This window comes from Alosa alosa, chromosome 22 (genome assembly GCF_017589495.1).
Source record: "Alosa alosa isolate M-15738 ecotype Scorff River chromosome 22, AALO_Geno_1.1, whole genome shotgun sequence".
NCBI classification, from domain to species: Eukaryota; Metazoa; Chordata; class Actinopteri; order Clupeiformes; family Clupeidae; genus Alosa; species Alosa alosa.
The window spans coordinates 4,327,641-4,450,140 of record NC_063210.1 but is presented as its reverse complement, the minus strand read 5'-3'; the positions used below and the strand labels follow the sequence as shown (position 1 = coordinate 4,450,140).

Here is a 122,500-nt window from a genome sequence, read left to right as displayed (position 1 = left end):
CGCAGTGCTTTAGTGACTCCAGCAGGTGTTGCTCTGTGTCACTGCATGGAAACAAGCTGTCCTGCCAGGCCACGTGGTCTCAGCAAGGAGCCAAATGAGCAAAACACACACACGCACGCACACATGCACGCATATACACACGCACACACACACACACACCCAAACACGCACGCACACACGTACGCATACACACACACACACACACACACACACACACACACACACACACACACACACACACTCTCTATCTCTCTCTTACACAAACACACACTCTCTCTCTCTCTCCCTACACACACACACACACACACACACACTTTCTCGCTCTCTCTCTCACACATGCACACACACACTCTGTCTCTCACACACACACACACACACACACACACACACACACACACACACACACACACACACACACACACACACACACATCCACACACACACACACACTGACTCAATGTTTCTCTTACACACACTGACACACACACATGTATTACGTATTATGCATGCATTCACTCACCTACTGTACCTACCAATGTATAAACCCCCCACCCCACCCCTGCCCGCCGGTCCCCACACACACACACACACACACACACACACACACACACACTCGTACACTCGTACACATAGTGTCACATACAGTATGAGGAATTTGACCCTGAGTGGTTTCACCTCTTGTCCTTAGCAGTTTATTGACATGTGGATCTCATACTGTGAGGGAACAGCCTGATGCACATCAGAGGAATGGAGTTGTTGCACGTGCCTTCGTGTCTGAATTACTGTAATTACTGTGTGTGTGTGTGTGTGTGTGTGTGTGTGTGTGTGTGTATGCGTATGTGTGAGTATGCTTGTGTGTGTGTGTGTGTGTGTGTGTGTGTGTGTGAGAGAGAGAGAGAGAGAGAGTGCATGTTCTGGTCAGTGCTTCTAGCTACTTCTGGCTCCGTCCAGTTTGCTGTATTGTGTAAGTTTGGCAGTGCTGGCCAGTGCAGGGCTACTCAGAGTTAACATCATCCTCCTGTGTGTGTCTCCGTGTGTGTTTGGAGAGGATGCCTGTATGTTTGGCAGGTGTTAATGATCTACTGCCTGTGCACAATGGGAAAGAGAATGAGAGACTGCATACAGACTGCAGACTCTGATCCATGGCTTCTAACTCCACATTTCCACTAAGTAAACAACATTACACACAGAGTTTATTTTACTGTTCACAGGGAGAGAAAAGATGAGCTAATATTCTCTGCATGTGAATGGCGTGTGTGTGTGTGGGGGGGGGATTTGTGTGTGAACATCAACACACCTCTATTTTTACTCTGCAAATGTGCCTAATGTAGGCTGTGGTCTATGTATGTGTGTGAGTGGGAGAAAGAGAGAGATAGCTAGTGAGTGAGAGAAAGAATGACTGCAGTATCCAGTCCTGCAGATAATTATATTTTGCTCTGGTTCTCTTTCACAATCTATTGTTGTAGTCTAATAAGGTAAATAAAGCAGCAGTTCTCCAGAAATAAGCCAGGGAACGAAGGAGCGATATAAAAAGAGAGAGAAGGAATGAGTCAGCGGGATGTTGCCATGTGTCAGCGCCTCACCCACAGGTTGGCTGACCTGCCTCTGTGTGTGTCTGTGTGTGTGTCTCTGTGTCTCTGTGTCTCTGTGTGTGTGCGTGCGTGTGCGTGTGTGTGCATGCGTGCGTGTCTCTCTGTGTGTGTTTGTGTGTGTGTGTGTGCATGTGTGATATTTTGGCTGACCTGACAGACTACTAAAAAGATCTGTGGGGCGTGTGTGTGTATGGAGAACAGGAAATGGGTTTGAGATGCACCCAGACACACACACACACACACACACACACACACACACACACACACACACACACTCACACACAAGCACAACAAAAGCACATACTCACAATCAGACACTAACACACACGGCACAATGGTGTCATATCCTGAAAGCTCATATCCTGTTTTTTATGTGACGTTGTCAGATGTTATGTGTGTAAGCCAGTTCCTATTGTAGCTGTGCTCAGTGCTCACTCAGAACTGTACACACTTGCTCACACTGTTCCTATAGTGCTCAGTGCTCACTCAGAACTGTACACACTTGCTCACACTGTTCTCACTCTCACCTGCTCACTTTTGTTGTTGTGTGTTTATCAGTAATCAGGGCCAAGGTAGTTGGAGGAAAAGAGGTGCACTCTGGGAATGATATCTATGGCAACCCCATCAAGAGAATCCAGTATGACATCAAGCAGATTAAGGTGAGGATGTGGTGTCAGAATGTGAGAAGTAACAAGCAACAATCTCACAAGCATTCTGAATGAATTCTGAATATTCAAGATTCAAGCTATATGCATGAGATGCTGTGTCTCAATCAGTAGCATGTTCTGATGACATGATAGTGTTGCAACAGTGTCTTGTGGTCCAAATCCAGAGGCACTAATGTGTGATTGTCTCTGCAGATGTTCAAAGGTCCAGACCGTGACATTGAGTTCGTCTACACAGCACCTTCTTCAGCAGTGTGTGGGGTCACCCTGGACACCACTGGCAAGAAAGAATACCTGATTTCAGGTAAGACCCTTCTTTAAGGTGGCATAGCATTACAGCAGCATCCTCATGAAGCTGGAAATCTGCCGAAGGACAGACAGACACTCTGAGACATGTTGACCTAAATGTGCCTATTTCAGGATTCAGGATCTCTTTATTCGCCAAGAGTACACAAGAATTTGACTTGGTGACGCGGCACATAATTTAAAAGAGGTTAAAAAGAAGAACAGGTTGAAAGAGGTTAAAAGAAGGAAAACATGCCACACACAGTAGATAAGACGATAAATAGGACTAAGAACATAATAAATAAGACAAGCATAGGTGAGCAGCAACACTAATGAGCACATTAAAAAGATTGGAGCTTATGTGGCCGTGTTCAATAAAGCTATGTGCTATGGAGCTAGTATAAGTATAAGTATATGTACTCTTTTGATCCCGTGAGGGAAATTTGGTCTCTGCATTTATCCCAATCCGTGAATTAGTGAAACCCACAGCACACAGTGTACACACAGTGAGGTGAAGCACACACTAATCCCGGCGCAGTGAGCTGCCTGCATCAACAGCGGCGCTCCGGGAGCAGTGAGGGGTTAGGTGCCTTGCTCAAGGGCACTTCAGCCGTGCCTACTGGTCGGGGTTTTGAACCGGCAACCCTTCGGTTACAGGTCCGAAGTGCTAACCAATAGGCCACGGCTGCCCAAATGTATATTTCTATTGCTATGTGGCAGTGTTCAATAAAGCTATGTGCTATGGAGCTATGTGGCAGTGTTCAATAAAGCTATGTGCTATGGAGCTATGTGGCAGTGTTCAATAAAGTTATTGCCCTCAGAAAAGAACTATTGAGGTGCCTGGAGGCCCTAGCGGCAATTGAGCGAGACCTGTGGCCTGTTACATGTCAGTGCATGGTCTGGTCAATGGTCAGTGCATGGTCTGGCTACACATTGTTCTCTAGGACTGCATCGTGCTCCAAAGTTCCTTTCAGATATATATCACTGGTATGACAGATGGGTTTGTTTGCTTTATCTCTCCCACTGGTTGATTATTTGCTGTCACTCGCTGGCTATTGAAATGAAGTCATAGGATAGATATCAGTTAATGGACAGTGACTTGACATTTCAGACTCACCCAAGCAATAAAATGAAGCTCAGAAAGGATCAATCTCATGTGTGTGTGTGTGTGTGTGTGTGTGTGTGTGTGTGTGTAGTAGATGAGTGCAGCAATACAAAGAATTGCATGCTCTCTCACCCCTTCGCAGAAGCCTGTAACGCTGAGTAAGACTAGCATGAGTGATGGAGCGAAGCACTTTGTCATGGGGCGAGGTCGTCGCTGGCAGCCCGCGGAGCAGTCGATATTCCCCCCAGGTGCTGGTGGAGCGGAGTGTGATGACAGCTCGTAAACGGGGCATTAAGCACTGCGACAGGTCCCCGCCTCAGCTCCAGAGCTGGGGATATGGAGAGGGGGGAGACTTGCACACACGATGGCCCGAGTGGAGCTCTCTTTATTTGGAAAGAAGAGCCACCCAGACTGGGCCTGTGTTCGCATTTGATTGTAAATTATGGTCTGGATTTTAAGTACTCTTTCAGCTTTGTGCCCAGAAGTTGCTGAGCAAGCGGTCGTTACAAATGAAAACTGAAAAAAGGAAGTTGATGGCCAAAGTGATGAATACACAGACACAGACACACACACACACACACACACACTCACACACACACACACACACACACACACACACACACACGCATTACACGTACACATCCTCTGGTTTCTCCATCTTACACTAGGATGAGGACAGGGCAGCTGAAAGCCTAAATTATAGAGAGGTCTAAGAGAGAGTAGCAATCACCCCCAACCCCACACTCCACACACACAGTCATATTCCCTTACAGACAGACACACGGCGACAGACACACAAACAGTAAGTCATGTTGCATTCGGGTGTGTGAAGAGCAACATACCACACAGAACAATGAAAAAGCATGGAGACAAAGACTGTGTGTGTGTGTGTGTGTGTGTGTGTGTGTGTGTGTGTGTGTGTGTGTGTGTGAGTGCCAGCGTATGCGGGCTGCTGCTCTTTCAGCACCACACACACACACACACACACACACACACACACACAGTGCAGCTAAGGCAAAGAGCCGTGTTAATGGAGTGGCTGGTAATGCTATCTGTGAGGGGAGACATGGGCTAGTTTTTCCTACCGTTAAGGCCATGTTGAGTCTGTGTCTGCTGGGGATGGCCTGTGAGCTGTCCTCTGTGTCTGTGAAAAGTGTTATAACAATAACAATGCTTATTATGAGAGTGTTATGACTGCACAGCCTCCATCCAAGGTCTTCAGAAGAAGCTCTCGAGGACGGAAACACACTGTGTGCCACCTCTAAAGACTGTGGGTCACAATAAGGGAGGGTTATGAGAGGCCATGGAAGGCAAATGGAAATTGAGGCTGCTTTGAATACTCTGTTCAATTAGTGTTTCATTTAATGGGTTTTAAAATTAGGTTATCAAAATGTGTGTATAAATGTGTATGTGTGTGTGTGTGTGTCTATGTTGTGTGTGTGTCTGTGTGTGTGTGTGTGTGTCTGTGTGTGTCTTTCAGGGAAGGCTGAGGCCAATGGCAAGATGCATGTGACGCTGTGCGACCTCATCATGCCTTGGGAGGCCATGAGCGCGACGCAGAAGAAGAGCCTGAGCCAGCGCTACCAGATGGGCTGCGAGTGCAAGGTAAACAAACAACAACAACAACAACAACAACAACAGGCTATAAACAATAACAGCTGTGGCGTGCCAGCAGCTCTCTCTGTTAACTGTACTGAGTGCATGCAGTTCAGCACGGAAGGCCCAAGGGAGGGACTCTGCTGTTTCAGCAAACCCCTGGATATCTGTTGTTTTGCCTGAGTTTACAAAAGGCAGGCGGTCATCTACTTAATCCAGTGCAGATTAATAAAGTGATTTATATGCATTTCTTCATGTGTCTGTGTATGTTTGTAAGTGGATTGATACATTTATATATATGTATTGTGTGTGTGTGTGTGTGTGTGTGTGTGTGTGTGTGTGTGTTTGGTGCAGATCGTACGCTGCACTTCCTTCCCATGTGAAGTCAGTACTCCAGAGGAGTGCCTGTGGACGGATTGGCTGACGGAGAAGCTCATCAACGGCCGGCAGGCCAATCACTACGCCTGCATCAAGAGAGGGGACGGCTCTTGCGCTTGGTACCGTGGCTCCGCTCCCCCCAAGAAGGAGTTCTTGGACGCCGAGGACCCCTAGAACCCCCATACCCCCCCACCCCACCCCTGCCCATGGCATCTGCCTGAATATAATAGTAATAATGATAACAACAATAAGGTTTTTAAAATGCATTAGTGGAGAAAGAGTGAAGCTCACAACATGACAAGGTTTTAAACTCCATACAACTCAAGTGCTCAGAGGTTAGCATAGACCATAGAATTTTTCATTAGTACATAGAGTAGCTGACAGCCGTATACAGATTGGTCATGTGATGATGTAATTTGCCCATGAAGGCTGGTTTTAGGAAACACTCTCCCCATGTGAGGGACAATCGGTTTTTAGCAAAGCACTTTCCCCCTGCCCCCACGAAAAAAAAAACACAAACTGACCAAAACAAAGCACTTAATTGTGATAGTTTACCCCAAAGAATCAATGGCATCTTATTGTGGATGGCTAAGAAACGGAACAAAAAAAACACTTCCTAATGGCTCATTCTAAAATGTCCTCAAGTTTCAGTCAGCCTGGGAAAAAAAAGATATCTTGGACTGTGATTAGTGTTGTTTCCTTGAACCATGCCTTGATCATCATGGCGAGGTTGGACTCCGAGTGTTCACAGATGTATAAAGACACACACCATGCACAACTGCACAACAGATGGAGAAGAGCCGCTTCACACTCATTTGTCAAGATCAATCCCTTGCGTCTGTGCTTTTTTCAAGACCAAATGAAAATAATAATAATGATGATGATAATGCTAATAATCTGAATGTGTTGCTCTAAATTAAAGTAAGTTTGAGACGACGGGGATGTGTGAGATGGGGTTTAGCAGGGTTGAGGCTCTAAGGGCTTTTAATTTGACAAAGCCAGGGCAGGTCCTCTCTTCCTGCTCTGCATGGAAAGCCAGTCCACTAACTTAAACACTGCCAACAGGGAAGTCCCATTCAATGAAACCAACTAGAAGAAGGTCTGCGGTTGTGATCTTCACATAGTAACACTGCCATATCCTGTAATGTGGGAACAATTATTAGCATAGCATGTAGCTTCTGAAAAGAGAGTAGTTATACTTCCTGATCTTAAAACTCTTATTATATATTGTGTCTAAGTCACAGATATCCAGAGAACCATAGCTACATTTGCCTCTTAGTGTATTACCATAGTAGCACTGTCGTCCACCCACCCACACATTCCCAAAGAGCTCCAGTCCCTCTACGTGCCTACTGCTCACTCCTCTCCCTGTACAGAGCCCACAGTATCCATTATACCTGTGTCATTTGATATGTTTGTTCAATTATGATTCTGTGCTCAATATACCTGATTAGAGCTAGAGATGCACTTTTTGCTACCATCATAGAGCGTATAACTGTGAGGATTGACTCCTCATTGGAAGTTTAAATTCTTTTTTTATTTTATCTTCCTTCATTCCTCTCTTCCTAGGGTTTCTTTCTGTCTTTCTCTGGTGCCTCTGTTTTCAAGTCTTTTTTTTAAACGAATTCCTGTTGTATTTTGTCCAGATGTTTCCAAAGTGTTTCCAAGAAATGTGTGAGGGTATAAAGCTTGAGCCGGGGTCCCTGGACTCTGGACACTGGAAGGTCACTGAGGGCTGCACTGAAGGCCTCGTCCACATCGACAGGTTGGGCCTCTGATTGTAATGGCTGGCAGAGATCCCATAGCGGTGACCTCATTTGGAAAGATTGGATGTAATTAGCCAGCTAATGAGAATTGTTGTGTAATTCCACTCTTCCGAGGCTTGTTACACGTTTTATGAGGCTTCCCGCCTGGTCAGTAACTCTTAAACTTGATTGACAGCGGCTTAGAGGGATTGTTGCAGGTGCGCCCTGATTGGCTAGCTCCAAGTCACATGACCAGGAGCCAGCAAAGGACCAAGGGATGTAGTTGCTAGGCATTAAGTCTGGACCTGCTTTTTAACATTCATGGGTGTCACAAGATGCAGCACAGCACAGCGCGGTGGAAACGAGGATGGGTAGAGCGAGAGAAAGATGGGTAGAGCGAGAGGAAGATAGGTAGAGCGAGAGGAGGATGGGTAGAGCGAGAGGAGGGTGAAGCGAGGCGAGGGGGAGACTGGGTGAGGTGTAGCCGAGTGTGGAATGTGCAACGCTTCCCATATCAGCAGGCTGCGGGCTATTCACAGGCTATTCTCCTGGCCAGAGCATTCTTGACATGCTACCAGTAACACAAAATGAAGAGAGGTATTGTTAGTGTTGTGCCATCATCATCGTGTCTGCTCAGTGCATATGTGCACTGCTAGGGTGTGTGTCCTGTGTGTGTGTGTGTGTGTGTGTGTGTGTGTGTGTGTGCATACACATGTCCATGTTTCAGGAGTGTGTGTTGGACATTGGTGAATTGTGTGTGAGAGAGTGATTAGACTCAAGCCTTGTCATTAGGACCACATTTGTGCTTATTAAAGATCATGGTCCACTGAGTTGAAAACAGAATGAATCAGGTTGTAGAAGGTAATAATGTATTAAAGGATATGCATTTTAAACCCCAGAAATTCTGGCTTTTTCCACTCTCTATCTCTCTTTCTCTCTCTGTCTGACTACCTTTCCGACATTTACTGTAAACGAGCTCTTGAGACATATCTACAAACTAACCAAGAGCAACAGTTAAAAATCACTTCTCATAAACCTCATGCTATACAATCTATAGTGGAATATACATAAAGGGCATAATTTAAGTGTTTGCTGTTGCCAAGTTTTTTTTTAAACTTTTTGGTTTTGTAAACTGTGTCTTTATTACATGCTTTCAGTGTCATTTTTTTACCATTCTCTCTGTCTTGCTCTTTGAAAATGACTCTTTGGTGAGAGCCGTCTGATGTGTGGCCCATGTGAGGGGGCATTGGGGCGGTGAGAACCAGACTATGCATGTCTCTGATGCTTTTTTTTGTGTATTTCCCATGTGGATGTTCACTTGATGGACAAAACATACAGTATTAATGAAAATAAAAATGGAATAAAGGACAACACCCTTCCTCTGTCCATCTGTCTTTCTTCCTGACCAGGGCAATTACCTTATTCTGTCTCTCACACATTGTTTGATCCAGTTGGGACCAGCCTGCCCATCTGTTTCTGTATTTGCTCTTAGAGTTATGATGTTCATCTGCTGGGCATGTTTGAGTGTGTGTGTGTGTGTGTGTGTGTGTGTGTTTATGTGTGTGTGTGTGTGTGTGTGGAAAGTGACTCTTTCGGTGGGACGAGCTTTGAGGGTGGGGCAGGACAGAGGTGAGCTTGGAAGTATCTCCTGATGGCAGCGTGCCTGAGTAAACCAGCAGTCATCGCTCACACCAGGCTGAAACTATTAAAGGTAGTAAACATCCCTAGGCAGGACATAAGGTCTGCAGCTTCAGCTTTGGAGCAGCACATGTGTGTGTGTGTATGTGTGTGTGTGCGCGTAGGAGTATGGAGCTTAGGTTAAGGAATCTGACAGTTATTCAGTGTAACACTGCCCCACTGTGGCTATGGGAGCTATCGCACTGTTTCTGTTTGCTGACAGCTTCAAGTCTAGTACACTTGAGTAATGATCATCCATGAAAACCCCTGTCCTAGAAGGATCTCTCCTGTATTTTATGGAATTTCACATTTAATCAGCCTAGAGTATCCCACTGGATACTGATCACAGGATTTCAATGTTTGCTCTCCGTCATCATTGGGTAGGGTTTGCTGAGGGGGTACATACTTCACTGATGAGTCTTTGCTATCCCGTGACATTTACCAGTGAAAAGTGCATGTGACTTACGAGGCAGCAGAGGCGCTCAGTGTGTCAATTCTGCTTCCTTCCTGACAGAACCCTGATGACAGAGATGAAGAAAACATCCATGACTGTGGTGACACTTCTATAGGAAAGATCTTCAGTGGGAATACTAGTAGCAGCACAGATCTACAAAAGCAATGCTTAGCTTTAAACACACACACACATATGCTTATATTGTTTATCTTCACACTTTAAAATTCATGTTTATCTTGTAACTTCCAGAAAGTAGCCTTCATTTTTATGCACACAGCAAATAACTCTACTGTTTCATCTTGGCAGTTGCAGTTTATGTGACATTCTGACACTTAGTAATCTGTCAAGAGTCTACACCATCGGAACGGTTTGGTGGAATCATAAATTATTCAGGTCCAGGATGTGCAAACCAATTTAAAAAGCAAACATTAAGTCAACCAATAAGCACGGCATATATATTCAGAAAGGAACAAACGCAAAAGGTGAATTATTTATTTGTCAGGAAGAACGGTGCATTTCATATGCTGCTTATTTTCCTCCTCTCCACCCTCAAGAAACTTCATAACACACACACACTCAGCTTTCCGAAATCTCCTGTCCAAATAAAAAGTTCTGGATGAAGAGATTTTATTTTCTACTTCATCCAAAACGCTCTCCCTGAGGTGAAGTGTTTGATGGGGCAGCTCTGTACACACACACACACACACACACACACATCTTCTACTCTGCAGTTGCTCATTCTACCCTCCCCATGGGCTTGTTTAACGGTCACACCCTACTGAGTTCAGCTACCCAGACAGGAACTCCTAACAGATATCAGTACAGATATCACAGTAGGTTTTGCTCTCATAAAAACATCAAGCTCAAGCAAAATAAAATCTTCATCAAAAATGCCCTGTGTGCGAGTAAAGACAAAATGCATCACTCAAAAGACAAAGTACAACAAAATGTTTTGCTTTATTCCACAGTCCTCAAACATATTTGATGCTCACAATAATACTAAGTTCATGTACTACAGTACATGACCATATTCGTTTCTGTATATCCATCTGCATACATCATGCATTCTACCTATGAATGTTTGTACTTGCACCTTTATATTCACACTTAAAAAAAATTCTTTGGGATTGTGTCTGAATGATCTGCTATCCAACCATTTGGTCTAGCTGTAAACTGCAATAAGGACTTTAGATGCATTACAGCTTGAGAGAAAAATAAATTCACTTGCATGTCGGGTAACCAAATGAAATTCCCTGGCACGTTGTGAGAATGGCTTCCTGAATACTTATCAGCTTCTAATTTCCTCTAAACTCTCAAAAAAAGTGTCTCTGCCTAAGGGGGTGCATTTGCTTCCTAAGTCAGGGCCCAGGTGTGGCTTCCAACTCAGGTTGCCTTGGGATATTAGTCCTTTAAACTGTAACAAGGGCACGTCATATGGCCACAGTTGACACACAGTAACACATTAAACTTGAATCAGGCAAAACATGGTGACTAATTGTGACTTATTTTGGTCAGGTTTGCCCATAGCTCATGATGGATCATTCAGTAACAGTGTCCAGTAAGCCAACTGTAAAGCTATTCATTGGTACCGGAGAGGTTTTGAAGGCAATGTTTGGCTTTGTCTGTGTAGACTTGACCGTTTGCAATACCTGCAGGGCATGTTCCTCTCCACTAGAGGGGGTGCTAAATGCCCAAACATGGGATCCATTTTATGAGGTATGCCTGTGACTGCACATCGCCATTGACCTCTTTACACCTTAAGACACGGACACATAACAAAACGAACAATAACAAAACAAACGATACAAACGGACTGTAGAACAAACACAGAAATAAAGAGTTCATATTTGAGCTGACAATAACATTTCATGTGACAGAGACCGTGTTACCACCATACAACCTTTACCCCCAGAACCACTGTCTTATAAAACTTTTTTTTTTAAAAAACAAAGGTGTGTGTGTGTGTGTGTGTGTGTGTGTGTGTGTGTTCCATCCACCATCCAGATTTTCTCCAGCCTCCATTGACAGATGTCTTATCTGGAAGGCCTGCAACAGGCCCATGGCTACATCGCTTTCCCACAGTCCCAGAATCCCTCCATGGGTGTGGGCCCACCCTGACCCGGCCTTGGGCCTGCTGACGCTGGGAGCGGGTGGACGCTCAGAGGCCCTTGTTGAAGTACACGTACTGGACCTTGTCTCCGTACTTTGAGGTGATGGACTCTCTCAGCTCAGGCTCCAGCTTGGACACGGCCATAGAGCTGCACACAACAGACACGCAAGTGCAGTCTTAAACACTGAGCTTGCACTCAGCACACAATGATGCACACGAGCAGGATAAACCACACAGAAATATAGTAGCACAGTAGCAAGCAGCTACTAAAAAGGGCATCCATTAGGGGCCTTGTGTTCATATACTGTAGCACTTTTTCTCTGGCATGAAAATGCTGGGGAGCGCTTAGACATAGCATTTCATCAAAAACGTTCCTATCTTGCTATATTTGTTTCTATGACAGCAATTGCTTGACAGTAAAGTTACCAGGGTAGTCACCTCCCAGATCACCACAGGCATATTTCGTAGTTATAACAGAGTTTTTAGATTGTACAGTGTCTATTTCTCAATAACTTTTTGAAAAACCCATGGGGGGAAAAAGCCAAACAAAGATATTCCAGCTATTTATAAAATGTGGTCTGCCATCTGCCCATTGTAACGACACCAGCACCTTTCTGAAAAGCTGAGATATTTTCAACTAAAAACGCTCGGAACAGCTGCACAAAGACATCGGCACGCTCTACAATAAGACCAGAGCCGGACAGTAACGGAGTACATGTACTTTACTCGAGTATCATTTTTGGGGAGTACTCATGACTTTACTCAAGTACATTTGAGAGGCAAATATTGTACTCTTTACTCCACTACATTTCTATCCATAACTTTGAGTACCCGTTACTTCTTCTAAAAAAAAAAGGAAAATCTCGGAAACCCTCAATTTGTTGTTTCCCTCTCAAACGTGATTGGATTGTGCAGGCACCACTGATTGGGACAGCCTATCAGCAATCACCTTCAGCTTTCTGCCAAAGTCAACTCCATGGTCAGATTTAAATAAGACACGAAACCATGGACGAAACAATGGATGAAGACGCAGCAGGTCCATCCCGGGAATGTGCCAAGCCGTGGCCCCACCTCGCCAGACTATTTCAAAAAGTTAATGATAGTGTTCGCTTCAAGTGTCAATTACAAAATAGTATTTTGTATTTGAAATACGTATTTTAAATACATGTATTAGAAATACTGCCCATCCCTGGCAACATGGTAAAAAGATGAAAATGACTTGATTTTACTTTCAATTCCTTTTGCATTCTCCAAGGTATTAACATTAACATTTTTTATAACTCCATGTAGGACGTTTCTGTACATAAATGTAAGCACTGTGGCAGTAGTAGTCCAATATTTAGAAAATGTACTCTTGTACTCTCTGATAACTCAAGTACTTTTAAAAAAACAAGTACTTCAGTACTTTTACTTAAGTAGACATTTGACTGTTGTACTTTTACTTGTACTTCAGTAAAATTGAGCAAAGGGTATCTGTACTTTTACTCAAGTAATGAAGCTGTGTACTCTGTCTGCCTCTGAATAAGACGCTGGATGCAGCGGTTTTCTCCAGGCGGCCACATACACTGGTGCTTAAAGCAACAAAGCGCTACATAGACACGGAGCCAAAGGTGAGCCAGGGGGTACAAATCCCCTGTACATAATTCATATGATAGTTGCCTTGCCCCAGTCTGACATATACAGCTGTGTCACAGAGACAGTCAATAATGTTGAATAATGCAGATGTTGATGACTCTGGTGGTTGCTCTTACCATTGCTGGGGGAACAGGGAACAGGCTGCAGGGACCATGAAGACCAGGCTGTGGAGCAGAGGAAGTGATCAGGTTTACATTATGCTCCAAGTGCGCATGCCAAAATAAAACAAACAAAGGCATGCCTAAAGCAGGACTGTTTACTTTCATAAGGCTCAGATGCTGCTCACACAAGCTCTATCTATTCTCAGGGGATTGTCACTAATTTCTTTCTAATTTCTGTCTCTAATTTATTTTCTAGTGCTATTAAAAGGCCATCACACAGACATGGTCACTAATCACTTTTCCATCGATAAATCAAGATGACTGCACTTACAACATTCCGACCATCATGACTTGCAGTGGACAATGAAGGAAGGTGATTTTCTGTCGATACACACAAGACTGATGTTAACTTCCACAGACACATGCACCCAAACATCACCATGAATCATCAGATATTTATCATCAAACCAAATTAAACCAAACTTCCAAATTAAAAAAAAATCTCTTGTGTGTCATCAATCTTCACATGCATTCCAAGCAGGGAGAGGTCGCTAACTAGATCAATGCAACACAAAAGGTCTGGAAGAGTATAAACAGACGAGTGTGCTGCTGACTCAGTCTGAATTCCCAGCACAGCAGATCCAGACACTAAAAGTTGATTATGGGCCCTGAGGGGTCACTGCTGTGGCTGCTGTCACTGCCAGCGCCTGACGACCTTCAAATGAGAGGCCTCGCACTCTCAAACCCACCTGCATGAACCTGTACTTCTCCAGCCGCTGCATGATTATGGGCAGGATGACTGAAGAGAGAGAGAGAGAGGGAGAGAGAGAGAGAGAGAGAGAGAGAGAGAGAGAGAGAGAAAGAGAGGGAGAGGGGGGGAATATGATTGTTAAGAGACACAATTAGACTTCAGACTTCAGATTTCATGAATGCAGAAAATGCTGAAGTCGTGTCCATAAGGATCCCATGCATTATTCATTAGTTATTTCATTCTACTATTCTACAGACACCAATTTTATTGGCACCAAATACTATTGCCACGTTACGCATTTCAACAACATCTGACTTCAGCTGGAGAGCAAAATACAGGCACCATTAATCCTTGCAGTAGGGAGCATATACAGAATCAGTCATGGAAAGAGTTGGTTTGTTTCCCGGCAGCTGAAATGAAGGTTAGAGAAAGGGCTACAGCCGTCCGCCAGACGGACTGTGGGAACACTCACTCATGCCTGGTGCTGCCATGGTGACACGAGAGATGACCACTTGTGTGATTCCCTTCGCTGCTGCTTTCTGCGAGACAGAAAGAGAGAGATAGAGATAGAGGGAAAGAGAGAGAGAGAGAGAAAGAGAGAGAGAGAGAGAGAGAGAAAGAGAGAGAGAGAGAAATACACTGAATATTTTCCATAACACAGGTTTTGCCATGTCAGCAGAGCCAGGGCCCCAGTGAAATGTTTGAGATGCTTAATCAGATGCTGTGTCTTTGAATTCCATCAATGCTGGCCATACTGACCCTCGAATGCCCCAGCTTGTTCCCATTCTCATCAGTGACAGCAATGCCATTGAGGATCTCCCTGTGAGTGGACAGAAGAGGGGTGATGGCATGACTCCCAGGAGGAAAAAGACAGACAAAAAAGAGAGAGAGAGATGAAGAGAGCGAGAGGAAGGGATGAGTCTTACTGTTGTCTCATCATGGGGATGTTCACGCAGTTAGCCGATGCCACGGCGGCGAAGGGCACCCAACGCGCCACCAGGGGGGGTGCTTTCTACAAAACACATCCAGAGAGAGAGAGAGAGAGAGAGAGAGAGAGAGAGAGAGAGAGAGAGAGAGAGCCAGGGGAGACAGTCACTTAAAAAAACAAACAGCACACAACCCCTGCTGATCTGTATATTAATGCACATTATCGTCATGGAGCCTGGCAGATTCAGTTGTCTTAGTTTATCACTCACAAACTACTCTTGTCTACAGTCTTTCTGCAAAAGGAATTAGCCTTCAGGTTTTAGGGAAATGTTCTCTTGGGAGCTGAACAGATTTGATTCCATATCTGATGTGTGCTATGGAACAGTATGTACCTTTGTGTAAAGGTTGAGTCCCACAGCAGTGACCAGAGCAGTACTGGTGGCAGTGAAATAAGCCACTCCAATCTGTCTGTGAGGGAGGGAGAGACAAGATGTTGGAGACAGACAAAAGGGAGATGTGCACATACTAAAATAAAACAAAGTCATGAAGAGGTCATGAAAATAGCTCCTATGAAGTCATATACTTCAAGTGAACAAACAATAAATCAGAAAATAAACCGGACTTGAAGCAGACTTAGAGACGTGCTTTTGAGTTTTGACGGGAGCTTACTTTGGGGTGATGGGAGAGGCGGCGTTTCGGTTCGTGTAGTTCACCAGGGCGTTGAAGGACTGGTTCACCCACTGCCAGAACACCACTGCCGGCACTGTCCTGAGGGTAACGAGAGTTACTGTTGTGTCGGACTCAGATGAGTGAAGGTGCAGTGGGTTGAGGTGTGCTGAAGTTCACTTCTCTCACGATGCACCTGGACAGAGCCTGAGGTCTTACCGCCTCACTCATCAGGTTCAGCCTGCTGGATCCTGTCTATACTGACCTCATTCCTGACCAGATCAATTTGGTCAAAACCCGCCATGCCAAGCAATCCAACCTCTAACCTTGTAAAGTGCTTCAGTTGAAACTGGTTCACAACTGCTCTGTCCAGTCACTGCAACCTTTTCTCTCTACCTCTACAGTGAAGTGAGACAGCTGGCAACACTAAGATGATAGATTAAGGTGAAGGTGTGAAGCACAGGTGGAGAGGCAGGGGGAGAGGTGACAGACAAGGAGACTGCTAGTTAAGAGTTTAAAAAGTGACTGGGATTTTGCAGGCCCTTTTATCCAAAGCAATACAGACTCGTAGCAGGGGATCGAACCTGGGTGGGATGATTGACAGCTGGCCAGGCCACTGCTGCTCTACCAGTATAAGCCCAGCATGACAGGGGGAGGGGTGTAGAGAGCATGCGTGTTTGGTGAGTTGACTGTTTACCTGTAGAACTGCAACATGGCGCCTGTGATGGCCATGCCTCCAGGCACCTGGAAAGACATCCGACCAATCAGGTTCATCCTATCGCCCGTGTCTGGATGGAACGCAGAGTCGTAAAGCTTCTTGGCATAATGCAGCTGTTCTTCTGTAGTACCGGGGGGAATGGACCCAGCTCTGGTGCCAACACAGACACACACACACACAACACACACCAAGTCAATCCTTCCCAAATTCATCACTCATCCAATACTCTTACCCTCCCAGGTCTGAAAATACAATACTGACCTTAAGCTTATTGGCAGCTAGAGGGAGAAATGACTCATAAATGCATCACAAACATCAATAATGATTGATCACTCTTAAAATGCTTACCATATAATATAATACAAATAAAAAGGCCTTGTTGATGTTTAGGTCTATCTCCATCTAAAACAGTTCATTGTGTGTGTAACAATCTGTTTATGCTATATTTTCTCTGTAAGTCTGCATAGGAGTAGGTGCTATATTACATTTACACTGATTTATTTAGCAGGCGGTGTCATCCAAAGCAACTTACAGCAAGAGAATATCATTCAAACTACAGTGCAGGGGAGACCTTAGCTAGCAATTACTACTGCATCTGTCAATACTATTACTATGCAATACAATTAAACTCTAGTAATAATATTACTATTATTACTAGAGTCTTACTTTACTAGAGGATAAGAGTGGCAACATTATAAGTACTGTACTAGTGAAAGTGTGATAGGAGGAGAAGTGGTAGAAGAAAGAGGTGGAGGAGGAAAGAAAGGGAAGTGCAGTGTTAGGAAAGTAGGTATCCTCGGAAGAGCTGGGACTTCAGATTTTGTAACACATATGTATTATGCACTCATTTTAATATACAATAATCTTAGTAGTGATTTCATCTGGGTTTATAAGCAGTCTGTGCTCATTCGTATGTGTACTAGTGGCTTGTGTGCCATAGCTAAATCTGGCACATTTACAGTAGGTAACTGACTTAAGTGAGCATGTTAATTACTGTGCATTGTCCCTTAAAACAATTAAACAACAATTAAATAAAACAAACATAAACAAAGTTTACATAACGCAAGTGTTCATTTGGCACACGTGTGTCAGCTGTTGGACATCTAAGCATACCTGCAGCTCTCCACTAGTGCCTTGGCCTCATCTAGTCTGGAGTCAGGCAGCAGCGCTGTCCTCGAGTCAGTGATGTTGAAGAAATGCTTGACCCGCCCCATGAAGGTGGTCTGATCCCAGCGCGGGGCATCAATGTCAAAGCCGCTCAGGGCCATCTTGTCTTGTCCTTGTTTTCTCACACCTATACAGCACAACAACTTCAACAAGTCCTTTTGGTTAAACGTATGTATATTACAGTTTAATTAATGGTCTTTCATAAAAATGAGCTGAAAATGGCAAACAGGTGGTAGATTACCCCACATACCTCTCATAGTCAAATCAGCAGTACAGAGTAATAGATTTGGATGTTAAAAAAAGTACGCTGGATAATTATTTAGCATGCAAAGTAAACTGATATGGGCCAAGGGGGCATGGACTGTATACTTTAGCAACAGTATAGAATATGACAGGTGGAGCGTTTTGAGTTTATTTTCTTATCTGAGCTGACCAGTGTGGCTGAAACCAGATATCCACCAGCACAGGCACCGCTGGCGGCCCAACAAAATAAACATCAGCACTGTGCAAGGCTTCCCAGCTGATAGATCATGAGTGTCTTTCCCATAATTGCGGGATCAATGTAAGCAGTCGGAAAATGCAACTCGACTTTTTGCACAGCACCTGAGCCGCAGCAACAACTTTCTTGACTCAGGGATGCGTTTCTCGAAAGCATCGTTGTGCAAGTGCCATGGTGACTGAGAGTGACACATGTGAGAGAGTGTTCAGAGTGACAGCCTTTCTTCTACAACTGGCCTTTACATTACTACACCCTGTGGAAACACTCCCTGAAAGGGGTGCTGAAATATGAGTTTCCTGACCTAGTTTCGACCAGTCAAATTCAACCAAAGCCAAAACATTCAGTGCCCTCTAAAAACTGTTCAGTACTCACCACAACTCTATGACATGATCTACATGCATGTTGTAAGCATACACTATGATCTTCATTAAGACTGCATAGTCTGTCTGCCTCTTCACCCCCTCCATGTTTGGTACTGTCTGTCCACTAGCCACTTGTACCACTGTCTTTATGCCTCACTGTTTGCGTGCTATATTAGCACATTAGCACATATGCATAACCCCCTCCTCCATGCCACAGCCGAACTGTGGCCACACTTATACATTTTCTTAAATAGTTAAATATATAGATATATAGACTTTACTTTACTTTATTTCTGCATTGTTGCACTGTTGACTTACTCATTTGCACTATCACCATTGCACTACCACCATGACACTCATTCACACAGAGCACCTTAGAGCACCTTACCATACCTTCCTATGCACAGAGAATCACAGGCTCAGTCCCTGCCTCAGTCATTGCAAGCGCCTCTGATTTATTAATCACCACTATGTGGATACTGTTTTTAGAATTGATTTAGATTAAGTGTTAGTATAATTTGTATTTTTGTCATTTGTATTTTAGTATATTTTTATAATTGTATTAAGTGTTAGTATACTTTGTATTTTAGTATATTTAGCATATTCCTTATCTTCTACTGTCCTTACTGCTTAGTTGTGTTTTTATATTATATACTTTAATTACTCTTTCTGCTGTTAAAGAATGTGTTTGTGTTGTATGTATGCTGCTGAGACCTTGAATTTCCCCTGGGGATCAATAAAGTATCTATCTATCTATCTATTATTAGGAGTATTTCTATCTTCAGGTTTATCCAGTCATCATCTATCTGATAACAGTGTCCATATGCTACATAACGAGCCTCAACTCAGTATGATCATTAAATGTCAAGTCATTTGCCATTTTCTCCATCAAAGCCTTACATTATCAATGATTGAACCTAAATACAACATAAGATATCAGAAGAGAGGGACACAGACATAGAGTTAGCGATACAACTGGAGCAGAGAGCATACCAGTCTGAATTAGGCTGTCTATGGCATTGGAATGAGCACAAGAATGTTCTTCAATTTGACTTTGAGGTGTTCTGAAATGATAGCAATAGCGTTTATCTGAGACAGCTGCAAAATTACATTATAGCCTGTACAGTTGCCAAAGCTTAAATACAGAAATAGCCTTGGCTCATTGCATTGAGAATAGGCAAACTTTCCAGTTGATAACTACGGAGGTATCACGTCAACATTGCACATGCAGCCACGACATAACTGACCTAGTCTACCAACAAATCATGGTTGACATTAACTTTTATTGGGACGAAGTAAGCTGCTAGTGTATTGGTTCACAGCTTGCATCATTCCATGCAACATGCTGCTACGAATCTGTTTGAACTAGCCTCTAGCCCGATGCAAGGCAAAAAATGCAATACATATGTATACAATCTTTAAGAAAAGCCACTTACTGTGTCGGAAGTGAAACTGATGTTAGTGATATGCACTCTAAGTTCACTATAATGGCTAAAAACAAAATATGAGGGTCAAGTTGGGATTCAAGATGTGGTCAAAGTGCATTCGTTGCACGTGGCACATCTTTCCTCCAATCATTTGAAGGGGGCAGCTCCCTCTCCTAGATATTGATACATTTGTAGCTCTAACGTGTATCAGACACAATCTTGATAGATACTTTGTATTAAAAAGTTAAAACAATGTAATTTAACTCGGGTGAATGCGTCAGGCTAATTTTGATAGAGAAAGAATGTGCCCATGTAAAGCATTTCCGCATGCGAGGAAAGCCCTCCCTCTTCAGTGGCCAACCATAGGCTACTGTTGGCCTACCAGATAGCGCCTCCTCACTAAGAAAAATAGAATTGTATCATAAATCATGTTCATGTATATATTTTGTGTATAGATGGTAATAAAAATATCAAATATTCAATATGTTGCATGCAAATGTCAAATTAGTGTATAACTTAATTTTGTTGCGTTACACAGATAACGCCGATAACGCCCCCATGAGGTAGGGTTTGTGTTCTACGTCATCATCCTTAGTAACCCTCGGTAGCGTCTTGGAGAGCTAAGGAAACAAGATGGTAAGTAGTCAAACTGGTAGCGTATTTTTGTTCCACAATAAATAGTGCTTCTTTCCGTAACTTCGAAAACAATGTTTCTTACTCACTGTTAAAGCATACTATTTGGACCGAGAGTTTTAGACGATATTTACTCCTTACAAGAAAAGCCACCATTTGGCCAGATAGCGGTCCTCCTCTTGTTGGGTGCAGGGATGGAGCTCATTTGCTGGATGAGATTAGCTAGCTAGTGTTAGCGTCATCTGCTAATTTCGACCAATCGAAACAAATAGCCACTTAGCATGATAGGCCAACAGACATTGTTGGAGAAAAACAGTGCTGTTTCGGATGTGTTCTTGCGATTCAAAACTGAAAACATTTTAAAGACCAAACAATAACGCTTAGCATTTAAGCGTAGTCCTATCTTGTGTCTGCTGATGCTAGACACACTTTCCCATATGTGGCCATTAGCTTATGATTGATGAGAAACCATTACTGATCTGAATGTCTTTACCCTCACAAGCAAACGGGATTGTGAAGTTTCTTTTATTGATATGGCTCTCTTTAGGGATTGCTATCCATTTTGCGCAAACTGAAGAGCACACCTGACCAGGAGGTGCGAATACTCCTTCTGGGACTGGACAACGGCGGCAAGACTACGCTGTTGAAACAGTTGGCATCTGAAGATATCAGTCATATTACTCCAACCCAGGTATCTGTGTTCCCTCAACTTGTTCAATAAGGTCCTGATTTGCGACTTGATTGTGATTTGCAATTTCTGGGCGTATTTAGGCCTTCCATCAAATCTCCAATTTTCGTGTTTTAAAAAGCATTCCCCTTTATTTTATAGTTAAATGTGATGACTAACAGTGCTTGTCTATCCTAAAGGGATTCAACATAAAGAGTGTGCAGTCTCAAGGCTTCAAACTGAACGTATGGGACATTGGTGGTCAGAGGAAGATCAGACCTTATTGGAGAAACTACTTTGAAAATACTGATATACTGGTCAGTGATTGTTTTCTATACATAATGCACACACTTTTACACTCTCATCATACAATGTCAAGAACCTGATGTTAAATACATGTCTTTCAGATTTATGTTATTGACAGTGCAGACAGGAAACGTTTTGAAGAAACTGGACAGGTAATTGAATCTCCCTGACTTCTCCTGAATCTCCTCAGTATTGTATGGTGTACTTATTTGTGTTTTTGACTGAATAACCATTATTTTTACCTCTCTGCATGCATATTGGATTACAGAACTGTCTCACATAGTTCATATTTAACAATAGAAACCTCTGCCCTGAACAAAAATCTTGTCATTTTCTTGTCAAGTGAATCGCTTCAATTGTTGAAATGTTAAAACAAGTAAAGTAAATAAAGTCAAAGTCAAATTTGTCCTGACGTGTGACTGGAGTTATGCATGTAAGTGCATGTGTAAATGTGCATGTGTATGTGCTCATCTGTGCGTGTGTCTCATTTCAGGAACTGGCTGAGCTTCTGGATGAGGAGAAGCTGAGTGGGGTGCCCGTTCTTATCTTCGCCAACAAGCAAGACCTGCTGACGGCCGCTCCCGCCTCGGAGATCGCCGAGGGCCTTAACCTGCACACCATCCGGGACCGTGTGTGGCAAATCCAATCATGCTCTGCCCTCACTGGAGAGGGTGTACAGGTGTGTGTGTGTGTGTGTGTGTGTGTGTCACAATGACACATTCAATTAGCATAGGCATACTTTCCATCTTTTTTTACAACAAAACACATATACTCATACTTGCATGCTTGATTTCACACTACCATCTGATGAGACAGACAAGCTCAGATATGCTCAGACAAGCTATCTTGAAACAACAATTAGTAGTTTCAAGATAGTCAGAACTAGTCTAAGGCTATATCCACAGTGTGTCGGCTGGGTTGTATCCGACACACTTTTGTTAAGATTCGCCCTCCCCTCCACATTCGGCCATCGTATCCGCGTCTCCGGAGCGGAGCAGTTGGGATCCGCTGGAGACCCCAAACTCATTTTGCGCCGCAGCAGTATCGGACGAATATAGACAGTGTGTCAGTAATGTGTTGCCATGTGAAACGAGATGACGTACAGTACAAGCCCATGTTCCCTTCCCTGTTTTGTTGTGCTCGTTTTCACGTGATGATGGCCAGGCTGCTTTTCAAGAACTAGGCCCAAACATTTATTCATTTGACAGCCTACACGTGAATGGCAACGGATTATAGTCTATCTGACTTAATAGACGCTGTATACAGTTATTATATACTGTAACTGTATATGTGACATACATCCCACTTGATCATTACAAGCACTGGCCATTTTATTTGTTTGGCATTTGTTGACACATGAATCGCAATCAACCCAATTATCCTACAGATACAGTATCCTACTGAAGTGCCCTTGAGCAAGGCACCTAACCCCTCACTGCTCCCCGAGCGCCGCTGTTGTTGCAGGCAGCTCACTGCGCCGGGATTAGTGTGTGCTTCACCTCACTGTATGCTGTGTTTCACTAATTCACGGATTGGGTTAAATGCAGAGACCAAATTTCCCTCACGGGATCAAAAGAGTATATATACTTATACTTATACTTATACTTATACTTATACAGATTATAATACTATGCAATAGCCTAGCTGTCCAGGGTACAGTGTAGCCTAGCTACTGCCACAGCTCTGCACGGTCCAACTGCAAAACCAAACAGAAGTTGCAGCACGCTCACCTGAAAACATAGTTGTGCAAACTATCTGTTTAAAAAGATGTAGGCTAACCTTTGAACAACGGGACTAAACTTACATGCATCCATACATACCCTATCCTTGAAATTTCCGAGAAGCTAACTTTAAATTATATATAATTTAATAATTATTATTGTTTGTTTGTCATTCGTTGACAAAGCTACTGGCATTATAATGGGAATTCCTATAAAGTAGCGTGCAAGCTGTCTATTGCACCCAGGCAAGTAAACTTGGCAAACATTTCCTATGTCCCCCCAGTTTGCAGATTATATCTCATGGTTATTTCTTTCTTTGTACCCATACTTGTTGACTGTGCAAATTACGGATTTTAATGATTTTTTTTTAACGCTGCATGGCCATTGTTTAACTGACCTAGGAACAGTAACAGGTATGCGAGACTTGACAAAGGTTGAACAGCCGAGAAATTTGCGCATCAAATCAGCATGGAGTAATGTGGACGCACATTGTATCTACTCCCAAACTGTTTGTGGACACAGACCGGATTTGATCCGAAAATCCATGCCAAAACTGATTTGTGTAGTGTGGATATAGCCTAACATGTACAGTTGCACTCATACGTTTACATACCCTGTACATACACATGCTAAAGTTGACTAAAAAGAGAAATAAAAAAAGAAAATCACCTTTTGGAAATTGATCTAACATGTATGATGTATTGATGTAACATACCCCTATTTTTAAATTCCCAGGCAGATTTTTTATTTTTAAAGGCTAGTTATTTCATGGATCCAGGATACTATGCATTCTGATAAAGTTCCCTTGGCCTTTGGAATTAAAATAGCCACACATCACATACCCTTCACCATACCTAGAGATTGGAATAGTTTTATGTCAGTTAGCCTAATAGCTGGTTTAATTTAACCTGACTCTCGCCAGATGAATTTCGTTCCGCCTAGCTCCATTCACATCCGTCTGGGATCGGTTCCGTTGAGAGTGATTTCAGCACAAGATTGTATGGTAGAGCCAATCAGGACGCAGGGCGGGAGTGTCATAGATGCGACGTAGCGTAGAAGCGACTGTGAGACTGTTCTCAGCGTCACGGGTTGGCTTCGATGTGAGTGGTTGAAGTAGCACGTCAATAGATGACGGGTGGCTTATCCAATCTTATGCAAGGATTTTTTTTAATAAGGCCCAGCCTTCTGAAGCACAACTCCAATGGATCGATCCCAGATGGATGAGTGGAGCTAGGCGGAACGAAAATTGGTGTCCTTAAAGGTTGGATTTTTCATTTGTTTAATTAAGGCATTACAATCAATTTCCAAAACATGATTGTGTATTCCTCTTTTAGTCTAACTTTAGCATGTGTACCGGTTTGTACAGGGTATGTAAACTTGTGTAAACGAGTGCAACTACAATACATCTTTGCTACACACAGTTTGATCAGTTTCTACTTTAGTATTCTTCTGTCATTTATTACATGACTCCGTTTACACCACCCCTTTAAATCCATTTTGTAGCCTAAAGAGTTTTGTGATTGAGCCTTTACTGCACATATGATTGAGTGAGTGCTTTGTATTTGTCAGAAGCTCTATATCTGTTCATTCAGTATAGTTATCATTGTGTTATTGTCATAATGGCTGGTTCTCATAACAATTTTGAGGAAATAGAAACAATAAGCTATTGGACTAAACAATGTGAATCATTCATCTGTTTGCCTTATTTCTCCAGAGGGCAGCATAGTTATTGCACATTTATCTTCTCTATCTCTCTCTCTATCTCTATCTCTCTCTCTCTCTTTCTCTCTCTCTCTCTCTCTCTCTCTTTCTCTCTCTGTTTCAGGATGGCATGAACTGGGTGTGCAAAAGCGTCAACGCCAAGAAAAAGTAGCGCAGATGCGCTCCCTCTGCGGCACGTCTCCAGCGAGAGGCCAGCGTGTACGGCTGAATGTACAAACTAAATACACTAAGAACTCAAGGAATACTTAACCACTGTGGCCCAATATTAGGGAAGGCTGATTCACACTACATCCCTCTCTCTAACCCTCTGCCCCCCCCCCCCCAACATGAGTTTCTCCTCAGCTCTTCCTAACAGGGCCTCATCGGTTGGTGTCATTTACAACACAAGTGAAACCCTTCAGTTTGAATCCACTGTGTGCTGCTCTGTGGCCACCATATCAAGCCTATCAGCACAACTGTATCATGTTAGCCATGTCCACTAGCATTTTCCCCAAAAGTCCCCCAAGCCAGTTTTCATACAGTGTCTTAAGATGGAGGGGGTTGGGCTAGCATCATATCCTTGTTTGCCCTTTAAGATCTTATTAAACAAGAGAGGAAGAGAATGACATGATGGCAGTAGACAGTGATAGAGTCCTTACAAAGAAGGAGTCAGAAGAGGATGAACTTAATGTAGACCATGTTCACTACAGTATACACAGATGTGACTGTACTGTCAACATTGGGCCATTAAGAATATTCTTTAACAAAGTAAATTTTGATAAAAGTTTTGTAAAATTATTTAAGTTTTGTGTTTCAAACAAATGCTGTTCTTCTCTCAGTATTTGAATGTCAACACAGAACCATCTTCCTCCATTTGCTTTGCAAGCTTGTTTTGCAGTTTGCAGTATAAGCAGTCTATGTTGGGGGGAAGAAGTCTTGGTTGTGAAGGGTTTTTTCCATTCGTTGGACTGTAAGGCACTAAGCCATGCTCCATGGCAATGCTTGATACATGCTGGCCCAAACCTCTCTCCTGTCACCTCCAGATGAGCTGGCCCAGTCCCCCAGAGTTCAGTGAGTGCGTGACACCCCCCCCTTCTCCTTATGCCTCATTCTCTGGAAAACCGACGGCAGAAGTCTTTTTATTATTGTGAGATCGTGTCTGACTTTGTGCTCTCTGCAAGTATATTTTTGTATTTTTTATTTATGGTGATGTAGCGGTTAGGAGCTTGAACGTGACAGAGGTATTTTTAGATTGGTTTGGAGAAATACAATTTACTGTGCTTAAACACTTGTGAAAAGATAATAAATATTAATTTCTAAAAATGAAGGGAACAGTGGCTCTTTTTACTATGAAGCCCTTGAGTTAAAAGTGTTAAAACCAGGGCTGTAGGGGAGGCTGAACGCAAGTAAACACAGTTTATCCACCTCTGAAATTTCAGAAATAGAGTTTATCCACCTCTCGAAAGACTTTATTCATCAATTGCTTTTAACTTTTAACATTCACACTGTATTATCCACATTCACAATATGTACACACTCATCAACTCTGTATGAATCATTTAATACCACTGGTATTGTTATAAACATTGGACAAAAACCTTCACTATCATCAAACATGTTCTGAACGCCTTTATAAAAAATCCGATGGCGCAGTCCACCTTACTTACTGTGATCACAGAATTCATAGCTTACCCACCACTTATTTTACCAGTATACCCCTGATTAAAACAGTACATTGTTACTAAGTCCTGCTTCGGTAAATAAACAATGTTGTGTCATTTAGCACAGAATCTTTAGTGGCACTTCTAGAGAAGTCTCCTCTCTTCTTACTGAGTCAACTTGCTTAGGTCTTCTGTGGTGGCAGAAACAAAGATCAAGATGCCCTGTGTGGATCTGTCACCCAGGTTATGGAGACATGGTCAGATAAATCCTCTTTGGGTCGCAGATGTTGATGAAATATGTATGTGAACATTTATGTTTTGAACAAAGAAGAAACGTAAAAACAACTTTTATATTCAATTCCATAGTCCTATTGAGTAACCAAGAGAAGCCTTGGAGTTATATTTTCAATTGTGTAAACCTTGGATTAACAGTAAGGTTGCAGTTAGGTACGGATGGGGTTTAAAGTACTGCAACACACCGACTATTTAGGCTTCCACACATAGACGCCGACATGAGTGCAGCACACTCCTCTTTTGACGTTCGGTTATATTAGATTCCATTGTTTTCAATAGAACCCTTTCACTGTAGAACCCCGCACACCAGTACTGAAGCCTTTGACTGCCGCATGTAAATTACCATTCAGCTCTATTTTTGTCAGCGCTGCTCAATAAAATCCATTGTTTATGGAATGTTCGTCAGTTCAAAATGTCGACGCCACTGTGCATGGGCAAGTGACATATATGTGGAGCACTTTAGTGTGTCTCAGTGTGTTTAATAGATCAGCATAGAGTTCAGCACTAATAGCTCAAGTGTGATGACTCACTGCCCCTGCTGCACCAGTGTCCCCCATGGCTTGGGTTGTGCATCTTATTGTGGCTTTCACACATATGGAATCTATAGAGGCTCACAAAAGACAAAACACATTGTACACACTCTAAACATAATTTGACCAAATAAAGTAGGACTGAACATGTTCAGGAAGTGTGTACTAATCACACTAATGAGTTGGAGATATCTAGAGGTTCCTTTTTAAGGTACTCTCTACATAGTAATAGAGGTCATGAGTGGATGTGATCCTAGTCAAGGCCATTCATATTAAATGTGCATGCGGCACAACTCGTTTCTTTGTGTAACTACAACAAAGTTGGTCCTTGTGATGGTGATTGTTCAACTGCTCTGTTTGCCCTTTGTCTGCCTGTTTAAAGGAGCATTGAGCATGACATTCTGTGTTTCAATTAGGTTTGATGGTCTTAACAATCATATTGCTTGCTGTTTCCCTTGTGTCTGAAAACCTTTTTCCCCATTAGTGTCTCTTTAAAGAGTCTTTGTTGCACCGACTCAAGGATAGCTGTTACTGTTATTGTTACTGTCAGTAATCAGTGAATTCAGTGTAGCCGTAGTAGTTGTACCACAGCTCTGCTAATGCCGTCTGCTTTCACCTCCTGTAAGAGGGACTTGCGCATACAAGCACACACACTCTCTCTCTCTCTCTCTCTCTCTCTCTCTCACACACACAAACACACACACACACTGAGAAGTCAAAGACAGCTGCTTTCAGGATCAGGCTATCCGAGTTCTCTCCTCTTTCCCTCACATAACCGAACCAGACTCCAAAAACACCTCTGATCTGGGATCTGCTGAGTTTCCATCTCACAGCATGTAAGAAATTGGAACATATTCCAAAGGAGACTTATCTGCTGTCAGCTTTCCCACTCTGAATAGGCCACTTTTGTCTATGAATGCACACTGATACATAAGCAGGATAGGGAAGACTGGTATGACAGCTATGCTGTCTGCAATGCATAGTTTTCTTCTTGTGGCTTGTGCAGGTCTGTGCCCCTCTGAGCAATGGTGCCTGATTAAGAGACCTGATATGGATCTTCTGTCGGCTAAAGCTGCTCTTCTATTCAGCACGAGACGCCCCTCAAGAGGAGAGAGAGGGAGGCAGTCAAGGGCCTGATGCCGAGATCAGGATGATAAGCAGCTGTGCATGTTTGTGTGTTTCACTCATACATCATAAGATAACGACTCCAAAAAGCCAGTTAAAAATAGACACAGTCACCATAAAGGAGCCTGTTCATGAGATATGCTCTGAAATCTTTCTGATGCCGATAGTAAATTTGATGCATGGTCATTTTTATGTATTTTTTTTTTTATATATTAACAAAAGCTAATTGTGCGTGTGTGTGTGTCTGAGTAGTATTTGTGTAATGCCCAGAGGAACACATGGAGACTTCAGATGAGGCTGGGCTGGTTTCCTCACGCTTGTTCCCGTCATTAAGGCATCAGGGAACACATGATGCCACGCAGGGGAATTTGTTTCAGTCCGTCATTCTGAGAGGAGTTGACTAATAAGGAACTAAACAGCATCTGACTCATGTCCTTGTCTGCAGCCAAGCTAATGATCATCCTCTGTGTGTGTGTGTGGGTGTGGGTGTGTGTACAACACACGCAATCCCCTTGATTCCCCCACACTCCACTACCCTGAGCGACACCCTGTGTGTGTGTGTGTGTGTGCCATGGTGGATTTGTTAAGTCTCAGCAAATCCTCACTGAAGCACACTCTCAAAGACAGGCAATTAGATGGGCCTGGCGGCAGCCGACACAGTCCGTACCCGTATTGAGGCTGCTTGCAGGTATCAGGTATAAAGATGTTCATGTAAACACACAAAGTCAGCATTATTTTTTGCAAAAGGTTCTCTTCCTATAGATTCCAGCCTTATTTGTGGCCTTTGAGTGGTTATTTGTGTGTGTGTGTGTGTGTGTGTGTGTGTGTGTGTGTGTGTGTGTGTGTGTGTGTGTGTGTGTGCAGTTGAAAAGGCTGACTCTCAGATGTGAGTGAGTTGGATTCAGAGACAGGGCTGATGTCTATCCCATTTGTGGGTGACTGAACAGCTAGAAATGAAAGACTGCACAGAGAGGGGCAGAAAGAGGGGGAGAGATAGCAAGACAGAGAAGAAAAATAGAATGAAGCACTATAGTGCCTACTCTCAGCAATGCCCTTTGAAGCACATATGTGTGTTGCCTGATAAGCTCAATAAAGTATGTAAGTAAAGTATGGGCCTTAAATCTTGTACAACTTGGCTAATCACCACCGCATGAAAGTCTTTGGGATTCTGTGGTTCTCTGTTGTTCCTTACTGGGCGTGGCTGTAATCAGATCTTAACCACCGTATCTCTGGCTTCGTTTTCAGGGGAGCACCATCACCCATTACTCAGCTTCTTGCTACTGCTAATCACAGATTCAGCACACCAGCTGCAGACAGCTTGTGAATTCACGGCAAAGTAAGTGGCTCTGGCCTTCACTTCTGCAGGGCAGCTTTGAAAAATGTTGTCGTGTGGTTATGGAAAGGACATATATTAGCAGTAGGCCTATCTTTCTGTGTGTTTTACCTGAGGTTAAGGTGCCAAATGTATGGTGGTAACCATGGTAACTCTTCCCTGTGTTTACTTTGTTGTAACCTCCAAGCATTTAGCAAAAAACAGATGGGCAATAAACCAGTGCCACACATGGTAGCACAGCTATATGTGCATGCATACACACACACACACACACACACACACCAAATCTAACTTCTACACTTTATATTCAACACTTCACATGTTAAACATTAAATGGAGTTGACAGCTGTAGCCCTGACTAAGCCTGTACAGGGTAGCCTTAGTGTGTCTAAAACTTTCCCTCAGTAGTTTTGTTGTTGGTGTGTGTTTGTGTGTGTGTGTGTGTGCATGTGAGTGAAACGACTGTGTGTGTCTGTGTGTTTCAGTAGTACATATAAATAAGCTATGTAACTGTTTGTATGAGTGTGGTCATTTCAATTAATTACTTTGAAAATGTATTCACCCCCTTTATATTTTATCTTAGTTCCTGCATATCTTCAGGGTTTAACATATACCTGGTTATGAAGAAAACATAATTCTATATGGAGATAGTTTGTAAATAGTCCTTGAACACCAATTACTACTCTGGGGGCTTCTTCAATGTTTCTGTCATTCACATTTCTGTCATTCTTGCCATCATTCCTGCCATTCCATTGTGTTTTTGCTGTTGGCTTTGGATTATTTTCCTGTTAAAACATGAATATTTGCCCTGAGAACATTTTAGGTTCAAAGCTTTGCTTTATTTTCAGCAACTTTATTCTGATCTGCTATGCTAGTTGTAAGACCCCATTGTCAGATGGCTTGTTTCATAGCCATTACAGTTTATTCTTCAACACAATATCTCATATATCAATATCTCAATAACTGTCATCATTTTACAGTAGGATTATTTATAATCAGTCAAGCACTGTTCAAATGTATATTTTAATTAATTTAACTAGTATGGATGGGGATATACAGCTTTGTGAAAAAGTCTTAGGCACCTAACATGTTTTGCTTTAGTAATGCCATAAGGACCATATTGTTTATTTCTCACTCTCTTAATTAGAATATTACCAGAGAACACATAAAATATGTAGGCTACACAATATTTAAATACACAATAAAAATTTGTTTTTGTTCTGATACCAATCCAATTTTAGTCTCAAGCAGCCACTGGTTTTGTTGTTTTAGCAGAGTTATAATGACCAGTCACCCAAGGGGGAAGCTCTTGACGGAGCTGTCATTCCCCACCCAAGCCGCTGACGGGCATTCCTGGCCTGCCAGGAGCTGATGGTAGATCCAGCTACGACAGGGGTCTCGAGATCAGCTGCTGACTTGACCGTGGCTCACCCTAAAACTGGCGCTGCGGGGTCAAGAGCATTTTGGCACAAAGTGGAGGAGCCACCTGAAACATACTGTACATCTCCGGTGACCCTCTTCATTGTATTCCCAGTACCAGTACCAACCGGTTTCAGCTTCCCCCTTGCGAGATTGGTCATTATAACACTGCAAAAACAACCAGTGAAACAGTACAAAAGACTAGAGCCTGAACCAGCCTGCACATTTTTTGTGTTTTTCATATTCTGTCTATCTTCTGGATGAATTCTAGTGAAGACAATGAAAAATAAACATATATGCTCATCATAGCATTGCTAAAACAACAAATCTAATGGGTGCCTAACACTTTTGCACAGTGGTGTACCTTAATAATGGTAATTTGACTTGCATGAAAATTAATCCAATAGAGGCAATGTTGTACAAATGCTTAAATGCATCAGTTGCAGCTCTCTCTCTCTCTCTCTCTCTCTCTCTCCCTCCCTCTCTCCCTCTCTCCCTCTCTCTCTGTTGGTAAAATGAGTACTGTTTAACTACCTTTTTTTCCTTTGTGTGTTGTGTGTATGTGTTATTTTGAAATCATCACACACATCATCATCACACACACAAAACAAACACACAAAACAAACACACAAAACAACTGTGTGTGTGAGTGTTTGTGTGTGTGTATGTGTAGTGACTTGCTGGTAAAATGAGTACAGTGGGATTTAACTACCTTTTCCCTTTGGGACTCAGACAGCTGTTGTGCAGCTGTATGTATTAAACCAGCCCAAGGGTGTATTTTGAACACACACACACACACACACACACACACAAACAAAAAACACACAAAACAAACACACAAAACAAGCACACACAAATGAACACACAAATAAAACATTCACATGAGATTCATATGTGCACAAATAGCATTCATAAAGTGGCACATAACCCCCTCCCCCCCTCTCTATCTTTCTCTGTCTCTTGCACCCCCCCCCCTCTCTCTCTCTCTATCTCACTCTCTCTCTCACACACACACACTCTACCACACACACCTGCTTTTTAAAAGGGCTATAAGCACAGGGTGCTTGTCAGCAGGAAGCACTTTCTGAGACTTTCTGAACAGATTCATCACCACGCGAGGCCCTCACACAGCAGCAATCAGCAAACACACACATCTTTCTCTTACTCATCCTTACCTCCCTGACACACACACACACACACACACACACACACATGAGATTCTGTAGATTTCCACTCTTGCAGTACATCCTTTCCTGTGTAACATTTGTGCTGTGTCTTATGGTAGTATGAGCAACACATTGCATGATCCATGCAAGCCTGGACTCTTGCCATAGTCACGCAAGCCTATAGAGTCTTTCAGCTTCCTGATTAATACAAATTTTTCCTCTCACTCATTGAAACAGGAAGTGAGAGAGATTGAAAGAAGGAAAGGACAGAAAGAATGGGTAATCATTGAGGAGACCAAGAGAAAGAAAGAGAGAGAGAGAGAGAGAGAGAGAGAGAGAGAATATCTATTATGTGACTTACAGGTGTTTGTGTCAGCTCTAAGGGAGGAGCAGGGGAAGAGGAGGAAGAAAGGGTGATGAGAGGGAGGGAGGCAGCAATAGAGAGAGTGAAAGAGGGATGAGAGAGAGAGAATAGAGGTGTTGGGTTACAGCCGGCTGCGCAGGAGGCTGATCTGGGTCACCGGGTTCCCAGAATCTCCACTGACACACGGTGCAGAGTTCAGCCCCCCATCACAGGGGAGAGAGGGGGAGAGTTCAGCCCCCCATCACAGAGGAGGGGGAGAGAGGGGGAGAGTTCAGCCCCCCATCACAGAGGAGAGAGGGGGAGAGAGGGGGAGAGTTCAGCCCCCCATCACAGAGGAGAGAGGGGGAGAGATCACAGAGGAGAGAGGGGGAGAGTGGTGCAGGGGGGGGGGGGTCTCGATGTTTTTCTGACTTTTGATAAACAAATGATAATTTCTTATTGCATCAGTATGATTTTGCTTCAATTTCCAGCACTTTAGAATCCATGCATGTTCTCCATCTGCACAGCATTAAGAATCAGTGATTGAAAGAAAAAAAAGTGATGCACACACATTGCCCCACCCAGTCGAACAGCATGCGTTTCATAACTGAGCCAGTCTCAGCTCAGCCTGAGAGAGAGATAGAGAGGGAGAGAGAGAAAGAGAGGGGGGGCAGAGAGGTCCGGGTGTCATTCAGAGAGGGGTCGGGACATTAGGCCTCTGCTGCTTCACACAAGAGCCCGAGGCCATTAAGTATTTATGACAAGGGGACTAGAGCCAGAACCCGTCTGCCATCAAGCTCTCACTGCCTGCAATGGCCCCCTCCGTCACTCAATAGCATCAACACACACACACACACACACACACACACACACATACATTCTGTCTACCTCTCCCTCTCTCTTATACACTCACATGCAGTCATACACACCAGAGTCATACCGGACATTTCAACTACGTGCGCATGCAAGAATGTGACTATGGCATAATTGCTGGCTGTGATTACATATTTTCCGTTGACAGACTGGATTCTGCATTTGAATGGGCAGGTCCTCTGTACCATCGCTGACAGAGTGCGACAGTGCATGTCCACGGCTCTAGCCTTAATGATGCGGTTGGAATAAAGATGAAGCGTGTGTTTATATTCAGAAAGGTAAATGCTCCACCCCCCACTCTAATCCACAGTATTGACTCGCTCCACTGTGTGCTCCATCGCCAGCCACACACCCCTGAGACTGCTATCTTTGGGAACCTGATGTCTGGGAGGAAGGATATGCCTCAAGCAACCCTCAAGTCAATCTCCATAAGCGTGCGTACATCTGGTTATAACTCTATCAGCTTTGAGGCTGTAGGGTCTTTCCTTCATAAAGTACAGCCATTTTATATGAGCTAGTTTTGGCAGAACGATACTGTCAATTAGATCCCATCCCTGAAATAATCTATTCCCCTTACAAGTTTTATAATTTACTAGACATTTGTTTTTTGGTTGTCGATGACTCTGACTCCATGTCTCTGTGAAGGTGTGGGTTAAATAGAAGGAATCTTGTTCTGAGGCTGTGTACGCAGTAAGAATTGTCTCCTGGGATGAACTTTGGGTGCTGTTGAGGACAGCTATAGTGACTCAGGTGAATCTGATGCTGTTAGTGATCTGTGTGTGTGTGTGTGTGTGTGTGTGTGTGTGTGCGCTAGTGTGTGTGTGTGTGTGTGTGTGTGTGCACGTGCACGTGCGCGTGTGTGGTGTGTGTGTGTGTTACTGATGACATCATCTTATCGGTCTGCACTGCAGTCAGTCTCTCCGGAGCAAATGGATCAGTGTCCTCCTGAGTACAGGTACACACATACACACACAGTCTCTCTCTCTCTCTCTCTCTCTCTCTCTCTGTTACACAGACAGACAGACAGACAGACAGACAGACAGACAGACACACACACACACACACACACACACACACACACACACACACACACACACACACACACACACACACTCACACTCACACTCACACTTCATCTCCGTCTCATAATTCTGAGACAGGGTAGCCTCTAAGAATAGGATAATTTTTCAAGCTGCAAATGAGACACACTCTGAGGAATTTGAACGGAATCATTCCCTGAGCCTGTGAACACCTCACCCACCCTGCTCTTGTAATATAATTACAAAGGCATGAGTACATCATGACATAGCTGCCCTGTTCTTTCTTTCTTTTCTCTCTCTCTCTCTCCTACATGCATAAATATAAGAGTATCAACATGGGTACATGAAGTTTGATATATTTGATATATCTGCAAATGGCAATAGTTGGGGTCCAAGCAAATTGAAATGTGTCAGTATAGCAGCACCCACTTTGGATGGAATGTCACTAAATTTGGTGTACATCCAAAGATGGTTGGAGTGATGCAGTCTGTAAAATTTGGGGAATATTCAGCCATCTCAGGTACCAAAAATATTTTAAGAACATAATGTTAGGTGTTGCTACAAGTTGCTGGTTCAAGAACGTCTCATCAGGGACTGCTCATTGTTCTGACACCTCATCATTCTGACGACTCAATAGTCCAACAAATGCCCATTGGCCCGACTTTCCATTGGTCCGAAAGCCTGTTATTCCAACAACACAAAACCCATTGTTTTGACCTCCTGCTAGTCCTACCATACAGTAACCTATTCTCTTTCACCTGCAGTGTTCTCATTTAATTTCATAGATTTAGGCTATAGCCAATGATTTGGTTCTCTGTAGGGTATAGTTTGACTGACTTCTTGCCCACATATAGGTAGACTACACTCCTTGCTTTCATTTCCCATCACAAATAATACCACTTATTGCCAGCTAAATCTTATTTGGTCAAAATTGTGGCACATGGGCAATGTCAGTGCTCATTCATAATTTTTGCTATAGGATGAACCACTGATGGGCAGATCAATGGGATGTCGGAGTAGAAGACTTTATGTTGTTGGAATAACGGGTTGTCAGACCAAAGGAATATCGGACCAATGTGCATTTGTCAGACTATTGAGTGGTTAGAATACAAGGGTGCTGAACAATGACATAACACTGTCTCATCACAAATCATTGACGAACAAGCCTTTAGAGCAAAATATTCAAATAAGAATGCTCAACGTAGAATGTTGATATTCAACCTCACTTTTCTAAAAATCAGGGAGAAACTGAATGGTAATGAATTTTAAATATAATTTGGTGAATTGCTCACAAAATGCACAAAAGGGTTTCCACTACAAGCAAGGTATTGAGTGAAAATGTCTGTTTTACTTGAGGAACTTGGAACCCCTTTCTGTAGATATCATCACTTAGCCAGAGTTCCTGCTGGCCATCGCCAAAAAGTCTCCAAGGTCACCTCTCTCTCAAAGGACAGAGAAGAAGGCTATGAAGTAAGAGGACCAGAGGCAGAGAAATGAAGCTGCAAGGACCACCAGTAAGGGCCTGAACTGTAGTATGCGTGCTGCTGACCTCACTGAAGAAAGATCCTCTGGTGGCTTCGGAAGCTAACTATGGCCAACCAGAACCCAGCAACTCATAGTATCCAGATATGATCGGCTCTCCTTATTCCCTGGGAGATGAAGATGTCCAAGCTCCTACCAGGGCACCATGGTCTTGTCACTGCCAGGAAGCCTCTAAGCCTCTCTCTCTCTCTCTCTCTCTCTCTCTCTTGCAGAGGACAAGGAGGGAGGTCATGAAGCAAGGGCCTAGACTGAAGGATGCTTGTTAACTGCATACATCTTCCCATTATGTGGCATCTTGAACCACAGTTGACCTCACAGAAGCAACTCATACTGTAGCAGAGATCAGTAAGAGGAAGCCATGAAAAGAGAGGCCCAAAGTTCAGACCATGTTCTTTCCATTGCCAAGAAGAGAGAGGCCCAGCAGCAGATAGGGGAGGTTGCAGAAGTTAGCAGGAAGGGGCTGGAGTGCAGTGTTCCAGTTTCTGCAGTTTCTCTGAAGTACAGTGCAGTGCAATCATATTTTTGGGCCCAAAATTTTGCATTTCTTTGTTAAGAAGCAGTACTATGTAGTCCAATGCAGTTTATCATGTCCATATTGCATTTCCTGCATATAAACGGCAAACAATTCTTCCAAAACTGCAGTTTTGATACTCAAAAATGGACCCTTTAGTTGGATGTGACAAAATGTAAAAAAATGATTTATGAAAATTCTTTGAAATATAGTGTTTTGGAAACAAACTCTTCATTTGGTATTGTAACATTTGTTGTTCCACCCATGTTGTTGATGTATCCTCAATTCCATGTTATGCACAGCTATAGCTGTATGTATTGTGCCTAACTAAATAACACAACTGCCAGCAATCAACTGTAACATTATGGAAGAGTCAGTATTTAGGACAGTGGTATGAACTGTAGGTGAAGCTTGCATAGTGTTGCACCCCACATTTACTCATATCTGCTAGAGTTTAAAATAGTTCTCAACAAAATGGTATATATGTCTGTGCCAATACCTTATGATGAAATTAAAGTTTATAACATTTAATATGCTGCATCACTACCTTATTCTGCCACACCACACCAAACTTTGTGCTATTCCATCAATAGGGCACACTGACCCTTACAAATTGTTATTTGGGAGGCATGCTTTATTTTCTTTGCGTATTAGGTGGAACATCATGTGGCGATCGTCTTAATTTGTACTGCTTTGTAGTACATCTACTGTAACTGTGCACACATACAATATGTATTTATTTACAATACTTATTTTATTTAATTTATTTTTCACTTATGGAGCGCCAAAACATTACAGATGTCTCATGGCGCTTTACAGAGTGTATCTCTCTCACATGTTTGCACCTCACTCCCTTTCCCTCCATCAGCCCCACCAGCCTGCCCCAGAAATCCTCCCTCTATGGCATGATGACATACTCATAAAGCAGATACATGAGCTAACTTATCATTACTTATTTGGGATGAGTTTGCCTTGTAAAAACTGTTTCTCTTTAACTTAGCCTAGGCGCCCCTCCCTTGAAACAGACCTTGTAAACACACACATACACACACACACACACACACAGAAACTGCCAGCACATGCAGAATAATCCGTAACAGTCCAGAGGAACGCGTCAAGGTAGATCAGTGACGAAAACGTCAAAAAGGCCATGAGAAGGAAGCCTGGTTATTTTTACTGAGTGAACATTTCCCTTGCTGCTCAGTGATGTTCATGAGGGTTCAGGTTACTTAGTGCCTCCGATGTCACACAAAGCAGTAGAACCACTGATTCTGAGTCAGGACAAGAGGAGACAGGAAGAACAGTGTATTCCACTGAGAGTAGAATATTCCTTTTTTCGTTTTCTTTTTTTTCCCAGAGGCGTATTTGGGCCTTGTTTGGTTAGATAAACCCTTTCCAGGTTTTTTCTTTTCTGTTCCTTTCTAGAGTAGGTTTGCATTCTTCACCTGTGTAGTTTACAGCTGAATGTATACAAATGTTTATCTGGTTAACACAGCAGAGTACATGGCTGCTCCAGAATTCAAAGCAAGACAGAATCCACCTAGTGTCAAACATGGTACTTTCAAGTCTTCTTGTCCCTTCAAGCTAATACCTTCAAAGGCATGTAGTCAGACTACTACAGAGCATGCCACTCATTAGCAATCACCAGACTGTTTCTCTTTCCCAGGGCAGACTATCAACTTACACCTGGGCTCCGTGAGTGTGGTGTAAATCTCCTTGTGGATTGTCTTCATGCTGGAGAAGCCGGAGGGTCTTAAGTGCCAGGCCATCCTGACAGCGATTCACCTCCAGAACAAAGCACTAGCTCCGGAAATGGACAATGCGAAATCTGTGAGGTAAGCCTACATTTGAATGATGTTACTCAACAAAGCTCTCCTCCTCTGTGCTTGGCGTCCTTTGTTACCGGGCAGGAGCATGTGAGTGGCAGATCAATGGAGAGACAGTGTGATCTCATGTCAGATGCAGCCCCCTTTCACAGAACAGAGGATCTCATCTCCCCTGCTCTTCTTTTCTACTCTACCCCCCTCGCCCCTCACTCTCTCCACCTGCTCACTCTTACTCTGAGACTCATGTCTTGTGATGTTTGCTGAAAATGTTCAGCCGCTATGCAGTCAGCATCACAAACAGAAACCCAAGACTGAGAACAGGGGCTGAGCTCACCAGAGTTTCTCACGCGCTTCATGTGAGGTAGTCTGTTCCCTCTCTCAAACACACACAAATAAATACGCACACACTGACATGAGATATTCTTATCTAGGCCGAGTGAATGTTAAACATGAGGCAGCTAGTCTCAGTCTTCACACTCTTCCACTGTTCTCTCAGTGTTGTCGTTTCCAGAGTGAATGAACCCCCATGAAAAAAGCACTCCAAGAGTGGGACCAGGGAAAATGGGCCTTGACCTAAATTCTGTCTGGGAATTGATACCGAGACAGATCATTTGACTTTTCAAAGTTTTTTTTCTTTCTCTGTATTTTGTGATGACCCTTCTTTTGAAGTCTACAAATCCTCTGAATTTCCTGCATCACAGCCCCACAACTGGCACTATTAATTATGTCCAGAGGTCACTCAGAGGATTACACTGTTACTTATCCAAACCTAACTTTTAGCTTTGGGCTAAGCTTAGTATAATGTTTATTTTAATTGTTCACAGTCAAGTAACAAATAATACAAGACTTAGTGTTTTGAGAAAGGTGATTTGAAATCACAATTTATTTGGAACTTTCTTTTCTCCCCCATTCCCCTAATGACATTTCTTTATTTTCTGTCTCACAAAATATTTACAAAAAGGTCATTCCATTAGTTTAGGTTATTCTGTCAGTGTTTTCCACAAACAATTCAAAGACTGCTGACCAGTGCTTTTTCTTCAGATACAAAAGTTCATGAAAATGTCTGCTGAATCATCTGCCCCTCGGAGAAGTGCGTTATTTTCCTCCGTGAAGCTCACTTGTGAAACTGCCAAGAAAACTTCCCTCTTCCAACAGGAAGTCTGCAACAGGAAGTCACAACAACATCCTTAGCCCTGCGGAAGCGCGGTGCATCAGCTGTGGGGACCTAATGAAGATCATCTGGACTCAACTCAACTCAAAAGTCAGCTCTGGCCTAGATGGTGGAGCTGGTTTAGAGTTAGTATGGACGTGTGTGTGTGTGTGTGTGAGACAGGGGAATCCATCTGGAGCCTCCTGTCCAGCTTGCGGTGGGTGGAAAGATGGAGAGGAAGCCCTTCTCCCTTTGGTCTATTGGAGCTCGAGAGAGAGAGAGAGAGAGAGAGAGAGAGAGAGAGAGAGAGAAAGAAAGAAAGAAAGAGAGAGAGAAAGAGAGAGAGAGAGAGAGAGAGAGAGAGAGAGAGAGAGAGAGAGAGAGAGAGAGGAGAGAGAGAGAGAGAGAGAGAGGGGGGTGAGGCTACTTGTCTGGCATCACAAGGTTTTTCCTCTCTCCATGCTCCATGTTTGTATTCTGCTGGGTGGGGTTTTGTGGGAAGCCAGTAAAAGCCAGGAATTTGCAACCCTGCAGCCTCCAGCCACGAATGGAGGAGAGGACCTCCTCAGGCAACAGAAAAATGTGGAGATCTTCACTCAAATATTAAATAATATTAACAATGTTAATAAAATAGAGGAGGGGGAGGGTGGATTTCAGAATGTAAGAAATCAAAGAAAATGATGTCTTCTTGTCAGGGAGTCGGGGCTAGGCTGAACCGCATTCATCTGGGCTCCTTTAGCCATGGTCCTGCATAGGAAACCACTGCAGACCGCCAGTGGCCAGCTGAGGGGAATATAAAAATGACTGAACTAGCATGATTTCTCTCCACTAGAGTATGCATAACTGGAACAAATGCAGCAAAACGTGTATAAAATAATCTCAAAAGCACTCTGTTAAATCAGGCTCATGCATGGAGTTGCTCTGTCAGTGTTCTTACATGAAACATGTTTTTTTTTTTTTTGTTATTGCATGTCTGCCGGCTTCTGCAGTAATAAATATAACACCTGAAATTAAAAACCTTCTTGGAACATAGACACAAGATGCATCAGAGTTGACAGTGCTTTCACATGCACTATAGGTGTGAAATACACAGCTCAGTTTTCAACATGATGCTCATTAAAAGAGCAACAAAACAAAGCAAAAGCCCACTGTTCCCACGAGCCACCCTATCAAGCAGACCTGGATGCAGAGAGCCAACAGTTAGTATTTATTTCAGTTCAAGTAGCTGTATTGATTTCTATTCAAATAGTGTTTTTGTTTTTTGTTAGCTTGATTTTAGTTTGAAAAACTAGGTGATGCCGAAGATGTTTGCAGACTTAAGTTGGACTCAGTTGACCACAGAGGCATGTTTAAGAGGACAGAGCAAAATCCTCTCTGTGGCCCAGGGTCTGATTAGCGTGGGTTAGCTAGTGACGTAGTGCTTGGTGGAGGCCTGCCCGTAGAGGCTGTAGAAGTCAGGGTGGCGGTGAGTCTGGGAAGCTTCGATCCAATCCCGCACCGGCATGGAGGAGGTGGGAGGCAGGGCCGGGGGATAGTCCTGGGGGCTCACGGCCCATGGGAAGCTTCCGGAGCGCGGGTAAGGTGGGTGGGAGCGGTGGCCGGACACAGAAGGAACCCCTGAGCAGTAGCAGTTGTCCACCGTGCACATGAGGATCTTGCGGCCGCCGTACTGGGGCAGCATGGCCTGCTGGGAGCTGGCACCTCCGCCGCCGCTCGAGTAGTGCGAGGAGGTGAAGACCGAGCCGGTGTGGTGGAGCGGCTGCGAGCCTCCGCCTGGACCCACGGAGCCGCCTCCACTGGCTCCCCCGACTGAGCCTCTGCTGCCCCCACTCAGCCCGGCCACGTGGTGGGCCGAACCGCAGGCTCCAGCCCCGGGCTGAGAGGAGGGGGGCTCTGGAAGAGGGGAAGGGCCCAGGAAGGACTGCTTGGCAGCCGAGCTAGAAGATGAGGAGGAGGAAGAGGATGGGTCCCGACCACTCCCACTGCCCTCTGGGAAGGCGGAGGAGTGCCTGCGCTTCTCAGCTCCAGAGCTGCTCACGCCACAGACGTACGCTGGCACCGACTGTAGGAAACCAGAAGGAGCAGAGAAGGGGACTGAGGGAGAGAGAGAGAGAAAGGGGGGGGAGAGAGAACAAAGTGAGAGACAAACACAAGAGAGTGAGAGAGAAGGGGGAGAGAGAGAGAGGGAATGAAAGAGAAAGGGAGAAAATGGATTTATGAAGAAAGATTAAAAAAAAAGAAACAGAGGGAGAAATGGTTATGAAAACAGAATGAGAAGAGAATTTACATATTAAAGAGGGCAAAGTATGAATACATCTGCATGTCTTTGCATTGAAGAGTTTGATATTTAGACTACACTGATTAAATGTTTAATCTTGAAACAAAAGCATGACATTGGATATGTCATTGTGCAAAACACACCATAAATATAATATACATATTTGTATAGCAGTTAATGTTTAGAATTTCTGTCCACAGATGAAAAAAACCCCACTGAGATTCCTGCCTGGAATTACAAGCTGGGTGTCAGAAGAGCTCATTTTGGTCGATTTGATGGGGGTGGGAAACTCTGGAGGCAAAGAGGATGTGTAGGATCTGACCAGATGTCAAAGTCACACTGATCAATTGTTCTAAAAAAGGCCCCTAGCAAAGCTCCGAGTGCTTCCCATGGCTGCACACACCATCGAAACAGCTGTTGCCTCTCTCTGTCTCTCTCTTCTCCGGAAAACGCTTGGGCTTGTTTTTTGGCATACCTTCTAGCATTTTCCGAAGGCTCTTCTCCTTCTTGGAGATCTCGGCCAGAAAGAGCTTGGAGCTGAGGCTGCCTACTTTGTGGGGAGGTAGGGCGGTGCCTACACAGGACTGCGACCTGGCAGGCAGAAACAGAAACAGGGTCACCAAAAACTCCTGATAGTTTGAAACATCCATGTATTGTGAAGAGAAACATCACTTCAAGTGACTTCAAACATGACACTATACTATATTTATTTTGGTATATACTAACTTAATACTCAAAATGAAGCTTACCTGTCCATTAGAATCTTCACTGATTTTGTGTTCTGAAAGACAGACAGAAGGCCATTAAGCAAAGCTTTTTGTTTGTCTATTTCGGCGTACTGTTTGTGAGACAACATGTGCTGTGATTGGCTTTTAGTGAAGATGTGCTCTGCTCTGCTCTGCTCTGCTCTGCTCTGCTCTGCTCTGCTCTGCTCTGCTCTGCTCTGCTCTGCTCTGCTCTGCTCTGCTCTGCTCTGCTCTGCTCTGCTCTGCTCTGCTCTGCTCTGCTCTGCTCTGCTCTGCTCTGCTCTGCTCTGCTCTGCTCTGCTCTGCTCTGCTCTGCTCTGCTCTGCTCTGCTCTGCTCTGCTCCTCTGCTCTGCTCTGCTCTGCTCTGCTCTGCTCTGCTCTGCTCTGCTCCTCTGCTCTGCTCTGCTCTGCTCTTCTGCTCTGCTCTGCTCTGCTCTGCTCTGCTCTGCTCTGCTCTGCTCTGCTCTGCTCTGCTCTGCTCTGCTCTGCTCTGCTCTGCTCTGCTCTGCTCTGCTCTGCTCTGCTCTGCTCTGCTCAGCTCTGCTCTGCTCTGCTCTGCTCTGCTCTGCTCTGCTCTGCTCTGCTCTGCTCTGCTCTGCTCTGCTCTGCTCTGCTCTGCTCTGCTCTGCTCTGCTCTGCTCTGCTCTGCTCTGCTCTGCTCTGCTCTGCTCTGCTCTGCTCTGCTCTGCTCTGCTCTGCTCTGCTCTGCTCTGCTCTGCTCTGCTCTGCTCTGCTCTGCTCTGCTCTGCTCTGCTCTGCTCTGCTCTGCTCTGCTCTGCTCTGCTCTGCTCTGCTCTGCTCTGCTCTGCTCTGCTCTGCTCTGCTCTGCTCTGCTCTGCTCTGCTCTGCTCTGCTCTGCTCTGCTCTGCTCTGCTCTGCTCAGCTCTGCTCTGCTGTGCTCTGCTCTGCTCTGCTCAGCTCTGCTCTGCTCTGCTCTGCTCTGCTCTGCTCTGCTCTGCTCTGCTCTGCTCTGCTCTCCTCTGCTCTGCTCTGCTCTGCTCTGCTCTGCTCTGCTCTGCTCTGCTCTGCTCTGCTCTGCTCTGCTCTGCTCTGCTCTGCTCTGCTCTGCTCTGCTCTGCTCTGCTCTGCTCTGCTCTGCTCTGCTCTGCTCTGCTCTGCTCTGCTCTGCTCCTGCTCTGCTCTGCTCTGCTCTCCCCACTACTGCCGTGCTGCCTGTGTTACTTCAGTGGACTTTTGATGTTACGTCTTTTTGACTAATCCTGAGCTGCTGCCAGATTGGTTTGGGCTGAAAATATTCTAGTTTATTCTGAGGGAAGGGGAATGGTTTAATGCCAACAATGTTCTTTCATCTACCTACTAATCCATATTATTACCAAAAGAGAGATTACAGTGACCAATAACCGTAGGCATGTAGACAAATTATTGACATACCAGTGCTTCAAACTGAATTCCCATCATGCAACTCACCATGGGTCTAATATTAACATATTGAGGAGCTAGCATTCTGTCCAAAGGAGAACAAGGACATCATTGTTTGAAGACATAATTTGGAATGGAAAAGAGTAGGGACTGGGTATTTCTAAATGTGTGTGTTTGTGTGCATGTCTGTGTGTGCGTGTGTTTTTATGGCGGCCGACTCGTTCAAAGTTCAGGGAGAGATAGAGGGGTCAGCAGATGACCAGAACACTGCCTCATGTTGATCGTGTAACAGCGAGTTCAGACATGCGAAAAGAGAGAGACAGGAAGTGAGGCCTTTCCTGTTTAGCTCTTATTAGAACACATAATAAACTAATTAGGATCTTAGCCTCATTAAGATGGATTAGTTGATTTCATTTTTATTTTTCCTAAAAGCACATCCAAGCCATTTTATATGGTGTATTTTGATAGCTGTATTTGAGGTACCAGGTAGCCATTTATTTCTGTTGCAACAACACATAGATACACCTACATGTACTAAATTTTTCTTTTGCAAAATAAAAGGCATCAGCCTTTTTGCCAAATGTTGAGAAAATGAATGGAAAATGTAAATATCAGTTCAATAATGGACTAATGAATAACAAAAAATAAAATGACAGTTACATAAAAATGTCAAAAATCTGAAAGCTTTTATTTTTCACCTTCATGAAGTTGATGTCCTCGGACTTGTCGAAGAGTGCCTGGGCGGTCTGCAGCAGCTTGTGCGCGTCCTGCTGGCGGTGGCGGAGCTGCAGGCACTGGGCGGCGTTCTCCTGGCAGAAGCGGGCGTGAGCCTTGTCCAGCACGGCCACCGTCTTGGCCAAGTCGTCCTCCAGGAGCTGCTGCATCTTCTGATACTGCAGCTGCACCTCCTGCCTCAGACGCTCCACCTTACTCTGTCCAGAGGAGGAGACGGTCAGGGCACACGTGAGGGAGGTCAGAAACCACACTAGATCCCTGTCCTACACACTGAAAGAGTTCTCTGATTTTACACGCTAAAATGAATCATTCCTTTTAGAAGCAATTTAGATAACAATCAGCTTTGACAAGCAACTTCCTGTTTTGAAAAACTTGAATAGTCTAAAAAAGCAAATAGTAAAAAAGTCTCTCTGTACACTGATAAAGGCTTCTTTATAAAGGCTTCTTCTTTAGTTTTGTTTGTAAATAAATAACTGTATAGAGCTGTACAACAGCCTCTCTGTGATTATTGCTGAAACTGTACTTGTCCACAGACATTTTCCTGAAGCACAAAAATCATTTCCTGTCCCTTTAAGGTTGCTAAGCAATAAACTCTCCAACATCTCAAGCAATGGCCCTCTGCCATTCAAAGCCCTTCAATCATTCATTGCGATACCTGCACACAGCCCCTGGTAAGTAGTAAGAGTTCTTTTTGGCTCTTCAAAAATATAACATCAAAGCAGTGCTATATCTGACCTCTACCAGACACTTGTCTGTTTCCAGTTTGTAGAGCTGTTCTTCCATGTCCTGAGAGCGATCATCCAAACGCTCCTGCTGTTTAATCAACATTTGCTAAAGAACAGAGAGGTTGAGAGAAAGAGAGAGGGAGGGAAGGAGAGAGAGATGAAAGAAGAGAGAGAAAAACACAAGGAAAAACAGAAGGTTAGAACAGAAGTGGTACATAGGAAAACCTCCATACCAGCACAGGGAATATGCCCTGGGCAATACCACCGATTTTATTGAGCAACCAGAAGTGTTTTTGCTCCATTTTGTCCTGTGCTGGGTCTGGGTTACTGGCTCTATTCATAACTCATGATGTACTGCTGTGGCTTTTCAGATGCTGTCTGCCACACTAAAAGCAACCTGGGAGAAAATACCCACACATTGTTCCAAGTTCCTCCCCCTTCTGTGCCCCACAACACACACACACACACACACACACAGAGCCACACACACACACAGAGCCACACACACACACATGCACTGCTGTGAGCCCAGCAAAAGCCTGGTGACTCGGAGAGGATTTTCCCTCTGCCTCTCAGACAGAACAAAGACCAAAGTCAGTCAGCAAACAGCTCGACGGGTCTGACAGAAGCCTGACAAGGAGCCGCCGAGCGCAAACCAAATGAAAATGACTTTTAATTAAACAAATGTTTCATGTGAGAGCCAGCCACAATAGCAGAGGGGGTTAGTGCCTGCTGGTGGGGGTTATATATGGGGGAGGGGGGGGGGAAGAGGCTGCCATGGTAACAAAGCTCCATTTATTTTGCATTTTTTGCATTTTTACAGCAGAGACAATGAGGGAAGACAGAGAAAGATGGATGGCAGCAAAGCAGAGTGAGAGAAAGGGAGTACACAGTAAACACAGAGAAAGAGAGGGGAGGGGGGAACACAGGTAGCATGGAGCTACAACTGTGTGCCTATATCTGTGCATGTCTGTGTGTGTGTGAGCCTATTCATGTGTGTGTGTGTGGGATGGGTTCTGTGGCGTGGCACAACTAAAGTCCTGCCCTTAATCTGAGGAGTGATGACAATGAGCTGAACCACCTGGGCACCACTAGGGACTCTCCGCCAAACTGGTTTAACTGCGTTTCCAAATGTACACATGTCCTTTCAGTCTCGTGTAGAACTGAGATAATTACTACGTTCATGTCCAAGACACTAGGTACACATACACAAAAGCCACCACACACACACACCCAGATACACACACAAACGCACGCACAGAGGGAGAGAGTGTGCACGAGAGAGATGTTGTTGACAAGACTCTTAAAAAGGTTTCATCCATCCCTGTGATGGGGAGCAGGATGCTGGCTTGTTCGTTCAGGGGAGATGCGCGTGGATCGATTCGGCTGCTGAGAGCTGAGCTTGATGAACATGCCCATTAGGGCCAGCAGCCCGGTCAGCTGAGCAGACGGAGCGCTAGCCTGCCTGCCTGCTAGTCAGTCTGCCTGCCTGCACCCCCCTCCAGAGCTCCATTGGCTACAGGGATACAGATGTGATGTGTGCATCTCCTGATGTACTGTATGTATCTCCATGCTCTGCCCTGGAAACAGGCTTTTAGGATGCATACTGTGTATGACTGTGATACAACTTGGTTTGGGTAAATGTATATGACTGTATGGAGGGGAAAGGGAACAGGAGGTAAGAGGTGGGCAGAGAGAGAGAGAGAGAGAGAGAGAGAGAGAGAGAGAGAGAGAGAGAGAGAGAGAGAGAAAGAGAGAGAGGTCTCATTTCAGCCTCGGACAAATATTTAAAAAAGACACACAGCGGACGCGCAGACCAGTCTGCTCCAACAGTCCTGCTCCAAAAGTCAACGGTCAAGCATCAAGCGTCCACTCGCTCGAGAGCATTAGGTTGCATAAGCGAATCATCACTTCCTGTTCATTCTTTGGCATAGAGCACAGGAAGTGAGCCAACTGTGTGTGGTCACCCAGTGTAGGTGAAGCTGGACTTCACAGCATATCATCTGTCCACTGCATCCCTCATTATTACATGGTGAGCCGAGCGCACGGCTCTAGCTCTCAGAGTATAACATGAATTATTAATATTGTGGTATTTAAAATATATATATATGCTTACAACTGAGTGGTGCCTGTATGACTGAACATTGAATTAATGTCGGATTTAGTACGACAGGAAGATAACCTAAAGTGAAGACAAAAGGAGAAGGTAGCATGTAACACAGTATAGACTAAAAGGAAAGCGTAGCATCTACTCGCATAAACAGTCTTGAATTGTTGGTCATTTTAAACAAGAATGTAAAAGGCCAGCAGTTTCTACAAATACTAGAATACCCAGGTTGCTTTTAGCTCTACATGATACGTCAAGAACACAGTGATGTGGTGTTTAGTAAGTGTCTGGCCTAAACATTTGCTACATGAAGCCTGGACAGAGATGCAGCGTGCTTGTGATGTGGGAAACCAGAGAGAAATGACAGCGGAAAGAAATGCCACAGGTCATGTCACCACACAGCCCCGAGCGGCCTGTCCAAACAGCCATGCCACGGGGTAGCCACTCTCTGCGGCTCTCTGCTGCTCTAATCCCGCTGGAGTCCATTCAGACTAAGCCGTCTGGGATTTCTGATGACCATCAGTGTCTGACAGCAGAATCTGCTTATCCAGAGAGCTGCCAGGACTAGCATTTGTGTTCAGGCCACTCGCCTGACTTCCAGTGTGAATTCTGCCATGTTGATTTGTACTTTAAACAGTTTGTTCCACACCTCCCACTAGACACAATACAGCTGAAACACATGGTGCCATGGCTGACAACATAAGGCCAGAAACCTAATGTTGGTATTAGACAACTGGAAAATGTGGACATTGTATATTTTATGGCAAAACAATACATTATAAGTCTATTTTGTGACGCAATAGCCCATATTATCCACAATACAAGGGCTGCTCAAGTTAGTAAAGGTTAGGGTATAATTCTCTCCTCTGATACTGTACAGTATACTCTTGTGCTTGAGCTTGATTAGTCATGTCTGCCCACTCTATTTGCTTACAGTGCCATTAACTCTAGATATTACCAGTGTGTTCCCAGTGAATTATTGATTATGTGTCTGTGTCTGCATGTTTCTTAAAAATGGTAAGGACACTTGAACCCACAGTATCTCCACTGGATAATATCTGTCTATAATTACAACATTTTCATCTGTGCAGAACAAACATGTGTGGCCCACATAATTGGAACATAACCCAAGTGTTAGCCAGATATATGTGTCCGTAAAGGTCAGGGAGAGGGGAAAACTATTGATTCAATAAGTGTCATAATTCTTTGGCAAATGATACCAATTCATATCACATGACAAAAATACAGATCTTTAAATTATTTAAATGTTAACATTGCAAATGTGCACTGACCCTAACTTGGTCTGATCCAAAGGTCCAGCCCTTGTATTCTCTTAAATCAGGTGGCCAGGATGCTTAGTAATGCCAAAGACAAATTCCCATTCCCGGAACAGCAGAAGCATGGGACTTCACTGACTGCACAATTACTCAGAGGTGAGGAAACACAATGTTGTCAGAGCTTAGACACACACATACACTCACTCACTCAATCACACATGCACACGTGCGCATGCGCACACACACACACCTCCTCTCCTCTTAGATGAATCTGGAATCATCCGAATTAGTGAGTGTGCGAGAGAGAGAGAAGGGGATTGAATGATGTAGACAAATGAGGCAGACAGAGAGAAAAACAGACTGAAAGACAGAGAGGGAGAGGCAGAAAAAGAGATAGAGAGATAGAGAGAGAGAAAGACTGAAGCAGAGAGAGAGATAGTGAGGGAGGGAGGGGATGTCTTTGAAGCACCAGGATCTAAGGCTATGACCTAATTGTAGTGACTGATGCACTCCGGCTGCTGGCAGAGGCCTGCAGGCAGGAACCTAATACCTCTTGGCAGGGGTGGGGGTTCACTGCGCCTGGCCCCTGCTCCTCACTCCGGGCCTGGGGTCCTGGGCTCGGGCATTTGGGGGTGGGGGTGGGGGTGCCTGGATGGCCACAATCCCTGACATCTTTACCCATCGCTCTCTGCCACAACTGAGCCGAGCTGGCCCGGGGTGTGAGCGGGGGTCTGCCCGCGGCCTGCTGTGGGCCTGCCCTCGGACTCCCCCAGCACAGCCCGCAGCAGATGCACTTAGCGCACCATGCCATCCATCACCCACCTCTCCCACTCATTACAGCTTTACTACAACAACAGCGCCAGCGCTATTACTGCAACAGCAATAAGAGACACGCCGCTGCGCACCGTTTTACAGTCAACTTCCATTATAGTCATGTAGAATTGTTTTGTTGTCAATGTACAAGCCTAACGCCATATGAAGGTTGTCTCCAAACTAATGGGATATTATTATATAAGGGTGGACCATAAAACAGAAAAAAAAGTGAGAGCAGTGAACACAAGCGAACAGTGCGCTAGTGTGCTACTGATTGAAAATTCAGAGAGCACACACACACACACGCACACGCACACGCACGCACACGCACACGCACACGCACACACATGCACATGCACACATGCACACACACACAGACACACACACACCTCCCCTCCTCTTCAGAGCCCTGTGAATACAGAATCATCCGATTTAGTGTGGTTGAAAGAGTGAGCAGGAGAAAGAGAGGAGGATTGAGGGCCATGGAGAAACCAGGCAGAAAGCACATCCCATGAGCACGCTGACTAAATGCAGCCTTCACCCAAAGCCAAGGGAAATAAAAAGATGCCTATGGTCCCATGAGGCAGCACGATTCCTCTCCCCTCCATCTGTGCCACAAAGAGAAGGAGCCACCTCACTTTATTTCCTGGCAGAACCCCAGCCCCCCTCCTCCACCAAACTGCCATGCTAGGATGCACCTGTGTAGGGCAGATAAGGCTATGTGGAGAACTGGTATGTTCACAGGTCTGTCCAACTGTTTATCACTTCAGTGCAAGTCCACAGGAGGGGAGGGGATTTCTGGCATTGTTGACAATGGGAAATATATCAAACACACAGCAAGCAAGCAAGAAAGAAAACAAGGCACAAGGACAGGGGAAACCAGTTTGAAACAAGCGTTAGAACCAACATGGAAAAATACCAGACTGGCCTTTGGCATCTGGAAATTTGACATCACATGGTGGGTTCAGGGTTGAGAGAATCTGCTCCCTCAAGGCATTCACCAGCCTTATATATATCCAATAGGTCTGCTAGTCTGGTTTGGGGGCATGACGCTGACTGACATTGAAAAATGACATTCTTTCCCAGAAGGCATTAATGTGCATTTAGATATGTGCCATGATGCTAGTTTAACCTAGATTCTTCCATTAACATGTTCATCTTCAAAAGAGGTCTATTGTTTGTAGCCTACCTTTTTCCCTCTGGATCAAAAGAGTATACTATATCTCTTAAAGGATTTGCAAGAATAGCCATTTTCATAACCATAAACATGAATGTCATGGCACGCGTTATAGAGACTGAACGAATACTTTGAAATCTGATTGTATGTCTGCATATTATGTGGTAACTTACCCTGATGTCATGTCGTCTCACGTCAATATCACACATGGCGTGGCCGTGATTGGCAGCACACCTGGAGAAACAGCAGTACTGGCAGACGGCCACCTGCTCCGTTTCGCAGTGATACAGCCTGTATTCGTCGTGTTGAGGGCAAGTCCACGCCTTCACATCCTCCACCTCGACCAGTAGGTGTCCGGGATTGGACGACGGCTGCTGCAGATGTGTTTGTACATGCGATTGGCAGCAAGGTGCATTACACCGGAGGCAAACTTTTTGCGCCGGCATCGGAGGTCCTCGCCGACAGAAGATGCAGTGGAGAACAGTAGGTGCTTTCTCCACGTTGAGAGCATTGAATTTTTCAACAATATTTGACAGTTTGTGGTTCTTCTCCAAACTCGGCTTCTGACTGTAAGCATGGTTGCACTCCGGACATCGCACCACACTTGTATCTTTGGACCAAGCCTCATTTATGCATCCCCTACAAAAGTTGTGTTTGCACGGTAGCTGGATTGGCTCAGAGAACACGTGCAAACATATAGGACAGATGAGCTCCTCCTCAAAAGAGTTTTTCCAGTTTTCCGCCATAGTCATCATTTGGCCTCGTTCCTTTTATAAGCTCAAATTACTCAACCAGTCTCAGTGGTTTAATATGGCATTGTGATATGCACTCCCTTTACTGGCTCGAAGTACGCTCGCAAAAACCGGACCAACTCTGCAAGGATTGAAGGATGACTATCAGTCATGTCGTTGCATTAATCCGTCGTATATGACTTAATGTTAGCAGTTGTAGCAATGAATTAATGTGACTGGCGATACCTTTATGACACCTTTGTTTCACCTGTAAGTTAGGCCAATAATGTTTTGCTAAAACAACAGCTCAGGCGAGTCAAAACCAGAGCTGAATTAGGGTCGAGCTTGAGTGATCCAGATTTAACGTATTCTGTTTTGACCAAAACATACGAAAAGGCCGAAGGGCAACCGAAATGACGCAAAGCAACTGCCACTACTGGCAATGCCTAAAAGTCAATTGTACTGACTGAAGCTTCAATACCAAGGCGTAAAAAGTAAAGGTAAAAAGTCTCTCTAACGCTTAATGCCAATGTTAAATTGTGAGACTTATGTGGGATAAACAAGCTCTTCCTTCTCTTCTCTGCTTCTTGTAATAATATAGGCAAGTAAAATGACTATACCTCCACTAAACCAAGGTGTACTAACCAATCACTGCATTTAATCTAACGTTTACTATCTTTCTCTGTGCTGTATAAGCTTAAACATGGCACATCAACAGTTCTAAGTGTACACGGAAACTAAGCCCACTTTGCCAAGCATGCCATGTGTGCGTAAAGCGAATCTGGGTAGACTTGAGACGGAAACGTCACAAATACATAGTGACGGAAATGTCATTAAATGTTTTCACATCCGACAAACAGGCGACTCATCGAAAACGAGGCAGGATTTTATTCTGTAAAGCCAATGCTATAAGTGATATTACATGCAGCCAAGGCTGCCTTTTGCTTTACATTTGCCCCAACACTTTGTGGAAACAACATCAGACAATAAAGGAAACCGTTTAACTGGTTTAAATGTCAAGTCCAGAAACACAATAGTCAAAGGACATGCGCTAACTAATAATATATTAAAATGAGTATTGGTCACCAGTCTATTGTTACATATGCTATAAAACGTGAAATAGCCATTGGTCTTTTGTTACATAATAATAACATACTCACTATGTGTATTACTAGAAATAAGGGAAAGTAGCCTTCTTCGTAGCGCACAAGTTATGCATAGCTATGTAGGCAGTGTGCCATCACTACATTTTTAGTCAATCTGCCATTAACCTTACAGCGTACCTCAAGGTAGCCTGGGCTATTAGGCAAATTTGCCAACACTCGCGCAGCATATAGGATATGAAAATTATTCCTGGTGATAATAGCAGATGATAATAGCTTATGCTCATTTCATCACGGGCCACATAAAAATACAAACTAATAGTCCCTTATCCAACATATCCATCTATCCTTGGCGCACTAAGCTACTCTGTATTACAACATAATGTCACCATGACTACTAAAGGCTAACTTTAACCTGTCCGACTATGACATTAAACTTATAAAAATGTAGGGTTCATAAACCTTTTTTAGTCTTAAAGGGGACGGCGCCGTTTGGTCCTCGTTATCGGTTTCTTTCATCAGCCATCTTGTGTTCCTTTTAAAAAGAAAAAAGACGTTCATCAATCGTTTTCGTCTCTTTCCTTATCTGTTTACGCGAAATCAAAAGCAAAATCAGTCACGTCTCGTCGGATCCGCGGACCTTAGCCGACGTTAGAGATGGTGGTATTCCAGAGCTTCTGCTTCTCCTGTAGGCCTATTATGCGCGAATCGGCGTTCGTATCCGTTCAGTGCGTCTGGCTGTTATTATTTACGATTTCCCCCTTTCTTACAGCCTTTGATGAAAGGAGGAATCATAGGGAGGAATGCAAGCATTGGACTGCGAGTTCAGATACAGCTGGCGTTACTCCCTCCCTAAAGCGAAGCACCATGGTGGTCACGTGACATGCCAAAGAATTGATACATTTTAACTGGAGGACTTGAGGAAGGAAAGGGCGGAGTTTAAAAAATTAAAAGGGCAGTAGCATGTGCGCTTCAATTTGCTATAGGCCACTGTTACAGTCCTGAGCATATGAACTTATATCATTTTATATGAGTGTATAGCCTGTGACTCGATTAGAGATTAAATCATGACTTGATTAGAGATTAAATCATGCAAGTTGCTATTTGCTTTAACCAACAATGCAATGCAATTGATAGCCTAATATGTCTTTTGGGTAGGCCTAGGTTTAGAAAACCGCAGTTTGTAGTTGATGAACTAAGCATCTAATTTTTTTAGTAATGTCTGACATTACCGAAGTGCGTAAAGAGACATAGGATCTAGCCTACCAACTAGCAAGCTAAACACATGTACATGCCATTTATTAGAAGCAGCATGTAGATTATAAGAAACCATTGCAGGCTTAAGTTTTACAATGCTTGTTAAAAGGATTCCAGACATTGGATTCAGCCCATGTCCAGACAAGTCCCATATCAAACCTAATGGACATGGACCATGTTTAAAACTTTCCAGAATTTTCCAAAGTCATCTTTCACAGCCTCTGTGATCAGGGCCACTACAGTCATTTGAAAGCTTCCCACTACCCTTAATTCCCACTACCCTTAATTCTTGTATGAAGGCCATCATGTCATTCTTCCTTTATGAGTATGGGCCCTAATTTTAATAGAAGGCTAAGTGCAAAGTCTCTCAAAAAGTTATTGTGCATGAAAATTTATATCTGTCACCTTGGCCTACTACAGGACACTTACTGGATCTGCTCCCTGCTCTCAATTCTATGATCAAGCTGTACATCCCCAACCCCCCATTGCGGTCTTCTAATGAGCGTCCATTGTGTCGACCAGCCATAACCGCTAGGTCAAATTCAAGACTTTTCCTCAGTGGTTCCTTGTTAGTGGAATGAGTTGCCCAGTGCTCTCTGTTCCTGTGATAGTTTTGGGTCATTCAAGAGGGGTCTAAAGGCATATCTGTCTAGCATGCACTTAGTTACAGTAATTAAGCGTTTCTTATGAGTTAGAGTTTGAATATTATAGTATTGTTTATTTTCAATAGGCTATTGATTTAATTGATACTATTGCTTATTATTGATATTCTCCTTAATGTAGTCTTACAATCATGTTAAAACTGTTCACTTTTAATTGTAACTGTTGTATTGTTTTTGTTTATATATCCCTTTGGGCAAAAGCATCTGCCAAATCCCATAACCATAACCATGAATAGCCATGTGGCATGTGGGAGTGTTGTTTTCAATAATGTTTTTACTTAAAGGTCTTGGCCATGATGTTAAGTTTTGCCCATTTTTTTCTTTAGTTATACTTATCACTTTGCCCATTACTCAAATTGGAGCCCTATATCTTTTCAAAACCTTTTTAATGGTGCTATTGTTATGTTGACACCTGCACCAAAAGAAATTCCTTAAGTACTCTCCCAGTACTTTTCGAATTAAAGATTCTGATTCCTACAGTACATAATGTCCCCTCATCATCAGACACTAGGTCAATTCATCCCTCTTTCATTATGTACTGTACATATTACATTATTCTATTTGGTTTCTAGTGTTGCATCAGTAGCCTAAATAAGGTATTGCTTATATTCTTATACTCTTGTTTACACACAAACACACACACAATCAGATTAAAATAGACATTTAATGTTGTAGCACCACACCATACCAATACTACTTACTTTATTATACAGTCTATACAAACTACATGTACAAAATAAACATAAGGAAATTGTGTAAAACTGTGGTGAAACATGTTTTGTTCTTCCTAGGAACTATGTGGCTTGAATGGAATGGAATTCTAACTAACCACACACATTTACAGTTGGCCTTGTGTGCTGGCATTTCAGAGAAAAACCCACACAAATGGGCAGGTTTATTCACAGATAACCTACGGTGATGTCCATGTCAGTAAATGTTTTCATGCTAATTTGCTAAACTTTGGCCACAATATCTGGACTTATTTTCCTATAACAATGCATAGATTTGTTCATACTGTATTATGTTGACTCTATGGCTACAGCCTTGATTTGAGGAGTATTAGTGTCCAGTGTTGGTATTGAATGACAGAACTTTATTTTCACGAGTGCACCAGTAGAGGGCTCACATGGTCTATTTCATGACCATGCTGATTTTTGTGTGTGAATCCAAGGTGTTGTTTTCATCTATTTCTGTGATTTGCACTTAAAGGGTATTTGTAGAAAATCAATTGTGAACTATGTAAATAAAATTATCTTAATATCTTTTTAACTGTCTGATTGCCTTCTGTTTAGAATACATGCCGATATGCATATGTGTGTGTGAGTGTGTGTGTGTTTCAGTATATTTCAGTATATGAAACACTATAGAGGGCAAGAATATTATTATTACATAATATCATAGAACCTACACATATTACATAATATCATAGAAGTATTATACACTGAACTACTATAAAAATCATAATATTGCATTACTTTTTCGTAAGAGATTACACCCACAGGAACTGCAATGTCATCCCATTCTAAATTCATATGGACTTGGCCCCCCTTTACAGCTGTGACAGCTTCCACTCTGTTGGGAAGGATTTCCACAAGAGTGCCTTTGGAGGAATGCCTTTAGACCTTTGCCCATTCATTCAGAAGAGTATTTGTGAGGTCAGACATGTTGGACAAGAAGGCCTAGCTCGCAAACATCTGTTCTAGCTCATCCCAAAGGTGGTTGATTATGTAGAGATTAGAGAATCATGTTCTCTGCAAGCCAGTCAAGTTCTTCCATATCAAAATCACTTTAACATCTTTATGGGTCTTGCTTTGTGCACTGTGCTGGTGGTGGGATAATGGTCTATGTCTAATGGTTTTTCAGGGATTGGGCTTGGGTAAGTGAAGTGGGCTAGCTCCCTTTTAGCTATAGGCTAGCTATATAACTGGTCCTACCTTCAGTGAATTATGCTAAGATAGGCTAATGGTGTCTGACTGAGTTATTGTGCACACAGAGATGATAAGGATATGTACTGTATCCTCTTATCTATCTCATCAGCATGACAGTACCCCAGTGCACAAAGCAAGGTCCATAAAGACATTGTTGGACAAGAAATTCTTCCCAACAGAGTAAAAACAGTTACTCCTGCAAAAGGAATCCATATTAACACCTATGAATTCAAGTTTCATGTAGCCTAGATTGAAGTTCTTGTTAGTGTAATGGCAGGCGTCCCAATGCTTTTGTCTAGTTTATAAAGAAATTAAATAGATATGGACATTTGAGCAAGATGAAAGTATAAATTCAAACAACAAAGGATCATGGTTTGGATCTAATCAAATGTTTGATTTTTGTCTCCACGTGAATGAATAAATAAATACCACTTCAATCCTCACATGATCTATGATGGGGATTATAAAAGGCAACTCTATCAACTCTATCACTGTTTTTTAAGTCTGAGGAAGAACCACATGGCTCTAAATCTCACAAAATGAAAAAGATTATGAATGGGAGCTATCTGGTGTGCGGCTCATCTCTTATCCTCTTGTGATACTGTCATACTGGATCCTATACCCATCCAACTTTGGCCTGGGATGTGCGTGGCCTCACACTTGTACTCATATTACCATGGTTACCAGGTTTGGATTACTGTAAACTAGAGATTCTCAACCTTTTTGGGGCTAAGGCACACCAAAATGCCAAGGCACGCCTACTTACGGTTACTGATGATGAATGTCTCACTATGTGATTTTCTTGTTCTTAGAGCAGGCAGGTGAAAAAGTGGGTAAAGTCCTAACAACCATGCTTATATGTGCTAAACTGTGGCAAGCCAGCCTAGGAGGAGTTGCGAGACGGATCTCAGCTTCACATCATAAACTCAACCTGGGAATGGTTCTACTAAAGGCATGAACACATCGGGCTCCTCATATATTTGCCTCCAGTGTGACTCGGCACCTGCCACTGCTGTAGGCCACAGTAATAGAACAGAACTCCCACTTAAATTATCAATAGGCCGAAATAACCCTGGTCTTTAGCTTAGGCCCTACTTGGTCTACCGTCTGTTTGTTGACTTTGAGTGATAAAATGTTGGTTTACGTTTATTTATTACATAATAGACCTATAGGCAGTCTAAGTTAAAGAATGATCATATTACTACTAATAATATTAATCATATTATACAGTTTGTAGACAAAACTATTTCTCCTATATAGGCTAACCTACATGTGAAACGAAAGCTTAATCATAGCCCTGTCATAGTTTCATGGAGCTGTCACAGAGCCTTGTACCGTAAGTGCAGTGAGTGTATGCCATGTCTACATCCGCCTACGGCAGAGGTATCAGACTCATATTGGGCAGTGGGCTGAATGCTGTGAAGTAAGTGTAAATGCATTTGACATTAGGACATGGGGAAGGGCAATGGATTGTGTGTAACCCCAATCACATTCCTTCTTATCCCCACTAGGTGGCATTGTAATAATGCAGAGACTTTTTGGTTTTATTTATTTATTTTGAAAAATACAGTAATTAAATAGCCTACCTGTTGTTTTCATTTATGCCTATGTTGCTACTGTAACTGGCAAAATGTTAATTCTATTTATCCACTCTCCAACACACTGATGATATGGCTCCCCTGCTCATGCCTATGTATCAGCTGAACAACACAAACAAACAAAGCACATGAAGGGATGGATGTGGCATTTTTACAGATAACTATTTTTATGAGTTATTTTTGAAGACCACCAATTGGGTTTATTGTAAAAGCTCATAAAAAAACTTGGAAGACGTTATGTGCATTCACCAGTCTTGTCACCTTGTGTGCTATATTCACCCATGTCCTGTCTCTATTTTCACTGTACTGCATTCATACAGTATACACACACTAAAGTATCCATTTTCCACTTGTTTTTGTCAAAAGCCATGTAACACCTCCAACAACACCTCCCAGTGCACCAGTATGCTGCATCTCCACCCCCCTTTTTTCCAGCCCATTCTAAAACTGTTGCCTGGTAACATTCCCAAACAATCCCACCAACAATGGCTTCCCACTCTCGCAAGACTGCTGCAGCCACCTTCAGCAATGACAGGTTTGCGCTTGACGACCGAGTCTCCCTCTTAGCCAAGCTGGAGGAGTCTAACAGGACTCTGAGGAAGGTTTGTACCTCAATTTTCTGTAGACTCTAAGAGTTGGACACGGACACTAACATGAAAAATACTCTCCTACATGCTCACACTCTCACAGACACACACACACACACATACATAGAGCAGACGCCATATTGGATGGTGGAGAAGCATTTCTCCTAAGGTTGTACTGGCTTCAGAAATCACCTAGATGATAGCACAAATATACATTTAATAGGCACATAAAGCATGTTGTATGAAAGTTGTAGGACACTTTCACTCCACTTCACTGCGACTTATTTCATTCCAATGGAGCCTGCCACTCTCGAGAGGAAGAACGTGTTCTGTTGTCATAGTGATTCAGGCGCTCCGAGAGGGCAAGCCACAGAGAATACACAAGACATCTTGTGAAGACAGCCGTGCATGTGTGTGTGTCTTTGTGTGAGTGTAAGTGTGTGTTAGTGAATGTGTGTGCCATGTGTGTATGTGTGATTCTATGTAATAAGGGTGAAAGTGGGTATGGTGTATGAGTTGTATTTGTATGTGTGTCTGTGTGTATGTACTGTATGTGTATTCCCTGTGACGTACACCTACATTAAACATACATACCACGTCACCTTGTCTGACTGAACTAGCTGGCAGACAGGCACTGACACTGGCACTCTGCTCGCCCTTAAACCCAACACCAAACCCAGAGGGCACCTCCACCACTCTGCTGCTGCCTCTTACACGGAGCTCCACTTTGCGTGCGTGTGTGTGTGTGTGTGTCCAGGCTCTGTAAATGGGAGGCAGACACAGGCAGCTTGGACCAGACCAAGCCTTAAACAGTTCCAGCCAGGGTGTCATTTGATTGGCTGCGGAGCTCAGATACCAGCAACATATTCTTTTGCCAGCATGGCAGACTCTAGCTTTAAACTGGAGCTCAGTTGGCAGTCTCCATGGGGCTTGGAGAAAAGGGAAGGCTGGGCTTTATTGCCCCAGGGAAAAGGAGGAGGAGGAGGAGGAGGAGGAGACGGCTGTGGAGGCAGGTCTCCAGGATATGGCCTCAAGGAGCTGACAAACACTAAGAAAAGGCTCGGCCCCAGGCCAGCGGTAGCATCAGCAGCTAACAACACCACAGAGGAGGTCTGAGGGGGAGGACAGGGGAGCCGGACACTGGGCTGGGCCGAGGGGACATGGGAGGCTGGGCTCCTTTTCAGGAGCTCCAATCCAGACCAGCTCTGAGGAGGAGGCCGCAGTAGCCTGACCACCGTGTCCTCGAGCAGCTGAAGCTGCCACGCACAACCCAGACGAGGGAGATGGTCAGTTCTGCTTACTCTGAGGAACAGGTCAGCTGCACAACCCAGACGAGGAGATGGTCAGTTTAGCTTACTCTGAGGGAACAGGTCAGCTACCTGGCAGACGAGGAGATGGTCAGTTCAGCTTACCTTGAGGGAACAGGTCAGCTGCACAAACAGGACGAGGAGATGGTCCAGTTCAGCTTACAGGCAGGTCTCCAGGATATGGCCTCAAGGAGCTGACAAACACTAAGAAAAGGCTCGGCCCCAGGCCAGCGGTAGCATCAGCAGCGCGCTAACACCACAGAGGAGGTCTGAGGAGGAGGACAGGGAGCCGGACACTGGGCTGGACGAGGGGAGCATGGAGGCGCCGGAGGCCTTTCAGAGGTCCAACCAGACCAGCTCTGAGGAGGAGGCCGGCAGTAGCCTGTTCCACCGTGTCCTCGAGCAGCGGCTGCTACGCAACCCAGACGAGGAGATGGTCAGTTCAGCTTACTCTGAGGGAACAGGTCAGCTGCACAACCCAGACGAGGAGATGGTCAGTTTAGCTTACTCTGAGGGAGCAGGTCAGCTACGCAACCCAGACGAGGAGATGGTCAGTTCAGCTTACTCTGAGGGAACAGGTCAGCTGCACAACCCAGACGAGGAGATGGTCAGTTCAGCTTACCTTGAGGGAGCAGGTCAGCTGGAGACCTGATAGGGTGGCTGGTGAGGTGTAGGTTGGTGTCAGCGTTGATTGTTATATAGGAAGGGTGGTTATGTAAAGAGGTATCAAAGTTCAATTGGGTTGATCCTTCAATTTAGTCAAATGCCACACGGAGACGTTATTTTGAACACTGTGGAGGTGTGTGTGTGTGTGTTTTTGCTTTCCTCTGTTGACAGTGTACAGTCAAGCAACAAGATAGGTTTGCCAGAGCAACCAGATTTGTTTGTAAGACTCTGTATTGTTGGCTTCGTGTCTGGGTGGATCCCGTCTTGAATGTAGTGTGTGTGAGGGTTTTTTGTTGTGCATGTTCATGAGATTTGAGTGGGACATAAAACATGGGCATGCATGTGTGTGTGTGTGTGTGTGTGTGTATGTGTGTGTGGGATCAGTTTTATTTTGACCACATGTGTGTGTGAAGAGGGAGGAACTAAGTGAAGAAAGACTTTTACAACTATTGGCTTTCTCAGTAGGGTGTTTGTTTTAACAAGACCCTGACTCAATGCCTCTCTTTCTACTTGTCTCTCTTCTAACTCTCTTTTTTTTCTCTCTTGCTTTTTTCTTGCTCTCTAACTCTATCTCTCCCCACCTCCCCTCCATCACCTCTCCTCTTTCTTTCTTTCTTCTTTCTTTCTTTCCCTCTTCCTCACTCCTCTCTCCATCACTCTCTACAGAAGTTCCTGTTACAGAGGTTGGTGGTCATCGCTCATCTCCCCCACTGTCCCGCTGACAGGAGGGCTGTGGGAGGTTAGTGGCGCGCTGCTGTCAAACATGCTTAAGAACCGCGCACGGGGATGTCTGACTAACACTTACCCGGATTAGCAGCTTCCACCATTTTATACTGGCTGGTTGACAAAGCAGAGCATCAGATTGCATTGTACAGTCTAATCAGACATTGAGACAGGTGGATGTTGTTCTTGATGTTTTGAATAAGTAGTGGTTATAGCGTGGGAAAACATGCACGCAAAAAGAAATACACATTTAGACTCTACGAAATGCAGGTTAGTAATTCAAAACAAGTTAAATCACAGATTGCATTGGAATGTTTTCTGACAGATTAATCTGAATTAGTTTTTCAGAAAACATTTGGCATTTATATCGTGGCATTTTGCCTGTCTTTTGGGTTTGTCTACTGTAATTTGTTAACAGTCTACTATGAGAAGCTGAACCAGACGTTGCAGCGCTCCTACCCTGGAGAGAACATCACAGGACTGCTACTGCTCTACCCCACCTGTGGTCTACATGTCCTTGAGGTACACACACACTGTACTCACAGAAACAAACTTACACACACACACACACACACACACACACCCACCCACCCACACCCACACACACACACACACACATACTGTACTCACAAAAACAAACTTACACACACACACACACACACACACACACACACACACACACACACACACACACACACACACACACACACACACACACACATACTGTACTCACAGAAACAAGCTTACACACATGCAGACAGACACCTGATGAACATACTCCTCCTCTGCACAGTGCTCCAGTGAAGTTCTGACCGCAGTGCTCCAGGACCTGAGCAAAATGGAAGCAGCACCTCAGTCGTAAGCTTCACCCTGATCCCTCTTAAAGTGCTTGTACACCTGTCGCTATACTAGTAGAATAATGGCTTCAAACTCATTTTTGAAGATTTGCTGACTAATGGTCCTATGAATGGTGTCTCTGACATTTGCTGAAGTGTGCCCAGAACTCTTTGTTATGTAACTTTGCAGTACTGTGCAGGAACATTACTTTTTTGTCAATTTATTTTTGTCAATTTATTTAGCGCTGAATGGGTACCAAGTATGCTGAAAATTGACAACATGGGGCATAATATGGCTATCAGTTCTTACATTGTGCTGCTTTAACATGTAATGTTGTATTAAAGTCTTCCCAAACCCCACAGCGGCCTGCTGGAGAGGCCTCGGGTGCTGCTGGTGACCCATGACGCGGCCAGCCGTCTCTTTCAGCACTGGGGCTGGAGGGAGCTGGACCTGCCCGTTACCGCGGCCGCCACGCTGGGGGAGGACCAGGCGCCGGAGCCCACCGAGGCGCTGGTCAGTCAGGTCCTCACGCAGCTGCTGAGGCTGGGGAACCATCTGCTCACGGCCACAAAGGTTGGGAGAGGCTGTGTGTGTGTGTGTGTGTGTGTGTGTGAGAGAGAGAGGGGTAGAGAGAGCTCCAAAGTCCGCATGCAATATGCCATCATTATTGTTTGTTGGTGCATTGTTTAATTATTACAATGCATTTCAGATACACGCATATACTGTATGTCTGTATTTAAATGATATCTGGTAACTTCATACTGTCTGTACATTCATCTGAATGACATCCACTGGCTCCATATTGTAAGTGCATGTCTCTGAATGAGATCCATGTCTTTGAATATAATGTCTTGGATTGCCAGTGGTTTTATACTGAATGTTTATATCCCTGGATGATATCTGACGACTGCATACTGAATGTATGACTTATCTCCAGTGGCTCCATTACACATGAACATATCTTTGATTCCATGTGGCTCCAAACTCTGCATGTCTTTAAATGATATCCAGTAACCTCATACTGTACGTGTCTCTGAATGATATCCAGTAACGTCATCCTGTATGTGCGCGTCTCTAATTGATGTCTCCTGTCTCGATGGCCAGGTGCACACCTCCAAGGCGAGCCCGGAGGGTGTGATGGAGGAGCTACCTGAGAAGCTGCTGGTGCCACAGAACGTGCTGTCTCAGCTGCTCCAGAGGACAGAGCTGCTCACTCCGCAGCAGTACCTGCAGGCCTACCACACACCTCTACACCTGCTGATAGACTCAGGTGAGACATCTACCACACACCTCTACACCTGCTGATAGACTCAGGTGAGGCATCTACCACACACCTCTACACCTGCTGATAGACTCAGGTGAGACATCTACCACACACCTCTACACCTGCTGATAGACTCAGGCGAGACATCTACCACACACCTATAATACCTGCTGATAGACTCAGGTGAGGCATCTACTGTACCACATATCTCTACACTTGCTAATACTCAAGCCAATTGCTCACCTCTACACCTAAATCCAAAAGAAACAACAAATCCACCTTTACACCTGCTGATAGATTCAAGGTGGGTTTCACATTAACCCTGAAAATGTGCAAATCGAAAATGCGGAATGAAAAACGAGTAATGGAAACATGCAAATATCACAAACAAGTTGTTATGCTGGCATGAGGTAGTTTTACAGATCGAAATAGCACTATTTTGCAAAAGTGAGTCATATGACACTAATGTAAATACTTATGAGTTCAAAAAGGTGGTGCGTTTCGTGTGGTCTACTGAAGAGACAGAATTATTTTTATAGTTGGTCTGAGGTGAGGACATCTGTGCAAGTCTACTCCAGGCAACAACAAAATGCAAACATTTATTTACATTTATCATTCTCAGTACAAGGGTTATAAGTATAAGAATAAGGGTTTAGCTTTCGATATTTTTCCTCCCTTTGTCATTCTGACCCCCTCAATGTATAACTACTAAATATTTTGGATGCAATTGTAGATAAACTGTAAAATAAAAAAAGGTATACAATTTTGGGAGATCTGTTGTGACATTCATCTGAAATTACTATCGTGAGAAGATAAAACTCATATTTAATGCATTGCATCACTTAATGGAGACAATGACCATTCACAATTGTGTTTTTTCGACTTGTTGAAAATATCGGTTACGTTTTCATGCCTACTACACACCTCCAGACCTGCAGATAGATACACGTGACATTTTCAGCAACATGATCCCTTGCTACACATCCCACATCACTAATGACACACTTCAGCTCTTTACCATGATTGACTTCATTGATATTCATCACACAACCATCATACTGTGGTCCAACAGCAACACTAGCCATTTCAGGACGATGGCCAGTTACCAAGCCAAACATGCTTATCTATACCAATAAATATGTTTTCCTACCAATCTTCCCGATGGCAAAGTACACACATTGCAGACTATCATCAGTTACTCAAGATGGACATCTAGACCATGTACCACCATACAATAGTTAATGTTAAGGAAGTTCACTAACAAATCAAGGATTTGAGACTTTAGAACTGTATATTTCTGAATGTAAGTACATCATCTCTCTCACAAAAGCATTTATTTTCATTATCTGGTCATTTATAGGTCATGTATTTGGAAGTCACCAACCAACAACAGTCTAAAATAGGCTACACACATAGAAATCAGGTAAGGGCTCTCATATTGTCATATTAGAGACATTCATAATCAGTGGTCACTGATGAGCCTTTCATTCAGCGGTTTGATGCCCATCTCTAACACATCTCATGACCCCTTTAGGTCTTTTAGGTAGCAGCTCTTGATGTTTGATCCATGACCCCACCAACAGCCGAGGTAACGGGGGCTCTAGTTCAACAGTGAGGACACAGAAACGGTTCTAATGAGCTTAATTCACATTATGAGACACAAGATACCCCACATATGAATAGTAAATAATGCAATATATGTTTTGTACTGATTCTGATTCATTCAAACTCTTTACCCTCCTATTGTCTTTGTTTCGGCTTTATTCGTTTTGTGTTCGCTGTCAAAAATGACTGCGGCATTATAGTTTATTATACATTCATAATCATATAATATCATCTAATGTTGTGATAGACCTTTGCATCTACTTAAATTCAAGTTTTAAATTCCATTTGCTAAGTCAGAGGGGGAAATATTATATTGGGGAAAGGTTAAGGTTTCCTGTGGGGGCTGGCGTAGAATGTACACAAGCATACATACAGTCTATCTGATCCTGTTTGCTTTTGTTTATGTAAAGCACATTGAATGACCTCTGTGTATGCAATGGACTATATAAATAAAGTTGACTTGACTTGACTTGACTTGACTTGACTTGACTATGTATCCTCTAATGTAATTCTTGGGTAGACAGCAAATAAGCTAATTTCCCAAGAAGTTGGAGCGTTCCTTTAAAGATGAAAAAAAAAACCTAAAACTTCCCCGCTTTAACCTTTTATGCCCTAGCCTGGAGCAAACTAGATCTTGACCACAGGTCGTAACATTTTTCTGTATTTTGTTTCTTTATTGTTGTGGAATATATACTATTATAACCACTGAACAGCATTTATTTTACAAAGGTTTACAATATTGTGCTTTCTCCAATAATTTTTATTATAACTATGCATTTTCCCTATTATATATGAAAACAAGATTTGTTTACATTACAACCATTATTGTAATGATACTGGTGAGTATTTTTTGACTGAAAACTGAAAACAAAGCACTTAGAAGCACCTTTATCCCCACCTAGTGGCAGGCTGCAGTGCAGAGTTTAGAACCCTCCCCTTCTACATATGGGCTACTAATATTCTCAGCAACTAGCAGCTGTTTTGTTTGTGAACTTTCTGAATTATATTTTCAGGAAACACTCTTGTGACAGTCTATTTTAACTGTATTTTTCCACCTGAGGGGCAGCCATGCTGCTCCTGTAAGGCCATGTAGCACCTTCCCTTCATCTTGATGTCACTGTAATATGATTTTATTTGACCTTGATGGATGGGTCGCCCATTGGTTGCCAGCCTGTAGGAATAGTCTTCATGTTTTACTGCCAAGTGATGAAGGGAGAGGGCAGAAGGCAGATTAGGTGGAGAAGGGAGTGAACCATTATGCAGGAAAACAGGTGTTATTATTAGACTTTGTATGAGAGACTATTCTGGAAACCTACATGGAAGGGTAGTTATTCATTATGAGGACACTGGAGATGTTATGATTCAGAGAATTCAGCTGTGGTTGACGGTGTAAATGATCTTTTTAATGTAAAAACAAAGAATGGAGGCTGTCCTCTCCCTATCTTTGAGGATGGCCTCATCTCATGTTATGGAGACATCATGGTCATTATACAACACCCACTGGCCTGGCTGCTCTCATGTTATCAAGTCAAGTCAAGTTTATTTATATAGCGCATTTCATACAGAGGTCATTCAATGTGCTTTACATAAACAAAACCAAACAATAATAACAAATAAAAGCATAGAAGGGCAATATAGTCAAAGAATAGTTAAAAGGTAAAGATCATAATAAAAAGTAAACATAAAACACAAGGTAAAATCATTTAAAAATAAAGAATAATTAGTAAGCAAAAACAAAGGCAAAAGTAGTAAAAAAGTAATAAAAGACAAGGTAGAATAATTATCAAGGCAGATTCAGAATTTGTAACTCGGCGCAGTTAGCAGAAAGCATCTGAGAACAGCTGGCTACAGTTGGGGCCTTTTTAATGTGATCCGAAAGTTGGTTCCAGAGCTGAGCCGCATAGCAGCTAAAAGCTGCTTCACCATGTTTAGTAACAGGTTTTTCACCTGGTACCTGAGAGGACAAGAAGGTGTGTACTGCTGAAGCATGTCTGACAGGTATTTATGGAGACATCATGGTCATTATGCAACACCCACTGGCCTGGCTGCTCTCATGTTATGGAGACATCATGGTCATCATACAACACCCACTGGCCTGGCTGCTCTTGACAGTGGGTGACGTAGTGGCCTTCCATTGTCCAGTCATAATAAACAGGGAAGTCAGACACACCTGCCTTCCTTAACATTTTACATCCAGAATAATCTCTGTGTTTCTCTCTCTCTGTCTCTGTAAAAGGCAACATTTGTAACATGTCCTCATTACTCAGTTCACAGAGCACTCTTCGGGTGAGTACTATTGTCTACTATTGCTGCCCTTAGTTGGGCAAAGGGGGATTCTGAAGTAGTTGCCCCATAGACTGTATATATACAGTATATATACAGTCTATGAGTTGTCCTGTCTGTTCTGTCTCTTCTAACAGGTATAGTGAGTAATTCTCTGCTGAATTACTGAGGCCAAGCAGGTGTGGTCTTGGTTAGCACTTGGATGAGGGACTTCTCTGAAAAAACTAAGTTGCTGCTGTGAGTGGTGTTGGTGGGTGGCCAGTAGGTGGCACCATTCCCTTTGGCCGATCCTAATGCTCCAGTGCAGTAATGTGGATGTTGTGCTGTAGGAGATGCCATCCTTCGGATTAAACGTTGAACCGAGGTCCTGACTCACTGTGGTCATTAAAGATTCCATGCCATGTATTTCAAAGAGGTTTCCCCAACTTTTTGGCTAAATTCCCAACCTTGGCTTATTCACTCTGGCCCATAAACATCCTCCAGTATAATTCATTCATTCATTTCCTCACTCTCCACCTCAGCTTGTTCTGGCACATGGCTGCCGTGCATCACCCAGGTGGATACTGGTGGTGGTTAGTAAGTGAGTTTCCCCCTTCACTGTAAAGAGCATTGTTGTTGTTGTTGTCTATGTGTTACCATCTGCATGAATGGTACGTGTGTGCTCGTGTGAATGCATGTGCATGTATATACTGTATGTGGTGGTGATAACCACTGACCCTTGCTTGATGGCATTCAGTAATGAATTAAACAGCAAGCGCTGCTGTTTGTCTCTGTCCATAAAGAACACATGTGCAAGGAATTAACTCAGAAAAAAAGACACAGACTGATACCTCAATTATGGTGTCTCTCTTACAGTATAGTCAAAGACAGTGCTATTAAGTCGGCTGTTGGACATAAATGAGTTGCATCAGAACTGTGTCAGATTCAGTACTCTAGCAATGGGACTGACATGTGTTGAATATTTGGCAAGTGCTGTGTGATAGGCAGACATTCTAGAACAATTCTGAAAAACAACACATATCAAAGCCTTAGATTCATTACTAATGTATGCATTATTAACAACCAAACTGTTTATTTTTTTGTAAATAAAAACAGAAAATAAGCAACTTGACATATGAAGTAGCAAATAAGTTAATAAAAAAACTAGTCTTTTGGGTGTGTGGAGCAGAATTCTATGTGTGTTCTTCTCAGTTTCATATGGACTTTTGGACAATTAATGATGCTTAAAATGCACATCAGCTCTCTCTTGTCACTAGGGGAGACTGCACAGTTTGGGAGTATCCCGCACCTGCAAACTCAAGTCGCTGTCAATGGGCTCGCTTAGGTTTTTACAAAACCACACAAGCCAGTCTTTGACACCTCTACTTCAAATTACTGGCTTCTTGTTACTCCCTGCGTCTGTTTATGTACAGTAGGGCCATTCAGGGTTATAATAGTTGCAAGTTTTGTATTTGTTTAAGTAAGTAATGCAACTCCAGTGGGTGTTGTACTCATTTTCAGTTCCCATGTGAGTTCCTGTTCTTCCATGTCTTTGCGTGACCACAATTCTCTCTTGTCATTTTAAGATAAACACTTTAGAGTCTGTGACTCTCCTTTGTCTGGCATGTTGGGCAGGCGGGTGATTTCCTTTACCCATGCTAACTCAAACACATATGTTGGATGTGAAATCAATGACTGTTGTAGGGCAGGGTTACACACTGTTTGAGACACAAAAGGACATGAAACACTGAAAACTGGCAAAGATTTAGGGACTATGAGTTGTATTGCTTGAAAACTTTACACTTACTAGTGTGAAACAATAGTGCAAAATTACTTTTGTCCTTGATTGGCTGGAAAAAACATTCTAAAGGCCCAACTCTTCTGAGAGTACCTTCTCTCTTAGCATTACTAGCAGCCAGACATGCTTACTGTAATCTAGCACTTCCCACTACCTTCCTCCCTATCCTGACCATCCCTCTTCTCCCTCCCTTGACTTGATCTGCTATTCTGAGTAGTAGCTGCACTATCACTATCCTAGTGACACTGTATCTTTATTATACTTTGATATCTAGGTAAATTACTAAATGTATTTGCAAATGTTAGCTCTAAAACTACCAAATTCAATTTGACTAAGAGTAAAGTTAGGCAGATAATGTTTATATTATGTGTGCTATCCAAAGCAGCTTACATATCTCAATATTACAAGGGCCATTGTCCCCGGTGCACAGCTGTGGACGCCTGGAATTGAACCTACATCTTTTCTGGCTACTGCCTGCCAGCCCAGCTCCTTAACCACTACCCTTCCACCTCCCCATCTGGCCTTGACACAGTAAAATAAGATCTTACTTCTTACTACAGTAATTCTGACCTGAGTCTACTGAAACTCATTTAAAAGCCCATTTCTTAAGAGATGAAATTAAGAAATACAAGACAGTGGTCAAATTCATACATCAATGTTGAATTGAAATCCATGTAAGTTATGCATTCTGAATTATTTGGATGTATAAGTTGGCTATGTTTCAAGAAAAAATATTGTCTCTGTTGGATTTTATAGTGTGTGTGTTTGTTGCAGATGAGTGGCATTGCTGGCGATGTTTAGATTCCGCTATCATGTCTATTATACTGACAACACAATAACTTTACAAGACAAACAGCGTTTAAGGCATTTGACATCCTCAAAACTTTTCTGTAACCTGGTTCATGAATATTTATTTTACATGTTCACTTCTGGTAGGATGTGAATAATCATTGAAGACTTGTAAGAGACAACATACATTACATGGCCCCTGATCTTCAGCGGTGAATTGCTTTTCAGGCAATAACAAGACACAAAGTGAAATACTGAAAACTTACAATGTCAAAAATTGTCATGAAATAAACAAATGATATTTTAGGGAAATAAGCAGAATAATTTATTGATTACCAGGGGTAAAGGTCAAATATGGGAAACAACAGCATGCTTTCCAACAAATTAGATTATATGGTCACAACTGTGTAAATCAGCATCTGAATAAGCTAAAGAGGACAATCCAAAAAGTCTCCCAAGTTAGATCTCTAAACATCATCCAGACATAGCATACTATACATTAAATTAAATTAATTATTTAATTAATATTGAACAAAAAGATAGAGACTGTAACAGGTCATTGCCAAAGACGAGAGCTGTTTAAGTTGCTTAATTGTGTGTTTCTGGCTGTGTGTGTGTCAGTGCAAGGGAGAGAGAGAGAGAGAGAGAGAGAGACAAAGCAGCAGAGAGAGAAAGATCTTTTGTTATCCATATGTGTGCCTTAGGAACGTTTAAAGTCACAACACTCCATGAATGTGAACACCAATTCCAGAACGAAAAGGATAAGGTTGATAAACGTCATGAATGCGATCACAAAATCGATGTTCCACGTACAGCTGTCTGGTGGGCACGGAGTGGGCCGAGGGTTGTCTTTGAGAGTATAAACCGGCCATATGATCGCCGTGGTGATGTAGAACAACACGGAGATGAGGAGGATGAGCATCTCGAAACGGACCAGGCTGAAAGGCAGGAAGTCTCGCGCCTTCTTCATCACATTCATCACAATGACAACAGGTATGATAGGAAAGGGGAGGATGTAGGCAACGACACAGTAGATCACCACTGGCTCCCTCACATAGTCCTTCACCAAGACAAAGATGATGCAGCTCACAAACGCCTCCAGGATCTTGAAGATTCCAGGCCAGGCGGCTAGGTATCTCACGGAGCATTTGGAGTCACACTTGTCCATCACAAACTCCACTAAGTAGAACACGGAACACATAATTGCTACAATCACCACAAGCCAGTCCCACAGACATGTTTTACAGAGGTAAAACGCACCGTAGCAGATGGTACAAGGACAGGTGGTGATGACGCCCATGAAAGCTACACCTGTGGTGAAGTCATCCCAGTCTATGCATAACGTCAGGACAAGCTTCTCAATGAGGAACATCTCGATGATGATGATGACCGCAGTGAAGATGGCACAAAGTGCCCAGATGATAATGCAGTATATCCAGTGGATTTCTAATGCCTTAGTAGAGAATGCAGCCACTATTATGGTAAGAACTCAAGAATGTGCAGTATTCCACGGTTGCCCAAGAATAAGAGGCAGGAGCACTTCACATTCTCCATCTTGGCAGAAGCAGAGGAGCGGGCAGCGGAGCGGAGAGGAAAATAGACCCAGTTGACCAGTAAGTGATTTTATGACTAGGTGTGGGATTGCCACTCTTATCTTCCCTCCCTTTTTGCCCTTCCTCTTTTTCTGCACCTGTGTCTGTAGCATATTAAAGATTGTATCAGCGACGGCGGGTTAATGTCACTTCTGTTGACGTTCAAACAAAACAGAGAGCTTGCTCGCTACTCCCTCCTGCCTGTGCAATTGAAACTCTCCTAAATGTGCATGAGATTGGTTGGAACACTATTTATTTTGGTTTTGAGTAGTTGGCAGCACTGTTGCGGTCTATTGTTTTTGTGTACAGATCTCGGAGCCTAGGCTGCCTACAGAGACGCGTTTTTTTGATGGCCTGCATGGGGCGGGCAGCTAGCGGATCGTGAGGAAAGATTTGGGCATGGTTTGGGCATGCAATCGCTGATACAACCTTTAATATGATGAAGTTAGTGGGAGGAGTACAATGTATATACGTTAAAGCGTGGTATACGTTAAAGCACTTAACAATAACTAAACATATTGCATAACAGTGCAGTGCTTAATATGACTATTGTCACCTACTATTTAAAGTATGCCAGCTAATACTCCAATCCCATTCTCTTGCAACTCCTTGTGAACTGTAAGTCTTATATCAGGGCTTCAGGCTAACCATTGCACTGGTTGCACTGGTGCGCCTAACTTTTTTATTTAGGTGCACCAGCACAAAATTAAGGTGTACCGAAAGTTTTCATCGTGTCGCCTTTAACGCCACAATTTCAAGGTCAAGCTTGTTATCGCTTGCGGACATCATGTGTGAACAACACATGAACCGAATCTCCGCGTGGTTGAACACGAACATGAACAGATTATTTGCATGTTCTTCGCTTTGTTCAAACATGAGCTCATTTACATTATGTCCGCAGAACATGCGGACTTACACTTATGTCTGAAAGCAGCTAGTGTAGTTTGCTTTCTAGTGTGGTAGGCTACTAGGGAGACATTTTTTAAATAAACATGGTGTGGTCAGAATAAAAAAAAAAACTAACATGGACAGAAAAATAATGTTCAAAAATAAGTCAGTGGTAGAATGTGATTCCGTGATTTGGGGAAAGCCTGTAAAAGTCCTGGCAGAAAGCGATGCATACGTTTTATAAATGCTTGTATTTTCAGGTCAACTCAAATATCATCAAGATATTTGTATCACACTCAAATATCATCAAGTTATCGGTAGCGGTAGCAGCAGAGAGTAGAAGCTCAAGCTATCAGGCAAGTGTTAAATAAACTCCTGGTTTAGGCTGCTTACAAACTTTCCAATGCCTCGTTTTATAAGTACAGACCCTTTTTGTACTACCTTGGAAGTTTGGTAATATTCCGGACATTATTAGTCGGGTAATTTACGAGATACACTTTTGGTTCCAAAAGTGCCAACGCTAAGACATTGGGCTGATAGCCTACATAGACTGATAGCGCTAACTCGACCAATGTTCGCCCAAGGGAAAACAACTTCTGGGGGTGTTTGGCTCGCGGTCATCATGCAAATGACCCCTAGGGTGAAATTCACTCCGAACCATTGCTTTAACTGATGGTCAAATCAATCTGATAGGCTATTGTTTGCATCTCCAAGTGGTCTGTGATGTAAATTTGTATGAAAGAATAGCATCTTTCTCATATACATCCTCCCTCTTGGCCAGATTATTTGCAGCCACGGTCTTACTGTAATTTCCACTGCTAAGCAGATGACATTCAACTCTATCTTACCACTCCCTCTCCTTCTGACCCTCACAGCGTTCCCTCACTGACTGCCTTTCTGACTTAAAATCATAGATGCAAAACAATTTTCTCAAACTCAACACAGATAAAACAAAAATTGTTTGTCCCTAAAAGCATGCTCTTCAAACCTCACAGTCTCACTCTTAACATCGATGGTTCACCTGCCCATTCCACCCCTCAGCTTTGATCCTCCTCTAGGCTGCAGAGGCGAGTGGGAGGAGCCTCCTGGTGCGTGCGAGGGTGCGCCCCAGCCTATCAGCGAGCAGAAGAGGACGTGGGAACGTTCGGACTGAGTCTGCCAGTGAGCGGTTCACTCTGCGCATAGGGAGGATTACTGGCCGCCAGTTAAGTACAGGGATGTGCAATGGACATTTAATATGGACTTGACTGTATAAATGTGGTGGTGGTTTGTTAGTTGATTTTGGTTTTGTTTGGGTATTTACTGTTATTTGATTTTGGGGGATTTCATGTGTTGGCTGTGGCAGGGCCAATGGATTCCCCCCTGTGTAAAATTTAATTTTCTGTTTTGTGTGTGTTATTGATGTGAGATTTAGCCACCCTACAGGAGGTGGTCTGAGAACTGCAGCAGTAGACTGTATGGGGATTTGCTGTGCTGATGTAGCTAGCCTTGTGGTGTTCTCTATATCGAGTGGGCTTTTCTTGTAGTTTAGCCCAGCCTTGTGGTGTGATTTATGCAACTGTTATACTTCGTAGTTCACTTGAATGCTGTGTATTGTTCCTGGTGTTGTAATTGCCTACTGCTGCAGAATGTATGGTGGGAAGAGACTGTGGGGAGGTTATCCTTAATAAATATTGATAATCTGCACTTGTGTGTCCATGTTGCTTGTGGTCAGGAGGTCCTAAGAAGTCCCTGTTAGGGGAACAGAAAATTGGGTTGTGTTGGGACTGAGAATCCCCCAAAATCAAACTGGCCTTGTTTGGTCGTGACACTCATCCATACCAAACGATCTGCACACATCACCCCCATTCTCCATCAACTCCACTGGCTACCAGTTCTGTCTCAGATTAAATACAAAGTACTATCATGACCACATTCTACCGAGGCACCATTGAGAGCATCCTCTCCAGCTGTATCGCTGTGTGGGGCGGAAGCTGCACTGAATACAACAGGAAAGCCCTGCAGCGCATAGTGAACACAGCTGGAAGGATTATTGGTGCTTCACTCCCTCCCTGAAGGACATTTACACCACCCACCTCACCCGAAGGCTTACCAAAATTGTGAGTGATGCAAGTCACCCCGCCACAATCTGTTTGATCTACTGCCCTCTGGGAAGAGGTACAGAAGCCTGCGCCCCGCGACTACCAGACTCACCAACAGCTTCATACACCAAGCTGTAAGGAGGCTGAACTCTCCCCCCTCCCCCCCCTCCACCCTCAGCTACATAACATCCTGGACATTGGACCCACAATGGCCGCCTGCACTACCCACTTGCACACTTGCACACTTGTACACTTTACAACTTGTTGTTGTTGTCCTGAAAACACAACACTTCTGCTGCTCTTACATAACTTGCACCACTATGCCACTTTCTTTCTTACTTAGGTCAAACAGAACTACCCAAGCCTTTTATTGGCCTGACTTTGCACTAGTATTTTATTGACTGTCTATGCACAATTTCAACCAAATTTTGCTGCTCTTATTTTTTCATTATTATATGTGCCCTCTTATTTACTTTTTTACTTACTTTTTTGTTTACTTGAATGTTATGTTTGTCTGTGGACTTAAATTGGTAAAATATGTCTTGTCTTCACCGTGGGATAGTGAGAAACGTAATTTCGATCTCTTTGTATGTCTGGAACATGTGAAGAAATTGACAATAAAGCTGACTTTGACTTTGACTTTGACTACTACTCACCTTCAAAGCCCTCCATAACCTTGCTCCCCCCCCACATCTGCGACCTCTTGACCCCTTACACTCCCTCCCGCTCATTCAAATCGGTGGCAGATCCTTCAGTGCCTTGGCCCCCAAACTCTGGAACTCCTTCCCCCAACCTCTTTGTGACTTGTCCATCTCTTCCCTTCTTCAAAGCACATCTCAAGATCTTTCTCCTCTTCTCCTCTACACCCAACACATAGCTCCATACACAATAGCTTGTCTTCTTGTATTGTTATTGTTTTGTTATTGTTTGTCTGCCTGTTATGCTTTCCTTCTACTATGTTAAGCGACCTTGGGTTTGAGAAAGGTGCTATATAAAATAAATGTATTACTATTATTATTAATGCAAATAAATCTGTGAACAGCATAATGCTTATCATTTGGTACGCATTAAGGAGGGTGATGAATGGAAGACAGCCTTCAATACACTCATGGGGCATTATGAGTACCTGGGTTGACCAATGCCCCAGCTGTTTTTCAGGCTCTCGTTAATGACGTCCTATGGGATATGGTAAATACATTTTAGTTTGTTTATTTGGATGACATCTTGATTTTTTCCAGATCTCTCCCAGAACACGTCAGTCATGTCCGGTCAGTGCTTCAGAGATTGTTGGAAAATCAGCTTTTTGTTAAAGCAGAGAGATGTGTTTTCCCCCAGCACACTACGTCCTTCCTGGGGTTCATCATCACCAAGGATGGATTGGAGATGTATTCAGGGAAGGTTAAGGTGGTGGTGGAATGGCCCACTCCACAATATCACAAGGACCTCCAGAAGTTGCTGGGCTTTGCCAATTTTTATAGGAGGTTTATTCATAACTACTAGTGGCTCCCCTGACCTCTCTGACGTGTTCCTCTGTTAGGTTCCTATGGCGTGAAGCTGTGGAGCGGGCCTTCCAGGAACTGAAGTCACGATTCACCACTGCTCCTACTTTGACCACCCCCGACCCCTCCCGACAGTTCATTGTTGAGGTGGATGCCTTTGATGTTCAGTGATCCTGAGGTATCTCTTACAGTTGAAACTATTCTGCCCACTAGGTGTTTGGTAGGGGCCGTCTCCTGGGGGATTGAGAGGAAGGTCCAGAATGCACTGCAGAAGGAGCCTGGTCCAGATAACTGCCCTGCTAACTGTCTGTTTGTTCAGAGATCTGTCTGTTCTTAGGTCTTGCAGTGGGGTCACTTCTCTGGTTTGGCATCAGAAGGATGATGGCCTGTCTCCACCAACGGTTCAGGTGGCCCAGTTTTGGAACTTCTGTGTTTGTAAGTTTCCCATTTGTTTGGTTGTTTTCCTGAACCTACTTTTGGACTTTGAATCTGTTTTTTGACTCTGACTACGATCCAGTCTCTTGAACTTTGCTTGTTTGGATTTTTGGACTTTGCCTGGAATTTTGAATTGGAATTTCCTGATTTCTGTTTTTCTGATGTTTGAAGAACTGCTTTTGGTTGATTTGTTTGAACTGCCTTGTTTTGCCTGTGGCTCTCCCCCCTGCAAATAAATCTGTGAACAGCATCTGTGCTTGGGTCCAGTCTCTGGATCTGACAGATGACTTAGGCCATGCAGCAAGTTAGCTGAAGAGGATGGTAGCTGAAGGCTATTGTGGGCAGACTTTGGCTGCAAAGCAACCAATCAGAGTAAAGCTCACTTAATTATTCATGTAAGTGCCAGATAAGCATGAGGGGGCGCTAGATATCTGCCAAAATGAGCCATTTTATACCCGCGCCTTAGCCTTGTTGAGCCCAGACTCTTCTGAATTGAGAGTGGGTCTGGAAAAGGTTCACTGACTGAACAACTTCCAGCAGGAGTGTAACTAGTAGTGAAATTAAATTCAAATTGGTGAATTAAACTCTTACCGAATCGTTTCAGAAGTGTAGCAATCTTGTAAACAAAGGTTTTAAATGCATTTGTTTAATTCATTCCAAAGAAATACATGTCCATGCCTGATGAGCGATTGTATTTGTGTGCCCGTGTTTTACAGACATTGAAAATGGGCTTCAATGACCTCTTGGCTAGACAGAACTGCAGGGAAAAATCCCAAATTTGCTGAAAGTTCGTATGGGGCTTCCCCGGCCTAATTATGGTTATGGTATTTAGCAGAGGCTTTTGTCCAAAGCAACATGCAAATAACAACAATACAATAGTTAAATTTAACAGTAAACAATTTAAAAAGTTGGCAAGACTACACCAAGGAAAACGGCAATAATAAACAACAATGTCAATTCAATCAATAGCCTAATGAAAATGAATAAATACTATAATATACAAACCATAAAGCATAAGAAAAGCTTAATAAACTGCATGTTGAACAGATATGCCTTTAGACCCCTCTTGAAAGACCCAGAACTATCACAGGAACGGAGAGCACTGGGCAACTCATTCCACCAACAAGGAACTACTGAGGAAAATAATTTGAATTTGACCTAGCGTTTATAGGGGATATCTGAATGTGGGAGACATTGTAAATGCATGACATAAATAGGAGACATTGTAAATGCATGACAAAAATGGCATAATACATACATAATCATTTATCAAAGAAATACTGCAGATCAGGTTGAGGAGTTATCATTTGTGGTTCTACCCACTATTTAGTGTGAGGTCTTGTCAGAGACTTTCTAATGAGGAGACACAGCACTCAAAAAATCCTCCATAGAAATGCATGGGGTTAGTTTGTAACGCCAATATGGCAGTTGTCCTTGTCCACCCCTTCTGCTGCCAAAAGTTGACATGTGGCAATCATGTGTTGTGTGACATGTGCCAATCATGTGTTGTGTGCCAATCATGTGTTGTGATCTCGCAGCTGGAGCGAGGTTGGTGTGTTGTGATACGTGAAGCATTGCACACACGCAGTTCTACCCGAAATAGATGCCCGATAAGTGCCCAAAAAGCGTTGCAAAATGCCCGCCGAGTGGAAGGACTTGCCTGAAAGGACACAGGTTACAATATGCATGCCTCAGGCACTACAGTGACCTCTAGAGGTTACCCGGTGACTAAGATTCTTGACTTCACTCAGTCACTATAACTCTTTCTACCAATAACACCCTTCTAGTTTCTGAGATGTTTTAAACATAAAACATTAGTTAGGAATACAATATGCCACTAAATGAATGCCACAACAGTATATTACATAAGTGGGGAAAAATCACAAGTTGTAAGCACTAAGTGAGAATTTGGTCCACAGCAAAAAAAAAGTCAGTGTTTTAAAATAAAAGCGGGTCCAACCTCATAATCCTAAAAACTCAGAAGATCCTCATATAGTCCTACTCTGTTGTATGAAATCAGTTTTAGTATTACCATTGACTTGCTATGTGTGTACACATTTTTAAAGTAATATGATTCACTTGTAAATGTGCCTTCTCTTCATCTCTCTCCATAACTGTCTGCATGTCAAGGCTCCTCCTCCGTTCACTCACACATGTCTGTCATTTCTTGTCCTCTCTCTGCCCTCTTCTCTCCTCGCCACCCTCTCAGCCCCTCATCGTGTGACAGATGGCACGGAGCTGCTGTTCTGATGACCATAACTCACTCAGTCTTTTTTTGACAGACTACCCCCTACTGGCCAAGTGTCTACTCTGTGTGTGTGTGTGGGTGTGTGGGTGTGGGTGTGTGTGTGTGTGTGTGTGTGTGTGTGTGTGTGTGTGTGTGTGTGTGTGTGTGTGTGTGTGTGTGTGTGTGTGTGTGTGTGTGTGTGTGTGTGTGTGTGCTTGTGTGTGTTTGTGTGTGTGTGAGTTTGTATGTGTGTGTGGTGTGTGTGTGGTATGTGTGTGTGTGTGTGTGTGTGCTTGTGTGTGTGTTTGTGTGTGTGAGTTTGTATGTGTGTGTGTGTGTGTGTGTGTGTGTGTGTGTGTGTGTGTGTGTGTGTGTGTGTGTGTGTGAGAGAGAGAGAGAGAGAAAGATGAGAGATGTGACCACATGACTGCAAAAAAGGGATACATAAAAAGGCAGAAAGAGGACAGGAGGGGCGGGGTGGGGGACCCCTTGAATGTGGAGGATCAGCTCCCTTTAGACACTCCTCTTTCTCCAGCCAGCAGCAGGTAGAGTAAAGGCTTTAGCTCGCTTACTTTCTTGCTCTGTCTTTCCTTGAGAATTTCTTCAGTGTGGTTACTCTGACCGTCACTGTATTGATTTCAAAACTCTTTGGGTTTTTGTTTAGATTATAGATTTTTATATATATAAAATATATATATATATATATATATATATATATATATATATATATATATATATATATATTAATGTGTGTATATATATATATATATATATATATAATGTATATATATATATATACATATATACTGTATATAGAGAGAAGAAATTAAGTATGAATAATAATAGGGTGAAGTTAATTTAATTGTGTATAACTTCATATTTACCATGATCTAAATATTTTTATGGACCTTTCAATTGGTTTGAGATTATAGAGAGTTATACTTTAGATGTAAGCATTTCTACACATTCAAGATAGATTATTGTTTGTCTGTAAAGTTATTTTTCGGTGTGCATGAGTGTGCATTGATATACAGCCTCCAGGGGAAGATAATGTTTCTATATGCCAAGGCTGGTGAATGTGGACATGTGTCTCCTTGGGTGTTTACTGTACTTCTTCATAATTTTATAATGTATGTTTGAATTAGAATGGTCAAATATAATATTTTTAGAATTTAAAAGTGTGTGTGTGCGTGCGGGTGTGTGTGCATTTGCGTGTGTGGAGGGTGGTAAACTGCCTGGATCATTTCCAGTATGCTAATGGAACCCTGTGCCCCACTCCCCCATGTGGCCCCCAAAGTGTAGGATGTCTGTCAGTGAGCCTTACGCATTACCAGTATACGCACTCCACACATTCTTCTGTCCTACACTCAAATGCACACAGACTGTGTGTGTGTGTGTGTGTGTGTGTGTGTGTGTGTGTGTGTGTGTGTGTGTGTGTGTGTGTGTGTGTGTGTGTGTGTGTGTATGTGCGTGTTTGTGTGCGCGGGTGCGTGTGCACGTGTGTGTGTGTGTCTGTGTGTGTGTCTGTGTGTGTGTCTGTGTGTGTGTGTGCATGTTTGTCTAAAGATTCAACAACAGAGCAAAATATGACAGTGTCTCAACAGGTGCTAGGACTGATAATAATGCTTATCACAATAAACACTACCTCTAAAATATCAGCTGTATCCTACATAGAGCATGTGCCACTTTTTGTTCTCTCTCCATCTTTGTAATACCTGTCTGCTACACAAATGTGCCTCGGTTATAGTTTTTGAGTAACTACTGTTTCCAGAGAGAGCGAAGTTAACTTCGCACAAATCAAGCATCATGGCGTCTCAAAGTCCTTCTTACCGTACCTCTCCTCTGCTGCTTTAGTACCAACATGGCTGACCCTGTGCCAGCACTGCCCCAGTCCTATGCTCCCGGGCTGGACAGTGTCTTCTCTGACCAGCTGGGTTTCTACTCACTGGACTCCAATGTCCCTGGCCTCTCCAAAGTCATCTTGGACAAGCTCCACATGAAGGACTATGGAGAATACAGGTAAGGTTCAGTCTCCACACTAACACACACCCACACACACACACACACACACACACACACACAGGGAGACAAACATTTTTTGTGTGTACCACCAGGTAAAGACAGATATTGAACATCGCCAGTGAAGACGTGTGTGATTGTATTCTGTACCACCAACATTATTGAACCCACCTCATTGTATCCTTTGGACTCCTCCCTTTATCTTTTAAATGTAAAAAAGATCTGCTATCTGGATCTCTCTCCTCTCTTCAGGAATGCCATGGAGGGGAAGATAAGAGGTGCAACCTTTCACACTAATAAGGAGATGTTTGACAAGTTGGAGGACACCTTTAAATTCTGTGCAGCCTGTCAGAAACTCCCTGCTCACCTGCCAGACCCAAAGGCTCTTAAGCGTTGCATAAAGTAAGTGAGGTCACAAGAACACAAACACACACACACACACACACACACCACAACATACATTGTTTCCAGACACTTTTCCTGATTGATGCGTGTTGTATCTCAGACAGTGACAGTTATATATGTGTGTGTGTGTGTGTGTGTGTGTGTGTGTGTGTGTGTGTGTGTGTGTGTGTGTGTGTGTGTGTGTGTGTGTGTTTTGTGTGTTTACCGTTTTCCAAGGATTAGCTTACCACTCACCACCCAGCACCCTCGTGATTTTGTAAGCTAAGTGCTTACTTAGAGTGCCATCACTCACGCACAGAGAGAGGGAGCAAGAGAAAGAAAGAGAGAGGGAGCGAGAGAGTCAAAGAGAAAGAGAGAGGAAGGGAGAGAGAGATACAGTACATGCATACATTTAAACAAACACACACATTTGCACTTATTACATATACTGCCGGTCAAAAGTTTGGGGTCACTCAGAAATTTCCATTCTACTCCATTATAGACAGAATACCAGCTTGCAAATGGTTCTTCAATGTTTTCTCAGTTAACCTTTTAAAATTATATCAGATTATGTAATGTAATCTGAAAACTGCTGCCCTGATTAAAAAAACAATGCAACTGATCTCAGCTGGTATTCTGTCTAAAATGGAGTGGAATGGAAATTTCTAAGTGACCCCAAACTTTTGACCAGTAGTGTGTGTGTGTGTGTGTGTGTGTGTGTGTGTGTGTATACAATTTCTAGTGAAACATATAAATTCACAATAGTCAGATAACTATCTGATATTATGTAATTCAAGTATTCAAAGGTTTCAGTTCTACAACATTCAGGGGTACGAGAGACAGATAGAGGGAGGACGGATTTGTGGAGTGTCTAAAAGGTGGGAGTGATTAAGAACTGGGAAATGGCTGGAATGAAATGGACTGCAGCACATTCCAGTGAAAGAGAGAAAATGAGAGCTGTTGTGGGTCAGCAGAGAGGGTGAGAGCTGTTGTGGGTCAGCAGAGAGGGTGAGAGCTGTAAGTAGCCAGACCCGTGTGGCCTCCCATAAAGGAAGGCTGTGAAAGTGAGAAGGGATTGTGGCCTTGGCTTTGATTAGTACCACTCCAGGACACCAAGTGATAACAACCCTCAGTATCTCACCAACAAACACAACTGGTGCCAAATCACAGCTCTAAATAACAACCAGCAGTAGCCAGCCGATTATCATCCATGCCGTCACTTAGTATTTTATTCGTCTAGAATGGCACCATGAAATACCACTGGACAGACACATGTTGATGTTGAAACCAAATCAATTTATTTTCATTTTTTTGTGTTTTAATTTTAATTTTAATTTGTGTTTTAAATTTTTTTATTTCTTTCATTTCATTTTTTAATCTATTTGGAGTTGGTGCTCTATGTAGGAGGCACTACGATTGGTCCCCTGAGGGTGACTGCCATGTATGGCCAGGGCTTTGCAGCTTTGGGAGTCAGACAGGACAGGACGCCTGCATGATCTCAGCGGCTAAACGGGCGAGTCATGCTCTTTGGTTGCCATGCAATCAGCCTGTAAATTCCCACCTGGCTCCAGCACTCCCTTGCTGTGCCACTCTTGGCATGCCCATGGTAGCCGTCTTGACAGCGCATGCTGAGTTTTGCCGCAGACAAGCAAAGGTCAGAGTTTATGAGGAGCGCTGCTGTGATCATGTGAACATACCACCTGTATATCCTCATTGCCCCACGCCAGAACAGACATTGTGTTGTGCATGACTGAATGTGGTAGCTCATCTCTTTAGGTCCAAGTTTGGAAATCTATTATGTTAGTGTTTATACCACCCCTCTCTCTCTCTCTCTCTCTCTCTCTCTCTCTCTTGCTTTTTTAGGTGCCTAAATCTGTATTACTGCTCTAAAGAATGTCAGAGGAAGGACTGGCCTACTCATAAGAAGTTCTGCAAGAAGTTACGTCTAGTGGCAATTGACAGGCTGGTAGAATGGTTAGTTTCAGCAGGTAAATGTGTACATCTGTTCAAAAATTATCTTCTAAAAATAAATAATTTGACAATGCATTAACTGACCTATTATAACCCAAATTCTTTTAAAATCATTTTGGTAAGACATTGTCCCCACTTTTTCATTTAACCTAAAACATAATGCATTCAATATATATATATATATATATATATATATATATATATATATATATATATATACCGGTATATTAGGATGGATAGTATTGTCAGGAAAATGGTTATTTAATAACCTCACTCTACTTGCTCCAGGTGCTCTCCCGTTTCCTACGGAGGCATGGACGCGTCCCGCTGCAGAGATCAACAGCTGGGAAGACTGGCTCTCCATGCAGGGGGATCTGACCGCTCGAATGGACCCCATCCTGTCTGGAAAGTTCATGACGGAGCTTTGGAAGAGCGTCAGCAGACCACGCCCAGAAGAGGCCGATCTGAGAGAGTCGATGTGGCGTGTGAGCACTGAGTTCTTGTCTCGGCCACTGACCATCGGTTTGGGCATCAGGCTCTTCAACCTCGACCCTTACTCCCGCCCGCTCACCATTCATTTGGTGGGAGCTGCCCTCCAGGAGACTCTGGAGGCCCGAGTCACTGACATGGATGAGCTGAGCCACATGTTTCCTGGACACCAGGGCCTGGAGGTGGTGATGGTGGGGCCGGAGGTGGTGGAGGGGAAGGCCATTCGCCCCCCACTGAGAGCCTTTGGGCCCAGAGGGAAATCCTACATCAGCGGATACAAGGGCCTCTACCACCAGTTCTGGGAAGATGTGGTGGAGAAAGGGGAGGCAGCAAAACCAGACCTGGTGGTGGGATTTCACCCAGGTATGAATGTACAGTAGTCATATGATTTATTTATGCATACACAGACCTAGGGCTGTAGTGGAGGCTTAACGCAATTTATCCTCTGGACCACTGAAATTTCAGTTTATCCACCTCTCAAAAGAGTTTATTCTCCAATTGCAACTTTTAACATTCAAAAGTCACACTGTCTCATCCACATTCACAATATGTACACTCATCAACACTCTAGGAACCATTTAATACCATTGGTATTGTTATAAACATTGGACAATAACCTTCACCATAATCAAACATGTTCTGAATGCCTTTTTAAAAAATCCGATACTGCATGGTGCAGTCCACCTTACCGTGATCACAGAATTCATAGACAGATCACACCTATTATTATTTTACCACTACAGCCCTACACAGACCAAACAAACATAACAAAACAGAAACACAAACGGATACCTTTCTACACACAGTAACAGTCAGCAGGGGTCTCCTGCAAAGCTGTGAAGATCAAGTGGCTGAGACCTCTGCACCATACAATACAATTAGCATCTAGATAGATAGATAGATAGATAGATAGATAGATAGATACTTTATTGATACCCAGGGGAAATTCAAGAAAGAATCTAGAAAATATATATCAGTTCTCTTAGATGTCATTAAGCAGTCTGTGTATCAAGATGCAGCCAAGAGGCCAGAGGCCTTCATCAGGGGAATGCAATGTAAGATGAGGAGCTGCCGTGTGTTTGATGTGAGCTGGTGTGCATGTGTGTGTGTGTGTGTGTGTGTGTGTGTGTTAGATGGGGTGTGTCTATGAGTGTCTCAGCCTGACATTTATTGCTTTGATTTATGAGGACAGGTGGGCAATGTTGGCGTTATAGATGTTTGGATTCAGCAGCTACCCACAGCGTGTTTGGCACACACACACACACACACACACACACACACATAAGTTGCAACTGATATCTCCCATAGAGACCTATACAGAGTTCCTTCAAATGCATTCATACTCAAAGACTGACTCACTGACAGACAGACAGACAGACAGATAAACAGAAACACACACACACACACACACACACATACACTCACACAGACACACACGCACGCGCACACACGTACCTGTAGGCTGACTGTCCATAGAGGTGGCAATGAGCGTTGACAGCTGTTTACAGGTCAGATCCTCAGTAAAGTAAGTAGTGGAACAAATATTTTGAAAGGTCCCTTCAATCCACTAAGTAGCAGGAAAGACATCCTCATCCCTCCAAGCCCATGCTCCCTGGGCCACACTCACAGGATGCCGTCATAGGGCTAAATATACAACACATTAGCCAGAGCAGGCCAGTGTAGGGCAAATGGCACCACACACACAAACACACACACACATTGAGTAAGAGAGCGAGCTAGGGAATAGTTTATTCAAGCCAGGTCTTACACAAGAATGGCCCCTCATATAGCATGTACAGGATGCCCCCTGACAAAGTCAAAGTCAACTTCATTGTCCATTCTGCTATATGTACAGGACATACAGAGGGTTTAAAATTGTGTTTCTCTCAGGCCCACGATAGGGCAAAACAACAACAATAACAACAACAATAAGGCGACAATGGAAGAGATAAAAAGTATGACAAACTACAAGTATTCACAAAGAAGGGCAGCAAGGCACATGAGATGTTTGAATATACCATGTACTGCAAATGGTGCAAAAAGATTGTCAAAATCAAAGTGTCTGGTGCTTTTTGTGTGAATGTGTATGTGCACATGTGGGTGGTGTTTTGTGTGAATGTGTATGTGCACATGTGGGTGGTGTTTTTTGTGAATGTGTATGTGCACATGTTGGGTGGTGTTTTGTGTGAATGTGTATGTGCACATGTGGGTGGTGTTTTGTGTGAATGTGTATGTGCACATGTGGGTGGTGTTTTGTGTGAATGTGTATGTGCACATGTTGGGTGGTCAGTGTTTAATGTCCAGTCTTCATGGTGGCAGAGGGCAGAGGGGAGAGGGAGGGCAGATAGGCCAGGTCATCCTGACAGCCTGGTGAATGAAGCTGTCCTTCAGTCTTGAGGTGTGTGGGCCTGGAGGCCCCGGAATCTTCTCTCGGGTGAGCAGGACACTCACAAAGCTGTGTGAGAGGTGGGACGGGGTCGCCCGCAATACTTTTCGAGCTAACCGTATGTTGTAGATGTCCGGGACGGAGGAGAGTGAGGCACCAGTGGTCTCTCCTGCTGCATTCACCAGCGGCTGCAGGGTCCTCCTGTTGGAGGCTACATTCACTAGGGGCTGCAGGGTACTCCTGTTGGAGGCTACATTCACTAGGGGCTGCAGGGTCCTCCTGTTGGAGGTGGTACAACTTCCAAACCATCCAGTGATGCAGCTGACCAGGATGCTCTCAATTCAATTCAGTTTAATTCACTGAGCCTTATTGGCATGACCATTCAAAACACTGGTGCCTCAGCAGAAGGACCACATGATGGGTACTGGGACACTGGCTCTCCTGAGCTGTCCAGGAGAGGTTCTCTGTTATGAGCACACACAGAAACGTTGTGCTGCTCATCCTCTCTATAGCAGCACTGTAGATAGGACACATTTAGCACATCCGCACAACATATTATGCAGAGGATGATGTGTCTTCTGTGTATAAGAAAATGATGAAATAGGAACTGTCACTGACAGATGCAGATAATATCACTCAGTGCTTTATTCTGCCTGCTTTCCCAGGATTCCATGCAACACAGAGTTTAGGGGAGGGGTGGCTGCCAACATTACTGCTGCTCAGAGACTACAACATTGCATCAATGTTTACCACATTTAAGTAAGTAAACACGTCTCTAAAGTTGAAGAACAATACATGAACCTCCATAGTTCCAGATTAATCACACTTTAAACTGACCAAACAAAACTGTGAGGTACTTTCTTGTTAAGTAATGATGTTTTGGCTGTGCATGTGCATGTGCATGTATACTAAAAGCCTTATGTGAAATTAAGAAACAGTGTGATTATTCAGGTTATTTTATGACCAACTCAATCATTTCTCTTAAAACCTCTTATTCTGTTGACGTGGCTGATAATTATTTGGATGAGAAATGTATTGAGAACTAAAGCTGTCTGAAAGAAAACACTTCCTGGAGACATCCCCTGAGGTTATCCAGGGGTTAAAGTGTGGGGGGGGCGGCAGAGAGGAATGCAGTTCTGCCACCTCAGATAAATTAATATAATATATTCTTTCATACCAACGATATAGCGCGATGATATTGTTAAAATAAATGGTGAGTTAATTTTTCGGGTGTACAGAGGTGACAAAGAAGCTAGCAATTCTTGTCCAAAAAGTATTGCTACACCACGATACACAATATGTTGTCCAACGGTGAGTCATATTTTTGCATTGACACTGGATTTTAGGGTTCCCCCACCTGCCAAATCCCACTTTAATCACTGGTTATATCTATCCAATATCACCATAGGTCTCACCTCTCTCTAACTGGTTCACTATTCTCATTTCTCACACTGTTCATTTTCAGCTCAAATAAACAGAACTAAAAGGAGATACACCAAGCAGCAACAAGAAGTTGAATTAACCTTATGCAAGAATGTCTGTACTGTTTAGCAAAGTGTCCCTCAGAGAATTCTAAATGAAAATATTACTGAGGAAAGCATTACTGGTCACCTGTCGCCTCCTAGTGCAGAGAGCTGGAAGTGGAAGAATAAACTTGTCAACTGCATAATGGCTAACATAATCTCTCTCTCTCTCTCTGTCTGTCTTTCTCTCTCTTTCCTTCTCTCTCTCTTTCTCTCCGTTTGTCCTCCTCTGTGTGTGTGTGTGTGTGTGTGTATGTGTAGCGAGACAGAATATGACCTGTCCCTTCAGATCCTGTTGGAGTTGGAGATGCACATCAAGGCCGCTGGGGTGAATCCCTTTAAATCCCAGAAGCCAGAGCAGGTGCAGGCCTGCCCCAACAAGCCTCCAGGCTACTGCAGCGCCCACTACATCTGCTTCCAGGGGCTGCTGGAGAGAGAGGAGGAAGAGGCTGAGGCAGAACAAGCCTAAAGGCTCAGACGTGGACCATTTTCTCTCTCTCTCTCTCACACACACACACACACACTTCTACCCTTTCTATTTCCTTTATCTATCTCTCTGTTAGCATATATATGTGTGTGTGTGTGTGTGTGTGTGTGTATGCATTGTGGATGTATGAACTAGAGCAGTGTTTTATATTAGGCTACTTTCAAAAATGTTTGTGTTTTTTTTACCTATACCAACAACAACGAAATCTGGATTTCGTTACCTTCTTGACCTTTTTTCTAGTTTGGAGTGTTGAAAATATGTCATACATTTGTCATAAACCTGAAATGCAATCAGCAACAAAATAAACATTCAGATAAGATAAACTTCAACGGAGTTGTCTGTTTCCTTTATATTTTTGTCGAACATGAAATGCGTCTGAAATGTGGCCTCGGAGTGAGAGTTATCTGACAAAATTCATTGCGATTTGATCTTCGCGGTGTCGTTAACACAGAAGCCTCTAGAAATGTCCTGAATACAACCGCCAACAGCTGGTGGGTATAAATGGAAGGTCTCCTCCTGAGCCAACTTAACTTACTTGAGGCGTCCAATACAACCTCGGGAGTTTTCAGTTGAAGAATTTGCATCAGAAAGTTACATCTAACTAAATGACTGAACCAACGAGGTAAGTAAATAAAACGCATCGTTGCATGTCACGTGTCAAAGCATTGAATTTTGCGTGTGCTTGAGTTTGATTTTGAAGCTAAAAATAGACTAAAAGCTACTGTACAGCCTCTTGAAAATGGACGAAACCATCAACACACCCTGATTTTAACGCATACATGGTGTACACTGTTGTCTGTGATTTGCAGCAAGACCGTTTCAAGCTTCAAATATCTAAAACCGGGATTTCCGCGTCTTTGGCAATGCATAATAAGCGTCAGTGACGCGTGGCCCCGGGAACCATTGCTCCAAGACAAACGCAATGCAGAGCCTGGGATTATTTCGTAATATTACTCCGTTCATCTGTAGCTCAAAAACATGAAATCATATACCTTTAAAGCGTTGTTCCCTATATGGTTAACATATCTAAAAATAGCGGACTGAAAATAGAAGCCCATGTGGAATTACACTCAAAGAGGAAAGCAGGTGTGAGGCTACACATGCAGGGGGAAACATAAAAGTGTCACACGCTTTAGTCTTTTTGCTGTTGAAGCTGTCAATGTAAACTTCACCTTTCACCGAAGGCATAAATCAGTCACTGTACACTGTTATAAACATAATCAAGGACTCCTCTCACTCAGGCCACAAGCACTTTCAGTTACTCCCCTCAGGAAGGCATTATAGGTCTGTCAGAACCCGCACATCCAGATTCATTTTGCACTTCCCCAAACCCCATAGGCTACTGTGATTTTTTTTTAAAATGATATCTAATTTTATACTGCCTAATATCTATTTTTATACTGCCTCTTATGTGACCTGTCTTTTTAGTGTACTGTATATGTATTGGTATGAGTCTGGTGTGAAAGCATAGCGTGACTGAGTAAGTGTTGAATGTAGAATGTATACTACTATGCACTAGAAGCACTTGTCCCAATGATTCTGATTATGCCATGTAACCCTGCTCTTGTGATTTGTTTGTTTAACATTGCAGATACACCACACACACACACACACACACACACACACTGTAGACCTTAATACTGTCACCCCTGCTGATCAAAAGACATCAACCCACTTATTGCCTTTTAATCAGTTTTATCATGTGCTGTCTGTGTCTCTGTCTCATGTCAGTGTTCACCCTGAGGGTAAAGGCAATACCCCTGCTTCTCTCTCACAAAAACAAATGTTTGAAAAGATGGAGGAGACCTACAGGGTATGTGCTGCCTGTGACAGCAAACCATCTCAGTTATCAGATCCCAAGGCGCTAAAACGCTGTGGAAAGTAAGTGGACTGGTGCCCATCACAGATACGTCCATTCACCCAGAAAGATGTTGATCTGTCGCATGATTCCTCATTACTCCCAATCCTTACTACAGTGCAACCAAACTGCACACCTCCTCTCCTCACCTTCTCCTGTCTCCATTGTCCTTCTTTCCCCCATGACATCTCTCAGGTGTTTGAATGTATATTACTGCTGTAAGGAGTGCCAGAGGCAGCACTGGCCCCAACATAAGAAGCTGTGTAAGACACTTGGCTGGGCAGCCATTGACAGGCGGATAGAGTGGCTCATCTACAAAGGTGCGGAAGGAGGATAACTCATATTTTTCTCTGTCAAAAGATACATACAATTTTTGAGGTCAGGTAAAGGTGTTGCATACATAAATGACACAAAGGTCTTGATAAATTCAATGAATGGGAATTGCAAAGGATACGCTGACATGAACATATTTTACATTCTAACAACAAAATGTTCTGAAAACAAACAAAAATAGCCATGAATTTTTAGGATACATTTTGTTTTTTTACTTTAACTGAAACATTACTTGCCAGGACTGCAAGTGAACCAAAGGAGAAGTGGGGAATTATAACATGGACTTCATCTTCCCTACAGGTGTTCTCCCGTTCCCTACGGAGGCATGGACGCGTCCCGCTGCAGAGATCAACAGCTGGGAAGACTGGCTCTCCATGCAGGGGGATCTGACCGCTCGAGTGGACCCCATCCTGTCTGGAAAGAACATGACCGAGCTTTGGGACAATGCTGGCCGTTCACGTCCAGGGGAGGTCGATCTGAGAGAGTCGATGTGGCGTGTGTGCAGCGAGTTCTTCTCACGGCCCCTGACCATCGGCTTTGCCATTAAACACTTCAAGCTGGACCCTTACTCCCGCCCGCTCACCATTCATTTGGTGGGGGCTGCCCACAGCGAGACCCTGGGGGCCCGAGTTACTGACATGGATGAGCTGAGCCACATGTTTCCTGGACATCAGGGCCTGGAGGTGGTGATGGTGGGGCCGGAGGTGGTGGAAGGGAAGGCCATTCGCCCCCCACTGAGAGCCTTTGGGCCCAGAGGGAAATCCTATATCAGCGGATACAAGGGCCTCTACCACCAGTTCTGGGAAGATGTGGTGGAGAAAGGGGAGGCAGCAAAACCAGACCTGGTGGTGGGATTTCACCCAGGTATACAAAAAGAACATAAAGACTGAACACCTTGCTAAAGTGTATCTAAAAGTGTACATACAGTACCATATACCTGTTAGTATAATACAGTTAAGTCAGCTTAAATTACAAAATGAGGGTCTAATTGATTTAGACTGAATCTGGCAGTTATATTTGCGTTTGGATCAATTTTAACCTGGACAGGTAGAGCATTCTTTAACATTGCCAATAAATGGTACACTGCAGAGTATGAGTACAGACTAAAAGAAGTCTTCTCTCTGTAGGTTTGGATGCTAGTCAGGAGAACATGGATGAGGTGGACAAAGTGTACCAGGGCTGGTTGCCAACTCTGCTGCTCCTGCGAGATTACAACATTCCCACACTTTTCACCACCACAGAGTAAGTCTTCTAAATGTCACCCAACAACATTCAAAGCTACGGGTAAAAATGACACACACACACACACAAATCGTTCAGTTCTTTGTGGAGTCTTTGAAGTGTGTGCATGTTTCCTTGTCCCTCTTTGTAGTGAACCTGAGCTGGAGTACACCCTTCAGGTCCTGCTGGAGTTGGAGATGCACATCAAGGCCACTGGGGTGAATCCCTTTAAATCCCTGAAGCCAGAGCAGGTGCAGGCCTGCCCCAACAAGCCTCCAGGCTACTGCAGCGGCCACTACATCTGCTTCCAGGGGCTGCTGGAGAGAGAGGAGGAAGAGGCTGAGGAGGACTAGGCCTCAGACCACACTGCTGGAGCAAAGCTACTGTACTGCAATGGACATTGTGTCATGTGTGTGTGTGAAGGTGGACAAACATTGACTGTTTCCTTTTTACGTTGTGTGTGTGGCTTACACACAGTGGAGCACAAGGGCTTCTGGTACCAGGTTAGTGACAATAGATTATTTGCATTGGCAAACAGATAGAATGTTCTCTGAATTGCCAACGTAGCTTCTACCTGTATTTGAATACTTATTGAACTTATTGAACATGTTCTGTTAGGAAAATTATAGAATTTTTCTTTGTTCACTGGATACGAATGCATTTTGTGCTCTTTTTATACGATGCAGGGCATTGCCATTCAACTCACATTTTTGCTAATTTGCTGGCTACAATATTTTGTATTTGTATGTTAGGCAGAACACTCACTGTATGCTGTATAGGAAACAAAAAACTACATTAAACACTACTGGAAAACTAACAACATTTTTTGGCCATGTTGACATTTAATGCTTAATCTTTAAGAATGCTCCAATACAGTACTCTTTTCGTAATGTAACATTACATTTGCTCTAAACTGTTGACACTCATCATATGCATTTAAGGAATGCCAGCAGAGACAAAATCATATCCACTATATACAGCACCAAATTCACTGCTGTCAAGACCAACACAAGCATAAGGTCGATGTAGTGGTAGCCATAGTTTAGTACAATGCGCATATCAGTGTCCCATTTCATGTAGTTGTAGTAATCCTGCTTTCCATAAATGGGCCATAGTATGATAGCTGTGATGTAAAGGACCACTGCTACAATATTAAAGACCACCTCCAACTTATCCACACACACTAGTGCATTCAACAGCTTCACCAGGTTAAACATCATCATGAGCACTGATAATACAAAACACACTATGTACACAAGAACGCACCACCCCAGAGCCCATGGGACTCCAGTGGTCACACTCAAGAAATAGGATGCAAACGTAATGAAGAGCAGGGATGCAAGGAGCGCTTCAGTGAAGCGCAGCACCCCGCACACAGCGGTCAGGTATCCACCGGACATCTCTTTTTTGGTCATCACCCCATCCACCAGAAAGAGCAGTGTGGCCAGGCAGGAGACGATGGTGCACACTACCTCGAGAAAGCACATGGTGCAGTGCATGACGCGTATTGGGTAGATGATGGAGGCGGTCAGGAGCATGGCAGCGCAGACCAGCGTGAGCCCCGTGGCCAGGTCAGCCCAGGAGTGCTGCAGGAAAACTGCCACCACCAGTTCCAGCTTCAGCACCTCCAGCACCAGGATCACCATGGCCACAATGAAGGCAAAGGCCCAGACAAACTCGCACCACACGCTGTACGGCTGGATCTCCCCTTTCTGCAATATGGCGATGAACACAGCCAAGGCACACAGCAAAATCTCCACCACACGTATTTTGTGGGCACAACTCAAGCCCATTCCTGTTGTCTTTTGTCACACTCACAAACACACAGAATGATGAAGAGGCTTGGGAAGAGAGAGTCATGTCCAGTTTATCTGCTGTGAGCATATGATATGTAGATGAGGTATCCTTTGTTGCCTAGTATCCTCTGCTACAGTCACCACTGCCCGCCTCTCTTTGTAACAGTTCTCTGAATGCAGGAAGTAACTCTTAATCCCGCCCTGTCTGGATGCACAAGCAGCTCGTGGTAATCATTAACTCTGTCAGACTTACTTCTATGAATGAGACTAAATGCATAGTGCATCATACACTGTTTTTAATATTTGTCAGGAATCTTTGTAAGGTGTTGAATATTAAGGTGTAAGGTGTTGAACTTTATGAATGAGCAATGACTAAATTGGAATATGGACCCAGTTCCACTGCATGTTACTTTGTAGTATATGGGACACCTCGTGGAGAACCGTGATGTCAGTCACATCAAAGTGTCACAATTGTCTAGGAAATCATTTTAGGATCCACATTTCCTTATATCATTATGTCATCCTTTTCCTGCAACTATTCATGGACATTAATTTACATGTTATTCGCTTTTAGCATGCAATACTATATGAATAACTATTACACACTAGAGACAACATACATGACGCTCAGACTTAATTGTTCAATTGTTTTATACAACAGTAGTAGGCCCCTAGGCCTACAAAGTAAAAGAATACCAAAACACAAAGGCAATTTGTGTTTTATTGCCTTTATCTTATACACTCAGTGAAATCATACACCAAATGGTCTGTTAATAGGCCAAAATGTAGGCATGAGATTAATTAATGATCTACAAATATGTAGCCTACTCTTTGGATATATAAATTAAATATGATTTTCAAAAAAAAGACGTCATAAATGTGACAAAAAAATAGAAGATCCACCGGCACTGACGACCACATGTTGTTCTGAGTGAGGGTTGTTCCAGAGCAGATAGTGGCCAGAGGATTGCCCACGATGTAGACCACCATGGAGAGGATGAGGAACGGGAAGGCAGGCAGTTTCGCAGCGAGTTCATCACGTTCATCATGAATCCATGATAATCACTATTATGAGAAAAGGAATTATGTAGAACACAACGCACAATAAAAGTGGTAGCTGTTCTACCAGGATGCTACGTCACTCATTCATTACACTTGAGTCCTGACTAATCACCAGTTTTCACCTGCCTTTATGTCTCGCCAAACGCAGGTGTCGTCATTCGATGTCCACAACTCGTCCAAAATACATACTTCTTCTTACTCTACTTAGTCACGATTGTACCGTTCACGTCTGCTACTCTGCTAAAGAACTGTGCGTTTTTTCAGTCACGATAAACATCGATAAACTTGGCAGCTCCGTCACGTTTCCTAACAGGATACCTGTTCAGCCCTCGCATCGTGGCGTTGCTACGCACGAGTAACGGTCAATCGTGCGTAAATGTCTCAGTCCTCCATGTCGATGTTCAACAACAATATTGCTGCTTTGCATTGCCGTTATATTTAAGTTATTATTCAGCCAGGAAGACATTCACGTATGTAGCGTATGGTAAGGTGACCTACAGTCACTTCTGTTTATTAAGCTATGTGCTTGAGATCCCCGGTTTGTTCGTTCCCACGCCTGCGAGCAGCAAAAAGTAACGTTGACTCCGGTTCAGCTATATTCTCTAAACTCTCTGACTATCAGAGTAGGCCTACTATTCAAGTTGAACTACGTTAGTTACCAAACTGTATACCAATGTATAGTAGCATTATAAATTGGCACACCAGTAAATTATCTGTTCATCATGAACTACCACTGGTGGTCATGTTGTATGTTCTTATGTCTTTCTTACAAGCATTTGAGAGAGCATTGGGCTTTCCCAAGCATTGGGCTTTCACTTACGCGGGCCGGTCAGGGAAAGCCCACGGGCCGGATGTTGCCCATGTATGATATAGAAGATCAGACTCCCGATTCATTCTAGAAGCTCAAATGACACTCTCATGTTACAGTTCAGGTATGCATGTACTGGTGGTGGGCACATAATTCTTTGCTTTCTACAAGTTGTTGGGTTGAGCTTAGTATGAGCTCTATGTTCAACTTAGTCAGAGCTATTCCCTGGCTAGGGTTTTGTGAAAACTCTGCAGCAGCCACATATGATTGCCAAAGATTTGCATACTTTTTAAAATTCTTAAAAACACAACAACTCTAATAATGTTTAGCACCACTAATTAGTATAAACAAAAACAAGCCTAGACTTTTTTAAGGTTGCTCTTACTCATGATTTTGACACATGTTATTGGTGTTTTGTGGTACAATATCTGTGTTTTGGTGTTGTCTGTCTGCAACCCGGAGTTTTCACATGTTGTGCCATATCTCAAACATTATTGATCACAAATTGATAAATGCATGCACACATGTGCATTTTGTACTTTATTTTGCTTAATTTTTCCTGACCCATGGTGTAACCATCATTACCAACACATCATGAAGTTTAGTTGGTTACACACACAGTGGAGGACAAGGGCTTCTGGTACCAGGTTAGTGACAATGGATTATTTGCATTGGCAAACAGATAGAATGTTCTCTGAAATGCCAACATGGCTTCTACCTGTATTTGAATACTATCTTATTGAAAGTGTTTTGTTATAGAATTTAACTCTCTGTTCACTGGATATTATTGTATGTTGTGCTATTTTTTTACAATTTACAGGACACTGCTATGCCATGCAACCCACATTTTGGCTAATTTGCTAGCTACATTTCATCAATATTTTCTATTTATATGTTAGGCAGAACAATCACTATGTACACATTGAACTGTATTGGAAACACAAAAGGACATTTAATAAACACTACTGGAAAACTATCAAAACTTTATTGGCCATGTTGAAATGTGTTGCTTAATCTTTAGGAATGCTCTAATACAGTAACGTAAAGCTTCTTTCGTTACATTACATTTGCTCTAAACTGTTGACACTCATCATATGCGTTTGTGGAGTGCCAGCAGAGACAAAATCATATCCACTATATACAACAGCAAATTCACTGCTGTCAAGATGGACACAATAACAAAGTCACGGTAGCGGTAGCCATAGTTTGGCATACTGCGCGTGTCAGAGTCCCATTTCAAATAAATGTAGTAATGCATCTTTCCATAAATGGGCCATAGTATCATAACTGTGATGTAAAGGACCACTGCTATAATATTAAAAACCACCTCCAACTTATCCACACACACTAGCGCTTTCAGCAGCTTCACCAGGTTAAACAACATCATCAGCAGTGATAATACAAAACACACTATGTACACAAGCATGCACCACAACATGACCCATGGTATTCCAGTACTCACACCCAAGAAATAGGATGCAAACGCAGTCAAGAGCAGGCATGAGAAAAGGGCTTCGGTGAAGCGCAGGATCCCGCGCACAGCAGTCAGGTATCCACCAGACATCTTTATTTTCTCCACCCCAGCATCCACCAGAAAGACCAACGTGGCCACGCAGGAGACGACGGTGCCCACCAACTCCAAAATGCACAATTTGCAGTGCATGACGCGCATAGGGTAGATAATGGAGGCGGTCAGGAGCATGGCTGCGCAGACCAGCGTGAGCCCCGTGGCCAGGTCGGCCCAGGAGTGCTGCAGGAAAACTGACACCACCACGCTTAGCTTCAGCACCTCCAGCACCAGGATCACAATGGCCACACCTAGGCCAAAGGCCCAGACGAACTCGCACCACACGCTGTACGGTTGCATGCCCCCTTTCCGGATCATGGGGATGAACCCAGCCAAGGCACACAGCGCAATCTCCGCCACACGCATTCTGTGGGGACAGCTCAAGATACAGAGACACATTCCTGTTGTTTTGTCTCTCGCTCAACAAAACACACAGAATGATGAAGAGGCTTGGGAAGAGAGAGTCATGTAGAGTAGAGCTGTTGTGAGCGTATGATATGTAGATGAGGTATCCTTTGTTGCCTGGTATCCTCTGCTATGGTCACCACTGCCTGCCTCTCTTTGTAACAGTTCTCTGAATGCAGGGAGTAACCCTTAATCCCGCCCTGCCTGAACGCACAAGCAGCTCGTGGTAATCATTAACTCTGTCAGACTTACTTCTATGAATGAGACTGAATGCATAGTAGGCCTGCACTATACACTGTTTTCAATCTTTGTAAGGTGTTGAATATTAAGGTGTAAGGTGTTGAACATAATGAATGAGTAATGACTAAATTGGAATATGGACCCAGATCCTCTGCATGTTACTATGCAGTATATGGGACACCTCATAGAGAACTATGATGTCAGTCCATGGCATTTCTAAAAGTATCACAATTGTCTAAGAAATCGTATTAGGATGCATTTCATTTTTCATCTATTTCCTGCAACCTTGTTTGTGAACATATGCTTGGCTTTTAGCATGCATTACTATATGAGTAACTATTACACATCAGTAAGACACAACATACATGGAACATAAACTTAATCATTAAATTGCTTTTATACAGCAGTAGTAATAAGTAAAAGAAACAAAACACATGCTGAAATCTATAAATATGTACTTTTTGGATATAGAAATTAAATTGATGTGACAACAAAAAGACAGACTACTCAAAGGCTAAATCTCCATGTCTGACCTCAAGGTCTATGTCTGTGCTTCAAGGTCCTTGTCTCAATGTCTATGCCTGGGCCTCAAGGTCCTTCTCTGTGCCTCAAGGTCCTTCTCTGTGCCTCAAGGTCCTTGTCTGTGCCTTAAGGTCTATGTCTGGGCCTCAAGGTCCTTGTCTGTGCCTCAAACACGCTGGAAGCCACATATCCCCAGAAGCGTGAACACCAAGTCCACAGTGAAAAGGCAGAGGTTAACGCACGTCATAAACGTGACCAAAAAATAGAAGCTCCACTGACACCCACCTGCTGGGCAGTCATCTGGCTGAGGGTTGTTATGGACAGTGTAAAGTGGCCAGATGATTGCAGCCACGATGTAGACCACCACAGAGAGGACGAGAAAGATGTTCTCGAGACGGGAAATGTTGAAAGGCAGGCACACTCGCAGGGAGTTCATCACGTTCACCATGACAATCACTGGTATTATAGGAAAGGGAATGATGTAGAGCACCACGCACAGGATCAGTGGCACCTGCGTATGATAGCCTGTCAGTGAGATATAGATGATGCAACTCGCATACGCCTCCAGGATCTTGAAGGTTCCAGGGAGGGCGGCCAGGTACTTCACAGAGCGCGTTGAGTCGCATTTATCCCTCACAAACTCCGTGATGTAGAGCGCGCAACACAGAATGGCAAGTACTGCCACTAGCCAGTCCCACACGCACACCAGACATACGTAGAACACGCAGTAACAGATGGCAACAGTACAGGTGGTGAGGGACGCCATGAAGGCTATACCTGTGGTGAAGTCATCCCAGTCCATGCATAAAAACAGGATGAACTTGTGAATGAGGAACAACTCAATAATGGTGATGACCAGGGTCAGAAGGGCGCAGATAGGCCAGATGAACATGCAGTAGATCCAGTAGGAGTGCAGTGGCTTAGGCGAGAATGAAGACAGAATGAAGGTGACAATACAAAGCAGGATCTCACCTAAGTGCAGTAACCCGCGGCAGCTGAGGAGTGAGGCGATGGAGCACATTATCTTATCCATCTGGACAGAGGAAGAAGGGCAACGCAGGAGCTGAAAAGAAAATGGACCCAGTGGACTGATCGTTGCGCACCGTATGGCTGGGTTTGTATTTGCCAACCTTATCTAAGTCACTCTCTCTCTCTCTCTCTCTCTCTCTCGTCATAAACCTGAAGAATTAAAAGTAGGAGGAGTTCCACTAAGGTGGATAACATGTATAACACAGTAACGTTGAAATAGATACTGTCTTGATCTAAAACAGACATAGAAAATAAGAGAGAGAAAATACATGCCTGTATGGCTTCTAACAATGGAAATGTGAAATCTTACACCTATAATGAAGATGTGTTGCTCAGAAAGATGGTGGTTTATTTTTGCGGAGAGAATGTACAGGACTGAGCGGCGGTCATATTTTGTACCGCTTTGCGGTAGATCTAGTTAACCAAGTAATGGTGGGGATGCTATTTGATAGAGATGGGTTTTTAGATTACTACTGAAAGTATGAGTGATGTAAAAGTGTGAATGGTCTGGGTGTAACCTGTGCTGTGTTTACCCTGCGTCTCAACCCTGCACACACCCGGACTCGAACCCGCAAACAGCAGAACCTCAGCTCGGGAGTTGAGCGTGCTAGCAATCGAGCTAAAAGCCCAGGCTGCTAGCTCTCTCACTAGCATTGGTGGCCTAATTGATGACCAGCTATCTCTGACCATGTTCCATCTGCCTCCTGGTCATAACGCTGCAGACCTTAACCAGGCCATACCCAGCCTGCGAGCATGTCACCTCTACTGGGTACCCATGTCCACCCGAATCAAACACAGATCACTAACGCTTATCTACAGAGTGACTATCTATCTTCAAGAATCTCTTCCCAGATCTGTAACACATATAATAGCCTAATATGCTTACCTCTCACATACTAGACACTGCAACACCCACAATGGAACAATTTCCCACAAACATAACAAACACCCAAGTGTAATAAATCATTGATTAAGTGATGTCACTTCACTATAATTCACTTATCATGTTAAGTGATAAGTGAATTATATGTTTTTATCAGTTTTACAAGTATGTTTGTCAAAAATCACTTTGAAACAAATTTTATGACTATCCATTTCCTTATTCTTAAAATGGGGGGCCAAGCAGCATAGCTTTGTAGGACCCCATTGTGTTTCTACCTTCAGTTATTATTCCACTTACATCTTCCATACTTGAAGTCTATGGCATAGTATTTACTGGGGTACCCTGATTCTTTTTTTTTTGTAAAAAACTGCATACACACACATTTGTTTTACCTTTTCTTGTTATGATTGTGACACCATTGTGTTTCTGCCTTTTTTACGAGGAGCCAAACATAAAGCTGCAAATTCTACTTATTTCCTCTGTCTATGTCAGCCTCTTGAATTATATACTTGGTACTATGTCCATAGTCTCATAATTGACTGAAAATAGTTTGTTGTTTCTCTGTGTCATGTAGTTGTGTCCTCCATTGTTAGTAGGCTCACAGTACATTGCCAATGTGTTCCTCCTAATATTCATTCAAACTGATTGAATAATTTGCTCAATGTAAATAAGACTGTCTGTGTAGGTTATGTAGATTGAATATTTAAGGGCAGTTTTCTTCTTAATGGATTTGTCTCGAAGTTACATTCAAATAAGACTTGAAGGTTGGATCATATTTATTGTAGCTGGTAAAATAGCAGATACAAAGAAATTGAATAAGCCTCAAACAGACAAACTTCAGAGTCTGACCAGCTATTTATTAGTAGCTAAATGAAGTAGGCTGACCCAGGCACCCAGCAGAGGTGTAAAGGTTGTACGGATGCATCACTGTGAGAGAACGCCACCCTGTGGTATACATAGGAACATACAGTTAAAGTAAACCCCTTAACACTGTGTTGTATTGACAGTACAGGGTGCTATAACGCCTGTTGTAACATTACCATATTAATACATTGAAATGGCTGAAATGTAAATAGTCTGTGATAAGATGGCAATATAGAGTACTATGATCCTGCTCTGATTTTTCCTCTGATTTGATTCTGCTATTTCAACAAGAGTAAAAATATTCAGACAATAAGCATGAATGTTTTTTTCTCAGAGCCCCAGTAAACAAACACTGTCTTGATTGATTTAAGGCCTCTTGGGATGATTGGTTTGCTGTAAGAGTAATTCACTTTCTTTCTTTTTTTTCACTTTACAGATCCTTTTTACCCAACCTCTTTATATCAATGCTCAGACACTGGAGCAGTAGTTTATAGAATGTGGGGGAAATCTATTTAAAGATATATACTGTTATGGGTTAAGTCCTAGTGCTTTGTAACATAATTCATGTTTCAATAAATAAATGAAAACAAACACGAGTCATGAGCGAGAGGCAAAACGTACAGCATCTTAAACCTTTCTAGTCTTTCCCAATCACCATACACTTTAGCACTGACATCAAAATAAAGGGGAATAGGTATTTATCATCGCTCACTTCACCAACCTGTGAGCCTACAGTTACCTCACTTCTCGTCGTCCTCGAGTCATCTGTTTATAGCCTACATCAACAGAAGACACCTCCACTTCTAACCGTGGCCTGCTTCTCGTTGTCCTTTCTGGGCTACTTGACTAGGCCTAGGCCTACTGGACATCGAAATGCAATGCTATTCACTATCTAAAACGTTTATCCGATTTTTCTAAAGCAGTCCCAATTGACTGCACCTGTTAGACAGTAGCCTATCACAAAAAAGTCGATGTCAATGAGACTGTCGGACACCTGCGCCGTATATTTTAGGGCTATTTTAAAATACTGGCTGGTGGCTGCTTCTGTTTGCCTAGTTGTTCGCTGTTGGGCGGAACGAGGCACCTCAACGAGGCGGAGCAAGTTCTCTTGGTTAAGCCAAACGCGGGATTTAACCATGAATGAGTTGACGGGGCGGGGAATGTGAGACAGTGAGTGTCCATTTCATATTTACTACCGAGTGGGTTAATGCAGCATCGGTAAATAATTACTACATACACGGCACATGACGGTGAAAACAACCTAGGCTAAACTTGCAGCATTCGGAGCGCGCGTTTCATGGAGTTATTGAGAGAGCATTCCTATGCGGTCACTGTTTTCCCCTAACTCCTTTGTGATAGGAAGGTATGTATGCTTCATATGAATACAAACTGAGGACGTTGTATTTCTGACTTTGTATGTTTACGTCTTTGTTGTTAAATGTGTTTACAGTGTTGTACAGCTAAAAAATCTGTAAGCCAAAGGGGTGGCAAATAGCTGAGGATTTTCGCGATCAACACTACTGCATTCAGTCGAATAGCCCCAACTGTTGTCATGACAATCTCACAGAAACACAGCACTTGACAACATAGGTTTAGTCTGAAAATAATTAGCAAGTCATTTTGATTAAAAAGAAGTAGACCTAGGCAAAGCCTACGAAATACGATATATATTTATTTTTTGTATTTGACAACTATGCCATCCTAAATATTATATTTATATTAAGTAAAGAAGTCAAACAAAATATATATTCTACATCACAGTAGGCCTAAATTAAAGATAGCTGAAAGGTAGGCTATGTGTTTTGTGAGTTTATTTGGGAAAATGTTATAATTTCCCATATTTTGGAAATGTATGAGCCTACAGAGTGCATGTGAGACCAGTAGGGCACTAGAGCAAATCAGGGGTCACTTATTTAGCCTTCTCTCTCTCTCTCTCTCTCTCTCTCTCTCTCTCTCTCTCTCTCTCTCTCTCTCCATCTCTCTCTCTCTCAGTTTGTGTGGGTGGGTGAGCATGAGGAAGTCAGGGGCAAGAGGAGCATGCATGGTTTAACGACTATCCAGTGTGTATGATGAAAGAGAGGGAGAGACTAAGGAAGTGAAGGGTAAGGTGTGTCCTGTGTTTACATGGAGAGGGGTCAGGAAGAGGATGCTTGCTTACTGCTGGAACTGCACTTCCATCTCTCTATCTCTCTCTCTCACCCCCTCCCTCCTTCCATATCTCTCTCCTTGTCTCTCCTTCTCTCTGTTTCTCTCCTCTTGGCAAACATGCACATGCACACTGGGAAAAATACACAGGCACACACACACACACACACACACACACACACACACACACACACACACAGAAATACAACACAATATGGACAGGAAAGGGCTGGAGTACACAGGGATTGTCCTACCAGCAAGAGGATGTAGAGACAGTGTGTGTGTGGGTGGGTGTGTATGTGTGGGTCGAGGGTGAGGGTCGTAAAGAGGCTGGCTCATTTTGGCGGATCCGTGACCATTTATGGTTTTTAGTATCATTTAATCATTTCCTTTTATCACGTAAAAGTTGAAAAGTTCCTTAAAGGTGAGGTTAGCGATCGTACGCTTTTTCAAGCCCATAATATTTTTGTCACATTCAGCAATCATCTCCTCACGACTGCTAGCTGCCCATTCCGTGAGTATAACTGTAAAAAAAAACGGTCTCTGTAGGCAGCCCAGGCTCCGAAAACTGGAAAAAAACAAAGTGGGGGCAGCCTGCCCCCAAACAAAAACAAAACCCTGCAAGAAGTTTTTCTGGGAATACTGAAGGTAGGGATGAGCCTCTCAGGCATAAATTTCATTTGGTCCTTGGTTAAAATGTAATGTACCGGTACATCTAATACATTTAAATATAAACATGAACAAGCACGACAGCCTGCACAATCACCGACTGCACCTTTAATTGTTTATGTGTTCCTGTTATTCACTTAGACCTATTCACAGATGATATAACAAAAACTAATCAATTATTGATAATAATTAAAAAAATTGACATTGCAAACACTCCATCTAAGGTGTTCACTTTTTTGCTGAGGAGTATTTATCCTTTCAACACACTCAATGGACATACATGTATGTAGTAGGCAGCTTAAAAAACATAAGAACTATTGCTATTTTATGAAAAAAATATTTTACTATTCCTTGCTTTTGTAAAGCACATAGAATTACCCCTGTGTATGAAATGCACTATATAAATAAACTTGCCTTGCCTTTGGTCAAATTCAGCAACTTGCTACTCAAGATGAGCCATACACCATTCCAGGCAATTAACATGTTCCTTCAGGAGCATGGATGGGAGGGGTGTAACTGTGTTCTGTGCAGGAATATACCGGTATAATCGGTTACACTTTACTTGACAGTGTCGACATAAGAGTGACATGACACTGTCATGAACGTGTCATAAACAAGTCATACTGTAAACGTTTATGACATAAAGCTTCTGTTATTAAGTGACATTCGTTTTTTGTCATAACAAATTAGGGTTAGGTTTAGAGTTATGGTTAGGGTTGGGGTTAGGATTAGGGTTAGGTTTCATGTATCATGACAGTGTCATGTGTTCATGACAGTGTCATGTCACTCTTATGTTGATACTGTCAAGTAAAGTGTTCAAATAATCTTTTCAAATAATCTTTTGCCATAATTGTAGACCCTCCATTTAACCTTTGTCAACACACTGCATTCTGTTTTGATTGAGAATGCAGTTTTGACCACTCTTGATTTCTGCAAATATTTCAACATTTTTGAGTTCAATTTTTTCACAATTACTGTTGGGATCAGTTAGTGACGCTGATGACACATTATGTGATTATATACACCTCTTTACAGTTCACTTAAAGTTTCCCACAGAGATACACAGGGGAAGCAGAAGGAGATGTATACCCTCTCTTCCTTTCATTGCTTTTCTAACATTCTTCCCACAGGGGTATGGTGACAAAATCCTGCAATCTGACCAATATTTACTCTGCTCTTTCAGTTGAACCTCTCAAGAGGTCCTCATACAAGTGGCAAGCAGCTGACGCACAAGGCACACAGGGGGGGCCATGATTAAAGCCCCCATGCCCCTGGTCTAGATCTGTCCTGCGGTGTTCATATAGACACTTGCGTAGATCCTCTCACTTACGTCCCCCTTTGTATGGTGCCTGCTGTGGGAACATGAAAGGATGCTCCCAGGAGGTAGATATCGAGTGGCCTGTGCTCTTCAGTTTAAGAACAGCACAGAAGTACCTGAGAGAAGGGCCACCGTTTGGCGTATTCTGTGCCCCATGCTGAATGTCTTATTGTTTTCCAATGGGAAAGGTTGAGTAATAGGCATGCACGTTGTATGTCTAGGGCAGGCAGTCAAGCTCCGCTTCATGTGCTTCAGGCTTTGGCTGGTGGTGTGTGTGTGTTGGTATGTGTGTACTTGTGTGTAGGTGTTGGTGTGTATGTGTGTGTGTGTGTGTGTGTGTGTGTGTGTGTGTGTGTGTGTGTATTTGTGCAGCCTTCTTAATATTCATGTTATTCCTGGACTGCAGGGAGTAGAGAATTTATAAGCAGAAAGAGTAGCGTCCATGCTGGCTGTGCTTTCTCTTCATGTTGCCAACATACCTTAGCAGTGGAGCGTTCATTAAGTTCAAATGAATAACTAATGTTGTCTCTCCTGTCAGATCACAATTGTGCTGCTCTCACTAGGGCCACATGTGTATTGTGTGTATACATGTGTGTGTGTGTGTGTGTGTGTGTGTGTGTGTGTGTGTGTCTGTGTCTGTGTTGCACTGGGGCACTCCATCTCCCCATACTTAATGAAGACATATTTCACAGCAGCTTAACCTTTCTTTGTGTTCCCCCCTCTGCCACTTCTCTGACTTACTTTCGGTCTCTTAGAGGAAATCCCACAGGGCCGCACCGGTCAGCTCACCAGCCGCTGAAAGCATCTCCATTCAGACTGCAAGCTGAACTCTGCCACTGGAGTCACCGGAACTCCTGCGGCAATTAATGGAGCCACAATGGAGGAGCTCATAGGGTAAGACTGGGCTGGAGTGTTTTCTTGCACCCCGACACTAGAGTCATGCTGATGTAGATGCATGCTAGTGGCTAGCCACAGAAAACCTCACCGGTAGCTCTAGGGGCTGCGTGCAAGTGTTTTAATCTCTAGGTTGATTCAGCTCTCGCTCCAGTTCAATTCCAATTCTTAAACTACCTTTAAATGTGATCTTAGGGTGTGTTTACCCATGAAAGGTTGCTTTCAAGAGACGTGTAATAGCACAAACAAAGGAATGGAATAGTGTTGTTCAGAAAGGTTCATCTATTTGTTTGTTTTGTCATGGAAGTCCATTACATGCCTCACATTTTAGGACCTGATTCATTATTGGAAAAATGCCATTACATAGTACTTATGGAGAAATAATTGAGCAATAATTGGAAATGTGAACTTTCAGCTTTCAGTGATTGCATAGCTGTGTCTGGCAATTCATGGTGTTATTCATTTGACACAGAATTGACTTCACCTGAATGTATAATCAGACAGAGCATTGTGCCATCTGAATGTGCCCCTGCCCCAGCCATATTTGTCAAGAATGAGGTGAATGAGCAAGCAAGTCAGTCAATTAGAGACACGCCAACCCAGTACTCTGCTCCCATTACTGGACCACAATGGCGTTCAAATCGGCGAGTTTCACCATTAAATTGCATCCTATTTGATACTGTGGGAAGACTACTTTCCAATGAAATGTCTCAACGCCCACAGTTATGTACATTCTGTTGAGCAGCTGTGGTCTTTTTGTGCTTGTAAACATGGTGATATGGAGGGACCTTCTGACTAACCAAAGCACAGGGTAGTAAACATGGCATGCCATTGTGTTTGTGAGTGCCTATCCTCTTGACCATTGGGTGTGATACAGTATGCAGGGAGACGCACTGGCAGTGTTAAAACACATACTGCCCTGCTGTAAATCACTGACAGAAATCTGAGATTAAAAGATGCAAAGAAATGTAACAGCTCACATATGCAAAGCACGTCCTTACTTTAGTTTACACAGGCATCTAACATTTGATGGAGTCAAATGTCATTCTACCAATGTTGTGTTCAAATGCTGAGCACCAACCCTTGCACTGAGGTAATACTGCTCCCGGGGCAGAGCATTCACCTGTGATGGCTGCAATGCTTGTTGCTTATGAAAATTATCTGAAGTGTAAAGAAATGTACTTAGGGATTCTTTGTAATCGAGTCAACCTACTTTCAGTCCTATTCCTTACTGATTAGCAACAACAAGTGTTGAAATAAAGCTGCTTTTTCATCCTCCCAACATGGAAATAGAATTGAAAGGTAGTCAATGGTTTGGAAAATTGTAGGAGTATACACCAATCATGGCCACCAGTTCTCAGTTGAAATATAGCATTCAAGCGGGTGCTACTTAATTGTTTGGCTGACAAAAGAAATTTATGGGTTCTCTGGTTTCAACAGTAAGGCAATTTAGTAGATATGCTTGTTTGGACAGATCAAACTACACATTCTGAATGGTACCTGCGTGTGTGTGTGCGTGTGGTGTGCGTGTGTGTGTGTGTGTGTGTGTGTCTATGTCTCTGGGCCCTATCATGACAGTCTAAAACGCATGGTCACTGGCAAAAAGCTCATTTAAATTTAGTGGGATGTCCAGTCCACATTGGGAGTGTTTTCGTTATCAAACGTCGGGCTGATGGCACAACAAGGCGTTCCTAGGTTTCTTAATCAGTCATGGGTGTGTTTTGGGCGTAATTTAAACCAATGAGAATGACATCTGTATGACATCTATAGAAAATAATCTGTTGGTAATTTATTGTACAACCCCAAAACAGAAAAAGTTGGGACGTTGTGTAAAATGTGAGTAAAAACAGACAGTATTAATCTGCAAATCTCTTCAGCTCCTATATTTAGTTCCAAAAAGGACACAGACAGCATATCAAATGTTGAAAATGACAAATTTGACTATTGCATGGAAAAATATGTTCATTTTGAATTCAAAATTCAATGTTTAACATTTGATATGTTGTCTATGTCCTTTTTGCTGCTAAATATGGGTTTACGAGACTTGTATATTATCACATTCTGTTTTTATTTGCATTTTACACAACATCCCAACTTTTTCTGTTTTAGGGTTGTAATCTCACAATGAAAACAATGAGGAAAAATCCAGCTTGTAATATTCTCCTATGACACCCCATACAGTTGGAGAATACAAAGCAAGGGAATTAAATCCATTTGTCATTACAAAATCTCCCCCCAGATCGTCCAGATTCCTACTGTAGGTCCACACTTGTGCGTTTTCCTCTTAGACTCACCCCACAATTTTTCTATGGAGTTTAGATCAGGGGACTGAGATGGCAATGGCCGAAGCTTGATTTTGTGTTCAGTATAAATTTGCTTCCCTTTAATGTTGGATTTTTCCTAATTTTTGTCATTGTGAGATTACAATAAATCTGTAAAAGATTATTTTGTATACCTATTTTTTGTCAACTTTACCAAAGGTGCCAATAACTCCTGAGGGTACTGTATGACCCATTGAGTGTCAAAGTGAATATGGCCAAGCAAAATTAGCTAAGCGCCATGCCTGAATGTGCTGCTGAGCACTTCCATTAAGACATGCTAATACCACACTCTTCATAGATCTTTGCTCAGTGGCTAGCCTTAACCATGATCACAATCACATCAACACATCTCTGGGATCTGCGTTTGCATCCATTGTGTGTGTGTTTGTGTGTGTTTGTCTTCCTGTCTGTCTGGCTTTTAAGTGGTATTTTCATTTCCTTGAAATGAGCTGCCCATTTGAATGATGTCAGAAATGAGTGCCCTGAAACAATGATCTCCAGATCAGTAAAGAGTGTGTGTGTGTGTATGTGTGTGTGTGTGTGTGTGTTCATTGTGTTTATTATGACTGCCATGTAACGGTCATATAGGGATTGTCAATGTTTTTCTTTTCCCCATCATGAACTTCCTGAATTTTGGTCAACGATTCCCGGGACACCAAAACACTGGAGCGCATGAAACTTGGTGGGCATGTAGCCACACTAGACTTTTACGGAAAAATGTTGTTTGTTCCCCAGTGGCCTGAACTGCACCAAATTTCATGTGTATGATCATAAAATTCATAAAATAAATGAATTTATGTGCAAATTTAGTGACTTTACACCCATCGGCCTGTAGATGGTGGTGTTGAGCGAATGGTTGCTGGTAGAGGATGATAAGGAGAGGAGCTACAAGGCAGGACTGTCTCACACACACTATCTCACAAACACACACAGGCGCGCATACACATGCACGCATACACACACCGAGCTGATATTATGCATTTTCTAAATTATCGGTATTGCCAATTATTTTTGATGTGAAATGTAATTCACATTTCTTCTTGAAGCCGAAATAAACCTGAAAATGTTTATCGGACATGCTTGCTTTTTACTGCAGGAACGTTAATCTTACACCAGCTTAATGTTATGTCCATAGGTAAAATAACGTTAACGTTAGCATAGCAGTTGAGTAATTTAGACTAGTTTGATTGTTGGTGTATTTTTGAAACATAAACGCGGTTATATTGAGCAAATGGATAAAAGCACTCTAATTGTCTTTTTCGACTGTCATTACATTCTTTTCTGACCATACTGACAGGAGCTAAGGTAGTTAGCCACAACGCTAACATTCGCTACTGCGATAGTTTTTTCTGATGGAAGATGTACAGTAGGGCATAGATACCTGTCTACGATACATCCTAAACACTGGGCTGGGACACTTCTACTTGCTAAATAGGTTTTTCAGCAGTTAACTCGCTCACAGTCCTTAACAGTGCTTTGTAAAATGTTGCATTAGGACCACAATAAATCTACACAAAATAAATGTGAGCATCTGAGCTAACATTCATTCCCAAACACCCACTACACTACTCCCTAGTTTCAGTCTTCAATTTATTGTATTTCAACAAAGGAGTTTCAAGTAAGGAAGAGCATGTTTTAGGCTACAAGTAAAGTAACTTGTAAAATGTTTCGCTTGCATAAAGGGATAGAGTAATTAAGCATACCGGATCTGATAAGGAGAATTCAGAGAGAAGACAACTATACAGGCTATCAGACGTGAAATCGTTTCAGGAAATGGGACCTGGCAACCTTCACAGTATAGGCCCTACACGTCTGTGCAGTGATCATGTCATCAAAGGTAATTTCAACATTTGTTTGAATACAATGGGTGTATGATCATGTAATTAATCGTGTCTTAAGTTACCCTGTAGTTTCGTCAATCAACACCACCAGCTGGTTCCGCGAGTCAGCTGTTTGTGTTATGAGTCTAAGCTAGGCTAACAGCTGTCATCTTTTACTAACAGCAACAAAAGTTGTGTGATAGGTTGTTTTGAGGTTTGTGATATCTATGGTTTTCAATGAGAACCAGAGATGACCCAACAGTAGAGCTAGATTATTTACGGAGGAATTATTACTGCTCGATTATTAAAAAAAAAAAAAAAAAAAAAAAAACTTTTTTTACACAATTTAGCTAGTTAATCCTAGTCCCTTATGCAGCTAGCTTGCTAACAGACTTGATAGTTAATAGAAAGACCTGGAACTAACGTTACAGGACTCAATGTTGAAAATACCCAAAACCTTTTGTGGCAATAACGTGTTTTATCTGTTATATTATCTTATTTTATTATTTCAGGTGCCAAATCTGATGACCCCTGATTGTCCGTCTTCTCTCACACCCCTGCCACCAAAAGTAGGAAAAGGGAGAAAGACATGGAAAGCTTGTCCCATCATTTTTATTTTGGCCACAGAGAGAAGAGCTTCGGCTGTCAATGCCCATGATATTTAGACAAACTTACCCTAGATGTGCTTGCATAATTGATTGTTTCGAAATCTTTATAGAAAAACCCAAAGACTTAGAAGCAAGAGCACAAACATATTCGACCTATAAACATTATCACACCATGAAATACCTAATAGGCATATCCCCACAAGGTACAGTCATATTCATATCTAAGGGATGGGGAGTATTGTATAGTCAAATTTTAATATAACGTGGCCAAAAGCTAGCCTTCTTTCTATCTGTTAAAGATCAACAGATCAGTGATTTACGCCTATCTGCTCGCCAAAAAAGCTGGTATTGTGTTTCCTGAATCCTTACATTCAGGCATTCAAATTAAACTTCATTAAACAACATGTATTTTTTTTTTCTCCATTTCCTACCCATGTATGATGCTTGCATGAGGGAAACATCCCAAAACAATAGCACCCATATAATTCTTGCTGTTTTGAGAAGAATTTCTTTTCTTATGCAAGCATCATGCAACCATGCAAAAGCAATGAAACTAATTATATCTTACATTAGTAAAGCAGTCCTCTGATGTGCATGTCACAAAACATTTAAGTGAAAGTGCATGTATAACAATATAGGCATAATAATGATTGTGACAATGATAATGAAAATTTGATTTGGAGGGAGTGGGGTTGGGTACGTGTAGATGAGCCCTATGACCCCAAAGTGTGCCATGACTGGGCCTCAGGTCAAAGAAGTTTGAGAAAGGCTGGTCTACATAACCTGTATCAGATTGAGGTTTTGCAGTGATGCTCTGAAGGCACGGGTTGAGGACCCAGTCAGTTCACGTCCACAATATGCACATTTGTTTAAATTCATACCCACGTAATCACCATGACCAAATTTGTACTTTTTTTTTTTACTTTGAATCTTGAAAAAAAAAAACTACCGACCCATTTTTTTTTTTTTTGGCTGTTACTGCAAACAAGAATATTTTTAAGGATGGCCTCATGACTGTGAAAATGGCTGACATTGAACCACAGAACAGAACCACCACTGTTCAAGAGACCATTTTGGGGCTAAATGTGCTTTTTCTCATTTGGTTATTTTCTGTTTGTTTATAGAGCAGAATGAGCCACTGCTGTTCAAAGCGCCCATTTGGGTGAAATTATTATTATAATTTATGTTATTATTATTTATTATTATTTACTATAGGGTTCTAGAATAAATAAAACAGTGTGTTTGAAATAATGGAATTTGTGCTCTCTCATGAAGCTGGGTCTATGGGACATGGGGAGGGTGGGTCTCTGTTGATCGGGCTGAGGAGGCGTGGCGCCACGAGTGGTTCAAGCAGACGTAGGACTTTCATGTACTTCGATCAGGGGGGGGTGTGGCACTGTGCCAATGCCACGCCCCCTCCCCCCTGAGATACAAAGTCTCACTCGTTGCAAACTTCAAAACTTGAGAGCCCTGCTGGCCACTGTTCGTCGCCATTTTGTTAGCGTTTCTTGCCCGCCAGGTATCCATGGTAATCACGTGACTGCAAAGCAAAGATTCTATCAGAGAGGGTTAAAGCGGAGCGAGAGGCGCAAACGTTCGACAATTTCCGCGTTCGATTATTGCAAGGGGGAGGGGGGGAAATCCCCCTTTATGCAGACCAGAGTAAACCCTCGCTGCACTAATGTCAATGGAGACTCAATGGAGATTGGTCATTATGTCTTTCTGGATTTGTTGAGGGTTTTTTGGAAAATTTTGTCATAATCTGTAAGTGTTTGGGATCATTTCAAGCCTAAAAGTGTAATTTTTTAGCGTTCGGATTTGTAATAAAATAACTTAATATCAGACCATGCTGCTGCCAGTTACTGTCCGGTTGTTAGCATGCTCTTAGCTAAGGTAACATTTTAAACTGAGAAGTGTAATTTCTTTGAAATGACAACTAGCTGAATAACATTACTGACATTAGTTAAAGGAACTGTATGTAAGAAATGTATTTCAATTAATCCTAAAATGGCCCTGATATGTCACTAGACATTAAGAAATCATGTTAATTTCAAATACTTATATCACTGACAACAGTAGTCCGACCAGGATATTGTCATTTAAAAAGTGAAGTTGCAGCCCTCAACTGATGTTGTGTTTTGTCATGTCATGTTGTATTTTGGCCTGATGCGCCACCCTCAGCCTATCTACTAATCAAGAAGACAGTACTGTTTCGGCATCCAGGTTGGCAACCTCGAGTCAGGGGGGAGGGGGAGGCGATACACCGCTCTACAGTAATTTGAAAGTGATTGCAGTACCAGTTTTGGCCACAATCTTACATATGGTTCCTTTAAAGTGGATAGTTTATACTTAAGTGAATTTGCAACAGTATATTAAGTTTAAGCGAAGTCCTTCAACTACTAGTCACTTGTTAGCGCATAGCTGTATTGCCATAGCTACTCCCATCCACTTGTATAGCATTTTAAGCTAGCTAGCTCAGTTCACATGACTAATTAAATTATTCATATCATGTCCTAAAGAATGATTCATTGGTATCATACATGATTATAGACAATAATACTGTGAACACAATTATGTTTATCTGTTCTTATTGCTTATTAAGAGAGAAAGTTTATTTAGTGACGTAAGGTGACACTCCCACTTATGCAGACCGGAACTGTCCCGTTTGCTCCCATAGTAACGAATTACGTTGCTCTATCTTGCTAGTAATCAAGGATCAGCGGAGCGCTCTAGAATCTTTGCTGCAAAGTATTAATATGAAGAGCCTTTCATTATGAAACTAGATAGTTAGGTCTATTCAAATACATAATGGCCCACCTTTACAGAACCTTGTTATGGGAGAACATTTTTACATTGTGTTTGTAAAAAATAAGTTCCGGCTAATATATGGGTTATCGGTTTTTGAAGAACTCAAATATCTAAATCTGTATCGGTATTGCCTTCAAAATCCCATATCGGTCAGGCTTTATAGGAGATGGAGACACATTGTCAAGTGTGATTTATTTTTGCGGAGAGGATGTACAGGACTGAGCGGCGGTCATATTTTGTACCACTATGCAGTGCATCTAGTTTCCTGGGTCTTTGACATGGTGCCATTAAGTGAATTGCTAAGCACAGCAGAAAAAGAGTAAACATCTCTAAAAGCAGGACACCTAATCAACACACTATGAGGAAGTGAAATGAGATGGAATCCATCAGTGTGCCAGCACAGTTCATCTCTGTCGGTTTTTAAACGTTCTAAATGGACATCCTAGCAAAGGAAAAGCTTTTTTAAGTTTCATAGTAGCCTAGGTTTGTTTGGACTAAATTTTCATAATTCTCCCTCTATGCAAGTGCTATTTCAGATCGCTGCCTACAGTGGCAAAAAAGAGAGTATGCGAACTCTTTGGAATTACAAAATTATTATCTTTATTGAAAACACCCATACAATATTCACAGTGCTAGTGGGAAAAGTAAGTGAAACCTTTAAATATTAAATACTGGTTGAACCTCTGTTGGCAGGAATTAAATCAATCAAAGTGCTCATAGTAACTATGAATCAGGTTTGCACGATGTTCCGTAGGTATTTCAGCCTTCAGCCCTAAATCGTGATGCTGCCTGCAGTGTGATTCATCGTTGATGATGTTTTTATTGAGCCCTTTTGATGTCCAACGGTGCTGCGTGTTCTTTTCCAGCAATTCAATTTATCTTTCATCACAAATAATTTCCCCAGTAACATTGTGGAGTATCAAGGTGCTCTTTAGCAAATGTCCAGCACACAGTAATGTTTTTTTAGAAAACACTGCTTCCACTGTGGTGTCCTATCCAGTTGTTAAGTCATAATGCAATAATGTGGCAACCAAAAATCTGTTGAACCCATGACGTCGGATGAACAGATGAACAGATTCATGACTCATGAATAGAAATGAACCAGTTGAGCTGTTACTATGGTTTTTTCTTCACCTCATTGGCAATTCTGTATTGTGCATTTGGTGTCCTCCTATCTGGGTGCTCATGTCTAAGTACACTAGTACTAAATCATCTCTTTGTATGACAATGTGTTTATGTGGGCTGATGAATATTTACACTCTTTGAGATTACATTGTAGCCCTTTCCAGCTTCATAAAGATCAACAATTCTTTGTTGTATGTATTCTGAGTTCTTTTTCTTACAAGGCATGGTTCACATCACAGTATGCTTCTCATGAACAGCAAACTCAAAATGTTTATTAGCTAAAGTAACTCTAAACCACACGTTCAAACTTGTTTTATTGATTGAACTCCATATTTGTGAACTTCTAAAATAGGCTTTTATTAAAGCCATTAGACTTGGGGTGTACTTAATTTTTCCAACCAGCATTGTGAAGGTTTGAATGATGTGTTCAATATGGATGAACAATGCAATAATATGTCTGTTATCAGTGAAAACAGTTTGTCTTTGTTCAATAGTGTAATTCAGGTGAAGATTGGACAATATTTTAAGACACATATATATACCTTAATGCAGGTAATTCCAAAGGGTTCACTGTATGTCTCTAGAATCACCTCTGGTTTAATTAGGATAGCATTATAATAGAAGCACACTGTGAATGACAAGAATACATTTGCAAGCTAACAGCAAACGTGTTAATGGGAAGAACGCTACAAGCTGAATTTTTACAATAACAGAATGCTGTATAATGTATTACTAATAAATAATACCTTCTTTTATCAGGGTGTGTACTCATCTGTGTCTGTTACATTATCTGTCACTAGAGGGAGATGTGTTTTAATGAAATTAGGTGTTTAATGGAATGTGTTTAGTTTGCTGCATTTATCCAAATGCTAAATCTTTAACCACAACCCTCCTCACTCTCTGTCTGACTCGTTTTTCTTTCATTTAATAAAAAAATAAAATTTAAGCGTGCAAGTCTTTTATGGTTGGAATGTGCCCAAAGCATATCTTAATGGCAAGACACCTCCCGAAGGCCTCTACAAAGCATTCTAACTGATTGCTCTTGGCAGCGTTACTGACGGCGCTCCCCTGGAAACGTCTTGCTCTTTAAAGGGACTTAGTTGAACTTGTTTGGTATTACAGTGCGTACGGAAAGTATTCACAGCGCTTCACTTGTTCCACATTTTGTTATTGTATGTTTCAGACTCATCTTAAAATGGACTCAATTCATTTTATTCTCATCAATCTATGCATAATACACCACAAAGGGCCTTGGTCAGACAGGTAACCAGGGACCCAATGGTCACTATGAATGAGATCCAGTGTTCCTTTGAGAGGATGAGAGAAGCATAAAGAAGGACAAACATCAGTGCATCACTCCACCAATCAGGCCTTTATGGTAGAGTGGCCAGATGGAAGTCATTTTTGCCGGGAGTTTCCTAAAAAAGCACCTGAACGACTCTCAGACCATGATAAGTAAAATCATCTGGTCTGATGAAACGAACACTGAACTATTTGGCCACAATTCCCAATGCTGTGTGTGAAAGAAACCAGGCACTGAGCTGCACTGATTTGTTTGTCCTTCTTAACGCTTCTCTCATCCTCTCAAAGGAACTCTGGATATCATTCATATTTGGGTCCTTGGTTACCTGTCTGACCAAGGCCTTTCTTTCCGGATTACTCAGTTTGGCAGAGTGGCCAGATCTAGGAAGACTTTTTGTTCGGTTTGGTTGTTCTAAACTTTCCATTTGAGAAAGATGGAGGCTACTGTGCTCTTGGGCACTTTCAATGCTGCAGAAATTTTCTTGTGTCCTTTCCCAGATCTGCATCCTCACACAACCCTGTCTCGCAGGTCTACAGACAATTCTCTTGACCTCGTGGCTTGGTTTTCACTCTGACACACACCATCAACTGTGAGACCTTATATAAAGAGATGTATGCCTTTCTTAATAATGTCCAGTGAATTAATTTAGGCACAGGTGGACTCCAATGAAGTTGTAGAAGCATCTCAAGGACAATTGATAGAAGTTGAATGCACCAGAGCTCAATTACAAGCCTCATAAAAAAGGTCCTGAATACTTATGTAGCCTAAATGGATTATTACAATCTTTCATTTTTTATACATTTACAAAACACTCCAAACACCTAGTTTTTGTGGAGTGTTGGAGTATTGTGTGATTTGAATCCATTGAATTGAATCCATTTTAAGAGGAGTCTAAAACATAAAAAATGTTGAATTGCTGTGAATACTTTCTGTATGCACTGTATTTGTGACAATGCAAGATTCTTGTCTTTCAGCACAGATGCCTCTCAAAATATAATCACCTTTTTTTAAGCAGAAACCCTGATACTTATGGAACATGGAAATGGATATTGTTGTGTAATAGATTAGGTACCCCTTGTTACCAGTCCTCTCTTGTCTTCCCGGCTAGCACACTTTCCAAATATTTTTTTACAATGTATCCTTTGTCACTGTTGAAACCTACTACAAGAGAATGAATTCAAGCAGAGCTACATTCTTTACCAAATGCTAGATTTGTTTGGGGTTGCGTGCCAACACACAAATTGATCTAGTCAGAGGTTGATGGGCTGCATTGGGCAGGGAGTGAGAAATGCGGGGGTTTGTTTTCCAACTTCTGGTCAGCACGGCTTGACAAGCAAATCTGGCATGGTGCAGCTTTGAAAAGAAAGAGGAAGAAGATGGCTATACTTGTTTCGTGACACATAGTGTAGTGGTGCAGCATCAGTGACAGGAGCAATCTGTCTCTCTGTTTGTTTACCTTATCCAGATCTCTGTAATCTTTGGTGTTCTTCTGCACATGAGAGCACAGGGGCTAACCTCTTAGGTCAAAGGTCAGAGTTCATCTGTTGAGTTCCCTCACTGTTCCTTCAACATCTCTCTCTCCCTCTCCCCTTGCTTTTCATTTCTCTGATATGCTCAGCATACCCTCAGCATAGCTAGCTGTGGTGACTTTACACTATGTGTGTATGTAACGTGTGTGAGTGTGTATGTTTTTGTGTGTTTGTGTGTATGGGGGCGTTAATCTTCATGTCTCCCAGCTATTTTCTGATCATGAAGACATCATTTCACCCAAATGTCCTCTTCCTCTTTCCGTCTCCCTCTCTCTGTCTTTCCATCTGTCTGTGAGCCTTGGAGCCCAACATATGTCATCCAGAAATAGCAGCCATGATGCAAACATACCTACGCATCCAGGATATTGAACTCAAACTGAATGACTTCATGTACACACATACATGCACACATACATCACACATGTGCATACCTATATACACATACAAAACACACACACACACACACACACACACACACACACACACACACACACACATGCAGGTTTTGTGCTACTCATATATGTCATCCAGAAATAGCAGCCATGATGCAAACATACCTACGCATCCAGGATATTGAACTCAAACTGAATGACTTCATGTACACACATACATGCACACATACATCACACATGTGCATACCTATATACACATACAAACACACACACACACACACACACACACACACACACACACACACACACACATGCAGGTTTTGTGCTACTCATATATGTCATCCAGAAATAGCAGCCATGATGCAAACATACCTACGCATCCAGGATATTGAACTCAAACTGTATGACTTAATGTACACACATACATGCACACATACATCACACATGTGCATACCTATATACACATACAAAGCACACACACACACACACAAACACAAACAGGGACATTCATAAACACAGGCAAATGTGCATGGGGTAGATGAGTAATTAGCACTATGAGTTAGTCAGTTATAAATGGTCGCTCTTGTTAACATCCTGTGAGCATACATCAGAAATCTGTGTGTCATCTCTCTCTCTCTCACACTCTCACTCACTCTCACCCTCTGTGTGTGTGTGTGTGTGTGTGTGTTGCATGTACTCTACGCACTGTAGCATAATGTATGTGATTACACAGAGCCAGGGGCACAGTCCCACATCTCCAACGGAACCTATCGATTTGTCACTAATCATGAGAGGATTAGAGCAAGAAGTCTCACTTCAGGGAACAGGGAAGTCGCTATTGATGGGTTCATCTGTGTGGGTGGGTGTTTGTGTGTGAGAGTGCATCTGTATTTGCACAAACACATTGGCCAAATTGTTACTGACAGAGAAACTCCAAAAACATATTGATGACTCATTTGCAGAGAGAGGGAGATTGTAGATTGTCGTTTCACAGTAAACATTTAGAGAAAGTTATTCTTTTTTTTTACTGCAGGATATTATAAATTAACGTCTTCATTGACATATTAATGTTGAAATATCAAGTGTGTTTTTATTTGCCTTGGCAGTTACAAGACATTACTGAATGAGGTCAAAATGATCTCACAAAAGCACACATGCACACACACACACAGACACACACACACACACACACACACTCACTCTCACTTAGGTGGATGAGTCATAACGAAATCATTGAGCCCCTCTAATCCTCACCTCTCTATCAATTTACATTCTGGAACACACACTTACTCAACTTGCCACAGTGACGCAAAATTTCTCACCAAAGTAGCACGTGTTCCCTGACCAATTTAGTGTGTGTGTGTGTGTGTGTGTGTGTGTGTGTGTTTATGTGTGTGTGCATTTGTTTGTGTGTTTGTGTGCGAATGTGCATGTGTTTGTGTGTTTGTGTGTTTGTGTGTGTGTGTGTGTGTGTGTGTTTATGTGTGTGTGTGTGTTCATGTGTGTGTGTGTGTGCATGTGTTTGTGTGTGAATGTGCATTCATTGAAGATTTTGCCGCCTGACGTCAGCGGCACACTGCCCTGGGGAGCAATTCATTAGAAAGAGGCAAAGCGGACAGATAGACACAGAGACGGAGGTGGAGAAGAAACAGAGGGAAGAAAGAGAAGGAGAGGGAGCAGAAATCAGCAGTGAGGCGCGGGCAGTCTAGCGGTCAGTAGCGGGGTGTCTCCCCGCCCTGCGGTCCTCTCTCCCCGACTTCCCCTTCCTCTTGAAGCTCATGGCTGCATGCGCTCTATCGATTCCTTCAGCATCAGCTCTTGAAGATGAATGGGGAGTCTCCGCTGAGAGGATCTGGCAACCCACGCTGTCCACATTAATTATGGATGTGAACCGAGTTAGAGGCTTTTCTCACAGATACTCTGTGTGTGGGTTTGGATGTATGGGGGTGTGTGTGTGTGTGTGTGTGTGTGTGTGTGTGTGTGTGTGTGTGTGTGTGTGTGTGTGTGCATGTGTGAATGATGGAAGGAAGTGCAACTGTGGAACACAGAGTGCTTGCTACTGTAGAGGGAGTAGCAGGTATTAGTGAATGCCTGTGAGTACAGAATCTTGTCTTGTTCACCAATTTTACGTGGCTTTGAACTTGCCATGCCTTTCCCTTTAGACGAGGATGAGAGCTCAATGCTCTGTTGAACTGAATACAAAAACACTCAAGTCATTTGAAATCATTTTATGAAAAATATTACAAAGGTTGTATGTCCAATGTGGCTAACAAATGGGAATGAGAAGCACTCTTTGGAAGATGGAAGATGTCATGGAGGACTGAAAGGTGTGATGCCAGTTCCCATTATCATTTTTACCTACCACCCCCCCATCTCCCTCTATCTCTGTCTCTCTCTCTCTCTCTCTCTCTCTCTCTCTCTCTCTCTCCCTGTCTGTCTCCCTCACTGCCTCTCTCACTCTCACACTCTATCATTGCACATCCTCTGCAGTGCCTCTATTCTCTCTGATGTTGAGTGCAGAGGGAGAGAGCTGTGTGTGTTTCTCTCTCTCTGTGTGTGTGTGTGTGTGTGTGTGTGTTCATGTTCATGGTTTTTTGTGTGTGTGATGGAAAGACAGTGATGGAGAGAAATCACAGATAGAGAGAGGGACTGACTGAGCTAGGGGAAGAGAGGAGAGGTTGTGAGAGAATGAGGAGAGAGAGAGAGGGGGGGATTGACTGAGCCGGGGAAGAGAAGAGAGGTTGTGAGAGAGTGAGTAGGGAGTAGAGAGAGAGAGAGAGGGATTGACTGAGCCGGGGGAAGAGAGGAGAGGTTGTGAGAGAGTGAGTAGGGAGTAGAGAGAGAGAGAGGGATTGACTGAGCCGGGGGAAGAGAGGAGAGGTTGTGAGAGAGTGAGCACTAGAGGGAGAGAGCAGATGAGATTGGCTGCAACACAGATGCTGCTCTAATACTGTTTGCCCAGAAAATTTCCTCCTCTCCCCTCGTCACTCTTTCTTGCTGGCTTCCCTCTGTTTCTTCTGTTTCACGCTGTGTGCTCCCTCCTTCTCCTCAGTAACCCCCCTCTCTTTCTCTCTCTTTCTCTCTCTCTCTCTTTCTCTCTCTTTCTATCGCGCTCTCTGTCTCTCTCACACATGCATCCCCACACACTCACACGGTCGCTCTCTCTCTCTCTCTCTCTCTCCCACTCTCCCGCTCAGCAGAGGAGAGCATTAGGGATTTTGCTCCTGCTGTGTTGGTTGCAAGGCAGTCACAAACGCTGCTATTTTCAGAGCAATATATTTTCTGTGTGTGTGTGTGTGTGTGTGTGTGTGTTTTGTGTGTGTGTGTGCGTGCGCAGACGCTAGCCATGAAGGACACGGCATTGGCTCGCTCTCCTAGCGCGCTCTCTCTGTAACCCCGTGCGTGTGTGTGTGTGTGTGTGTGTGCACCTGCTGGAGACTGCCCGAGAGGATGCGAGTGTGTGTGGGCATGTGTGACGAGGAGAGCCAGGTAAAGCAGGGACCCGTCAGGGGGTGTGGTTAGATGACAGGAGCGGGATTCTCACACACGCACACACACACACCCTCACACACATACGTACAGTATGGCGAGTTTCGGTAAACTCACGGACTACTTCAACCGCCGACGGTCTCGAGACGAGATCCGCGGAGGCAGAGAATCTCGCCGGAGTGGAAGCTACTGTTACACAGCAGCTGAGGCCAGGTACACACGTGTGTGTTTGTGTGTATTTGTTTGTATTTCCCGTGCGTGTTTGTTTGCGTGTGGTGTGTGTATGTGTGTGTGTGTGTGTGTGTGTGTGTGTGTGTGTGTGTGTGTGTGTGTGTGTGTGTGTGTGTGTGTGTGTGTGTGTGTGTGTGTGTGTGTGTGTATATTTCTGTGTCTTGGCAAGATAGGGAGAGGTGCATGCAGCAGCAGGGGCAGCGCTGTAATCAAAGTCAGACACACGTGCAGTTTGGTGTGACTGTGTGCATGCTGTGTGTTATGGGTTGGCTGCTTATGGTTGAATGCTGACTGCATTGAGTAGAGAAAAGTGTGAATATGCTGTAGTTCTACAGTGTGGCGTCTTTCAGTGTTTTCCCAAGAGAGAGAGAGAGAAGAGAAGAGAAGACAGATGTCTAGATCCAGAGAGGGTACATGTTTTAGAAGAAAGCTGTGGATTTGATCTGTAATCTGTAAGTCTGTGTTTATTAGCAGGAGGTGCAAAAGAAGTAGACAAAGACATTTTAATCTTCTGACTCAAGTATATTTGTACACACACACACACACACACATACTGTACACACACACACACACACACACACACTAATACAAGCAGTCTCTTGACAGCTCTGGATTAAAGGCTGAATGTATAGTTTGAATAATTTTTTCTCTATCTCTGTGTGTCTCCTCTCTTTTCGCATACACACACTTGTTTTGCCCTGATCTGCCACCCCTCCCTCAGTCTGTCTCTCTGTCCACTACTTATTCTTTCTGTTCAGCATTCCATCTCTCTCTCTCGTGTCAGAGAGCTGCTCTCTGGAGATAAAAGTGGTGCTCATATTATAATCTTCTTTTACTGTGTGTGTGTGTGTGTGTGTGTGTGTGTGTGTGTGTGTGTGTGTGTGTGTGTGTGTGTGTGTGTGTGTGTGTGTGTGTGTGTGTAGGGGGGTAGGGGGTGGGGTGGAAATTGGAAATGTAGGTTTAATCACATATTAATTAGGAGCCACAGAGCCAGGTGAGTGAACCCTCAAGCCAGTCAATCCCTGTGATGAGTCAATTAAGTCCTTAAGTACAACAAAAAGCCAACATACACACACACAAGGGCACACACATGCACATGGTTATACACACTTCATACACACACATGCACATGGTTACACACACTTCCGACATACACTTGCACCCCACATGCAGGGAAGGACAGACACATACCACTGACACTCACAGACACAGAGGCATACCA

The 122,500-nt window shown here is 43.0% G+C and overlaps 10 protein-coding genes across 11 annotated transcripts in view; 6 read left to right on the top strand and 4 right to left on the bottom strand.

Moving 5' to 3' along the window:
- Positions 1–8,739, top strand: part of timp2a (TIMP metallopeptidase inhibitor 2a) — an 18,255-nt gene extending 9,516 nt beyond the window's left edge. Inside the window, exons 2-5 of the mRNA XM_048232470.1 lie at positions 2,151–2,251; positions 2,453–2,561; positions 5,128–5,252; positions 5,598–8,739. Coding sequence (XP_048088427.1) covers positions 2,151–2,251; positions 2,453–2,561; positions 5,128–5,252; positions 5,598–5,795 — 533 coding nt within the window. The 3' untranslated portion in view covers positions 5,796–8,739. The remainder of the gene's footprint in view (positions 1–2,150; positions 2,252–2,452; positions 2,562–5,127; positions 5,253–5,597) is intronic.
- Positions 8,740–10,443: 1,704 nt separating this feature from the next.
- On the bottom strand, positions 10,444–20,180 carry sfxn2 (sideroflexin 2). The gene is made up of 12 exons (XM_048232469.1): positions 19,870–20,180; positions 17,519–17,715; positions 16,385–16,555; positions 15,691–15,789; positions 15,414–15,489; positions 15,021–15,106; positions 14,854–14,914; positions 14,567–14,633; positions 14,093–14,142; positions 13,675–13,724; positions 13,359–13,406; positions 10,444–11,755 (listed from the first exon to the last, which is right to left on the bottom strand). The coding sequence occupies exons 2-12, from the start codon at positions 17,671–17,673 to the stop codon at positions 11,656–11,658; spliced, it is 963 nt and encodes a 320-aa protein (XP_048088426.1). The 5' UTR covers positions 17,674–17,715; positions 19,870–20,180; the 3' UTR covers positions 10,444–11,655.
- Positions 20,181–20,375: 195 nt separating this feature from the next.
- On the top strand, positions 20,376–26,215 carry arl3b (ADP ribosylation factor like GTPase 3b). Its single transcript, XM_048232471.1, has 6 exons — positions 20,376–20,496; positions 21,041–21,184; positions 21,361–21,477; positions 21,568–21,618; positions 21,960–22,145; positions 25,013–26,215. Exons 1-6 carry the CDS (start codon positions 20,494–20,496, stop codon positions 25,058–25,060), a joined length of 549 nt encoding a protein of 182 aa, XP_048088428.1. The 5' UTR covers positions 20,376–20,493; the 3' UTR covers positions 25,061–26,215.
- A 13,869-nt stretch (positions 26,216–40,084) lies between these two features.
- trim8b (tripartite motif containing 8b) lies at positions 40,085–53,638 on the bottom strand. Of its 2 annotated transcripts, XM_048233291.1 has the most exons (7): positions 53,415–53,638; positions 51,114–53,309; positions 45,577–45,672; positions 44,805–45,038; positions 42,729–42,760; positions 42,455–42,570; positions 40,085–41,795 (listed from the first exon to the last, which is right to left on the bottom strand). In XM_048233291.1, exons 2-7 carry the CDS (start codon positions 51,693–51,695, stop codon positions 41,104–41,106), a joined length of 1,752 nt encoding a protein of 583 aa, XP_048089248.1. In that variant the 5' UTR covers positions 51,696–53,309; positions 53,415–53,638; the 3' UTR covers positions 40,085–41,103. The 2 variants fall into 2 exon arrangements, with proteins under 2 accessions (XP_048089248.1, XP_048089247.1); XM_048233290.1 differs by having other exon boundaries at positions 51,114–53,638.
- Positions 53,639–60,327: 6,689 nt separating this feature from the next.
- On the top strand, positions 60,328–65,677 carry LOC125287576 (testis-expressed protein 47-like). The gene is made up of 8 exons (XM_048233485.1): positions 60,328–60,549; positions 61,446–61,518; positions 61,921–62,024; positions 62,296–62,360; positions 62,702–62,912; positions 63,444–63,609; positions 64,964–65,026; positions 65,138–65,677. The coding sequence occupies exons 1-7, from the start codon at positions 60,430–60,432 to the stop codon at positions 64,999–65,001; spliced, it is 777 nt and encodes a 258-aa protein (XP_048089442.1). The 5' UTR covers positions 60,328–60,429; the 3' UTR covers positions 65,002–65,026; positions 65,138–65,677.
- A 4,664-nt stretch (positions 65,678–70,341) lies between these two features.
- LOC125287916 (myeloid-associated differentiation marker-like protein 2) lies at positions 70,342–72,379 on the bottom strand. The gene is made up of 2 exons (XM_048234000.1): positions 72,367–72,379; positions 70,342–71,545 (listed from the first exon to the last, which is right to left on the bottom strand). Exons 1-2 carry the CDS (start codon positions 72,377–72,379, stop codon positions 70,758–70,760), a joined length of 801 nt encoding a protein of 266 aa, XP_048089957.1. The 3' UTR covers positions 70,342–70,757.
- Positions 72,380–79,170: 6,791 nt separating this feature from the next.
- Positions 79,171–88,367, top strand: LOC125287288 (putative protein MSS51 homolog, mitochondrial). Its single transcript, XM_048232877.1, has 7 exons — positions 79,171–79,324; positions 80,634–80,798; positions 81,051–81,200; positions 83,046–83,170; positions 83,442–84,005; positions 86,694–86,787; positions 87,813–88,367. The coding sequence occupies exons 1-7, from the start codon at positions 79,203–79,205 to the stop codon at positions 88,018–88,020; spliced, it is 1,428 nt and encodes a 475-aa protein (XP_048088834.1). The 5' UTR covers positions 79,171–79,202; the 3' UTR covers positions 88,021–88,367.
- A 197-nt stretch (positions 88,368–88,564) lies between these two features.
- Positions 88,565–92,267, top strand: mss51 (MSS51 mitochondrial translational activator). Its single transcript, XM_048232876.1, has 6 exons — positions 88,565–88,660; positions 89,770–89,919; positions 90,092–90,216; positions 90,530–91,093; positions 91,357–91,471; positions 91,602–92,267. The coding sequence occupies exons 1-6, from the start codon at positions 88,644–88,646 to the stop codon at positions 91,801–91,803; spliced, it is 1,173 nt and encodes a 390-aa protein (XP_048088833.1). The 5' UTR covers positions 88,565–88,643; the 3' UTR covers positions 91,804–92,267.
- A 5,749-nt stretch (positions 92,268–98,016) lies between these two features.
- Positions 98,017–98,883, bottom strand: LOC125287915 (myeloid-associated differentiation marker-like protein 2). The gene has a single exon (XM_048233999.1). It carries the CDS (start codon positions 98,881–98,883, stop codon positions 98,017–98,019), a length of 867 nt encoding a protein of 288 aa, XP_048089956.1.
- Positions 98,884–120,732: 21,849 nt separating this feature from the next.
- LOC125287914 (ankyrin repeat and fibronectin type-III domain-containing protein 1) overlaps positions 120,733–122,500 on the top strand; it is an 82,532-nt gene continuing 80,764 nt past the window's right edge. Inside the window, 1 exon segment of the mRNA XM_048233998.1 lies at positions 120,733–121,260. Within this exon segment, the coding sequence (XP_048089955.1) occupies positions 121,142–121,260 (119 nt within the window). The 5' untranslated portion in view covers positions 120,733–121,141.

What these genes read in the sequence shown, in the direction of transcription:
- sfxn2 (XM_048232469.1), bottom strand. Translation starts at nt 17,673, where the DNA reads ATGGCCCTGAGCGGCTTTGACATTGATGCCCCGCGCTGGGATCAGACC. An exon ending in GCCTCTCCCATCACCCCAAA is followed by an intron (nt 15,490 to 15,690) that starts GTAAGCTCCCGT and finishes CCTCCCTCACAG; the next exon opens with ACAGATTGGAGTGGCTTATT. An exon ending in GACTCAACCTTTACACAAAG is followed by an intron (nt 15,107 to 15,413) that starts GTACATACTGTT and finishes TGTGTTTTGTAG; the next exon opens with AAAGCACCCCCCCTGGTGGC.
- arl3b (XM_048232471.1), top strand. An exon ending in TTGAAAATACTGATATACTG is followed by an intron (nt 21,478 to 21,567) that starts GTCAGTGATTGT and finishes CATGTCTTTCAG; the next exon opens with ATTTATGTTATTGACAGTGC. An exon ending in TCACTGGAGAGGGTGTACAG is followed by an intron (nt 22,146 to 25,012) that starts GTGTGTGTGTGT and finishes TCTCTGTTTCAG; the next exon opens with GATGGCATGAACTGGGTGTG.
- trim8b (XM_048233290.1), bottom strand. Translation starts at nt 51,695, where the DNA reads ATGATGACTATGGCGGAAAACTGGAAAAACTCTTTTGAGGAGGAGCTC. An exon ending in TGAGACGACATGACATCAGG is followed by an intron (nt 45,673 to 51,113) that starts GTAAGTTACCAC and finishes TCTGTTCTTTAG; the next exon opens with CAAATGTTGATTAAACAGCA. An exon ending in AGGACATCAACTTCATGAAG is followed by an intron (nt 42,761 to 44,804) that starts GTGAAAAATAAA and finishes TCTGTCTTTCAG; the next exon opens with AACACAAAATCAGTGAAGAT.
- LOC125287576 (XM_048233485.1), top strand. Translation starts at nt 60,430, where the DNA reads ATGGAGGCGCCGGAGGCCTTTCAGAGGTCCAACCAGACCAGCTCTGAG. An exon ending in ATCTGCTCACGGCCACAAAG is followed by an intron (nt 62,913 to 63,443) that starts GTTGGGAGAGGC and finishes CTCGATGGCCAG; the next exon opens with GTGCACACCTCCAAGGCGAG. An exon ending in ACACCTGCTGATAGACTCAG is followed by an intron (nt 63,610 to 64,963) that starts GTGAGACATCTA and finishes GGTCATTTATAG; the next exon opens with GTCATGTATTTGGAAGTCAC.
- LOC125287288 (XM_048232877.1), top strand. Translation starts at nt 79,203, where the DNA reads ATGACTGCAAAAAAGGGATACATAAAAAGGCAGAAAGAGGACAGGAGG. An exon ending in CTTTCTCCAGCCAGCAGCAG is followed by an intron (nt 79,325 to 80,633) that starts GTAGAGTAAAGG and finishes CTGCTGCTTTAG; the next exon opens with TACCAACATGGCTGACCCTG. An exon ending in AGAATGGTTAGTTTCAGCAG is followed by an intron (nt 83,171 to 83,441) that starts GTAAATGTGTAC and finishes TACTTGCTCCAG; the next exon opens with GTGCTCTCCCGTTTCCTACG.
- mss51 (XM_048232876.1), top strand. An exon ending in GGTGGTGGGATTTCACCCAG is followed by an intron (nt 91,094 to 91,356) that starts GTATACAAAAAG and finishes TTCTCTCTGTAG; the next exon opens with GTTTGGATGCTAGTCAGGAG. An exon ending in ACACTTTTCACCACCACAGA is followed by an intron (nt 91,472 to 91,601) that starts GTAAGTCTTCTA and finishes CCCTCTTTGTAG; the next exon opens with TGAACCTGAGCTGGAGTACA.
- LOC125287915 (XM_048233999.1), bottom strand. Translation starts at nt 98,883, where the DNA reads ATGGATAAGATAATGTGCTCCATCGCCTCACTCCTCAGCTGCCGCGGG.